The following is a 144,179-nucleotide window of genomic DNA, read 5'->3' as shown; positions in this document are numbered from 1 at the left end:
TTTTCATCGTCATTTAAATTATATGGCGCAACTATCATCATACCCACTTGTCTCAATATGTAATGTATCTTCCCTCTGTGCTATATTATAAGTAACTTACTCTTGGGTTGGGCCTGAATGGATGGTATCACTGCACTCTAGCGCGCCCCTAGATGATCCCATTTAGACATTGTTCTTGTCATCATGACGACGACGTCCAATATTCTATTCCCACTTGTGGCATCTCTCTGGAGGGGCATTATGAGTAATACGGGGCAAAGGGGGTGCTACCCAAGAAAAACACATCCATGTCATATTAATCCCAAACCCCCCCTCTCTCTACCCTTACCGATATTAATTGGACTTGAATTTCACTGTAACAAAGAAGTTCATGACAGGGGAGGATGGAAAATTATATAAATTAGCATATGTAACGGGGTCAGTTGCAGCGGTCCGCACTTTTTTGTTTCTGTTTTCCCGTTCCCGACTGCTTGCACTTAAGGTCTTGGCAAACATTAGGAAAATTAATCTACTCTTACCTGTTTGTTATAAACGTATTATTAGAAAACAAGAACGGGTAGAGCGAGTCGTAAACAGACTGATAAACGGAGAATATTCGATACCTGATGAAACATAGTAACGTCCCCCATAGGAAAAGAGGAAGTACGTTGCAAACCAAACAACTCACATTGACACCCTTGCTCTGAAAGCTCTGAGCCCGATTTCGTGGATCTGTTTACCGTGGCATTATGCGCGTAAGGTCACCATTCTCAGATTTCACAGTGAGCACTGAAACTCTGTGCTAGCTGTGTAAGCAAAGACTGCATTGAAACAGTGCCCAATTTCATGAAGCCTTTTAGCATAAAAAGTGGCTTAGCACAGACAAAATTTGCTCAGCAGAAATCAGCCCTGCTCTTTTCTTGCATAGCAAAGAAACTTTGTAAGCCCTGTTAGCCATGATGTATGCACAAGCATAAGCAAACTTTTCTTGCTAACCTGTGAAATGCGCTTACATTTTAGAAGTTTAGACTTCTTGCTTCTTTTGCTGATTTTTAGGCCACAGTGAGCAGAGCCATAAAATTGGACACTGTTGCTACATGTACACCGTGTACAGAATAATGATAACGGTAAGCGCAATTCAAAATAAACGATCATTGCGTTTCGAACATTATTACCCCCCCCCCCCCAGTCACCGGGCCATTTGGTTTCATTCCTTAAACCATCTCAGCTCCCTGGGGAGTAATTACCGCCTGTGCTGCAAAGTATGTGGAGAACCAAGCTAATTCAATCACGCAACCCATCCCTTCTCTCACAAATGTCTTGCTCAAGGAGACAAGTGTCATGACCAGGATTCGAACCCACACCCTGATGACTTATTAGCCACCAGAGAGTCTCATGTGCTAAATCGCTCAGCCACGTCACGTCACGTAAATTTCTTTGCGATAAGAACATAAATGTAGGCCTACATGTACAGTGTAATGTAAGACCATGTGCTGTACAGGCAAGGCCAGCCCAGTTTTAGTGCGCCATTATCAATACAATAAGGATATTATTAATTTAACAAAGTGATCCCTATACATGAATGAACACTCTAGTCTATAGTAAAAAAAGAAATGTATGCGTCCACATGAAGTACTTGAGATAAACCAGATGTTGAATTAGATTGTAACACAACCTAATGTCTGACAGACCGAAACTGAATTCTAAGTTTTCAAGATCATAAGATTGATTTATAGGTTGCATCAATTAAGTTGAGATAATGTGATTTAGAAGAGTTGTCTTTCAAAGGAGAATGCTCAAGGACTGTCGGATGAACTTCTTCCATACATCTTAAATTTGAAAGTGTACAGTCTGATAAGCGTTCATAAATGAACAGAACATTTTGTACACTGTGTGTGTACAGTTTTATGATAACGACAAGTGCAATTCAAAAGAAATTTGATCATTGCGCTTCGAAAATTATTACCCCCAGTCAATGTGTCATTTATTTCATTTCTTAGAGACCTGCTTGAACGAAAATGTCAAGTCATGAACTTTGCCAAATTTCATTTAAAATATTTTCGCTATAAGGAAATCGAGTCATATGACTATTTAAATAGATTTTAATTGTGTAAAAAGACAGCCATTTTGTATACCCTTATCCAGCACTTTTCTGAAAGATTCGCGAAAAGCTACTTGGTATAGCTGCTTTGTTGCAGAGTGGAGGTATAACAAAGCAAACTCCCAGTCATGACGTCAAAGCATCGTCTTTTTGACGCGCGCCGTCAATGGCAGAAGTGTTTTTAGCTTTTCAACATATTGAGGTTGGGGCCTGAATTTTTAATCAATATTTGTGAAAAAATTTAGAAGTGTACACATATATCAAAATTAAATTTAAATGGTGAACAAACGCAATATAAACAAGTTAAAATAGCATTTCCGTTAAAAAAATTCCGTTCAAGTAGCTGTTTAACACCAGCTCAGCAAGAACGCAACAAAAGTCAAGGGAGAGATGGATTATTGGAATTAGTGCAGGATGGGTAATCCTGAGCGAAGAGATGTGGTTCTTACACACTACAAGTGTCCGAGATCTAAACAGGAGAGAGTCATCATGAACGAAAAGACGGAGTGCTTCCTTTGACATTTCCTTCCAATTTTTGAAACAATTTGTTACAGAGGCGAATTCCTATACAGCTTAAAGGAACATTACATAGTTGTTTTTTGCTAACAAAACAGTTGCTGGTTGTGAAAGCACTTTTAATGTAATCCACCATATACATCAACTGACAAACCTGTAGAAGTTTGAGATTGATCGGCCATCTGGGTCACGAGAAAGTAGTTTAAAAAATGATTATACTTTTTGCTTACCATAAAAAATAATAATAATAATAAAACGCTGACTGAGCGATAAAACTCATCCCATGCCATTTTAGACAGAAATATTTCAAGGGTTGTTTTCTACTATCATCATTAGAATGTGTAAGTTTGATGTAAATCTGTGATCTTAGACCAATTATGTTGTTCCTTTAATGTATGTACACTAGAGCTGTCATTGTGAAAGAGGTTCTTCACGATGCTCAGTGCAGGATGCCAATACATCGGGGTATTTTATTTGAAAATACCGTTTAACTTCAGTGAAAACAAAAAATGTCAAGTCGGAATTCTGCCGTGATTTGATACAAACTATCTTGCAATCGGTTCGCAGGGCAATGTCGCCCTGGACAATAACGACCGACCTATATCTGTCAGCTGAAAAACAGCTCTTGCCGACACGAAGGGAGGGGGGGGATACCTGCTTGGATGCAGTTTTAGCAACAAGGGGGGTTCGGGGAGAAGCCAAAATAAGGTTAACTGCCATCTGTGTTCCCATTGCCATAGCAACGCCATAGCAACAGGGAGGGGAGAAAACCCCAAAATGAGGTTAACAGCCACCTGAATCGGCAAACCTTAGGCAAAACAATTAGGGAATACGTGCCACACGGTTTGTTAGTAATTGTCCCATTCCCAGTGCCAACAGCACTTACTGTACCTTGCTCTGTGTGCTCCCCCGATATTGACTGATAATTGATCAGCATCGATTAGGGTCGAAACAACTGCCACTTTTAGCATACGGCAAGTGCCGCCTCCCTCCGGATCTTGATTTTGTTTTCTCTTTTTAACTGTCATTACCTTTTTTCCTCCCTCCAACCTTATTTCCAACCATTGCTGAGAAGACTTTTCCCCGTCAAGACCTTATCGCCGTCTTTTCCCTGTTTTCACCCTTTGATATTTTGCCTCGGATGGGAAACTGATAAACTCCGGCACTCCCTAACATAACACCAAAGGGACAGTGCTGATTTGATTTGGGCCGGCGCTGGTTCCTGACCAATCATATAATGTAGTTATCATGCGTAATGAGGAGGCCCCTCAGGAGAACTTGACATTTGAGAAAAGAATTACCAGAATGCTGATACTTTTTTTTTACCTCTTTGTCTTTACATGTTTGAAGACAAAGATCAATTACTCATTTCTCGCTTTTTGTGTGTGTATAAAAATTGTATTATGTCGACAGTGTGCATTGTGTGGCAAGTAGATTGTTTGCAGTAGTTGATACGTACAAACAGAATCAAGCAGTGTAAAGTTCAGTTCCTGTACTTAAGAGAGATCCATACTTTACGAATGCAAAATAAGTTCATGAATAAAAGAGCTAATTTGGTTTGCATATTATTGGACAGTGTCTACATGTTTTGTTGTACATGTATGCACATTGGGGAAACGGTTGGCTACTGTTTGTCTGTTAGTGTGGTTAATGAGAGAAACTCACTGTCGAATGAGTGTAAAAACTCTTTCCTAATAGTGTGAAAGGGGTGGCTGTGCAACACGTTCATCATTGGCCACTATGCAATCAGGGTTTGTCTTTTACTGTTTCTAGGGGGACCTGTAATGTAGCCCATCATTTCATTAGGCTGACAGCTTTTTCTATTATCACTAGTTGATGTTTTATGGTTCCCTTTCATCACTGTGGGACTTGTAACTTCAAGCAATTTTAAACCATCATTTACAATGTATTTACATGTATTAGGGGGACAGAATCTTTGGTTGATTGACCACTCTTGGGGGGGAAAAAACCCAGAATCCATGCCCCCCACAAAAAAAATAATAAAAAAAAATAATAATATTAATAATCCCCCCCCCCAAAAAAAATAAGAAAACAAAATCCTAAGATTTAGCCAAGTACATGTACAAGTTACATGCTTATCAGAATATGGGTGCCAGCCCAAATGGCATTTCTAAGTATACAATATTTTCTTTTAAGCAAAAATATTGTTATATAAAGGCACCATTTCTGGTTAAGTAGCTCTATGAAATCAGGTCTCGATACCCTGCCCTGATTTGAAGTTTAATGTACAGCAGTACAAAGTGCAATACCTACATACATGTACATTAGTACTTCAATGTACCATGGAGGTAGATTAGTACATACATTTCTCAGTATACCGAGAAATTCTGCTAAGCAAAAATATTGTATACATACAATATTTTTGCTTAGCAGAATTTTATTTCTAATGGAAATATTTCTTGTAAAGAAGCTCTAATTGAAATCATGCCTTGATGCCCTGCCCTGATTTGACCTTTGCGTCTGCACAAGCTACATGTACATCCACGCACCGTAGGTACGTTCTAAATAGAGAGAACAACGGTACATATGGTGAACTTGTGAACACTGACACTTCACATCTGCTGTAAGCTGACCCAGGGGATGTGGTCATTTTGGAGGAAATCTACCAGAAATGACTCAGGCAGTCTCTTTAAACCATGACCAAAGCCTTTTAAATATCCTGACAGACTTACAGAAACAAAGACGGCTTAATCAGCTCAGTGAACTCAAAAGACCATTGTGAATTGGAAGGATTAGAACTTAACTACACCATGGAGGCATTTACATATATAGTGTAATATATCGTATTAAAGGGAAGGTACACGTTTGGTAATTACTCAAAACAAATATTAACTTAAAAACTTACTTGGTACCTAGCATTGGAGATCTGATGATAGTATAAAACATTGTGTGAAACGACTCCCTCTGAAGTAACATAGTTTTTGAGAAAGAGGTGATTTCTCTATAAAATAATAAAAGACTTCTAGCTTCCTAGATACACAAATTCGTCCAACAAGGGTGTTTTTTCTTTCATCATTTTCTCCCAACTCCGATGACCAATTGAGTTCAAATTTTCATGTTTGTTATTTTATGCATATGTTGAGATACATGAAGTGAGAACACTGGTCTTTGACAATTACCAACAGTGTACCTTCCCTTTAAGCTTTCGCAGTTTATTTGTTTTGGGATCCTGGTATACCATTGCCAAAATGCCAAAGACATTATAAAATGTTGAGAGTAAAAACAAAATTGAAAATGGTTTCTGTTAAAAGTAAGTTAAATAACAAAGCATAACATTTTTTATTTTTAAACCTCCCTCATTTAAAATATACAAGAATTGACACGAAAACAAAAAAACTAAATAAAATGTTTGTGAACAATGCTGCTCCTGTCAATGCGATAACGAAAAGAAATTCACAAACATCTTGTATCAAAATGTGAATATTACAATAAATTGAATGCCAAGCAAGTAAAAGTTTGGAAAAGACATCAATAACAGTTTCATTTGCTGATTCTTAATACGGCCACACTTTTAAAATTGTAAAGAAGGCTACATGTACAACAAGTTTCATGGTTTACTATTTTTAAAACTGCTTCCCTTAGCCCTAATTCTGAGACAAAGTAACAGTTTATTTTAGGTTTTTTACACAAGAACAACAATTTTGTTAGTCAGTTCTCTTTCCTTGTTTCGTTGGAAAAAGGGGGGGGGGTGAGACTATGGACGTGAAAGCTGTTGTTGATAATGATTGGATTTATGCCGCCTAATTTATCAATTGTTCAGATTCACAGGCCATGAAATGTGTTTTTGTCACCTCGTGTTGGCCTCTTTGCCACTCCTGGCAGATCAACACTCTGAAAAGTCCCTAACCTTTAGAAGTGCCCTATTGAGTGTTCTATTTCAACCCCCCCCCCTTCCCTTCCATGAGGTTTTAGAAAGAGAGAAAGAGAAAGAAAAAACCTGCAAAGTTTCCCCCAGGTTCAAAAAAGGATAACATCGAAATAGAAATTCAGCCGCACTTTTTCAGGAACATTTAAAATTTGCTTTGTGGTATCCTCCCCCCTTCCTGTTTTTTTTTTCTCTTTTTTTTTCACAATTCCTTTTTACTATGTTAGGTTGATAACCTGCGATAATATGTCGAAAGCCCCAGGGAAGATCACAACACTGCACCAAAAATAACAAGGCAGATTTTGTGCACTCTTTTGTCAACAGTTTCTTGCATACTTCTCACTTGTGAAGTTGGGTTTGTGAAACGATAAAGGGACACATAACCTGTGGTTCCGTTCACAATTTCATTTTAGGTTATTTAGAAGAAGAAAAACGGTGAGAAAAAGTCTTGTGTAATGTACATCCATTCCCTTAAAAAAAAGGGGGGACAACTTTTGGAGGTTTGTCGTATATCTCAATACAAGCTTGCTCGTTTTGACTGAGGAAATTAGTTTTTGTGTAAACCTACACAAAAATATTATATTTTAATATGCAGACTATGTATAGTGTTCACAGAAATGGAACACAAAACAGGAAATGACCACGGCCAAATTTTATAAGGCCCAAAAACTTGCCTAGCAAAAAAAAAAGTATTCCTTAACAGAAACAGGTTACCAGCCAAAATCACATTAAATTTACACCATTGTGACTGGTGCCCCACTTAATTTTTGCTTAGCAAAGAAATTTGTCAAACAGCCTTATGAAATTGGGCCCTGATTGTGAGATCAGTGCCAACAAATGATGAGGAAATTCATCAGGTTATCGGTCAGTCACCTACCATTATTCATCAGATATTTGAGTTGAAAAAAAATATATATACTGGAGCTGGATTTGAACCTGCGCCCTCCTGATTAACATACCGGCGCTCTGCCACCTCACCCATCTATCCACATTGTTAGCGGTGTTTTCCTATTTTGTTTGATATTGTGAGGGGATGCCAGTCGGAAGTCTTTCAGCCTGTGACCGTCGTACTGTATGTGCCAGGGATGAGGGATCATACCCAAGTTTGCCATACAACCATTGAAGTCTTTTGTTAATTGACTTGGAGGAGCTCAATTCAAAGAATTGTAGGGTTGCGTTTCTTTTTTAAATTAACACAATACTTTGAAGATGTTTACACCTAAAACTTTGAATTAACACAATACTTTGATATTGCTTCCCCTTAAAACATTAAATCAACACAATACTTTGATATTGCTACCCCCTAAAACTTTAAATTAACCCAATACTTTGAACACATTACACCTAAAACAAAAGCAGATGATTTGAAACAAAATCTTTTTCCCTGAAGTACAAGTTATTTACAACAAGTGTAAATTGTGTTCAGCGTTTCTGTGAAGTGTTTTACTCCCCAAGGAAATGATTCAATGTACCAATTAACAACTGAATGAAAGCTGACATCTTAAGACATGTATTCCATCCAGAACAAGCACTACCCTTATTTCTTCTGATTTTTTCCCCCTGAATACAATATGGTATGCAGATGATGAAGATTTCTTCCTCGTGTGTGGGGGAAAAAAAGTACAGCTTACCCTTGTTTGAGAAAAAGAAAAGAAAAAAAACTGACACGAAAAAAGAACGAAAAAAAAAAAAGCCTTCCATATGCTTTCCTTTTGTAATGCAAACACAAGATCTGCTTCCTCACAAACTGTCGGCAATCCATTTTACGTCCTGGACAGAAGAAATTTAAGACGATTTTCTACTTACCAAGGGCCTTTGATGATTATTACAAAGGGTCTCCTTTGGAATTTTCACAACTACCATTCTACACCCCCCCCAACCTATAAGCACAATACTTTAGCTGGGTTAGCTGGCATTTGAAAGGGGGTTTTGTCCCATTCAAGCCCCGGAGGGGAGGAACCGGTAGAGATTGGGTGTTATAAATGAGCATACTTCGCACATTGCAGAGTGCCCTCGAGGTCAGGACAAGGCCAAGTTCCGACTGATGAACCAGTCCTGAACCGAACACTTGTTCACATCAGAGGACCGATCCCCCCTTTCTTCCCTTCCCACACCCAGTCCACAGAGAATGTATTATAACATCTGTTTTCTTCATTTGCGAGATCATGTACTTTTCCCAGTTGTTGTGTTTGGGATATTAAGAAAAAGGAATCAGAGCGGTACCCTTTCAGTTTTTACTGATGGCTTTCAAAGCCAGAAGAAACCACACACACACACACACACTGGGAATGAGTCAGTGCTCATTGTAGGTGTTCAACACCAATCTAAGGTCTCGAAATAGACCCAAGGCACTCACAGCAGTTGCCCCGGTGCCCCGGGCCCAATTTCATAGAGCTGCTTTTTTTTTAACACAAAAAGTACAACAAAATTATGCTTACTGGAATAAGGTTACCAGCCAAACTACCATGTCACATGTACAATTTGTGACTGGTATCCTGCTCAATTCTGTTTAGCAGACGATTGTTAAGTGGTATTTTCTGCTCAAAGCAGCTTCATACAATTGGGTTTGCTGTGGTGCCCTCTGCAAGGTTCCAAAGCAAACTCACATTTTTCCTACATAGAAAATGCTCCTTACACGAGGAACATCGCCGTGCCCCTTCAAGAGTGGAGTTCATTGAACTTCAAGGCTTGCAATGTGTATAAACAAGCGTAAACTTTTAATTTTGCGCGTAGCAAGAACGATTTAAGAATTTGATTTAAAAAAAAAAAATTCTATGATATCAACTCTATACTTTTGGTTTGCAATAACACCATGTATGTATCTAGTTGCCAGGCAGAGTTTGTTCTAAGAGAACTGTCTTTCTTTATTCTATTTCCGCAAAGTAGATTGATCGGATGCCCGGGATGTTCTCAAAAGAACTGTTCTGTTTTTTAACTACTACCCGGGCGGAAGGTATAGAAAAAAAGAAATACAAAAAATACTTTTAAAATTCTAGTATGCAAAATTTTAAAAAAATTAAAAAATACCCAAAGCAATTTGTTAATTTCTAATTTATGTAAATCAAACAATTTGTTAAAATTCAAACTAAAACAAAATTCAAACTTGTATGATTGCAAGGTCATAAGCTATTCCAAGTTTCTGGTGCGCTGGCACCTTGGCGGTGTGCATGCTTTTCCTTGCCACGTTTGGATGAATGTATGGAACAACTCCAGTTGTTTTTCTGTTTTCCTTTATATCTTAAACCTTAACATCAAACAATTCAAGTAACTTCTGCGTAGCAGAAGCCTGACATACTGCAAAAGTGCAACTTAACCATTTGGGATACGAAGCTGCTGTTATTCAGTTTTGTTGTTGTTTTGGGTTTGGTTTTTGTCCTTTCTTTTTTTATTTCTTCAGTTTTTATCCTCACTGTATCCAAATGTATTTGAAATCATCTGGGTACATGTCTGAACACGCCATGAATTCCCCACTTGTACCCGGTGTTCCATTTCCAATTCCCCTCCCCCTTTCTTTCCCAACATCAAAATGTCAGAAAACTGCTTCTAACCCCCAGCTTTTAAACCTGTTTCCATGGAAACCGGAAAGGCCCTCGAGATACCTGGGCACTTGTCCAAATACAGCACCATAAAGAATTGGAGTTCCAAAGACGTTTCTTCCCCCTACTGTATAATCGTAGTCAGAAGCTACTTGTTAAACTTGTGTTGTCTTTTTCTCTCCCTTATTTTTCCTTTTTTTTCCCCCTTTCAAATGTGCCACTTGCATAGTCTAATGTTGCAGGATGTACTCACATTTTCCATCTGTTGACATAAGGTACATTATTTGCTGTATAAAGTACGTTTGTACAACTGTAAGTTTATCTGAAACGCGTGTGGATGCAAGTATGTACAGTAGGTATCACGGTACAATGTATACTATGCACTGTCCCTTTGCAAATCATGCCATACACATACTAGTAAGTTGACGCACATAATTGTACCTCAATGTTTTGTACACAGACCTAAATATGTATTCTACATGTATACGCACTTAGAAATTTTAATGTTTTTCCACTAGTCCATATATTTGACAGAAAACCAAAGAAAATTGAAAAAATTGTATCATTTTTAATACTCTTTATTCTCATTGTAGTCTAGTTACTGTATCACAATTTTTTGGTTTGTGCATAGAGCAAGGAACAGTATAATCGTAGACGTTGAACCAATGTTTGTACGAGAGAGATTGGATGTTACCAGCTTGGAGTTTGCCAATTTCCCTTGAGTTCTTCAGGAAGTGAATTCCAGAGTCTTGGTGCTATGTTGGGAAGGGCCCCCATCACCCATCATCATCATACAGTACATTTTATTTGGAATTTTTATTAGGTAGTGAACTCAGTAATGAGGCGAAGTTGATGATTTGGCCTTGGTGTTGGAGTGGGCTCAGTTTTATGGTTGTCTCATTGTGTAAGCTTGGCCTCAATCAAATACTACATGTAATGTTGGTAGTGGCCTCGCTGCATATGTGGTGTTTTTTTATGGGTGTCTGATACTTCTTATACAATAAATGTTTCTATTTGGAGGTGGCCTTATCAAACACGTTTCTCCTGTTAATACTGGTTTGGAATTCATGTGAGTAGAGTTGGTTTTCTCCTACGCCATGAAGGTTTTTTTCGCCAGGGGTTGATTTCACAAAGACTTTTATACTTAAGTCTTATCTCGAGTAAGGTCTAGCCTTAAGTTTTAATATTAAACTCCTATGATGCACATGCGCACTTCATCCTGTGTTGTAGTTGGCAACCGTGGCATAAGGTTAATTGAAACAAATTGTTTAAACTCCTTTTTCTTTTTAGGGACTGCATAATATTCCCCCAAATCTGAATCATCTATTGCTACCCCCCCCCCAAATATATGCATGCATGCATGAAATGTGTACGCCCTGCTTTACATGTGAGTCCATGCAAGCCAGTGCAGTGAAATGTAGAAGTGTACCCAGCCTTTGTTGCGGCCAAACTGCCAATTAAATGTTCCTTTCAGGGGAGTTAAAAATTCGCACCTGGTCGGTCGCTAGAGGCCTGTTTATTTACCGGGGTTCCTGGTAGGATCCCGTGAAGCGGAGATCAGAATCTGCCAATCATACACCTTGTTAACTATTCGGGCCAAGGTTGAGTATCTTGACCTTTAAATGTGATTTTTTGTAGAAAACAGATTTTTTTTTTAATGTCATGTTTTATTGGTTTTCGCTTATGTGATGAGCCAGATATTTTTGGGTATCTTGACCTTTAAGTGTTATTTTTGTTTTGTTTTTGTTTTTTTAGAAAACAGATTTTCACTTTTTCTTTTAATGTCAGATTTTATTGGTTTTCGCTTTGGTGATGAGCCAGATTTTTGATAGGGCTTGGTAAATTTGTTAAGAATCGGAGAACAATGTACAGTCATTAATTTATTTATAGAGACATGACTTGGTTAGCAAGAATGTAAACTGCTCACAAAAAGTAAGGAAACTTTTTTCAATCCAGTATATTTGTTATTATTTAATACTCTCTTTGTATATGGTATGTATCATTGCAAAGCTGAACTGTTCCTCTTTAAAATGATACCACAATTGCAATGATTACATGTTGCTGGACTTGACCACATTAATGAGAATGAGACAAAGTCACAAATCAAATGTGCCAAAATTAACAATTTTGTGTTACTGTGTGAACAATCAAATTGACACTCTAATTCAAACAAGCAAGACAACTTACTGATCTTAATCCACTTTATTGAGACAAGAAGTTTGGTATAGAGCAAGACAACTTACTGATCTTTATACACTTTATTGATACAAAAAGTTCAGTAACGAGTGGATGATCCAAAGGCGTTGATGACAGCCTGGCACCTTCTTCTCAAGCTGCACACAATTCTTGTGATGCACTGATGATGAGGGATGGCGTTCCATTCTTCATTAAGGAACCTGGTTAGGTCAGCCACAGTTGATGTGTTGGTGGTTCTGGCGCGGACAGCGAGGCCAAGCTGGTCCCAATCCATCCGGTGCACCCCAACATTGTTCAGGTAGCCAGTCACCAGTCATCTTGATGGCGGCGAGCGTTGTCATCTTGAAAGATGGCATTTGGTCCAAGGGTCTGCAAGTATGGGACTGCATTCGGCTGTAGAATATCGTCTTGCAAATACCCATCAAACAAGGTGTTTTTCATGAGTTGAGAGTTAGTGTCCGATGAGCTCACTGGTGCAAATCATTGTGTTCTGAAAAACTTGATCGGTTTGAATCTTGAGCATTACCTATTGACCATTCACAGACAATGGTAATTTTGACACATTTGATTTGTTACTTTGCCTAATTGTTATTCGTGTAGCCAAGTTCAGCAACATGTAATCATTGCAAATGTGATATCATTTTAAAGAGGAACAGTTCAGCTTTGCATTGATATATACCATATACAAAGAGAGTATTAAATAATAACAAATATACAGGATTGATAAAAGTTTCCTTACTTTTTGTGAGCAGTTTAGTTTGCTAAATTTTCTTGTACCACAAGATGCATGCCAATGTAGGCATACTATTTTTCCCTTTTCCTAGTTTGATTTCTGATTGTTTGTACTAAAAAGGTCAGAAAACTGTTAAAAGCCTCCTGTTGTACAATGTACATGGTACCAATTTTTCAATCAATTTTAAACAGTCAAAGGGTGTCAAAATGTTTTTATTTGAAGTATATTTTTTGAAGTACCCTTATTCTTTCAAATCGTAAATAAATAAACTACCGGTAACTGTATGTTACAGTTTTCTTACACCATTGACAGAGGACCCTTTAAAGGCAGGGTATGTTTCTTAAATGCTAGTATTTGGCAAAGACCGGTGTCTCATCAAATTTGCAAGAAAATATTGATGGAAAAAAAAGTACTTTGAAGCCTTTCTTTGATTAAAATTATGGGGTGAAAACTGACAACCTACCTCTTTCTGTAAAACAAAAACTACATTACTTCAAAGGGGGTCGATTGTGATATCAACAACTCTCCAGTTCACTTTACCAGTTAAGTATTTAAGGCCATTAACTTCTTGAGTAATTACCAAAAGTCTACCCTGCCTTTAAAGACGTGTGCAGTGTTTTGATCCAATGCTGTGTTGCAATGTGGCATCCCCCACCCTTAAGTGGATTTGAGCAATAATAAGAAGTGACAGTATTTTGGGTACAGTACATACAATTTTTATCCTGGGTGAATCATCGTGGGGGTTGATAGAGTTAGAACAGGGATCTATCGGTGTCAGCTGGTACATGGCAGAACCTGGAATTTCCAAGCCTCATTTTTGAAAGGGCAAGGGCACCAAAGAATTTTTTCCTTTGTAAAGGGCAGCCTATGAGATTTCTACTAGACTAGTTCAAGGACACCAATGCAAAGACTCAGGAGCATGGAGGCAATCACCTTTGTAACCTCTATGTAGCATCAGGGCCCAATTTCATGGCTCTGCTTACCGCCGAATTCTGCGCTTACGATCACGATTCCCCGCTTGACGTGCAAGTACCGAATTTCTGCGCTAGCCTGGTAAGCGTAGAATGCCTAGTAATGTGGAGTACGCACGCGCAGAAGCCAAAATTCCCCGCTAACACGTGAAATACGCTTGCCGTAAGTACAGAAGTCCCTGCTTCCGTAAGCGCCGATTCTGTGCTTACGGTAAGCAGAGCCATGAGGCCACGCCTCAGCCATCTAACCATAAAACCTGACTCATTAAAAAATACTACAAATTAGAGCAAGCACTGGGCTACATGTTGAAATCAAAGTTTTACGTGTTAAATAACCTCTCTGATGCTGCAGAAAGGTCTCTCAAAATAAACAAATTTGTCCATGTTCTGATGAAAAAATTAGAAAATCACGCTAATTCAGGAAACTTTTTCCCTATAATGTTGACATACATGTACTTTCTACAATCTCTCTGATTCTTGTACAAAAACCTACTCAATTGTACAAAAATCTCCTCAATTGTAAGATGCAAATGTTAGCAGCTCTGATCATGCTCTGATGTACTCCTCCCTCTCATCTATATCTATTCGGCCAATAACAGTGTATATTTGCAGCATCATGTATCAATGCACAACCTGTTGAAGCACAGATCATAACACGAGGGACACTCCGCTCCATTAGGCAAAGTACCGGCTGTCCCAACTGCTTTACAGTCGGAGCAATGGCTAGCATGCACTATTCAACCTATCTTTGTGGTCGCCGGGGAAAAATTCCATGCTGAAAATGTACAGGCTGGCACATACTGCACATGCAGATGTGTACAGTATGTTATGTGTGACTACTGAGTACAGACTCAGGCTTGTTGGCTGCGTTTTTGAAAGGGCGAGGGCACCAAGGCATTTTGTCATTGTTAAAGGGCACCCTATGAGGAAATTGTAAATTTCTACTTGAGCATTTTTTTGTAAGGGCACCAAGGCAGTGACCAGGGGGCATTTGCCTTTTTTGCCACCGCGAAGTATCAGGTCTGCTGACTACTGTACTTGATGGGTGATACTTGAAAATTGTATTAAAAAAAACCATAATACATATTTATAATATACATCTATAAAATACAGATAATAATATGTTAGTTTGAGTCCCGGTCTTGACCCTTGGGTCCTTTAAAGCAAGACACTTAACGTAATTGCTTTGTAAAGCTGTAAGCCCAATGTGTTGTGTAATGCACGTTAGAGAACCCTGTTACACTCATACATGTATTTCTAAGAGAAACTCTTTGCTCCAGTGTTTCTGGCCGTGACGGCTGAATGTGACACTGCACCTTGTAAACCCTTATACGGTGCTGCATAAAGGGATCTTTTGATTTCAAAAGCTTAAAAAAACTTGTCTTGAAAAAAAAGTGCTTTTAGTTGCCTGCAGATAAAGCTCTATAAAAAAAACAATTATTATTAATATCAAATACTTACATGTAAGTGTCACTCTGATTATATGCAACAAGGTTAATTAATTGATTCATTCATCATTCAACTAATATGTGCAAATATTGTTTTTACTGGGTAAAGAATTGTTGTTCAGGAAAAAATATGATTTCTGAAGATTGATTATTGAATTTCTGGTTGATTTAAAAGGTCTCTTGAACCTTGACAAAACTTGAAGAGTAATTTACATAGTTTCTTTGTATATGAATATTAGCGGGGCCCCGATGATCAGGCACACACGTTGAGTCTAAATTATGTGTAGCAGTGACTGCTCATAGTATGTGCACAGTATATTTTGAAATAGTGCCCTCGTATAAGATAGTATACGACTACGACCTGCCTGCTGTAGCGTGTGTGTGTGTGTGTGGCAGTTGAGTCAGTGCCAACGGATGGAAGGTACATTGTTCTGCTAGTAGTAGTCACAAGTGCTGGATAAAAGTGTAAATGGCTTGCATACTGTATAACAAGTTTGGGGAAATTAAAACATGCGCGTGTGCATCACCCTACTCTGAAGTGAATAAGTGCCCGGCCCGGCCACCGCTCAACTTGTAACGTCAGCTACACAGGAAATTGTTTGGCATGATTTTGATTTTTTTTTGGGGGGCGCTGCTCACCCCCCCTGGCCATAGCATATATTGCTGATTACAATGCAATGCATTTAGGCGTTAATAGAAGAAAAATGTGCTGAATAAGGCTACCGGGTCAGAGTGTTAAGTGCGTCGTTCGTTCGGGGATGGATTGAGTTTTGATTTTGGATTTGTTGTGTGTGGGAATGGAAGTCGGAGCGAACAAGAGGTGGATTGTGTGAGTGACAGCATAGCCGCTGACAGGTGTCTTGTGTGAGGGGATCGTCTCAACTAGGGGGGGCAAAAAGAGAGAGACAACTTCGCTGAAATACTGAAGGCAGTACATGCTGATCCGTGATTGTGTAATCTTCTCGTTGATTGTTGATTGGATACAGTTTTCCGAAAGGTAAGGTTTTTGAGAACACGTGTACAATGAATCTACAACTTTTGTTGTCGTATGATGATTTCTTAAATGCGTAGTACAACAATACATTCATTTTTGTAATCGAAAACAGGCATGTTTTTGTTTTTTCAGAATTTCATTGTCATGTGTCATGTGTCAGTTGTACTTTGTACTAACACAAGAGTGGTCCATCTTCATTCACAACTGCCATTTCTAACGTGATACTCGCATTTATACAAAATCTACAACTTCTTTTGTATTATGAATAATTCTTAAATGCGAAAAACAATACATTCATTTCTGTAATCGAAAAGCAGACGTGTAACTGTTTTTCATATGATAGGTTGTTACTTTTATATGGTGGTGTCATGTGTCGTGTGTACCATGGACGTACATGTAGGAAAAGACCATGGTTGTACTTAGTACCGAACCCAAGGGTGGTCAATCTTCACAATTGTCATTCCGAAAGTGATACTCGCAGTGAAAACAAATTTGATGAAATGTCAGATTTGTTTTTGATTCTGTTTGTGTAAATGGTTTTGTATTTAAAAGTACTTGTATGTTATGTAGTGTTTATTCATCAGTAGTTAGTCGACGTTTGTTTTGTGGTTGTGACCAGTTGAGGATGCATTACATGTGATAGGCCTGATGCTTCACGGAGGCAACAAAGGCGATTGCCTCCATGCCCCCTGGTCATTGCCTTGGTGCCCTTGAAATGCTCCAGTAGAAATTTAGAATTCCCTCATGGGAGCCCTTTACCAAGGAGAAGATGCCTTGGTGCCCTTTCCCTTTCAAAAAAACCTCATACAGGCCTGACAAGCCATTATAATTTTCTTGTACCATTTACTGTTAGGGCTCAACTGTGTACAACTTGCGGAGAATGATTTCAAGAAAGGAAAAAGAAGAGAAAAAAACCCCGCTTCAAACACCACGTTTTCAACAAATCACCTGTTTTGCTCACCCCCCTACACAAATAACTTCCATCGTACCGGTGCCCAAGGCCCCTACAGGTCCCTTCCAAAACAACTTTCTTTTTTTCGGGGTCGAGCATTTTGTCGCAGCTCTCCCAAGGTTTTCATAAGACCAGACCCCCAAAGAAAACACTTTTTTTTCTTCTCTAATTCTCTCTCTCTCTCTCACTCTTCTGTGTCCTTCCAAAAACTGCCGGCAGAATTGCACAAATGCCCACATTTCCACGTCCTATAGTCATCCAAAAGCTCAGAGCATATAGTCTAGAGGTTTTTTTTATTTTGTGGGTCTCCAGGTGCTAGGACAATGCCCTCCCCAGACCCCCTCAAGGGAAACCGAAAAACCCTCCCATGCGTTTCAAGACGGTATGTACTGAATAAACAAAATAAGGGGAGCATTGATGGTAGGTACCCCTGTCTTCTTCTCAAACTCTCTGCCTTTTTTTCCCCTTTCTCCATCCTCCCTCTTTTTTTTGGGTAAACAGTGAGGTGAGAAGAAGAAAAAACCCTGACGTGAACAATATAATTGAGTCAACCTTTTGGAGTTTTTGTAGTGGTGGGATTAAGTGAAACCGTAGCTCTACACATGTGAAAGGATGTTGCTTTACAACTTCACACATGTAGGTTAATAACTGGGTAATTTAATATTTCCTTGCACTCCTTTTTTTTGTGGTGAGAGTACGAAGTACTTTCTGTTTCTGGCGCGCACAGTGTTTAAGATTGCATGCTATGAATGTATATTTGTATATTTAACCCACTTTATACTGGGAAAGGTTTAGGGCTCAGTTGTTTAGTGATGGGGATACAATAGAGGAATTGGATCAAGCCTAAATGGGGTGTGTGAGCTGTTTCCCACAAAAGACTCTCACCTCTTAAAGTTGACCAAGTGTTTATCTTCGTGGAGCTGAACCACAATGTTTTCTTCTTTCAGATTTGCAATGTATGACGTCTGCACGTTGAAGTTCTTAAATTACAGCAAATTGTAAAAAAAAGATGCGCCTTTTTGAGGTATGGTGTACACAATGCTAGCAACGCTATAAGGTTTAGGTTAATTTGTCTGTATACACCCAAACCAAACAGTACACTCCTATCACGTCCACCATACCTTAATAAAAACTTTTTTAATCGTTCTTAACATTTGAAATCAGGTTGACCATATTTTCATCGCTGATGAAATTCAGTGATTAAAACTTAAGAAAAATATGATTGTGTCTCGAGTATACGTGGTGGACTTTTGTAGAATAAGCCGACACTAGTCTTTGTGCCGGAACAATCAATGTACTATAATATAAAAGTTGATATTGGCTCCAAGCATGAGACAAATGAATGTGGAAAAGGAAAAGTTTAATTATGTGTGAAGATCGCAACCAATCTGAATTAAAACTGCATGAATGTCTAAAAAAAAAAAGAGATAGTATCATGCCCCGTGGGCCGGTACGTGACCAATTTATGAAAAAATGTAACCATCGCTACGACGACATACCTCCAGAAATGGATTCATTACGAAATGTTCACAATCCAAATGCCACTTGACCTATTTCATATTGTTCTGGAATAGTGCACACTCGGGCGAGTGATGATAATAATTAAAGGCAGATGCCTAGCACTGATAATGTTTCCCGCGTTGGGACTATCCGGGGCAGAGGGACGGTAACACAATACCTCCGACGGCACTCAAATCAGCAGCGGACGATCCGTGCTTCAATCGCTCGGCTCGTGCGTTTAGAGCTCTGGTGCGTGACAAATGGCTATGTTTCCTGCCCATTTCACATCGCTGCAGAAGAAAAATATTAACAGTGATGAAGTCATAAGTGATTTGCTTAAAACTTGATCACGTCGAATGTATGTTTTTTTTTATTGTCATTGTCGGTGGACAATTGACAGGTAATTTTGCGCGTTTTTTCTTTCTTCGTACAGTCTGTGATTGGAGGGCATCATTAATTAGGCGTGATGTCTAACCCGATCATAACTTGGTTGATAAGTTATTGGTCATCGAGATGAATCTGTCATCACACGTACTTTGAATTATGAGTCCTGTTAGGGGATATTGGACGCGACGTCCCTATAGTAGTAGATTCATCACAACATGACCCGTCACCTAATATCATTATCTCGGGAAATTTCCTGCTGCGAAACAATTGAGTTATAGCTCATCATCAAGCCAAAGAGGTGTGTCTCTGTAAAAAAAAAAGAATAATCTGTTCGGATCTGTTGATGGAAATGCATTCACTTCTAGCTACTGATTTCCTAACAGATGTATAGTATTGAGAGTTGATGTAAATTCAGGGAAAATGTAATGAAGCTCCGTTCACTTTTCGTTACATGGGGACACCTTCCTGAACGACAGTCAAGGTATGGAGAATTGTTCTTATGCATGCCTGATGACAAATTGAAGCACTTTTTTACACTTGCGATACTTTTGTACATTGGTGATAAATGGCTGGATGGTTTTATCTGATTCGGGAATGGCCTCTATTGACCTGTTCCTTTACTTCTGTAATTTTTGAAGGGACAAGTGTCTTTTTTTCCGCAAGATTTCCAATTCCCTTCCTTGCAGAACACCATACAATTATTTCTAAAGATTTCATTGAATTATTTAGTTATAAACTCTAGTAAAAACGATGGAGACGGTTCATGTGTTACTAATTATTAGGGACAATTCTTTCTGCATGAACATATTCGCTCTGGTTTTTCGGCAATACCTCAAAAACAAGACTGCCTTTTGAATGAAGTTTTGACGTGTTATTTTTACATCGAACCGTTAAAAACAAAAACAAAGGTGTACTTTGCCTTTAAATTAAGTGAAAGCTGATTTTTCAACCGAGTCTGTTTGACCCTTTTGTAGTTTTCTTCGCACATATTCAGTACGTATGCAAAGTACACCTACTGCAATAGATAGTTCCCAATAGAGCTATCTTCACAAGCAACTTGAGTCTTGGCTTCTAGCTGCGTCAAATATTCTACATTTTCCTCGCAGCCATGGTGGTTCACCGACCTCTCATTGTTTTGATAAACTCCCTCGATCATGTTGTACATCAGGGCGGTACACATGTAGTTTAGCATAACACATACAGTTGTGAGTTCACAAAATGATTTTTTAAGGAAAACCATGCAATTTCAAGGCAAATTTGTGTGGATCATTATAGTCTACTTTTGAATTATCTATCTAACCATATGCATTTCATAACAAACGGTTTCAAACGCTTTTCAACGACCAACTTGTCCGATCCAAGGCAACGTGTTCCTTTAAGTGTCTTGCTTAAGGACACAAGTGTCACGGCTGGGGATTCAAACCCACACTCTGCTGATCAGAAACATCAGAGTTTGAATTCGGTGCTCTTAACCGCTCGGCCACGACATTGGTAACTTTTGAAAGTTTGCAAAGGCCAAGACCAAGACAACATGACAGAGGTCATGGCCTCCATGTAATTCCAGGCTTGTACATATATTTTAGGCCTAGTATTGTTCAAATTTTCCCACATAATTATTATAGATCTAGGATTTCAGGTACAGCATCTTAATTGAGTTGTTTTTGTCCCAGTGGGAAGGGGTGGAATATTATAGGATAGGGGGGAAATGCCTCTAGAAACATAGCCAACATGTGCACCTGTTAGAATGTTTAACTCGTGTATCTTCCCTTCATGTCATGTCTCATGTTAAAGGGTTGCTACAGATCGTTGGTTTGTAGTAAGAGTTAAGCTGTGTCAGAATTTGCGGCTACAGCTCTGGCTACGGCTGGAGTGTTGCATCATTATGCATTGAAGAAAAGGATCCTTATCAACAGTCATGCAAATGTAGAGCTAGTTGTAGCCACCAATCTTACATTAGTTTTCAACCAAACAGTCAGCTTGTGAAATTTTCTTTTAAATTTTATGGTCACATTATGGTGAAAAATTGTCATAAATTTTTCTACAGCCATAGCTGTATTTGTAGCCACCAATTTGGTACGGTCTTACAGACCATTCGTTCCCATTCATTATAGTTTTCAACCAAACAATCAGCCCGTGAAATTTTCCTTTAAATTTAATGGTATCGTTTTGGGATTTTTCTGCAGGCTCATAAGTACGGCTTACCTTGTTTTAAATATTATTGCCTGTAACCTTGAATGCTCTACTTTTATGAATATGTAGGGCTTGAATTTGTTATTGTAATAAAAATCAGAAATGTTAACAGGACTTATACATTGGGTGCGCTCGATTAGCTTCCCTGGGTCGACCCCGGTGTGCTCATCCAAGTGGCGTATTTTATGTTTTTTCCAGGACGACCGTGGGCACTGATAATTACCCCACGTTCGTACTGGCCTCCAAATCGGACATGGAGCTACCTAACCTACCTGAACAACAAGCATGATATTCTTCCTACTTGAGTCCGTTTTCCGATTTAGTTTGCCCTTGGAAAAATCTGAAAAATTGTGATTAAATAGCCTGGAATGTCTAACAGCATACACCACATGTAAATGTACATTGTGTACTGCAGGTCAGCCCTTTTACTTTGTAAAATATTCCTACTTTTGTCTTCTGAGCAACAAATATTATGCCTGCCTATAATAAAATGTATGAAATTAAAAACAAGTTCACTGAGATCACTAAGCAAGGATCGTCCAGATGGTAAATGTCTGTGTTCTGAAACTCCAAATTATATTGCCCAAGATCCCAGGGAGGCTCCGCAATTCATGCCAAACACTAATCGCTTATGACGTGAATCATAATTCCTGTACAATTAACATGTATACAATACATGCTCTTCAGTCAACTGGATGGGCTGGACGCATTTGTCATTTTTGCCAGGGCGATTTTAAAGGTGTTGTGTAGAATTGGTAAAGAGCTGACGTAATAGGCACAGACGGTGTTCATGTTTTGGTTGATCAACCATACATGAAATATATTACAAACTGTGAAAATTTGGGCTTGTTTTGTGAGTTGTGAGAACATGTTCGGCAATAAATTTTAGTGTAACAATCAAAATCAGCTGTTGAAGTTTTTAGTTTTTCAGAATAAGAAACAGCTTTCATAAAATTAATATGAAAGAGGGAAATATTGCACAGAAAAAAAAAATAGTTCTACTCTGAACTTCATAATCAGCAAGCTAAATTTAAACTTGTGTTTTTTATCTAATTCCAACCATAACAAAATGTACACGTAGTAGCTTTAAAAGGGGAGTTTCCATTTTTGTTTTATCTAAACAGGAAATGTTGCGTAGAGAGGTCGGTTTCTTCACTCTTGATAAAAATTGCTCACTCTTTGTGATTTGAGTAAAAAGTACAAAAAGTAGCTAAGCATTTCCTCACTCCCCCTGCCACTGCCCCTCCTTAAAAAAAAGGGGGGAGAAAGTCTCAAGCTACCCCCTCCCTGTGTATTACGTGTGTTCATAATACACACTGCACAGCCCCTCCTTCCGTTCAATTCCATCGCAGACTAAGATTTCCTGTCGCTGCGTATCATCCACCATGCTGTCTTAGTTTGTACACGTGTTGAGGTAAGCCCTCTCCATCCACCATCATTTGCGCATTAGTCTTTGTTGTACGTACACGTACGTGTCTTCGTTCATATGGAATCTGGATTTGTTTTATAACTGTTGTAGCCCGGACAAGTAGAACGTAATGTAAGTACCACAAACTATTCAAATCAGATTTGTCAAGTTAACAAATAGTAGTTATTGTCAACGAAGCAGGTGTCATTTTGTGCATGCTCCGTTTCAGTTTTTGCAGCTTAAAGGAACTAGGCTGCCTGACAGATTATAAAGTTGCATACAAGTTTTTCTTTACGCAGTGTTTTGATGTAACTGGTGTACAGTCATGTTGCGTCAGGAGTGATCAAGTTTTTCCTTATGGAATTTGCATACTGAACATGTACATGTGTTTGAATGTTCACTCCAAATGAAGTAGTTCTTCCTGCTTAACTTTGATTCTCGATCTTTTTATTTGCTGGGTGTTTCTTTCAGCCTGTTGTTGTCTTGATGTCCCATGTGACCGGTTGGCGTTGTTTTGGCTGACTGCATTTTTTTTAGTGTGTGGATCTTTTGTTGCTTTGTATATCAAACTTCTCTTATTTTTTGAGAAATTTGAAAATGTTGTTAACGAAACAGCCCTGCATTTGTGCACAAATGCAATCATGTCTAGTTTATATAGTTTTGATATTGATTGTATACAAGTTTGTATTTGGCCAGTGGATGTCAAGTTTCTATGTTTTTTAACAAGGACAATAAATAAATCTAATCTTTTTGTTCTGCCCTCAGAACTATCAGCAATATTTGTGGTAGTCTGTAAAGTCTTTACCATGTATTTCAGTCAGCCTTTGTGCAATGTACATAAATTACTGTACTCAACAACAAAATTTCCTACTTTTTTCCCAAGGGCCAAATATCACGCCTGCGTCCATTTGTTTGCTCAGTCACTAACATTTTTCAGCTACCTTGGACTTGTTAAATACTCATGAACTCTGAGGAAACATCACACATGATATTTATAACAATGTACAAAATTTAAATTATTGAGATAGTGTACCATGGGACAACGGAAAAACTGGACTTCTTCAAGACGATGTGACCTGTGACATCACATGTTTACAAAAGAGCCACTGAGCCTGGACTTCCTGCAGGCAAGATTTGTACACAGCCTAATGGAAGAAATCAGAAAATCTTATGAAGATTGCACTGTCTAATTCTTATCAACTTTTGATATGATGAAAGGGGGAACATCTCAAAACTTGTCCAGCTTTTACTTTCATAATTCTTAGATTTATGTGGAAACTATGACACAAAATTTCAACTGTCCCACCACATCAGTCTTCTTGCATTTTTTTTTTTTTTTTCAGGGAAAAAAACCTTGAGTAAGAAAATAACAAACTTGGGCCCGATTGTATAATTGGCAAAACACCTGGCCGACACTGTGCGCCACTAGGTCATTGGCACTAGAAATTCCAGCCCTAACACTGAGCCGGATTTATCACCTGAGTTCGTTACTCGTATTTGTTTCTGGGGGCTAAACATCCACACATTTAATGCAAATCCCAGAGATTCGTGGCAAGACATCAAGCTAGATGCTCTCAGGGGGTCACTTGGGCGGGGGAAACAGGAGGAAAATCAAGGAAATACAAGAAAGAGGCGCCGGAAAAGTATAAAGGGGCCTTGTGGGGTTTTTTCTTCTCGTGGTAGTTTTTCTTGTGTGTGAAGGCTTGGTAGGTGTTTTCCCAAAGTACATTTAATCAATGCTTGTACATGTATGCTCCCCCCCCCCCCCAAAAAAAATATTAATGTTGCTTTCCCATCCCTTTGTGTGGTTCTTTCTCCAGAGTTGCAGGAAGACGTTTTAAAACAGGGTTTTTAGAGTATGTACCCTGCTGCTAAATATTCCCATGGCCTTGTGCCAACGTGCCATGCCCCACCTCAAAAACTGTCAAGAGCCCTAGATGCATTCAGCAGCTTCCTCCCAAATAGAGCCTCTTGAAACCACTCAGTTGGACTCGAGATGCGTCCACCATTTCTCCCCGGTACCACAAGTGGCCCACTCCACCACCACCACCACCCCCTTCTGTCCCCTGTCTCCATGGTGCCTGTATCCCACCTGCATTCTCCGATGTTAATCAACCCACCAAGCTTATTTGAAAAAAATAAGGTCCGGCTCGTTTTTTTTCTTCTTCTTCTTTCGCTTTAGATTATTAGAAACCCACTGAATACAGGAGGCAAATAGCTCAACGCCTCGCACAATGGTCCCAGACACCTCGGCATTCTGATGGGGGGATTGGTAAAATTGGACCATGTATGACCGATTGATTTCACTAAGGCGATTACCTCGGGGGAGCCATTCACATGACCCTATTGTTTACGATCCCCAGCCCTGCCAGCTTATTCATCCGTTCAATACATGGATGGACACTCGCGTTAGAATCTTCCTCAATAGGAGGAACTAACTCGGAGTTAGGCGATACAAAAAAGAGGAGAACCTTCTTCACGTGAAAGCCTCCTGCATTTTGTTTTGGCACGTCTCATTGCATGTCAAAGCAAAGGTGTGAAAAGAAGTGAATGATTGGGGTTGATTGTAAAGGGGACACACAAAGAGCCCCCTAGTCTGCAGGGGGTGCCTTTTTTCTGAACTGACAGAATCCATTCCACTGGGTATCTGTCCCTGGCCCAGGACCGGGTGGGTGTTACCCACTTAAGAAGTAGGTGCACCCCACTCAGGGGGGGGGGGGCATAATAGTTCTCTTTGCGCCTTGTATTGGCACGCTGGAGTGTGTGCGTTTTGGTCTGTCCAAACTCCCAAGGATGCCCAGTGAATTGAACCGCCCCATTGTTAGAGTGTGGCCTTCTTCTTCCCCTGTCTTTCAAGTGGGCGCTGAGCCATAGCAGGTGTGCATGGACCCACTATGCATTAATCCTAAGATCCTTATAGCATTGGCTTCAGTGTTTGTGTTGGCTCACAACAGGGTCCATCCAGCAGCAGTGCCAGCCAGTCAGTTACTGCCTATTGAAGAGGGAAGCTGTGTTGCTGTGTGTGGCTCCTGCCGTCCGTCAGCCCAAACTCCCAAACAATACAAAGAGTCCAACTTGTTTTCACTGGAGAGATTTGAGTTGAACAGCGCCTCAGGAGAAGTTTTTTCTTCTTCTTCTCTCGGCCGGTCCATAAAAACATTGCTGATCGTCACAGCATAGGTTTCTGTGAATGGGTTAGCTCTTTGCTGTTTATGATTTGACAGTTATCACTACATGACCTCATTGCTGTTCTCTTCTCTACAAATGTGCATGTAAAACCAGAATTTCTCGTATTGATTGCTTCTAGTGATGCCGATACTACACGCATAACTCCACTACCTTCATGTACTATATGTATGCGGATTGGTGCTCTCTGCGCATGCATACGTGTGTTGTCAAACATTCTTGACCGGACTGCGTAATTTTCTGCATAGTAAGAACTGTTTGAAGTGGACATACACAGAAGAAAGCGTGGGTGTGTTCATGAATACATTCTCCTTCATCTGCGAGCTTTTATTTTCTTCTTCTTTGGGATTAACATACACACCGAGCAGTTTTCCTTTTTACTACTAGTGTAGTGAAGAAGGCCTACTCGCAGATTTATAGAAATGCCAGCACAATTTAGTTGATGGAGTATGCCATGGTTCCTTGATCTTAAATTACTCGCAATTTAAATGAGTTTTGTTTTGTTTTACTGCACAAGCTGAAACACTGAATGGACACGGAGAATCATGTCTTGAGGACTCAACGAGATAAAACTACGATCGCTTCCTGTGTATTTCTAATTTCCTGAGGTTTTCATTTCTGTGACTATCACTTTTCCCTCCAAGACGTCCTTTCCCCGTGACTCGCAAAGGAGACGACACGGATACCTGGCTGGATAATAATAACACGCAAAACAAAAAAAACGTTCGCAGCTAACCCCTTTGTTTTTGTTCGGAGGGGCAAGGATTTAACCCGTTTTTCTGCCGATAATCCTCCAGGACCTTGGAGGATTTCTTTCAAACGGTGGAGAAATCATGGCGCCATTCAACCCATTCTTGAACACTCTCAAGGCTAAAGGTACATAACACATGTAGGGTAATGTATACCGACAGACCTTGTGTTGCTGTCTTTCTTTTTTCTCTCCCCCAATGTAATCATCATCAGACCCAAGTGTAACTAAGCCGGGGAAATATTATCGTGGCAGTGACATATTGATTACAGTGGTTTTGTGAATAAGTAGAAAGTATTGTGTTAGATTACCGGTATTATAACATCCTATATATATTCAACCGGGCACTCTCGTCGGCAGCATTCATGCACACGTACCAGTACACATATTTGCACGACACATTTTGAAAAGAAGTTTACGAAACAATACAGTATCTTTTGTACGTACATGTTTCAACTCTGTATGTACGTGTACGTACATGTACAGCTGTCCCATTATCTATGTACGTACACGAACTAGTCTCACACTGTAGTAAACAGCACTCATGATGTAAAGTAACACTTATGGAAATTTCTGTTCAATGGGCTCCTTGTGGATTAAGTGTCTGGTGGTTAATTTATTATAAACCACATCTGATTTGGAGTAATAGGATGGGTTGTATCGTGTTTCCCCATGTAAAGACTCATTTCAATTTTTGTTCTTTTGTTGTGTACACAATGTGCATTACTTCTACATGTTTTGTATGATGTTATCTACAGAAAAAGTACAAAACAATGATTATAAAGTCCTGTCTATAGGCCACTTGTTTTTCCAGTTACATTAACACAGTAGTAGAACCCCCCCCCCCCCCCCCCAAAAAAAAAAAAAAAAAAAAATTAAAAAAAATATTAAAAAAATAAAAGAAATTCCATCTTTTTTATTTGCCACTTTCAAAATTATAGATGTGAACTTAAAAGCTGGAAAATATGTTTACTTGTAGCTGTATTTTTTAATTGATTTAATTCTCTGGTTAACTTAAATTGTGTGGACGAGTGTCCACACAAGATATGGTTACATGTTTTCAAAAGTTCTCATGTAGCCTACATCCAACAACATGTTTCTTCACACAGTGAGTAGTGGATAACTGGCTGGAACAGACTCCGAGCCAAAGTTGTCAATGCTAGGACAACAAATCAGTTCAAAAACGAAAAAGTGAAAATGGATGGCGTATTATAAGGCATAAGCCCACAATACTTTAAAAATCCCATCCAACCTTAAGTGGAATTGTGTAAGTTTGTAAAACACTGGAAACTTTTAGCCTTGGTGTAGTTATCTTTTCTGAACTACAGTAGATGTTTGACCACGTGTACATTACGCACCTGCATATTTCAAAGCTGTGAAAAAGGTCGCAGCAGTGACTAATACCCATACCTGTAAAATTTGTAATATCTGCATTCCCTCGACGCGATTTTGGCCTAGAAATGGTAATTATGTGACCTGACCTGGTTTTTTGAGGGTTCCCATTGTTTCAAGTCTGAACCAACCACACGCCTTCTTGATCATGAACAATTGCAAACTTCTTGTGTTATCAGAAACAAATGTTGCTGCGATGCATCATCGGCCGGGATCTGGCAGGCTGGCATGATACATAGACTGTGTACATGCGCTCCCTGAAGGACGTGTTCATTGTAATGATGATTATGAATGCACAGTGATCTGTTGTGTCTTGTATTACGTCTGATCGGATGCCAGTTGGAGGGGAATCAGGTTCATGCTGTTAAACTGTGTCTAACAGAAGCCAGATTGTTGGCGGTGATTGTTCAATGTTCTGCAATCTCTTTGTCAGATTAGTCATGGCAGAGCATTCGATCCCACTGGGAAAGTTTTTCTGTTGTTTAAAACTAGTCCACACCATTGGTTGTAGTTTTACTCTGGAGTGGATACTCTTGACTAGTTTGATGTTAGTGTTGACAGGCGGACGTGTAAACCGGCCTTCTCAGTGTAGTTTTATCCAGTGTCCCTTCACTACAGTGGTCCTGGTAGTTTTTATCAACTGACGTACAAACACATCATTCACAAATTGTTCATGTTTTTCTTAATCGTGTCTGTGTCTGAGTTGGCGGCTACAGCTACGGCTATGGCTGGATCACCGCGCCATCATGCGTATAGGACATCGTTAGAAGCGCACTTAGCAACAGCAGTAGTCTGTAGCCAGCAATTTGGATACGGCCTTCAATGGTTGAAGTCAGTAAATATCACAAAGTGGATACTGATTGACTTCTTTATTGATCAAATTTGTGTTACTCCCACAACATTTACATGTGCACACACGCAAACACACACAACTAATAATTGCATTACTTTCATTTCCAAATTTCATTTTCATAACCAGGCGACTCTAAAAGTAGGATTTGAAACTCAGCATGGTGGAAGTATTTGGAACTGAGAGAGGTTTGCGGAAGCACCATGTGAAAATCTCTTTGAAGTAGTGTGGTTTCTGAAAAGAACCGGTGGTTAACGACTCAACATTTCGATCTGTATTCCCTGATTGTCTTCAGGAGAATTCTGGTGATTCTGGTGCCTGGCGTTTGTTATCAGTTAGCAAGGTGTTGAGAGTTCACAGCAGTTTAAATGTGCTCAACTCCTGCGAAACATTCACTGAGAAATGAGCCATGTGACGTCAAAATGATTCGCATTCGCAGGAGAGTATGAACAAGGCTTTACTCTGTAGAGTACAGTTCAAGAACAGATGGGATAATTTTTCTTTTTAAGGATCGGCGAGTTGGAGATCTTGATATGAAGTAAGAAGAATCTGAGTTTGTCCAACAACCACTTTTTTTGTTTTTATTTGTGTTTCTTCAACTGTAATACTAAATATCCATGTTTATTATTTTGTTTTTCACAGGTGAGAGCACAGAGAGCACAATGGCAGAGGAGAGTGCCAGACCCTTCGTAACTAACGAAACAACTTTTGAGTGTACCTGCGACAATTTAGGATGTAACAGCGATATCTCGAGATGTAAGACCACAAAGCGATGCTACGCATCACTCACAATAGATGAAAATGGTGTGGAGCAGAGAAGGAAGGTACGTACTCTGGTTGGGGGGGGGTCTAAAAGTTTGAAAGAATATCGTGGAGGACCTATAAAATTGCGCGCTCTGATAATGATCCCAAATTATTTTTTAAGTTGACAAGAGAAATTGTTTTCAAATATTTTTTGTAACGGTGAATCTGGTGGGAGTCGAACCAACCCCTTCTAACTTTTATGTTTTTTTGTTCTGTGTAATTCTTAATATCTCCCTGAATGCCGTACTGAATTTCTTGACTGCAAGGTGCAAATGTCTACAGCTATTGACAGCAATGTACAAATTATTTAAAGGCAGTGGACACTATTGGTAATTACTCAAAATATTTATTAGCACAAAACCTTACTTGGTAACGAGTAATGGGTAGAGGTTGATGGTATAAAACATTGTGAGAATTTGCTCCCTCTAAAGTGACGTAGTTTTCAAGAAAGAAGTAATTTTTAACAAATTTGATTTCGAGACCTCAGATTTAGAATTTGAGGTCTCGAAATCAACCATCTAAAAGAATATCTCGCAACTTCGACGAGCTCAAATTTTCACAGGTTTGTTATTTTATGCATATGTTGAGATACACAAAGTGAGAAGACTGGTCTTTGACAATTACCTTTAGTGTCCAGTGTCTTTAAGATACAGTGAAAATTCTGGTGGACCTGTGGAATGACCCGCTAACTGCTCTACTGTCAAACCCTGGTATTTCATTTCTTTTCTGTTTAGTGAGCTGAATTAAAATTAGTGAGCTGAATTAAAATGTGTGCGTCTTTTTGTTTTCGTCTTTTTAATAATTTTGCTTCATCTACATTCTTCCTCTTTGTGTGTTTCTTTTGTAGGGATGTTTCAACACAGTGGAACGGACCAATATGTACTGCAAGAGCGCCTTCCAGGATAACATCATCATGGTGTGCTGCAAAGGAGAGATGTGCAATGAGAACATCCAACCAGCCTTCCCTCCCCCTATTCCACCAACCACTCCGATATGTAAGCATTATCAAAATCAATGGTGTAGTTTAAAGTGTCCGTATTCGTCAAACGAAATGGGTTGGTAAATTTTTAGTGTGGAAAATGACACCCATTTGTCTCCTTGTACATTGGTATATTTGGCTTTTGGTACTGTGTGTACATGTATGTTTCATTTGTGGTTACATCGCCCTTATAGGCGTAAACAACTGGTGATCTTGCTGGCCTTGCACAGTTTTCTTGCAAGTATGCAGTTGCCAAGAACACTGTCAACTCGCCCTAACTATACATGTACAAGAGGTTTTTCTTTGTGCTTGAGGGCGGACGGCTGGGTATCGTTTTCCTTTTTTTAAATACTGGCATCTCTGCAATGTAAGCAGACAGGCTTCAGACACAGCCTGACGAACAAACAAACAAACCAAAGTAAATGTCTGCCGCCACCAAGTGTCCTTAAAGTCAATCATTTGAATTCTTATCTGTTATATTGGGTTTTTTTCTTCTGCAACTTTCAGCGGGGCTAAGGGAGTCAGCCTCGACCTACGACGTCGTGTACCTCGTTATGGCCGTCCTGGGGCCCTTCTTTGCTCTCATTGTGGGCATCTCCTTTGCCGTCTTCATGTACCGCTGGATGCATAAGAAGAGATTACGAGAGCTGAACACAAACGATGAGGAGTATGCCCAACATGCGCCTCATGATCTCAGAGCCGTCCCGGCAGGGGACAGCACACTAAAGGTTTGCGCCTTTTTACTTTTCCTTTTTCCACCCTCAAGACCTCTTTTCAGGATTGGTGGTAAGCAGACAGATAAAAGTAACCACCACAAATACTTTGTATAGTTGTTCTTCTGTGAATAAATTCCAAGGCCTGTATGCCTCGTTTTTGAAAGAGCAAAGGCACCAATGCATTTTTTTGGGGGTAAAGGGCACCTTATAAGGAAATTGTATATTTCTTCTGTAGCAGTTCATGGGCACCAAGTCAATGACCAGGGGGCATGGAGGCAATCGCATATGTTGCCTCCTTGAAATATCAGGGCTGATTTCCCTTGTACAGTTTTGCCAAATGCTACACAAAATGTTTCAGTTCCTGCTCAAAAATCACTATTTGCTACTAAATATTAGCACTCAATGTGCACAAACCATGTTCGATTAAAAAAAATTGCTTGACAAAACTGTTTCCTATTCTTATAACTTGGCTCCCATGGCAAAATCAACATGACGATGACCTGAGTGTGCATTCATAACTCCTTTCCCCTACAATGACTTTACTTTAAATACGAGAAGTCCCCTCGATCTTTTAAGCGAACGTGTAGTAGTTCGGCCAATCTCCTTCCCCTCTAGGTAGTACTCAATAAGCATGGTTTTTTTTAGAGCTAAGTAGTCTCCCGTATTCCAAACTCTACTCCGCTGCAGTAGAATATTCAGCAACACAAGTTCTCAATGAACAAACCTACAAAGCAAAGTAGATGAATACAAATGGTGTTACCGTACACTGAATAAACATTGATACCTGAACATGCAAGGCCTCAAACGACGCGGATGACATAAGATTTGAGGCATTACATGGTTGTGTATCCGTGATGTTTTTTGTTTCTTGCGGAAACAATATCTTTAAATGGAATTTTTTCAGACAAAATAAAAGCTCTGACATTCTGTCCTGTGTATTTTTTAAATAACGTTTTCCTGCTTTCCACACATGTTCCTACTGCCACAGAGTCGAAAGGTGAAATTGCAGTTTTTCTGTGAAAGGCGACTCTTCAGTTTTTGTAATGTGAATTTTATCAGCTGAGTTCCTCTTATTCTCTAAAATAAAAATGCTATGCATAATTGAAAAACACTGTGCAAAGTTAGGTGCAGTTGGACATTCATTAATTTTTCTCGCAAATTGGCATGTCTGTTAACAGCATTAATATTCCCTTTAATGGTGTCGATGGGATGAAGTACTTAATATTCAAAATAGTTTTTTACCAGCTCTGTGTATGCACACGCCATTAAAGTCAAACAGTCAAATATCTGCAAAACCAATAACCTATTGCGAGAGAGAAGTTCAACATAATTGTCACATTGCAAAATTCATGGCCCAATTATCCGTAGTATTACATGTATCACTTGTCAACGAGCAAGTACCCCCCCCCCCTTCTCTTTGCTAACCCTCTGGTCAGTGACCTGCAGTAACCAGCAAGAACCGCTTAGCTAAACGTGATCCCTCTTCTTCTGTCGTACAGTTCCAACTCTCTCTGCGTAAGTGGCCCGGCACGGGTCTAGTCTGATTTTTAATAAAACCTCAGAGGGCACACATCCGTCTTGAATGTTATGCTGGCTCCAAGCGACATGCATCAAAAACCAACACTGTTTAGTCATCACAATTTCACTCGAGTGTTTCATGGGGGTGATGATAGATGCATGGATGGGGAGGGGGGTCATGCAGCTAGCTTCGAAGCACTACTTAACACACAACACATTGTTTTTTTTCTCAAGCTACATGTATTCGCACACACACAGAAATAATAATTCAAGTTGAGTTGCACAGATGGAAACAAAAATTGCTATCTGGAGAGCAGATATAAGTTTGTGGGGTGCTTTCATGACTTGGCATTTCAGCGGACAATTTGCTGGTGCCAAGGAAAGTGGTTCTGTGCTTGATAACTGTTTGGCGACGCAAGATAATTTTGCTTTTAATAGCAAAAACTGGGTTACCAGCTAGGATGTAATGGAAGTAGATATTTCTTGTTGTTGGGGCCCTGAGTTTCATGGCTCTGCTTACCGTAAGTGGAAAAATCAGCGCTTAAGGAAGCAATAGAAAAACTGGGGCTTAACTAAAAGTGTATTTCACAGCTTAGCAAGGAATGACTGGTCGCGCATAAGCGTACTTAAAGTCGGGCTCAAGGCCAAGTTAAAAGTCCTTTTGAAAGTGGGCAAAATTGTAAGTCTCAGTCCTTAAGTTAAAATGGTGTAAAATATAAATATAATGTCATGCTACATGTATCAAGAAACCTTTAATCTGTTCCTACAACATCTGAAAGTATACCGCGCTTTAAAGCCATTATACCCTTTCGGTACAGGAAAAAAAAAAAAAGTTCACAGATTTACAAATAATTTACAGGGTTTACAGAACGTAATGGTGAAAGACTTCTCTTGAAATATTGTTTCATGAAATGCTTAACTTTCTGAGAAAACATTAAAACAATATCAATTCTCGTTAGCGAGAATTACGGATTTATTTTAAACACATGTCATGACACGGCAAAAAACGCGCGGAAACAAGAATGGGTTTTCCTGTTATTTTCTCCCGACTCCGATGACCGAATGAACCTAAATTCTCACAGGTTTGTTATTTTATATATTAGTTGTGATACACGAAGTGTGGGACTTGGACAATACTGTTTACCGAAAGTGTATAATGGCTTTGTACTATGTTTACCTCCTGCTGTAAACCACTGGCAGAGATAGGAAAAATTATACATGAGTAAGCAAATGACAACACTATGGCATTGAAATGGAAGAGCTACATTGTACAGCTTGGTGAAGCTTTTATATGACTGTCATTTTTGTATGCCCTGTTATCATTTTTGTAATGTATAGCTTCATGTGCAGAAAAGGAAGGAAGCGCACAGGATTTGGGGAATGCCTGGCCAGTTAAAGGGACAGGGCTTATTCCAACATACATGTAGCACCTAGACTCTGAAGTCATTTCCGGAATACCTCAGACAAATCCACAACATCACTCTCTTCCAGCAGAAACTCAAAACTCACTTGTTCTTGCTTGCTTTCCATTATCTTGACAAAACTTGACCGGCGCCTTTGAATGTTTTTCTTTTTCAATAAAGTGGGCCTTATAAATGCTGTAGTTTATTATTATATTATTTATAATGCAGTAATTTGGGCTGATATTGTTGAGGGAGTACATGTATATCCCTGATATGTATTCATCGGGATGAGTACTTAAATAAAGAAACTCACGAGGGACGAGTAGTAAATGACAGAGTTTATCCATGTATCAGCGTAAACAAAAAAAGTAAACAATTTTTCTTTTTCATTTTTATGGTGGTATTTCATTTTCCAACTTCGCACCCAGGGCTGTGGTTTGGCGGTCGCAACCATCAACTGTTTCAGTTAAACTTGCCATTGGTTGATCGCTAGCCATTGACCGAAACAGTTGTTGGTTACGGCCGCAAAAACGCGCCCCAGGAACAACTAGGCAGTCACTGCCCGGTTACAAAGACCCTGTTAATAAAGTGTTTTCTGCTCATGAGCCTGCATACATTTGCCTCATAACTCGGCCAGAGTCCTCACTTTCTTGTACTTTTCTTTTTTCCTTGCTCTCAGGACTTATTCGATCATTCCAACACATCTGGTAGTGGTTCCGGCCTCCCTTATCTTGTCCAGAGGACCGTTGCCAGACAGATCACACTGGTGGAGCAAGTCGGTGAGTAGAGTCTTTTTTCTTTTTAGTCTGGTTGACGGGTATGTGGGTTAACGAGTTCCTGGATGTATGTCAGTGAATCACCGGGTTGAATTCCAATGTGAATGTTGCTGCGGCTTGCGGTTCACACGTAACATGAGTAAGGATTTCGCTCGTAATAAAACTGCTGCAAGATAATGGAAGGGAATTCTCACGGCTTTTGTAGCACGCCTGACTAAAAGGGGCCCTTTTGGATTATACCGAAACTCCCAATATGCCATGAATATGCGTGACAAGTTTGTGAGGAGTCGGGTGAATTTAGATTTATATGTTTAAATAAATTATCTATTCCTTGAGATCAATATTTGACAACATTATGCAGCAAGGCGATTTGACACAATTTGTCTTGTGTTAAACTTTCTTTAAGATTGAGAAGTGACTGCCAAATATTAAATAGTTATGGTAAAGGGTCTTGGTGGCATACAATATATTTGATTAGTATGTTTTTTAGACATTTTTTAGGCTTCAGAATTTCCTTGGTGATTTTTCCCCCCCCCCTTTTTTTTTGCACTAAATATTTTCATCGACTTCAAGGCCTGGCGTTTCTTTGGGAGGGCAATGCCATTTTCATTTTTAAAAGTGTACTTTCAATGGAAAATCTGAAAAGTTTACGGTAAACTTTTGGCCAGGACCAGGGGCAACCAAGGTCATGGCCTCCATATAAATGCGGCATGGATTTCATAATTAAACAGAGCAATAAACACAATTCAAAAAATGATGAGCTACCATTGAATGTGCATGAGTAACCCTGTGTGATTTTCTCGTACTAGGCAAGGGACGCTACGGTGAGGTGTGGCGCGGCAACTGGCAAGACGAAAACGTCGCAGTGAAAATCTTCAACTCCATCGACGAGAAGTCGTGGTTCCGCGAGACGGAGATCTACAACACCATCATGCTGCGTCACGACAACATCCTGGGTTTCATCGCGTCGGACATGACATCGCGGAACTCATGCACACAGCTCTGGCTGATAACGCACTACCACGAGTTTGGATCGCTCTACGATTACCTGAACCGGAACGTTATAGACATGAAGGTGGCCATCCGGCTGGCGTTGTCGGCAGCCGGCGGGCTCGTCCATCTCCACACCGAGATCTTCTGCAACAACAGCAAGCCGGCCATCGCCCACCGCGACATCAAGAGCAAGAACATCCTGGTGAAGGAGAACCACACGTGTTGCATCGCCGATTTGGGGCTGGCCGTGCTGCACACACGCAAGAACGACCAGTTGGACATTGGGATGAATAGCCGGGTGGGCACCAAGCGCTACATGGCGCCAGAGCTTCTGGAGGAGACCATGAACACGGCTGAGTTTGAGTCGTTTAAGAGGGTGGATGTCTATGCCTTTGGTCTGGTGCTTTGGGAGATTGCGAGGAGGTGTCAAGTTGGGGGTACGTTACTACTAACTGACTCACAAAAGTCTCTCAGGCTCTTGCAGCCGATTTTAGGAAACTCTACGCCACTATGAAGCCCACTTGTACTACATTTATAACATAAAGTTGTGCGCATCTAACTCAAGAAATCTTGCACAAGGGGACTTAAAAGTTCAGTTCATAGTTCCTGTGTATGGGAATTTTACAGTTTTCATAGGGAATTAGCAAATTTATGACATCAAAATTCGAACTGCCATTGCATCTACAGGAAGTATGAACCGGGCTTTATGCTTTAAATGTTGCACAAGTGGACTTAGGCAGTTGAGTAAAGTTTTGTGAAATCAGCTGCTAAAGGTTGTCTTTCTTTCCTTCTAGTGTCCAACTATTAAACCAGTCCTGCTGGCTAGTCACTGAAGATATATAATGGTGGACCCTCTGCTGTATGGTGACAGATGCCATGGGGGGGGGGGGGGGGTCTAGGCTCAGAAGTACTCTGTAGTGGTTGTATGACTAATGTCTACATAGCAAAGTTAAGGTCACTGTATTACCAAGTGTGAAATGCTGTGTTCATTTGCCATACATGTATGAATAACTCTTCTAACAGACATTGACAAAACTTGAACCATAATACAGGATTGCTCAATTTTGAGTACAGCAATCAATTCATTTGTTTTAATCTGAATGCTCACTGACTGTAACAAAGTTCATAGCAGTACCAAACTTTGAGAAATATCAACCCCCCCCCCCCCCCCTAAACAAAAACCCAAATCTTGTCGGCAGGAAGTCAAGGCTCTGTGGCTTTTCAGTAAACACGTCATGTCATAGGCCACATGGTCTATAGATAAGTCTTATTTGGTTTTCTCTCGCCAACGTAAACACAGACTTCCTAACGACCTTCCTGAATTCCTAGGTAGAACTTTAAACCTTAAAATTTCTGACCTACATGTATATCTTTTCATGTGTGGTAAGATTTCCATGGCTGGGGTCCAATTTTTTAGAACTGCTTAAGCACGAAACGTAGCTAAGCACAACAAACTTATGCCAAACGGGGTCAGGTTACCAGCCAAACTACCATGTCACATGTACAATTTGTGACTGCTCATTTCTGCTAGGCAGACAATTGTTAAGCATTATTCTCTCCTAAAGCACCTCTGGGCTAAACCCAATATGGTCAGCTTCTGTTTGATTATTAGTTCAGGATTGATGGTAGTCTGGGTTTCAGACAGGTGGGAAATCTTTTGTATTCTTACAATTTTTAAAGAAATTTTATAAATACATGTAGTAGCTGTTTTGTTGACATATTTTCCTTTTCTTTTTCGGTCAAATTTATAAAAACATTAAGATAAAAACCATATACATAGCACACACCAGATTGCAGAGTAGGGTTTTTAAAACCAAAGATGTAAGCTGGCTTCTTTCTTTGTGCTCAATGGATTTTAGCCAATCAAATCCCTGAACTTAGCATTTTAAATGATTTGGAACAAGTTCTCAGGTTTCTCTTGTACCATACTTGCTTTTTCTACAATACATGTTAAACATTCGCCCTCCTCATTTTTCGTTTACAGGTATAGTTGAAGATTATAGACCGCCATTCTTTGAGTACGTCTCCAGCGATCCAGGATTTGAAGATATGAAAAAAGTTGTTTGCACCGAAATGCTTCGGCCGACTATCCCAAACAGATGGTCAAATGAAACTGTAAGTAGTAATTATGTGTTTGGACATTGTCAGTGTTGTAGCCAGGGTGGGCGATGCCGGGCGGCCTGCCCTGGACTAACAAATGTTGACCTGCACTCGGAGCCTAATACACTGTGTGCTGCACAGATTTCCCCAAGGTTGCACAGAGCAATGACGGCCATTCTGCTGATAAGAAACACCATGGCCCAATTTCATAGAGCTGCTTGAGCACACAAAGTATCTAAGCACAACAAAATTATGCTTACCATCATAAGGTTACCATGCCACATGTACAATTTGTGACCTGCTCATTTCTGCTGAGCAAAAAATTTTAAAGCAATATTTTCTGCTTAAGCGGCTCTATGAAATTAGGCCCTGAGCTTGAGTTGGGTTCTTTTTATCGCTCAAACTTGACACGCCTTAAAGGTGTGACAATTTAAACTCGCTTCTTAAACAGAGTGATACATAAATGAAAGCCATGATTGAAACATCCGAGAATGAAATCCTGGCTTGGTTCTTAACAAGAACTTCAGTTAAGATTTAAGCCTCAAAGGGTTCACCTTTAGAGTAGGATCTTTAACCCATAAATTGGGGTGTGTTTAAGGCCAAGGGTCCCCAGCTGGTCACCCCTGAAGATTAGTATCCCATTTCTTATGGTGAGATTCCAAATCACACAAGTACTTCCCTTACACATTAAGCTTTCCTTTGACATTGATAGACTGGTACAGGTGTCACAATAAATCATGGACTACCGGCCAGTTGCCGGCATGCAGTGTTGCACTCACTCACACGCTGTAACTGGGCGTGCTCCAAATCAACTAATAGAGGTCCCCTGCCAGACTTTGGGAACACACCCGTATCATTCAAGGGTTGTAATGACGGATGGTTCGTGTTGCAAAGGGTGGACGGGCAGGCGGGTGGTTTGTTTCCTCGGACAAGTAACGTAAAGGATGTAGTGGGGACGAGCCGACACAGGTGGAAGGAATGAATGTCAATGATTCAAACTTTCCCCTTGAGTTGATGCTCGATTGTTGTTGTTTTCTCCCAGATGGTGCAATACTTCTTATTGTCAGCAAACTACAATCCATTTAGACCATTTACAGTTGCTGCTTTACCTTACACCCCCCCCCCCCCTCTTTTCCAGGCTAAGAACCTTGCCCTTGCGGAATTCTGCAGCCCATTGTGAAGCGTAAAACCAAATCCAAAAGAATGTTGATACTGATTGTCAGGCTTGGTCCTAATTGCATATTGCCTGTAAGGACTTGCTATAAGCAAAGAAAAGTATTGCTTAACAGAAAAGTACCAATACTAGTAACACCAAGCCAAGTACTTAAGCAGCATTCAGCAACAGACATGCAATCTCCTGAATACAATCAGAGCATACTGATCAAGACGTTGAATCTTTAACTACAGAAACAGGTTACCAGCCAAAATGACATTAAGTTTACATTGTTGTGACTGATGCCCCACTCAACTTTTGCTTAGCAAAGAATTTAGTTCAGTATTATTTTCTGCTTATAACAGTTTTATGAAATTTGGCCGAGGCTAGCTTAATGCAAAACAGGGTTGGAGTATTATGATCAATCAAGCGTAGGCCAAAATTGTAGGAAGGATGGTCAGGGGTAGAAGATGTAATCTCTTTTCCTACATGTAGGGTTCACAACAAGGGGATTAGTAGATTAGGATCAAAACTCAACTCCGGGATTATATTGTACTATATATCATCACCCCAATAGAATAGTTATCTGACATGTATAATTTGCAATAACGTCCAGTCAGTGTTCAATACAGAGTTTGGGTTAAAGGGGTTATGTACATCCTTGGCTCTTTAAATCCTGACGTTTTATAACAACTCACAGTCCGGAATTAGATTGTACTACTTATCATCACCCCAATAGAATAGTTATCTGACATGTATAATTTGCAATAACGCCCAGTCAGTGTTGAATACAAGTTTTTGTTAAAGGGGTTGTACATCCTTGGTTGTTAATGGTAAACCAAGTCTTAACCTTTTACAATAACTCCCAGTATCAACCTATGATAATGTTGTCAAGGTGGAAGAAGGCCTGGAATTTCATCTTTGAGAGGGCATGGCCATTTTCTTTTTTTGCAAAGGGCACTTCCATTGGGAAAAATTAAGGTCCTTAGGAAACTTTTGAAGGGGCACCAACCAAAACCAACACCACTACAATGAAGGCCGTTGCCTTTGTGACATCTGTGTTAAACTCCAGCCCCGCTTCTGGTGATCACTTTTCAAAGTAAGAGCAGTGATCATTTTCTGGAACCACGTGTCTTGCTTTTAACATTTTTTTCAGATTAAAGAACAAACTTTGAATGTCAATCTTTTTTTTCTTAACAGTGAAGGCATTTCATCCTTGAAGCAATTAACAGGCTGTTTGGAACTGTACCAAACTTGTTTACAACACGCGAACTCACTAGAAACTTAATTCGGTAACTTTTAAAATAAAGCTACAATCAGGGGAAGGGGGGCTTTACTTGCTCTTTAACTAATTGAGTAAAGGGAAGTAGATACTTAGAGAAACAGGCATCACTAAACGAGAAAGAAGAAGGAAAAAAGGAACATAGGGCAGGGCAGCTTTACACAGAAATAGGATTAATTAATAGGTCATCTGGTGGGCTATTAGTTGTAAATTATGAGGTAACATCTTTTGGAGGGGTGTCTATAAATTATTGTGTGAAATATCTAATGTCAACGTGTGCGCTTTCTTGCCCAAAAGGAAATGAGCAATGTGCCAATTAAAACAATAAATTGCCGGAAATTGCGGATAAAAACAACAAATACCAAGGGTAGTTTGACACGTGTAGAGGATGTACGATGTAGCAGATATCTAGTGAGCGGTCGGTTGTCATTCGATGTGATCTTTCAAAGAGGATTAGAACCGAATACTGTTGACCTTTTCTCCTGAAGACGATCAGAGCATACTGATCGAAACGTTGGGTCAATAACACCTGGGTTTTTTTCAGAACGAAGACTACTAAAAAAGACATATTCCACACGGTGAAATCACAAACCTATCTAGGTTATACTTCCACCATGTAAAGTTTCAAATCCTTCTGAAATTTGTTTTTGGCTTGATTGGTGACCTTTTTTTAAACACTGTCGTTCCTATAATGGGACACTTGTATGGACCCCTTACATTAATCGCAAGCTACGCACAACTCTCGGCCCATGACAGGGCTTTACCTACCCCTGTGGGGGCGCTGTGACAGTGTTGGTCTTGTGACGTCACATACCTTTTGAATTGATACAAACCCCCAAAATCAAAGCTTGCCAAATTTGTCATGTGATTTTAAAATTTGACTTACAATTACCATAGAGTCCTTGCTCTTTGCGTTTACATTAGTATGGTTATGAGTCTGAAAAGTTTTTATTATTATTGCTGTTTACATATGTACCATATGAAACAGTTAGTTTCTGATGTTGTCCAGTTTTGTGTGATTTTGTGAGGATCTTTTAAGTTCATGTCATTAAGTTTCACAAAATAAATGTGCTTTTGCCTTCAACCATTAATAATTTGGTTTCTTTCCCATGTTTTCTTTCTATCCAGATGTTAATTGCGCTTTCCAAACTAATGAAGGAATGTTGGTATCACACAGCGTCGGCAAGGCACAGCTCCCTCAGGGTCAAAAAGACACTCATGAAAATCGCAGAGTCGTGTAACTTAAACACAACATCCAAACTGGACTACAGTTGGGAGAAAGCGTTCATTTGAGAGTGGGGGGATTGGACGTGTGTATCAAGCCAGACAAGACTGTTCTGCTGCCCTCGAGCGGTGCTGTTGCACAATGAGGGATGGGTGTCTGAAGGACCCTAGTAGGCCGAACCCAGAGTCTGGCTTATCGGGAGAAGTGGACACTGGAAAGGTAGACTGCCCGATCTCAGGCGCCCAAAACAAGAACATTAGCTCAGCGCCAATGTCACATTGACACCTCCGAATAGTGCGATGCAAAAATAATGGATTTTGCGAGCGGCTTTGTAGAGCTGCACAAACACTGGGATCGGCGAATAGTTTTGGTGAGCGGCAAAAATACTGGATTTTGCGTGTAGCTTTATTAAGCTAGAAAAGATAAGATGTCTGCAACTAAATGACAACAACTAGTGAAAGTCTGCTTCAGAGTTAATTACTGTGCCAGCATTAGAGAATTCTGCCTGTATGGCAGTGACATTGAACAGGGAGTCTTAATCATACTGGTGTACGCTGACAACCCACAGCTTTGCAGACGATAAAGCAGTCCCCTGGTAGTAATGTATTTTTCCTTCTTGGTCGATTTGAAGGCAGTGATCACGTTCATGTGTGCCACACCCTACCTCAGTTAAGTTCTGGATGCATAACCATAGGTCATGACAGCATGCATTGATGTGTCATACAGTCTGATAAGAAGAGTGTCTGTAAGAAGAGACTACCCCACAACAAAGACCGTGTCAGTCAGGAAGTTTTCTTCATGTCAACGCAACCAATCTTGATGTCATCTTGGCTCAATTTCATTTCAGGTGCTTAAGCAGACAATTCTGTTTAGAAATTGTGCACTTAGCAAAAAACAAGCAGAATACCAGTCACAAATGGTGCATGTCACATGGTATTTTAACTGGTTACCATATTTCTGGTAAGCATAACTTTGATATGACTAACTACTTTTTCTGCTTGAGCAGCTCTAGGAAATTGGACCATGGGAAAAGAAAGATACATTTCAAGAAGTTTCGGATCATTTAAATTATTGGAGAATCATTTGCTTCGTGTTCATGTTTGCTTCGTGTGAACTGAGTTCCAGTTTCATTAAGTTGCTTAAGCACAAAAAGTAGCTAAGCACAACCCAATTGTGTTTACCAAAATAAGGCTACTAGCCTAAGTACAATCACACATGTCGATTTGTGACTGGGGTATCCTGCGAATTGCTTAGCATAAAAGTTGTAAGCCATACTTTCTGCTTAAGCTCCATACAATTGTGCCCTGGGGTCGATTTCTCAAAGAGTTGGGACTAGTCCTAACTTAGGACTAGTCTTAGGAGATATGAAAAACGTATGGCTAGTCCTAAGTTAGGACGAGTAACGCGTCCTAACTAGAGATAAGACTAGTATTAACTCTTTGTGAAATCCACCCCTGGTCTTTATGCACGTCTTTATGTGCTGTAGATTGATACCATGTTAAAAAGAAACTGGATGTATGAATGCATTCTGTGCTGTTCTCCAAAAATAGAAATATTATATTAACTTTTTGTTTCTAGTAGCAGTAATGCAATACAATTTATTGAACAAAATTTTTTTTTTTGGGGGGGGGGGTGGGGGTGCGAGCTTTTTTTTGCCTCTCCCTTTTATTTAAACACTGTACAGTTTTGTAAATTGTTTTAAATTTTGTTTAATAGAAATACAAAATGTTTCAATACGGAACCATAAATGTACAGATCTGACAACAGGGTATAATTGCGATGAAGAGGTAAACATGGTATGGACTTTCAGTTGACTCTTAAAGTAAAAAAAAAAAATTGAGCTTAGAAATAATCTGAATTCGCTTAGTTCATAACCGCCAAATCATTATGAGGATTTTATGTCGTTGTGACAGTGCAAAAAGCATAACATTTCCTAAACAAGTTTGAAATTAACAAAGCATTGTTTCTCACTTAAATTAGCTGGAAAGTATTTTTCTGCGAGATACAACGTTTTGCACTAACAGGAGGATACAATCAGAAAACCTCAACTGATTTAAGTTACATGTTTGAAGACAAAAAAAGGCTGAATTTTGTAGGTAATTTCATTAATAAAAACAAACCTTAATACTGAATATCTTTCTTTTTTGAAATTGTGTAAGGTGTCTTTCAGTATTGGGTAGACACTTAAAAAAATCCATCTTGGAAGATAAAATCGAACTGTTCACATTAAACAATGCAGTCATAAACCACTGTAACAAAAAAGGGCGACACTATCTTTTGTCAATTCCCCTGTGTGAAATAAAACAAAAAAGGAACCAGACTTTTTCCAGCCTTCAAGCCTCGGTCTAGTTCGTGGAGCTATATAATGAAATTAGAGGGCCTACAAAACCATGTGACAAAACCCGACATGAGAAAGGTCGGGAAGTAGAACTCTGTGTATTATTGGAACATAACATGCGCATGGTTGCCATTTTAGCAAGCAAATGTTTTATTATATCATTGATAGCAATGGTCATTTTCTGCACTGATCTATTGTTTCATCAAGAATCAAGAGTTGATTGCTGAAATGGCGTCGGGTTAACAGTATAGCCAGAGTTCCCAATTGTGTAAACAGGACGGCCAGGTAAAAAGGGTCAAATGAGTGCGATAATTGCTACATGATATAGAAGTGGTAAATCCCCTGTACCCATAAAGTCAAAATGGGTAAAAAGTCACAAAATTTTTAAGAAAAACCGGGACCTCTCGATTCAAAAGATGTATATTTTGCTTTTAAAATGAACTTGAGACCATGAGTCCTTTCTGTTGTTAAGAGATTTTTTCAATAACTAAAATTTCTCTTTTACACAACAGTAAACTTTTTATGTTGTAATGTAAAATATTGTTATATTGTTATTATATATATATAATTATATATATATTTGTACATTTTAAGATTGTTGCCAGGATGAGTATTAATTATTGAGATTAGAATGTTCTGTATTGTAGAGCAGTGCTCATTATGTTCGCTATAGAGAAGATTACCAGTCATTTGAAGGGGACCACGTAGACCTCTATAGACCGTATCGAATGCATAGAGTTATATATAAGAACTAGAGGGCGCACTGGCCTATATACGCGCTCCGGCATGCGCGCAGGCGGCCATTTTCTAAGTTGACAAAACTGGCATCTCACAGCGTGTGCTTTTGCGGCCATTTTGTAAGTTGAACAAACAGCATCGCGTGAGCATTCAATAAAAAAAACCTCAAACGTGTATTTCATATTCAACGCGCGTGCAGAATGACGCGCTTGTCATCTTGCGGTCCCGTGGCGTTTGTGCACGAAGCATCACTCGTTCGCCCTCTAGTTCTTATATATAACTCTATGATCGAACGTGACGTCACCACTAAAATACCTGCCCCACAACATGGCGTCTGAGCATTTACGTGTGCGTGCGTGTGCGATACAATCAAACAGGAAACGCTGCGTGCTGCATGCTCCATTGATGTACCCGTTTAGATGCGCATATGGCCGTCCCTACAAAATGGCCGCTTTCATAGCAATAAAGGGGTTATTCGATACAGTCTATTTGGGTTACCGTCATCCAACCAGGGCCAAATTTCATAAAGCTGCTTAAGCACAGAAGTTAGCCAAGAACGAACAAAAAAATGCTTAGCAGAATCAGGTTACCGGCCAACATACACCATCTTTGACTGATGCAAGCCTCCTTTTCTGTAAGGACGTAAGAGTTATATTACAAGGAAACACTGTGGGTGACAATGGGTGTCAGACTTTCTCGTAAGAAGTAAAGCCAGTCACACACAGGAAAACAAAAATAGTTTTGTCTACACCTGTAGTTTTGTAATTTAGGGACCAATTTCATAGAGCTGCTCAAGCACAAAAATAACAGCTAAGCACATCATGCTTACCAGAATAAGGTTACATATTCAATGGGTGACTGGTATCCTGCTATTTTCTGCTAAGCAGACAATATTTAATGCTAAAGCAGCTATATGAAATTCGCCGCAGGTGATGCACAGAGTCTGGATCCCGAATTGTCAAGTTTTGGAAGGCTCTCTTTATAATAGAATAAGGAGAAACCTTGGCCAGCCAGCCATTTTCAGATAACGTTTACATTCTGTCAAACCTCATTAAAAGTCGTCAGTATGAATTTTCATTGGTAATAAGTAGCCATAGACCTAGTTTGTTTGAAATGGGGATTTATTTGGTCCTCTTTGAATCACTGTGGTGTCTTGTTTAAATTATGATTTTCTTTTTTTTGTAGATTATTATTTGTTTTTGTTTTTGTTATTTATTTTTAAGTTTTGGTGTATTTTTTGCTTCATTTGTGTTGAGACATTGTTACTTTTCATAAAAAATTTCATAGGATTATTAAAAAAGACATGTTTGCCTTGTAAATAATACCTTGTGTGAGTCTTTTCAATTGAGTCACTGGTTCCTTTATTGACTGCCAACTTTTTTTGTGGGAATCTAGTTTGCCTACATTTACTGAATTTTTGTTGGATTTGAACTTATTTACACTCTTATTAAAGCAGATGAGAAGCGAGAAGACAATGAAGAAATTTTCGATCTAGATGTGGGAGAAAAACCCAAGAGAATGTCAAATAGGGACTGAAAACCCAATCCACATCCCGGTGGGATTCAAACTGGGGGTCCTAGAGGTGGAAGGCAGGCAAGACACCACTACACCAACCTGACCGCTATAGGATTAGTGTTCTTTCCATTGACTATTATTATTCAAATGGTGGAATAAAGGGGAAATGTGTTGTTTGCGTGGGGAGGGGGGGGGGGGAGAGAGTGTACTCACTTCAATACTTTTCACAAAACAAATGAAACTAAATGGTGGCAACATATTCATAGCCAATGAAGGGTTGAGACAAGATTTTCCTCGCAGATTGAGTATGTTTTTAGGCATAGGGGCCTACCCTACACTGTATTTAGATAGAAGAGCCACCTTTTCGTTGAGGCCCTATATTCTGTTATTGCAACCTAGAAAATAACAAAATCTCTCCCTCTCTCTTTTATCGACTGATGTCGGAATCATGTTGAGACTTGCCCGTTCATGTAAGTCAGTTTGAAGAACCCGATATCACTGGCAACCACTTCTGTACAGCCGAGATTCTCCTATTTCTCCTTCCATGTTTTGGTGACAAGTGGCCAAATTTTATAGAGTTGCTTAAGCAAAAAAAATTGCTTAACAATTATATGATAAACCAAAATGAGCAGGACACCAGTAACAAATTGCACATGTGATATGATAGTTTGGCTGGTAACCTTTTTCATGTAAGCACAATTTGTTTGTCCTTAGCCATTTTTTGTACTGCTTAAAAGCAGCCTTATGAAATTGGGATCAGGTGATAAGCTGAGAGACAGTCATTGGTGACTACGTCATGAGTGCCCTGCTAGTCTTAGAAAATGCTGATTTTGTATAACTGGTGGAAAGTTTTTTTTTTTTGCCATAGGTCTACATTTTAGTAATATCATAAGTTGAAGTTTTGTGTTGCACCTTTTCCAGTCCCTCTAGCAGTTCCAGTTGCAGCAGTTGGTAGAGCGCTGGTACGTTAATCTGGAGGTTGTTGGTTAGAATCTCACTCTAGTCAATTCTTTGTTCAACCCCAATAATCATTAAAAAAATTACCCAGTCAGTTTCCCTTGTGGTTTATATTGATAAAACAATCTAAAGTAAAAAAAAAAGGGGGGGGGGGGGGGTTCTGTGTTGATATTGGTTATTTTACCTTTAGGTAATGCGGTTACCAAGCAACGAGGAAGCCATTCGGTCAACAGAGCTATCATAATTCCATTGGGCTGCAATAATTATTTTGAAATGCAAAGGATGTTATTTGTAGAGGAAACCAATAACTGCACAACTGTCTGCTTTATGACGATCTTTGGGTTTCCTTTTGTTTGCAATTAAAATTTAAAGGAGTTTAATTCGGTCTTGGCTTTATCCTGTTATGTCTCTGTCCATGGTCAAATCGTGGTTAGCCACAAAAACTAGAATGTGAAAAACTAGGCTACTAAGGGTTTGCTAACAGTGCTAATTGCATAGCCTGTAAACACACAAAGAAATGATTAACACATTGCTTAGCAGAATCAAGCTACAGCTCAGATTAAATTAAGTTTGCACTGTTTTAGGCTGTGGTGCCTGACTAAATTTTTGCTTAGCAAAGAAACTTGTCAAGCAGTATTTCTACAGTATTTTCTGAAACTGATGGGCCCTGGCAAAAACAAAGTTCGACGATCCCGCACTGAGCAAGCTTCACTTCTATTTTTGTTTACACTGCTATGCCTGCTAACTTCTGCGCTTTTTATACAAACTTCTTTTATTGATACCATACAATTCGCCGTCTGAGTTTAATCCACTCCCCCCAAGTAAGTTCTAAATTTATTTTTTTATTTTTGTATTGACATTTTGAGCTTTTTGTTTTATGACAACCTGGATTGGAGTTAATTATTTGGGCTGGGCCTTTTAAAACGAGATGAAAAGTCAAAAACAAACAGCTCACAAGATGTTCTCGATTTTAGGGACTTTTCGTTTTCGACGACGGATGGTTCTGCGACGGGTAAGATGACATTTGGCGTCATCTGCGCATGCGTCGGCTTTGAGGACGGTCGTCCCTCAATTTCTACGACAGTACTTTGGATGATTCTTCGTTGTGCTGAAAACGACAACGTTTAGGTGAACAACCGTCGCAGAACCATCCGTCGTCGAAAAGTCCCTATTATAACCACGGGGCGGGAGGCACATCATCTCAGGCCGCCCCCCCCCTCCCCCTCGCAAGCCCCGCCTCCTCGTATTTTTCGATTCTCGATCCAGAGATCCCAAAGGGCGCCCTCAATTGACACGACATTATGCAGGGAAAGTAATTTTCGTACGAAAGTAATAAAATCCACCTTCATCCATCTACTTTCCAGTCTAAATGCAACTGTTTGTATTTCCCTCACATTAAGAATCTTTCAGTATGTGCTCACGATGATTATCATTGCAAAGTCTGTTTAATTGAGGTGGATGGTAAGTATTTTCCACGTAGACATGTTATGAAAATGTCACTCATTGTTTTCCTTCGCAATACTTTTTGCCAGGGTCTTTTTCCTTGCTTGTTTTGCTTGGCAAACGTTCATTCATTCGGGGCATAAAAAGCCGCTTATACTGCAGAATTGTGTGCTTTATATAATTAAAAGACCAATAAATAGTATCATCCTCATTATTACCAGCACCGCACTTATGGTAATATTATGGGGGTGCTGCACCATTTTTGTATGTTTTTTTTAGTTAGAGAGGATGGGGGGGGGGGGCACTTATTGCCTGGCTGGGCCTGGCCTTGCCCTTGCTGGCCATTTTTGAAATGTTGTTTCTACATGTTCACAAACTTATTTAGGATACTTTTGCACATTTTTTCACTAATTTTTACAAAATGGCATTTCCCATACATGTACACAATTACAGTGCTCTTGTTTTAAAACATTTTTTGTATGATTATTGACGAGGTGTAAAACCAAGAATTAAACTAAACAATTTATATATTATTATAATTATCCCTCTGCTGGACCGTACTCTCAACTCAAGCCAAGGCCCAGGGGGTCATGTGGTGACGCTCATTCCCCAAATAGAAACTGAAAAAGGTGATTAGCGAGTAGCCATTCAATTGATTCTATGGTAGTATTGCAATGTCAAGACCACCGTCTAGGCCTATATACTAAAACTATGCTTTTTTATGAGGTTACTAGTCTAGGCCTATATACTAAAACTATGCTTTTTTATGAGGTTACTAGTCACTAGTGTAATGAACCTCAGTCATAGTTTTAAGACTAGAGTCTATTAGAGAACCACGGTATTATCCAGAAATGGTTATTTTTGTCTGTCCGTGGATCCAGTTCTCAACACAGATCATTGCTGGATTGAAAAGTTGTGTTGTGTGAATTGAAAAGGTCATACTCTATACAGGTCGGCCATGTGTAGCTTTAAAAGTGTCCATGAGCAACACATGGCACCCTGAAGTACTTTACGCAGGGTTGTATGTAGCTAGATCAATGTAAGTGGTGGGCGCCATCAATCAGATTTTATTTTTAACTACACCAAGGCCAGGTGGCTCAACAAAATTGTTCATGTTTAGTTATGGGGCCACCATCAAGCTTCAGGCGTGATGCCAGGTTTCCAAACTGTTCATGTTATGGGGGCCTAGTTGTGATAACGTAACCCTCCGACAGGAGGAGGGTTACGTTATCGCAACTAATAGGCCTAGGGGCCATGCAATAAATTGGATGGCATTTTAACTATGTGTTCTTTCTCTGTGACATTACATTCAGATACTCATTTATCATCAGCTGTGTCTCAGATCAACAGTGGAGAATATTCTGAGTTATTCTAGGGGAGGCACAATGTACTTTGCTCAGAGTGCTTGGCAAAAATTGTGAGTTGAGGGGTGCGTTTTGGTAGACGTAACCAATAACTGTTTCGTTCATTGGCCAGTGCTTAACCAATGGATGGGCAACTCAAACGACCGCCAAAATGCACCCCTTGACAGCTAGGCCCGCCCAGCACTGCCCACCAGGACTACAGCACTGTACATGTATTCACCCTTGGCCTCTAATACTTGAATACTTGAATACTTTCAAGTACTTGTCATTCCGTTTTAATTCTCTGTACTGAGTCATGTTACTCATTATAGCGATGCGATGCTCCAACAATTCATCTACATAGCAAGCTTATCCTCTTTGACTTTTCAACGTGTGACTACAGATAGTTCCAACCAGTCCAACAATTACTTGAAAGTGTGACTACAGATAGTTCCAACGAGTCCAACAATTACTTGAAAGTGTGACTACAGATAGTTCCAACCAGTCCAACAATTACTTGAAAGTGTGACTACAGATAGTTCCAACCAGTCCAACAATTACTTGATAGAATGGTTCAGTTGTCAGCTAGGATTAATTACGTGGAACACGTAATTATTTTACAACGATGACAGGTGTTTATCGTTCATCATCAATCATTAAAGCAACGATGACAATCAATGATGGTTATGAGATTACGGTTGCATTAGCAAATTGGTGTTTGTGTGGAAATCTTAACCTACCCAAATGTGATTAAAGAATATTTTTGAGTGAAAATTTGACTAGAGTGGGACTTAAACCTGCAAACCTCCAAATAAATGTGTCGATGCTCTACCAACTGGGCTATCTAGCCCTAATGTTGACAGTTGACCTATATAGTCAACATATCTGTGCATTGATATTGACAAAATAGGGAGATTGCCAACGACTGCCAACATTAAGTGGTTTAACCATAGACAGTTTTCATTTTACTGTCGAACATAGGTCAAGGATATATGCCACAGCATTCAGTTCAGTCCTCCTGCTCACTGTCTTAGCGTTCATCATCCACTTAGTTTTGAATGAGGAACTATGCTATTTTGCAGTATGCAATATGATCTCATGTGGTGAATGCATTACAAGTTGCCCTAGGTCATCCAAGTTCTGTCACATGAAACCTATCTTACGTCCACTGAACTGGCTGCCCATCAGGTCGCGGTCTAGCTCCTCCCTACCTATCTGAACTTATAACTATCACGCAACCATCCCGCTACTCCCTTCACTCCTCTCAAGGCATCACGCTGAACCACCCATCTTCCAAGATGCTACCCACACTTGGTGAAAGAGCCTTCGCTACTGCCGCTCCGAAACTGTGGAATAAACTCCCAATATCTATTCGTAATCAACAATCTGTCAATATGTTCAAAACACTGCTTAAAACTCACCTGTTCTGTTAAACATTTTTCTCTGTCAAGCGCATTTGAACATGTATATAATATGGAAAATGCGCTATATAAGTTCATTATTATTATTATTATTAAAAAAGTGTTGATGCCCCAAAATCCATTTCACTTTCGCATGAAGTGCTTAAATCTTCCAGATCCTCAAAAATCCTATTTTGCCTGTGGAGTTTATCTACATGTAGGTAGTGTTGTAGCACTCATACTCGGTAAGCTCATTTTCTAGTACTGCTCGAGTACCATTTTGCATGATGTACATATATACCAATCTTTACCCCTAACAGTTGTCCAGAACATCTTGGTGTTGAGTTACCATGGGGTTGTTACTTGAGGATTTAGGAGGGTCACTAGGGTCTGTAATCCAAGGTATACTGGAGTTGGTTTCTGAAAGAGCACAAACTTTCAGCTTTTACTTGTTTAAATACCTGTTTGAGTTTGCCATTAATGTTTGCTTGTGTTATTTTCTAATAGTGGAACTGTTACCATGGCAACTCGCAGAGATAACGGCCAATCTCAGCTGGTACCTGTTCTCCCCGGCTACCCGGCATGCCCAGCAACGACACAATCACTTCCCAGCGACACCGTTTTACCGAATCTTTTGGAGTCCAACAAAATCAACAGGTAAATTATATCACAGCCGAGCAGTCAAGCGCACCGAGCTCAGGCTCTGGTGTTCTTGAAGCCGTTTTTATTTGTTTGAGTTTGAGTCCCGATCTTGACACTTGTGTTATCTTAATCATGACACTTTATTGACTTTCATTATTGCTTCGTCCTTTAGATGGGTAGTAAAGCTGTAGGTCCACAGCAATTGCCGTATTGCCCTGTCTGCTTTTACTGTGCTGCCCTTTGCAAAGTTGTTCCCAATCCAAATTTACATTTTCTTCACAGAAGTTCCTGTCACCAGATGGAAATTGCTGTGCCCCTTCAAGTACATGTAGCTAAGTTCAAGGCCTGAAAATGGCCGCGACATAGCTAATTTTTTACACTGCACCATGGGTTTTGTGTTTTTCAATTGAGTAACAATACCTAACTGTTTAACAATAAAAACAAATTATGTTCAAATGTTGACAATGCTGTTGAGTAATTATGAAGTATACTTAAAACCAATAAAATATCAAAGTCCTATATAGCGCACGTATCTACCAAATAAGGTACTCAAGGCGCTGAGTATGTACAAACTTTCAGAAAGATAGGTTATTGTAGTGATGAATTTTGAGACCCAATTAGTTAGCACCTTATAAGGATTTACAAGGTGCTACGGCACATTAAAAGCAGCCACAGCCAGGAACACCGAGGCGAACCCCTTCTCTTTTCGATATGTGCACTGGGTTCTTTTACATGCGTTACACAACACTTAGGACCAACGGCTTTACGCCCCATCCGAAGGACGAAGCAATGGTCAAGTGTTTTGCTTAAGGACACAAGTGTCACGGCTGGGGATTCGAACCCACACTCTGCTGATCAGAAACACCAGAGTTTGAATTCAGTGATCTTAACCGCTCGGCCACGACACTACCATAATAAAGACAAAATGAGATCAAACTTCCAAACTAACCTTATCGCTTTTAAGAATTTTTTTTGATAAATGCGTCAATGAACTTGTTCAACTTATCTGATGCTCTTATCTGCTCGACAAGAAAATCCCTAAAAGCCCTCAAATAGCGCTCATATCTGTCAGTCAGTGACACTCAAGGCTCTTCAACATTTTAGGGTTGAGCAAAAAAAAACAGCTCTTAAAGCCATTATACACTTTCGGAACAGAAAAAAAAAAAAGTTCACAGACTACAAATAACTTACAGGGTTTACAGAAGGTGATGGTAAAAGATTTCTCTTGAGATATTATGCCATGAAATGCTTAAATTTTTGAGAAAACATTAAAACAATAATCAATTCTCGACATCGAGAATTACGGATTTATAGTAAACACATGTCATGGCACGGCGAAACGTGTGGAAACAAGGGTGGGTTTTCCCGTTAATTTCTCCCGACTCCGATGACCGATTGAGCCTAAATTTTCACAGGTTTGTTATTTTGTATATAAGTTGTGAAACACGAAGTGTGGGCCGTGGACAATACGGTTTATCGAAAGTGTCCACTGGCTTTAAATTGGTTCCTTTTGTCCAGCATGAATAAGGATAATGTTAATGGCATCATGTGTATGTTTCTTTGATCCAGTACCATGCTTCTCCTCAATGAACCCACGTCTTGACACTCCTGGGGTGACAGGTCTTTTTCTTCAGCCGCGCCACGCATCTGGAACTCTCTACCACTTAATCTTAGATCTTGTCTTTGTACCACAAAATTCAAATCTCTTCTCAAAACTTATCTTATGTCACAAGTTTTCAAGGACTAATTTTGTTGTCTATTTCTTTTGTTTTGTTTTTGGTTTTACTGCGCCTTGAACACCCAGCAGGGTGGATATTTACGCTTTACAAGTCTGTATTATTATTATTTTTATTATCTACCCCTAGTTTTATAAAATCCTTTGAACACACAGAGAATCTACGCTTAATGAGATTATGTGTATGCGCATCACAGCTACAGGAAGTTACTCATTCCAATTGCGTGGTATGAACATGAGCACCACATGAATTAAGACACTGCCTGTTCCCAATCGGATTAAAGCACACCTGTTGGTGCGATGCTTGCCTCCCTGGTCCTTTGTCCTTGTCTGGTACAATCCCTCCCTGGCCTTCAATTCAAATTAGGGTTTGTATCAGGGCGATTGGGCAGAAATGTGCATATTTGGCTTATATGTGCATTTCGCTGGTTGATCCTTCCCCCCCCAATAAAAAAAAAAAAAAAAAAAGTTAAAATGTTTCAAATTGCAAAGATTGACCGGTTGAAATCAATCATTAACATCGAGTACAACACGTTTTGACGACCTTCTTTTTAAATCAGCGTACTGCGACCAAACTTACTAAATTTGTACCAAAATGCCCCACAGTTTTGAAGAAAAAACCTCTATAGATCTTGCAAAAAAACAAAACAAACGGTATAAAATTATATTACAACACAAAATACCAAAAATGATATATATTATCGGTATTTTGTTTAAAAACGTGACAACTGTTAAGCTTTTCTCCTGAAGACGAGCAGAGTATACTAGTTGAAACGTTGAGACCAATCTCCCTCAATTGAGAGTTGTTACATGGTTGTACCCACAAGTTCACTATTATTTAGAGTTTATTCTCAACTGTTAAGCGATCCCTGTATTTGACCAGCTATCGTCACCGCCCCCTTCTAAAAAAACCTTATTAAACACCATGGCAATGAAGTGACAGTTCGTTCTTTCTTTGAATTACGGTCCTTTGATGACAGTGAGGAAACTGTACTCTTATATATTGTGAGCAATGCAGATTAAGTGGAATTGGACATTTCCTTTTACATACATAAATACCAACATTTGAAATCCTGTAACAAGAAAGTCACAGCAGTTTTCTCTGCGTTAAACGCTGGGGTGTGGGGGGGTGGTTGGGGCGGGGGACATTATGAAGTACATACCGGTCACATTTTCATTGCGGCCCACACAAAAAAGTGCTCCATTATTCCTGCATTTTACATGACTTTGAGTGCAGGGCAAAGTTCTGTTTTATTGGAGATTGCAAACAACTTAATCAACTGAATCTTAAGTGACCTCTTTTGGTAGTCGATACATTTTAAGGATGAAGTTGTGCTTAAAGATCATGGATTTTTTGTTTTGTGTATAGCCAGAGTATAGCTTGCCAACTGTATACCATATAACAAATTTATATGCCCCTTTATTCATGTTGGGGCTTGGTTCAGTAAAACAAAAAGGGCAGAGCTACATTGCAGTGGACACTATTGGTAATTACTCAAAATAATTATTGTAATGGGGAGAGGTTGATGGTATAAAACATTGTGAGAAACGGCTCCCTCTGAAGTAACATAGTTTTCGAGAAAGAAGTAATTTCCGAAGTGTGCGTTGTCATGCTGCCCTTAATATGGCCGGAGATGCGGTTGGTGCCGTCCTTAATCGCAGGGCCACTTTGTCTCTGTCCTTTATTGAACGGCCTCGACACTGCCGGTTTTAAACGAACGCCCAAGACCTTGTACCACCCTTATCATACATCCCTTTACAACATGATAACAACACAAGCTCAATTGTCTCTTTATTTTCAGTCTGCAAACAACTGAAACGGCAACAACTAGTCACAGTGACACTCAAATGATATACACTGGTTACCACCCTGTAGCCAAGTACCAAGCAACGTTAGACAGACCAACAGCCAATGAGGGCATGACCCTTCATCCTGATCTGACCAATGAGCTGAGGGCGTTACAGGTGGAGTGCGGATTTGAAACCACAAGCGATTTCCTTCACCATCTGGTGGTTTCTGAGCGAGTAAAAAGGTGAGATCTATACCTAATGTCATGGGTGCAGCATTGTTCATCTAGTAGTACAAAATCTAATTCGCTTACAGGGTTTTGATACCTTTGGTAGATATTTGGCCATGAAATGAAAATGAATTCCTACTCTCTGTAAATGAAGATATAATTTACCTGTAGAAGTCTCAGCTTCATTAGTTGTCAAGTTTTTTTTTTTAGATAAAAGTGAAAATCACAGAGCAATGTTTTCAGGAGAGCAGCGTAAACATGTTGTTCATGCTAAAATATGTTCATCGAGATGAAAGACAAAATATTGACATTGTTTTACGCGATCTGGGGCATTCTACCTGGTTTTATCTATGATTCAGTATACAATCCAAATACGCTACTTAGTGCATGGGGAGAATCTTGCAGTAGGGATTTTGTACATAGCAATTATGAAACTCGGTTGTCTCAGCATATTTTCAGGGCGTGATGAGCTGGAGTGGATTTCACAAAGAGTTGAGACTAGTCTTATCTCGAGTTAGGAACTTAGGACAAGCCTTCAGTTTTAAATAACTCCCATATGAGTCCCAGGACTAAGTTAGGATTATCTTTATGACCCCTTGGCTAGTTTTTTTTTAACAAATTATTTTTTTCTTCTCCCTTTTCAAAGATTACAGAAGCTAAACTCATCAGCCAGGCGGAGTTTATCTGCAGAGTCTTCCATTCCTGACTTGATGCAAGCTGCCAATCAATGTTCGTATCCGAGCTCCACAAACACTGTCGTGAGTTCCAACAACAGCTGGACTGCATGTCGGTTGGAGAACTCCCTGGGGGATCGGACTCTGGTCGAAGGCGCTTCACCAGAGGGGCAAGCCAAGCCAAACCACGGCGGCCAGACTAGTGGTGTCGAGTTGGCTCACTACGCAGTCAAGTCAGAGAGGGTTTCAGTAGGGGTTCAAGTCAATTTGTGCCAGTGTCGACTTGAAGACGAGTCAGGCTGCACCAACAGGAAGCAGTCGCGGAAACTCAAAGGACGTATCGTGTCAAAGGTCAAGAAGAATGGCACATGTTCACAGCGAGGGGATCGGGATGATGTGAAAGTTGGCCTGGCTCTGAGGGAAAGAAGATGGAGCATTAAGACAAAGGGAGTTCGCCAACCCAAACAGCGCTTTTCCTGCAACACAAAATCAGCGCCCAGGGAGAAGCAGGAGTACCTGTGTGAAATATGTGGGGCTACTTTCAAATGTAGGCGGAGCCTGATCCCCCACATGTGGGAGCACAGGGGCAAAGCGTCCATCCACAAGTGTCCACACTGCAATGTCAGTTTCCCGTACGCATGTAGGTTAAAGCGCCACCTGATAGCCAAGCATCCTGAGCTTGAGGGCGGGCCGATACGCTGTGCAACGTGCGGAGTCGAAGTCCAATCTTATACTACGCTCAAGAGCCATATGCGCATCCATACGGGTTACAAACCTTTCAAGTGTACTTTCTGCCCCAAAGCGTACAAGTGGAAGACAGGGGTGGAGTATCACGAGCGCTCTCACACGGGCGAGCGTCCCTTTCCTTGCCAGAGATGCACCAAGGCGTTCACCAACAAGTCCGACCTGAACCGCCATCAGACTGTTCACACTGGAGAGAAACCCTACGTGTGCCAAAACTGTGGTAAGGGATTCACCCAAAGGCACACGTTAAAATCCCACTGTAAGAAACATCACCCCGCTAGCCTGTCCAAGGGCAACTTTAGGGTTACTGTTGCATCAAAGCAACACCATCCTAAAGTGAATACAATATCCCAGGCTATGCACTCTTCAGAGGAAGCCGCATTCATTATGGGTAGTTTCCATGATCCGGCACCAGCCAACCACAGTCTGGAGCAGATAAAGTTTACAAACAACGGCGCTCAGCAGAGTCTACAGAGACGGGAACCCACAACGCCTACTGAAAGAGAGATTGCAGAGGTGGTGGTTAATATGCTCGCTCAATGATGTGCCCTTTACAAACAACGGCGCTCTGCAGAGTCTACAGAGACAGGTACCCACAATGCCTACTAAAAGAAGATTGCAGAGGTGGTGGTGAACATGCTCGCTCAATGATGTGCCATTCGCGTTGTTAAGATCCACAGTATGTATAGCTATCGAAATAGAACACTGAGCTTGACTTCCCCATATGTCGTCTGTGGATGCTGCTTATCGCACGGCGTGACATGCGTGTATGGCAAAATGATCATCATGTCAGTGCACATAGATCATTTCTACGTGTTTTCATTGGTGTTCATAACGTCTACTGTATGGCAAAAGGAATGACGATGCGAAATCAATAAAAGTGGTCTCACAACGACAAACCCATGGTATCTTAGATTTTAGTGTTCGGGTTGGCGTAGTGGTTTCTTTCCTCGCCTTCCACCTCTAAGACCCATGTTCAACTTCTGCTGGGGGCATTGTATGTGGATCGGGTTTTCAGTCTCTACCTTGTTGTATGTGTTTTTTACCTGAAATAAGTCTGTGGGGATTTTCTTCCACATTGAATACTGGAACTTCCTTCATTGTCTTCCCTTCATGGGGTTCTTAGTAAAGTGATTAATTTAATTTTTCTGAAAGTCATTGGCTTCACAACCAGAATTTTTCTGAGAGTGATTGGCTTCACGACCAGAATTAGTTAATAATAATGAATAGTCCCCAGTGTTTTGAAAAAAAAACCTGAGCTGCCAACTCTCCCTGATTCTGCAGACAGTTTCCTGAAAATACAACCTAGTTGTACGATTCAATTCAGTCTGTAATATGCAGCAATGCCTGTGAACAGAATTTGTGTTGGCATTTTAAAGACAGTGGACACTATTGGTAATTGTCAAAGACCAGTCTTCTCACTTGGTGTATCTCAACATATGCATAAAATAACAAACCTGTGAAAATTTGAGCTCAAATGGTCGCCGAAGTTGCGAGATAATCATGAAAGAAAAAACACCCTTGCTTTCAGATGCTTGATTTCGAGACCTTAAATTCAAATTCGTGGAAAATTACTTCTTTCTCAAAAACTACATTACTTCAGAGGGAGCCGTTTCTCACAATGTTTTTTACTATCAATCTCTCCCCATTACTTGTAATCAAGTAAGGTTTTATTATAATGATTAGTTTGAGTAATTACCAATAGTGTCCACTGCCTTTTAATAAATGACTTTCATTTTAATAAAAATCAGTGCTAATTTATATGAGAGCTGCTTCAGCGCAGAAAGAAGCCACAAGCAAAACAAGGTTATGCTACCAGCAATTCTATAAGCACTGTTTTCTCTGTTTAAAGGCACTGGACACTATTGTTCATTACTCAAAATAATTGTTAGCATAAATAACTTACTTGGTAACAAGCAATGAGATGTGTTGATAGTATAAAACATTGTGAGTTGGCTTCCTCTCAAGAAATGTAGCTTTTGAGAAAGAAGTAATCTCTCACTTTTTGCGACATGTACAGATGAGATTTGCAACATGTTTTTTAAGAGTAAAATATAAAGTTGTATGTTACTGGAATTTATTTATACTAAAATAGTCTTCTATCATTACTGTATACATTATTACTGTAGATCAGTTGATGGTGATATTTCATATGATTGATAAGATCAAGGAAAAAGGAGTGTTTGAAAAGCATAAAATATTGTTTTACTTTTATTGGAAACTATTTTTCCATTGAAGACATAGAAGGCACAGAGCCGTAACTTGAGAGATTTGCGACAACTTGTGGTAAGAAGCCATTATGTGTAAAAAAAAACGCCTTGGTGAATACAGGGTGCCAAACTAGTCTGTCCATTTGGTTGTGCTGCATTTGGACGACCAGCAACCACATGACCGAAGAAAATTGTCACAACTCTCTCAACACAAGGCTCTGGGTAAGACCCCTTGCATATGACATCAGGAGCTAAAACAGCGCCCTCAATGGGTTCAAAGGGAAATCTATCGTTGACCGAGAGCTTTAAGTGGCATGTACACATGTCTGATTTTCCATTGTTTGACAACTATGGTGGTAGCCAATTAGGCCACTGTCCTATTGAAAGGTCATTCAATGTTAAACACATGCGCAAGTTTCTTATCCGGGTCTGATTATAAAATGTTGTGCTATAAGCAATATTTTCTGCTTAAAGTAGCTCTATGAAATTTGACAGTTTATGATGTGGATGGTTTGCATTGGGATGTCGTCCTGACCCACAGGGTACCAAGGACAGTGTCTGGTGTTTTTATATGTTTAATTCTAAAGGCAATTAGGTATTATCTAACTTAAAGGCAGTGAACACTATTGGTAATTACTCAAAATAATTACTAGCATAAAACCTTACTTACTTGGTGACTAGTAATGGGGAGAGGTTGATGGTATAAAACATTGTGAGAAACGGCTCACTCTGAAGTGACATAGTTTTTGAGAAAGAAGAAATTTTCCACGAATTTGTTTTTGTTTACTAGCATAAAACCTTACTTACTTGGTGACTAGTAATGGGGAGAGGTTGATGGTATAAAACATTGTGAGAAACGGCTCACTCTGAAGTGACATAGTTTTTGAGAAAGAAGAAATTTTCCACGAATTTGTTTTTGAGACCTCAGATTTAGAATTTGAGGTCTCGAAACCAACCACCTAAAAAGCACACAACTTTGTGTGACAAGGGCGTTTTTTCTTTTCCACATAATATCGCAACTTCAGGTTTGTTATTTTATGCATATGTTGAGATACACTGGAAGACTGGTTCTCGACAGTTACCAATAGTGTCCAGTGTCTTTAAGACTGGCTCATACTTCATGCGAATGTGATACCAATTTTGACGTCACAAAATCGCAATGAACAATTCTCATCAGTTGACTTGTACTCAACTCGCGAAAACAGAGTTGTGACGTCAAAATTCCCTTCCCATTCGCATGAACTATGAACTAGGCTAATAGGCTTGATCCTTGTCATTTGATTGGTGGAATACGCATCATGTGTCATTCTATATTTGGGCATGTATTCACTGCCATGAGGCGTATGCTCCAAAATTTAAAATAGGAGTCCTGTATTGATCAAATATATAATGCTTGGGGCACTTCAAAGCAATGCTTTGAATCGTCGTTTTAGAAATAATTTTCCCGCCCGTTTGAAAATGAGGCAAGATTGTGTCATGGCGAACAATGTTGATGTTCACATCACATGGAGTCTGCCAGGATGTGTATGAGTTTTAAAATTGTCAGAATACTGGGTGGACGAGTGTCCGTGTCTTTTTTGTGTAAAATGTGAAGAGGTTTTATTTTCAAATGACAAGGATATATCTAAATTAATATTGAAATGCATTTAGTTTATGCATTGTTGCAGAATATAATTATTCTGGGAATCAGAGTTCTCCTTTACTTGCCCGTGAAATGGAATCATTCCAGATTTCACCTTGTGATTGTATCATGTGACAATGCACTCATATTGTATGCAACCAATATTTAAATAACATTTACTTTTAATAGTTATCAACTTTCAAAAATAAACAACAAAATCATTGAGAAATCTGAGACACTCAAACGTTCGGCGCAACACAGAGCGGCATTTAATTCTTTGTCATTCTACTACATACGTAAAGCTTTTCTGAAATATTCATTAAATAAAAAGAATTTATCATAAATATGTGATTAAATATGTAAAGTTTTTTTGGAACATGCTTTTTGAAATCGTGTTTATAGTCATTAAAAGGAGCTGCTAGTACTTCATGCATATATATTATATATTTATTTTAAAAATATGAGTTGGCAAAAAATAAAATAAATGAAAGTATTTAAAATATTCGAAAATGTAATTAAGCAATAGCATTAGTAAGTTTTAAAGTCAGGCAAGCTATTAATAAATTGCCACCTAGAGACTTTGGCATCAGGTTTTGAAACAATTCTGGAGTTAACAAAGTAAAGGTAAAAATGTAAGACTTGCTATTTTACCCAATGATCTTTAACACTAGTCCCCGTGGAAAGGTTTGTTCACCTTTTTTGAGTTGTACTGAAATTCTTTGATTTAACATCTATAGAGATCATTCCTTTGAAGGCGGGAAAGAGCGAAGGTACAGACAGATTAACACATTTTTCACTATATCCCCCCCCCCCTCGCCCTCAAAGCACGAGGCGACCTGCCTCACTACTACACCGAACTCACCAATACACCCCCTTCTTTTCCACATGGGAAATCAATTTGAAAAGAGAGCATTAAACAGGGCGTCCAGGATGCAGACTTCTATCTTGTGAGTATAAAGTAGTTGTGTGTAAATTTACATTGAATCACAGACTCTTTACTTGTACTAACTTGATCAGTTTATCTGCTAAAAATGAAACACGGTGTTGTAATTTTCTGGAAGAAAAACTAATTTAAAAACTGGACCAATACTGAAGGTCCATTTCTGGCAAACTTTATCGAATACAAACAAGATTTGAATACAATTTGGTCAGTTTCCAGTTGATTGTTGTCAAAACGTTCTCATTGATTCTAAACAAATTTAGGTCTATTTGACACTTCCCTTGTTTTTCTCTCATGTTTTTTGTTTCTCAAACAACCACAGACCCTCTAGCTTCACCTACAGTCCCCACACTTAACAGCAATCATCGCTCTGCATGGACTCTGAACATTCTGTGGTTTCAGCCCCAAGGTGTCAGACAGGAAAGCCCTGTAAACTGAAGATCTACAAGGGGTATGTGGTGTTCAAGTATAAACATTTCACCAAAAAGTCTTCAAAACTCCTTTCCCTTTACTTGATGGATACATCCGTTAACAATCCTAATAGATTCAAGTATTAAAATGTCATCAAAAAAGTAATCGTGGCAAGGGGGAAGTGTAAATGAAAGACGAATGTGTTTTACACATGCAAGGATCTCGTCACATTATCTGAACCGAAGGACATGACTGATAGATCGGCAACACAAGTTATCTGACTGCTAGGCTGTGTCGCAATTTGTTGCCATTAACAATGGTCTAGTTTAGTCAAAACCATCAGTTTATACACAGCATAAGACTTTATATCTAAATGCATATTTGTTTGTTTCTACTGTAGACTTCCAAAAGTGGAAAGAAACAAATAATTGGAATTATTTGTTTTCAAGATGTTGAGCCCCCTCCCCCCAAAAACCTAATAGGAATCAAATATAAAATATGACATGTTGGGGTGTTTTTATAGCCACGGGGAAAGACTCTGCTAGGGTGGAAATGTCATGCCATTAATTGTGTTTGCATTAACACCATAGGTGCGTTTGGTTGGTTTGCAGATTGCTATTTTCTCATCTTGGTGTGCTTTCTATTTTTGAAGGGAACATTGTGAATTTAAAGTTACTGGAAGAATTAAAGCGATGACATTGATACACTATTACGGATTGAATAGTATACACATAATGAATGTTTATGAGTGCAAATATGTTCATGAGTTGAAAGATGGAATGTTCTATTCAACGAGGCGGAGCCGAGTTGAATGGAACATTCCAGCTTTCAACGAATGAACATATTCGCACCATTGCACGAATGAAAAACATTCATTATTTGTTTTATATAACATCCAAGTAGATCTTTGTCATTTTGATTGAAAGATACAACTTTCAAAACAAACAAAGCGTAGGCCTCCAATTTTTAAGTGTAGAAGACGAATGCTAGTAATTTTACTAATATGCCTTGCTGCGTTACCGAAGACAACGCGCACGCAGTGATGTTTTTACTCAGCTTTTTCGTTCCATCCGAAAAGTACCATTGCACGCTGGCAGCGTGCAATGGTACTTTTCGGATGGAACGAAAAAGCACGGTGAGTGACTCAGCGTGCAATGGTACTTTTATTTGCTATCACGTGACGGACAATCCTCCAATCAAGTGGCAAGGATCTGCTTGGGTGTTATATAAAAATGATTAACTTGGCATCAACTGAGCCACTTTGCATATTATGTTAGTTTAACAAATTTTGATTCCTTGCAGTAGATGGAATAATCGATGATGAACAACTTCTCTCGGAAGTAAAACCTTACTAAAAAAAAGTAATAGAAAAATTAATGTTATCCATAGTTATGCATCCCCTTTCATACATAAATTAAGGTGTGTTGTGGCAGAGCGGTCGAGCGTACTTGACTCAAGCTCTGGTGATTTTAATCAGCAGAGTGTGGGTTCAAGTCCTTCAGCAAGCCACTTGACCACTATTGCCTTGTCCTTCGGACAGGACGTAAAGCTGTACGCCCCGTGCATTGTGTATTGCCTGAAACAAACCCAGTTACACTTATCGATAAGTTTCTGGCAGTGGTTGCTGCACATACACAGTACCTTGTAAACCCTTATAAGGTGCTACATAATTAGGTCTCATGATTACATTACAAAAAACACTGTCTTTAAGTTGTTTCTCTTTGTTCAAGCGTCTTGAGTACCTTTTTGGTGGATCGGTAAGCTATATAAGATTCTGGTATTGTTAATTATAATTAAAAACAACTTTTTTCAAAAGTGTTCTCCTACAAATAGTGTACAGATTAGTTGGTTATTGCAATACATATTTTTTAAACAATTACATTGTATATCCACTTTTGGCATTCACTTTTCCTTTATATTTGGTAGAAGTTTACCATTTTAAGAATTTCGTTAAACTAAGTCAAATTAACAAGTAATGTGCATATATCTGTATATTGCCAAGTGAAAAATAGCTCACAAAAAATTATCCCATGTTTTTTCTTAAGCAAAGATACTTAAAATTATACCTTTTTAAATTTGCAAGACAGAAATATAAAACTAATTGTGAAAGTCTGAATATTATGAAATCACAGTGAATGTTGGAATTGATGATGGCATTACGAACCATGATTTTAACCTATAAGAGGTGGTCAAAAAACAAACAGGACCAATCAGAGAAAATGTTAAACTCCAATCCTCAAGTTAGTTGCCTAGAACCAGACATTTAAACTTCAAAGGGAAATTGTCACCACCATAGGTATCTGAGTTTTAGAAAACAGCAACATATTTTTCAATGCAAAAGTTTTTTCCCCTGCTGAATGTTGTTATTAAAAATTAGTATTTGCCTTAATTGATAATTTTGGTATACTTGCTTAATAGGCATCTTACATGTAGCTTTTGAATTTTCAACACTGTATGTTTTAATTTTTTTCAAAAAGTTTGTTTCACGCTGAATATTGTTATTATTCACAATTTGTATTTGCCTTAATTGATAATTTTGATATACAGATTTCTCTAGTGCTGTGTCACTTCCTTAAACTAGATAACTACATTGTACTTAGAATAATAGGCTTTTTAACATGGCTTCATTTTTGTCTCCGAGAATCTTTCCAACTGGAATTATCTCCGTTTTTTCCGTCTGTCAAGAATTACATTCCTGGCATTCATGTAACGGCATTTATGTATGTAATGTCAGCATTTGAATAATTAATCGGATATGTGATTTAAGTGATGAGCACCACATTCATTCAAATTGCACTTAGTAATTTGTCCAAGCGTGATTGCAAGAAAATGAAAGCTCCATTCAGAACTTTTGAAGAATGGATGGAATTGTTACTGATCGTAAACACAAGTACTTATCAATGTGAATGGGAAAGTTACACTTTCAGAAAGTTGTATATTATTACTGATTTGGTTTTGAAGGTTAAATAAGAAAGTCATCCGGTTTAACCGGTATTCAATCTATTAAACAAAGAAAGAGATAAAACTAATGTATTTCTAAAAAAGCACCTATAGTTAGTAACACTCGCTTAATACAGAGTGGATATGGCACAGGTACCAAGCAACATGTGAGGTTTGACCTCCATAACATGCTAGTTTGGTACCGGTTACCAATGAAAAAGGCCCCCTAGATTAAGAATAATTTGTTTAAATGTTATCATTAGGCCTACAGTTAATTGCTCTTTCAGAACATAGTTTAGCGTACAGTGTACCAATCGTAGGGTCGGTTTAAAAAACAGTTGGGAGTTTTTAAACAAAGATTACATTCTTTATAATCTTAATAGAAAAGTGCTGTAAAAATGTCATTAACTTTGATTAAAATTTTTGCATTTGTATGGCAGAAATAGTGGCAATAAACGAGACATAGTTTTATCAAACAAGAATTAGATAAGGCCGGGATTCTCAAGGTACGACTTCTGGCATAAATAGTGGAAGAATTCATTTGTCCCAAGTATTAGAAATCATGCACTTTACATTGGCTATACTTATACGACTGTATTAAAATGTGCTGTAATTATACGACTGTTTTAAAATGTGCTGTTTGAAATGATCATCGATGGGTACATTTGTACCCTCTAGTTTTAAGGGTCTGCAAGGTCAAATGCTGTTTTTTTTTATTCACATGTTTTGCAAGTCTCTTATTTTGGTGCAATTGTTTCCCAAAATAAAAAATGTTCCACGACGTCACGTTCCAAAATATATGGTATGTACACATAATTATTAGTTCGTTGTTGAATTAAACAAAACGGCATTGAAATTGACCTTCGGATTGGCGCAAGAAATCCCTCTTTGGAATGTACATATTCAATAGTTTTGCTGTCCAATGACGCCATGTTGTAAATTTCGCTCTGAAAGAGTTTAAAATACAATGATTTTTGTACACCATTTTTCCCACTTTCATTAAGGACTCTATCTGTTTGATAATTAGTGCATCACAAAAGATAACTTGACAATGGAGCCCCTCTTTAAAAAGTACAGTGCAGACCATGGATAATCTAACAATATTTTGTCTAAACCTTAAAACCACTTACTATCTTGCATGGACCATATATTAAAGTTGTTGCTATAGATTAGAATTATCCTTTGGCATATACATTTATTTGATAAGAATGCAGATCCAATTGTTAACAATTTACAATTAATCTGGTTTCCCTTTTTATTTTCCTCATACAGGTCCCTACAGAACAAGAACCAAAGTCATCAAACAAATCTCCTTTAAGCTAGGTAATTTTTGCACCCTTTTGGGATTAAACATTTAAACTCACCACACAATAGATACTTTTATTTATTTATTTGTTTGTTTTGTCAACTGACAAAAACAACGATTGACGTTTGTTTAAATTTTACTGCCTCATGAAAAGTAACTGCAAACAATTAAACTTCTGATTTTGTTTGAGGGTGCGCTATTGTTGTATTATTATCTCAAATCAACATATGTACACCCCAAATCCACCCAAATCTTCCTGGTTTCGTAAGAGTTTGATTGATCCAGAATTGCACAACTAAAACAAACAAAACCCAAATGTGCTTAGAAATTGTGCACCGTCCGAAAACACACCACATTCATCAGTCGATCAGAGCCCGATTAATTGTGGTGAGTTTTAGTACAGTCTGTCCCACACCATTATGCTCAGTGGTAAAATGTTTGAAATGCGTGTAAAACGCTTTATCCGTGGCGAGGGAGTTCTTTGAAGCGTTTACGTTCTTGTTCTGTATGAACTGACTTTTACCTATTGACACAAGATCATCACTGTAAAAGGCAACATAAGGCATTATACTTAAAATTCATACTTATTTTCTTATGCTTGGCAAACAATGTACAGCAGAAAACACATAAACTAATTTGTCAAAAAACAAAACAAAAAGGTGTTGAAAAGTACATTAGTTGTACTTCAATTTGAGCCAGAGAAAAACTGGATTATGACAAGAATGAGTAGAGAGAAAGATGTTCACTGTTATAACTTTCTGTATGATAATAATTTGTCGGGATATGGGCAAGAAGTTTTCAGTTTTAATTAAAAAATAATAATGAACGTACTTTATCTTTTTGAGTTGTTTGAAGTTAACAGATGTAAAAGTCGTCTTTTTAATTATTTTTTGCTTAAATATTCAATTATTCTGATGTTCAGTTTTACTGATTTTTACTTTAAATATTTTGTTATACTAAATATTCAATTTTATTGAATATTTTTTAAAGTTAAAAACAAAGACAGGGTTCCTTTACAAAAAACTTGGAATCCAAAACACGATTTTAAAAATATATGAGAAAAAGATGGAAAAACCAAACTTTAAGTTTGCCTTCAATATTGTTTACAACATCACCAAAGAAACACAAAACACAGTTTGACTGCCCGACATGTTAACAAATGTTTTGTAATACAGTAATTTACAGTAGAATTACACTCGCTACATATAGATCTCTACTTATAACATTCTACAACTTTTACACTCCGAAGGTGTTGTCGATGACAATACCATCGTCGACAACTCATGACACCATGCTTGCGCCAATTGCATGTATTAACAATATCACTAGAATCTGTACATTACCAGGCCTGGAATTCATCTTGAAAAGAGCAAGGCCATTTTCATTTTGCAAAGGGCACTTCCACTGGAAAATCTTAAAGTCCATGGGAAACTTTTGAAGGGCAACAAGGCCAATACCATTGGCAAAGGGTGGCCATGGCTGCCGCCCAGTGGCCTACGTGTAATTCCAGGCCTGTGTTATAATGAATCAGCCCCTACCCATCTTTACCTACTTTTTTTCACCAAGATTGAATCTACAATAAATGGTATCTCCGATCACCAATGACTAAACAATGATTTGCTTTGGTTTCACTTCCACTGTACAAAGTAACATACATGGACAAGTACAATTAGAGATGAGCTGAGGGTGCATTTCACCCTTGATTACACCATGGAGCCTCCATGATTACACACACACATATTCCGACTTCTAGGCACGCATTCACAACACTAGCAATAACACTACATGTGCATGCACATGTATGTGGTATACTGCTGCCTAAATTTACCCCTCATGTAGTTTCTACAAAGATATCCGATGGTACATTTGACTTTTCTGGTTCGGAGGGCATTTACAAAAGAACTTATTTAAGATACTAGCAACCACATGCACACGAGTTGAAAAATTGCATTCAGAGCATTACGATTCTAGAGAAGAATGTCTTTTGAAGACTTCGCCATGATCATTTGCAAAGCGTCTTGGTTGTCATTGAAGCAAACCCATCTTACTCGTCAATTTTAAATGTGCACTTTAAGTCCTACCTACATGTAATAAGGTCTTTCCACCAAAGCCACGCACCAAACCAAAACACAGCTACTCCTACAAATAGGTCACCAAGTAGTGGAATTTTCAACCATAAAACGTTTGTGTCACAAAAATGTTGCATATGTTTGTACAAGCACAGCCGAAAAAACTCAAGACAAAAACAAACGGACAGACGATTAGAGTACACCTGACTATAAATCTGTGCACATATAATTTGTATACAATATAAAACAGACTTCTCTGTTACACACTCGGCTCCTAAATGAACACCATCAACAAAACCAAGACATTTCAAGTTCCTACTGGTGCATTGCTACTGTGAAGATTTACCTAAAGGCATCTGGCCCCCCAGAACAATGCAAAAAACAAGGCTCTTTTGTTAATTTCTAGGTCTTCTTCAGCAAAAAAACACAGACTCTGACTTTGATTGAATGATCAACCTTCACATAGTGAACAATACTACACTAGACAACCAAGGTAATGTCCTCTACGAATGCCCTCAAAACCACTGGTTTCTACCTTATGTTAATGAAGATCTCTGGTACTGCTAAAGATTAAATATAATTATAAGTCCGCAAAATGGCGGACAAACAATGGCCTTTCACTATCGCAGCGAATTTCTTTATCTGCCTCCATTCTAACATACAGTACATGTACAAGACATATATATATGCACTAACTTCAACGTTTGTTAACCTATGCCGTGTTCTCCTTTTGCTAAATACACACATAGACATTACTGTTCACCTGTAACATATAACTAGCGATTAGTTAACACACACATTGGTTTGTTCCAAGCATGAAGCACTTTAAAAAGGCTACTCGTCATAAAAGAGCACTATGCAGGCTTTCTGCAGACTCTGCACATGAAATAACCCCATGGCCTTATTAGCTATAACTGTGGCACGTCATTGCCGAGCGGTGAAAAGCCCTAGACTCATGGCTCTGACGATTCTGATCAGCAGAGTGTGGGTTTGAGTTCCGGTCTGGACACTTGTGTCCTAGAGTTAGACACTTTGCATTGTACTTTGGATGGCCACAATGCCATTGGTCCTGTGTGATGTGTAATGCACATTTCTCAGAACGGTTCATTACTCTTAAATGACAGTTAAGTGCAAACTGGGCAAGATGTTTCATCATTGAGAATTGGAATTATGCGATCTTGCAGAGTCTGCAGAAAAGCTGCAAATATATGGCAGTGACCTTTTCAACATGAAGCCTCGTCTTGTCCTACTTTCACCATTAGTCTTTACAGCTCTGTGGCAGTAATACATGCTAACCCTACAGCACATTGACGCAATGTGTATTTGATATACTCAACCATGTACACGTTTCCAATAAACAATTTCCGTTATCCACATTATATGACATACCCATTTATCTGAAAACACAATGCAGTCATCCTGTTTTTATTTTGTGTTGCCCAAGTACATCCACTTGACCAAACCAGGGCTGTAGGCGTAGGGGGAAGAAAAAAAGGCTAGCCCGTTATTTATTGACAGAAGTAAGCATTACAAACTGACCTGCATATAGGGAAAACTCACCAAGATGACTGCACTGTGTCAATAAAACTACATGAATTATAAACTTACCGAGCTATGTAGACCATACCAAGTCTTGCGTGCATTCAAACATTTTAGGGGGAACCTCCTGTAGAAATTTGTAATTTTCTCATAGAGTGCCCTTGCCCTTTCAAAAATGAAGCAAACAGGCCTGGTTAACAATCCCTAATTATTTTAACAGTGAACCTAATCAGAGGAAACATGGGTGACTTCAGATGAAAGCATGGTAACCCCAGTGGTGGGAGGAGCTCTGTGGACGTCCCATGGGGGTGCATCGCAATGAATCCAACTTCGGAGGCACAGCATTGATGTAAGGTGAGTTGGTATACCACCACTGGAACCCTGTTGTCATTAAATGTACATGTACTCTATGGAATAATTTATTGGCTGGTTTAGTTTCCTGATCAACTCGAATAACAACGAGCTGATTCCAAACTGTGTTCTTGTTAAAGAAAACAAAATACATTAAAGTAAATTTAAAAGACCAAAAATACACTGTGATTGTACACTAAAATATGTGGCTGTCAGAACAACTTCAATTTTAGTGATAATAATTTTCAACCAGTTTATTATTTCAAATGAGTGATTTACCAAAATTTCATATGCAATTACTTTTTCAGTGTATTATAAGAAAGTCAAAATTTGATAGTGCAGCCAAATATTTGAGTGTTTTTTTTGTTTTCTTTGTACTTAACCTGCCAGTTAACTTCTCCAGGAGGGCGGCTGCATAGGCTGTGAGGCCGTTGAATTACTCCTCTGTATGTAGGCAGAGTGGGCGTAACCCCCAACAAGGTTAACATGCTCTTGGGCTTCTGGGTTTAACATACCCAATGCTTGGGATACTGGGTGCATCATGTTGGGTGTGACTGCTCTAAGACCTTGCATGAGCTGTGCATGAGACACACCCCTGGACATCCAGGAGAGGGCTTCAGAGTTGCGATGGTGCCATTGCTCGACCTTCTCATGCCTGGAAGGGTACTCGGAGTGGGCATTTGGGGAGTGGAGGATGTGACTGAATGGGGAACTGGGCTTCTCCAATCTCAACGGGTGCTCACTGACGGAGTGCATGACTGGGTTGTGGATGATGTGGGCAAACGGTTGTTCAATGCTGCTGTTCACTGATGAATTAGGGGTTTGAGATCGGCTCGCTGCAGCTGCTACCGCTGCTGCATTCTGCTGCTCCACAGTGGAATGTTCTGGGTAGGGCTGTGGTATTGGAGTCAGCTGCTCACGTACGTCACGAGTAGATTGCTGCTGCTGCTCATGATCATGGAATTGATGAGACCCTCGTGTGAGTTGTTCAGTCATATCTTGCTGTGTCTGCTGGGTATGCTCTTGGTATTGCTGTGGTACTGATGACATCTGCTTGTGGATGTCAGGGTTTGGGTGGTGTCTGAAATCTTGGTGGTGGTTGTCATGAGGTGGATGTAGCTTGTGAGATGGCTGCTGATGATCATGATTGAGATTCTGGTCACGGGCTGCATTCGATTCTGCAAGGTGGTCTGGGGTTGGCTGGTGGTCACGAGTTAAATGGCACTCGTGAGCTTGTTGGCGATCATGAACCTGTTGGTGGTTGTGGACTGAGCGGTGATCGAGCAGTGGTTTGATACCTGCAGTGGGATGGGTATCAACTGTTGAGCTTCCAGGGCTTGGACTCTCCTCTTCACTGTCTGATGGGCTGTGAGGAGATGACATTTGCTCCTCCGGGGATCCATGAATTGCAGGGATTGATGGAATTGCAGGGAATGCAAGAGGGGCAAGTCTCTCTCGAGCAAATTCAACTGCAGCTTGGTATAGATCAGATTGGATCTGCATCTCAGCTGCGACGGCCCGGGACTTCAGTCGGATCTTCGGCGGGGACTTTTTCTTGGAATCTCCTTTGGGTCTTCCCAGTGCGACGATGGGCTTTGTTTTATCGTGCTGCCACAAATCAATGCCGTGCGCGGTCTTCTTGTGCGTCTTCAGACTGACGTTGTGGGCGAAAGCCTTTTCACAAAGATCACATTGATATGGTTTCTCACCGGTATGAGTCCTCATATGAATAGCCATGTTGGAGTGCTGTGTGAACCCACGTCCACAGTTGCTGCAGGTGAAGGGTTTCTCCTCTCTGTGTATGATCTTGTGGCGATCCAAGTAGAACTTCTGCTTGAATTTCTTGTCGCACTGGTCGCAGGCGAACACCTTCTCCCCCCGATGTCGTCCCATGTGGTGCTGGTATGATTTAGGGGTGAAGAACTCCTTCAAGCAGGTCTGACACTTGTATGGGGTCTTGCCAGCTTTCACGTTCTGGTGGCGTATCAGGTGGTCTTGCAATGTCACCTTGTAGGCGAAGACCTTTCCGCATTCCTCGCAAGTGTAAGTCTTTGGCTGTGAGTGTTTGATGATATGACGGGACAACAGGTCACGTCGGTGGAATGTAAGCCCACATAGGTCGCACAGGTAGCGCCGGAAGTTGCTGTGGAGATCCATGTGGGAGCTCAGGTGAGCTGTGGTGCGAAACTTCTTATTGCAGGTCGGACATGCGAAAGGCTTCACCCCTTTGTGGCCGCGCATGTGCTCCTTCAGCTGGTACTTCCGGGAGAATTTTAGATCGCAGTGCTCACAGGCAAGAGTCTTGGCACTGTGCTGGACTTTGCGATGGACCCACATGGCAGACTTTGAGTTGAATGTCATTTGGCAGTCTCTGCACGTCAGGTCGTCTACGGCGTGAACTATTTGATGTTGACGGAGAGCTGGTCTATCGCTGAAGATGCGGCAGCATTTCTTACAGGAGTAGCCCTCGCTTTCTTTTTTCAATCTGGGCTTTTTTAGATGTCTTATAAGAGATTTCCTACGGCCTCTTTTGGGTTTATCAACCTGTAACAAAGCACAAAACAAACTCAAGTTTAAAGACTTATTTCATTAAAATATTGTTTTCATATGTGGGTTTCATAAAAAGCCTCGCCAGAAAGGGTGGAAAACCCTAGCACAGGGTAAATAAAGTTGACCTAAAATGGACTCGTCTATGTGGTCTATTAGTAACTTTAAAGACAGGGCTGACTTTAATCCTTATTTTTGTCAACAAGCATGTTTCTGCATTGAAGAGGTTTTGTTGGTTTCAAGTTTATGCTTCAAGACTCCTTTTAACTTTTAATATTGTAATGCGCTCAGCTTTTAGACTCCTTATGGCTCAGTGACTGATTTGATTTTGCTTACTATTAGTTCTTGGTTTGATTGCGCCACAGCAACTTGTAAACCACTACTTGGTGCTATGTTAACAGGGCTCGAATTTGGGGAAAAAATCCACAAGACCGCAGGGCTTGTTGCTCAGAATTTTTACTGGACCGGAAGATTTTTTACAAGACCAAAATTTTATTAGGAAAAAAAAAAGTTAACACGATAGAACAGCAGGCCTTTTTCATCCCTACGGAGGCTTTTTTTTTTGCTGTGAAACCCAATCAATAAAGTTCCATATACATGTACCTACTTCACGTCATTCTCGCCGCCTCAAAAAAAAAAATTCTGATTTGACAGGCAAATCACCAACAAAACACTGCAACGTGCATCATTCATAAAAAGATCGTCAGAAAAAAAGATTGACCAAAAATTTGACAACAGTAGTCAGAAGCTCATCACTGTTGGTAAGACGTTTGGCAACAAGACCTTACTTTTAATCCATGCAACACAGGGATGTGTGGTATTGCAACCAGACCTTCTTAATGCAAATTCAACACTCCTTTGTAAGGTAACAGACTTTACACATGGTCAGTGGTAAACAAACATCGCTGTACTAAGGTGTGCCGCCGCGCCGGGTACCAACACATCACTCCTTCGTCCCCGCTCGCTCACTCCCCGGGTGCATAAACATAAATGGTTTGAGACTAGATGTACAAGGTGTGGGCATGAGTAAACTGAATGGAAAACTTGTATGCAGCCTGATGCACGTGATAAAAGGACGGATTGACGTTCCGCAAGCGTGCTCAGAACACTGATTTGACGACAAGTAACACAAAAACTTTTATTCTAAATGAGATTAAAATACATTTTTTAATGAAAGATAATATATTTCATATAATTATTTGTAATAGTAACTATATTAGTATGCATAAAAAAAACCACAAGACCGCCGGACTTGTTCGGCATAAGGTTTACTGGACCGAAGCTAAAATCACTGGCCTCGGGCCTGCGGTCCAGCGTGAAATTCGAGCCCTGAATGTAAAAGAGGAGGTCTCATAAACTCAAACGTAGTCCCTCTTACCTTGCAGGATATACTCAATGTTGAAGCGCCTTGAGCATCACTGAGTGATGGATATGAGTGATATATAAAAGCCACTATTTCAATTCTTATTTATTAATATATTTATTATTTATAACACTTGCTAATGATGACAAATTCAAAACTCACCACAGCCTCCTGCTTGAGTGGTTTCAACTTCAGCTTGAGGCGTGGTCGCAGCTGGCGAGGCGCGTTCACATCAAAGCATATGACTGGGGCCACATCCTTGATGGCCAAGGCGGTATAGCCTCTCCTCTTCCGTCCATCATCTGTGATCATCTGCTCCTCCTCCTCTTTCACTGCTGGCTTCTGGTCATCTGGGTTCGAGGAGGGCGAGGCATCCATGGGTGTGGCATCGGGAGGCGCTTCTTTGACGTCTGGGATGTTGTCATCCTCCTCATCATCCCCGTCTTCATCATCCTCATCGTCGTCGTCGGTGCCGTCTCCGTCTCCGTCTCCACTCTCCTCTGATTCGTCGCTGGTGTGTGAGTCATCGCCGGAGTTACTCTCTGCTTTGTACTCGGATTTTATCCTGCGGATTGGAATGAAATCATTTGAAAATGAGTACTGGGGAAAACAGAAAGGATCAGAGAGCATGTCTAATGGATTATGAAAATTTGTACCATGATGGTTTTCGGTAGCACCATGTAAGCATCTTTTGAGAAGTATTGGTTCTGAAAAGAACTGGTGGTTGACAAATCAAAGTTTCGATCTGTATGCTCTGATCGCTTAATTTTCTTTTCTCTGTAAAAGCTTACACAATATTTAATCATATTTGGTATCAACACATGTCCCAGCAGCCTGGCTTTTGTGAACGTTTCATTGTTTTACTATTAACCAAAAAGCATCATTCAAAAATACGATAATTATTTTTCAATACCAGCAAAAGTCTATGTACATGATGTATGGACATTTTCTTGTTTAACTAAAGAATCTGCAAACTTTATTCCCCTAAAACTTTGACCAACCAAGTTCTAATTAGTGTGATTTAACGCAAAATTGTCTTTATGCAATGACCATTTTGTGGCTTGATGGCAGTGTTGACTTGTTCATTTCATAGGAAAGACCTTTTAATAATTTTTACGCTAACCGGTGTGTATTGAGCACTGTACATACTCAGTACTTTCCCCGAGTTTTGTGGTTAAAAATCCACAGGCAAATCACTTGGGTGGGATTCGAACCCAAGACCTTTGCACGAGGCAGTTCAAATCCTACGTGTTAGCAGCAGGTACCGCAACGATTTAAAAGATGTTATATTTGCATTTGGGATAAAATTTATACGGTTTGTTTTTCACCTTAAATGTTGTTCAGCGACCTCAATCAACCAGTGAATGAAGTCGGGGCTCTTTGTGTAACCTGATCGTTCTCGGATGACGTTCCAGCGTGGGACATCCTCCCGTTTGATGTATATTCGATGCTGGATGCCTGCTGATGCGTAACCTCTGGCCGAGATTGGCTTACAGCCTTTTCTACCTATGCGGGGCATGGCCGCACTTTTTTTCTGTCGGGTAGAAATAAAATAAGGTGGTTAATATTGATCGAGCCTGGATAAGGTTTACGATTCCCACTTTGTGCATAATGAGCCTTTTTTGAGATTTACAGGCATGGAATTACACGCAGGCCACGGAGGCCATGGCCTCTGTTGCCCCTGGTCTTGGCCTTGGTGCCCCTACAGATGTTTCCAATTGACAAATTTTCCAATGGAAGTGCCCTTTGAAAAATGGAGATGCCTTGCCCTCTCAAAGATGAATTATAAGGCCTGTAGTGGACACAAAAATATTACACTATTTGGTTTGGGTAAATCTGTCTATATTCACCCAAACCAAACCATGCGTTCTTAAAAAGGATTTCGCATTTTACATTGGTACATATTAGCAGTGCAGCTTATTAGTAATTTTATTTGTGGTTTAGAATAATGGTCATTGTCCTTCCCTTGTTCAAATCCCAACACACCACAATGGCATTTTTATGCGAGTATCTTCTTCCTGTTATTATCAGTAAGAAAATAAGTTCTTTGAACTTTCTAACTGAGACAGTTAAATCCCCCAGTATATACTGGGCAATTCCCATGTACAATTCAACTGACAGTATTTTGGACCACATGATAAGGCACTTTCAGCAGCAAATTTTCTAGCATAGAAACACAGTTCATCTTTTTGACTACCTGTATATAAATTTATGTTTTGTTTTATCAACGGCCAAATGCATTGAGATAAAAATAATAGTTATAACAATGAAGAAAAACAGTTTGTTTTCCTCGGATTGCTTCATGTCAAATTGGTTTGCTACACGATCAAATATACAGTGAATTGGGCAAAAGTTATTGCTGCCTCGTTACCATTGGCTTGGACCACACAGCACAATTCCAAGTTTTATTAAACCAAGTTCCATGGTGTTCTCAATTTAAAATTCCAGAGTCACTCAAATTGCTTTGAAGATGCATTACACAAGAACATCTAACAAAGACATGAAGTTGCACTATCTACACTGTACGTCAACAGCATGTATATCAATCACTGCTGATTTTTAGAATATGACACAAACCATATATCTAAGACAGGCATCAAATCATCTTTCCCAACAAGATCTTTCTGACAACTGTCAGTGTCAAGACTTGAAGGTTAAATTATGAAGCTTGGCTTACCAAACAGGACATGCTTTGATTAGAGACATAACAAAAACACAAAACACAAAACACAAATTCACATGGAGAAAGATAACTACTCTTTTCCTAAGCTTCTCTTTGTTAAAAAAAGATATGTATCTATTTCTTTTTCTTCTTCACATTTTCCCAAGTACCCATCATGAGAAAATCAATTTAACAAACCGTGAATTCAGTTCAGTCGTTGGTCTGTCAAAGAACAAAACTTACATTGTAGTCAAGTGTCAGAATTCAATTAAATGTCAAGAAAGGAAGTGGGGATTGAAACATTTTTCCCCAATTACTGGCTCACTGCCATTCTCATCCAACTAATTTCTAAATCTCTGCATCCCTTTTTAAAAGTACTCAGTGAATGTAGAATTTAAATATGCCTGTGTTGGGGGCTCAAGTCGCTTAAATCATTTCCTTTTAATGTCTATGTGTTAGAAGGAAATCATTTTAAAAGGCCTGAACCATTGAACTTTCAGCCAGTGAAATTTCTGAAAATTTCCCCTCCAGCGTCCCTCATATGCACAACAAATGTTTTTGTCATTTTCCAGCAGGAAGAATGAGCTTATGCCCCAACATGCACAACATTCAACGGATACACACACTGTGTACTCATCATTCATGCATTATAAAAACATGTGAACCGTACATGTTGTGGTGGGAACATTCATGTACAGTGTGTGTGTGACCTTTCACATTAAATGATTGCCTTCTTGATAATGCGTCTCTACATGGTCTCTCCTGCGAGTATGATACATTGTTCAGTGTGCATGGAACTTGTGACAGGGAACTTCGAACATAGTTCAGGAAATGTTTTGGCCAACTGCTACATTTACAGTCGGCAGTCATGATAATGTACTGTACATGTACAATGTATGTGATGTGTGAATACATGGCAGTATGGGCAATGAACAGTATGTGTGTACATGGTATGGGTAGTTCAGTATCAAAATGACAGCTTGGGTTTTCTACTGCCGATTCTGGTATCTTTAATCCCATGTTTTAGCCAGTTTTCATGGTATTTGGTAAAAAGTTCTCCAATTAATTTGCTGGAAATTTAACACAGTTCCATTGTGTCCAAATTGTCCACTAAAAATACATATTAATATATTTAAAAGACAAATAAAACAGGTTGTCCAAATTTAAAACAGGGTGCACAAAAGATACCCCTATGGCTAACACAGTATACTACGATAATGCTTTGATCAAAACATGCATTGTGAGCTTCAGGCACACAGTAACTTTGTTGTAAACTCAACAGATGTGAACCCAGAGCAATGAATTACATAACAGGCAGTCAGTAGGTCTTTTCACTCTTCCAAAAATAAGAATTTTTGGAGTGCAGACAACACCAAAGAACCAAACACAATAGCCATTGAGTCAATGAACATTATGCATTTGTTCAACTGCATGGTACTTTTACTAAGACCATGGATGAGGTGGCAAGGGAATTTGTATGTCTTGGGTGTAGTGGTGCTTAGAAACCAACATGAGCAAGCAGAGATTGTATAATGCTCAGCACTGCACTGAAATGCGTGTGGACATGCTCATTTCTCTTGCAAAATGCATGAATTGTAAGCACAAATATTGTACATTTTGTGGGGATTGCTGTACAAAATTACCCGCAAAACACTGTAAGTAAACAACAAATAAACTGCATTTTAGAAAAAGAATGAGTGAAGGTTGATACATGGGTTGTATGCTCGTCTCTACGATCATTTCTGAATTTGATGGACATTTTTTTTTTGAAGTTTCGTTTACATTTAACTGAGAATTTGTTATTTAAAGCCTTTGAGGTGCTTTTTATGTAATTTGTTTTATAAAGGGGTTGTGTCGTCATGATAAAAGCAGGCCTGAGGTTGTACATGGAATTATGAACTCTGACACAGTTACTACATGCACGCACCCTCCCTCTGTATAATCTATGGAGGGGGGGGGGCACACATGGTTGTTAACAGGGTGAGGAGAGTATGCTTTTTTATGACAAATTTAAAAGAATTGAATTTCACAGGTGTCCATTCAGATATTTTCCTACATCATTGGTTGAAGTTGTGTCAATGAGCTATTTAGTTGCTTGTTTAAACATTGCTTACTAACTTGCATTATAATGCAGTCCTTACAGTCATTAACAATGATGCAAGGTCGTGGTCATATTGGACAAGGTCGGTGTCTATATTATAAAATGGATTCATCCATGTTGTTTATTTCACCGCGTCATTACATTGAAACATGGAGGAAGGAACATTCTGCAACAGTGCACTCATTAAAAAATGCACTCATTATCATCACATATAATATGTAGCGTATTTAATTTTTGTTAAAACCAAAATACACAATACAACAGATTACTACAGATATGAAGATGAAATACATCAGATATTTTAGCGAAGTTTAAGTACACATTTTTATTAATGTTCAATTCTTTGCAGATGGCATGAGAAAAGTATAGTCTGACAAGACTAACTGCACAAGACTAGTACACCTGAAGTTTGAGGTAAGATTATGGTGTAAGATCAAGATGTCTAGGCCCTATTTCAAAAAGCCTGTAATGTAAGCACAAAAACTTGCTAAGCACAGACAAGTATTGCTTTCAGAAACAGGTTACCACCAGCCAAAAATACATAATTTTTGCTTAGCTAAGAAGGGTTTCAAGCAAAATTTTCCGCTAACAAACATCTAACTATGAAATTGGGCCAAGGTGTATTCTCTTATTCCCAGGCTCATCTTTCACATGAAATTCTAATTCAACTTGCCAATGTTAATTTGCATGTACTGGAATAAATTAATTCTATGTCAGTGTATCAATTGCAGTCACTCGACTGGTGATCTAAATTGCCAATCCGCTGTCCAGACTCATTTCTTGGCCCTTAGGCTCACTGTAGCATCAGGAACTGTAATGATCTTTCGAATAGAAATGCATATTTTTTGCCAAAATGTCCCCCTGCTGGCTTGTTCTTGTGTAACTTTATGAAGAATATCTGAGCTGAAAATGGCATCATTATTTTAAACAGTGTTATATATAGCAATACCAATTTTAGTGGTTTGCTTTAAATCTAAATTTAGTACACCAAAATTATTAACATTAAGATGGGGCCATCATTGCTGAAGTGCAATATGGGGGGATTCTATGCAGGGCGAAACTTGTTAGTTCTAGGGCAGGCCCACCCGGCACCGCCCATCGTGGCTACAACAGTGTTAAACATTATTGGCGCCATGATGTTTACAGATGTGAATAACATGCTCACAGCTGTTTGACCTGTCATCAAGTGCTGATAGTCTTTAGTCAAGGCACTCGCTGCAATCCAGATTGTATATATTACAAAGCGCCACCACTGTGGAATACGCACCAGAATTTGCACTTGTATCAAGTGCTGAGTATGTGACCTTTTTTAATCGGTCGTTACAAGTACAAAATGCGTGCAGTTCTGTTTGTTTGAGTTCAAAACTAGAGTTCAAACTAGACAATAAATGACATATTAGGCAAATATGTCTAACTAAAGCCTTTTACTCAACAAACAACAACCAATCACGTGTACAGAGTAGGATGGGTAAATACAATAAAAACCGAATGTTTTATTATTTAAATTTTATATGAAATTTTATGTTTAATATAAAACATGATAATAAAAAAATGTAAAGTTAACAGAATTACCACCCTTTATTCAAGTGTCACTTAAAAAAAGTAAACATTGTCACGTTTGCCACACATTAAATGTTATACATGTCTTATTCAATATGTGCAGTCAGCCACGTACGTCCGTCAAACAATTGTCTGTGCTGTCCAGACACGGCGGGCACGATCTGTCTGTTCCAACAAAACAAGTGAATCAACCAAACAATGGATGCACATACAACAACAGGCACGGCACAACAACTGTCTACGACACCAAGTGACTGTTATATTCAAATGTATGTAACGGTGTCAACCAAGTTCCCTTGCATCGAAACCCGCCATCTTATCAATAGGCCAGACACACACATGTCATCGTGTCTTAAAAAACATGAATGACAAACTACTCGGTCGCTCTCAACAAATCCGTATACTCACAACCATTCATTTCGAAGCAAATTTCCCTGTGTATTAAACGCTTACCTTGCGGGGTGTGCACGTGGAATTTATGCTACATCATCGAACAAAACTACCTGACGTTTGCAACGGCTGGCGCGGGCTCATATTTCAGTTTTTTTCTGAGCCTTGGCTGCAAAAATTCGTCACGCCTATTCCGAAAGTCGACGATTTGCATTGCAGACGGATCGACACACAACACACTTTACAGCTGGTAACCCGCATACTCCGAGCACCGGCGAACGGTACACGTCATCGCGAAAAGAGGTATCGGAATACCAGCTAAAAACTGGCTGTGGGTATTTAATAATAGACTGGCCATGGGGTCTTCCTGTATTTTAAAATTGCTTTTTTTTTATCACCAGTAGTGTTGGCAGCCAGTAATCCAGAAGCAACGCTTTTTAATTAATACCATGGAGGTAGACAGAGAAGAAACCCCATGCTCAAAAAGAGAACAACATGAGTCTTGAACACACCTTGTTTGAAACTAATTGGAGGGGGCGTGGCTGGTGTACAATTTTATCAATAGTTGCCCCTCCCACATTTACTCATTATGTCCCATGGGTCTCTAGTCCGGTCTGAAGTGTTGAATTAGCAAAATTTGTCAAGAAATGGACACTGTAACAGAAGGGTTGATTTACTTACACATTACCATATCCATCAGCATGCACAGCGAGCTCCCACCAGCTTTCCAAACACCCTGTCAAATTTTTCCCTGTCTTCCTCGGCACATCTTGCCATGTCCTTTATCAGCTCATTTCACAAAGAGCTCTAAAGACTTGGTCTTAAAGACACTGTACACCTTTGGTAATTGTCAAAGACCAGTCTTCTCACTTAGTGTATCTCAACATATGCATAAAATAACAAACCTGTGAAAATTTGAACTCAATTGGTCGTCGAAGTTGCGAGATAATAATGAAAGAAAAAACACCCTTGTCACACGAAGTTGTGTGCTTTAGATGCTTGATCTATTTCCGAGGTCTCGAAATCACATTGTGGAAAATTACTTCTTTCTCAAAAACTACGTCACTTTAGAGAGAGCCGTTTCTCACAATGTTTTATACTATCAACCTCTCCCAATCACTTGTTACCAACTAAGGTTTTATGCTCATAACAGTTTTGAGTAATTACCAATAGTGTCCACTGACTACCTGTAAGATGTGTATACCCATCTTGGCTGTTTAGCAAAGTGTGGTATAACGATACAGACAACTTATTGACAACTCATCTTTACGATGAATCTTAGTTGCTCCGATGATGGAGGCATGCCCATGACAAATCAGTTGGCTGCCCAAATTCCACTATAGGAGACTAAATTAAATCTGTTATCAGACACAAAGCCTAAATGTTCAGGATCATTCATTACCTGCATTTTGAGCGTAAACAAAGAAAGGAAGAAACAAAAAAGGAATAAAAGAGGAAAAATGCCAGGCACAGCAAGACTGTGTAATTCGCCCCCCCCCCCCCCAATTATCACTGATACAGCTGAGAAACCAAAAACTACAAAAATCAGCTGAATGGCTGTCTGTTGTGGTCCTAATTGTTAACATTCATGCTTATTACTCATTTTTAGAACCTATGAAAAGCTTAAGATCGCAACAAAGCAAATGCCAAACAAAATCCACATGTCAGGTTTTAAAACAAGCTTCGCATTTTTTTTTTGTGCCTGAACATTTTAGTCTGCCACCTAATTCTAGTTGGGACAGCAGTTTTCACATGTTTATCAAGTTCATACAGAATTGTCATATAACTTTTCAGTGCCAAATTTCACAGAGCCACTCAATCACAAAATATAAACAGTTTGAGCTATTTTATCGATTAGCAGGATACCAGTCACACTTTGTACATGATAAAAGGGCATTTTGGCTGTTAACCACACTCTGGTTAGTTAACTCTATTTAATCGTAGCTACTTGTTGTGCTTAAGCATCTCTATGAAATTGGGGCCCAGGGCTAAATGGCAACCAAACCATGACTCTCCATGTGCTTTCATTAACAAGTTTTTTCATCATTCTAAGTTGATGCATTGTTAAATATTTAATAGAGACATACATGTATTTACAATTTATACCAAACAAATAGAAAAATTAATTACATCCTAAATGAATTTGCTGTTTAAATCTGAACAAAACTTGTAGTAAGAAAAGTTAAAAACTTTATACACTGTACATCATAGACTAAGTCAAGCTTTAATCAAGTTTTTCTGTATTCCACTTGCACTTTTGTGATAACTAACAACATTGTTATATTATTACCAACTGTTTATTTTGCCTTTCATAAACAACATTTTTTTTAACTTGTACCCTGGAGAATTGAACACAGTCCTCTGCCACAAATCCATTATTCCATGAAAATTGTCACCTTAAAAAGTTCCCATAATACCCTCTCAGGCCTGTATGCTTCATTTTTGAAAGGGCAAGGGCACCAGGGCATTTTCTCCTTTGTAAAGGGAACCACCCTAAGAGGAAATTGGAAGCATTTCAAGGGCACTGAGGCAATGACCAGGGGCATGGAGGCAATTGTCTCCATTGCCTCTATGAAGTAACATGCCTGTCTTCCGCTGAACATCAGTACCTTGTTGCAAATTACATGTAGTTGTAGGGTGTAGTCAGACCGTCAGTTACACTCATTTTCGGTTGATCGAAGGAAACTGCATTTCTAGAGCAGGATTTGAACCTACAACCTTCAGACTAACGTGCCAGCGCCTTACCAATTGACCTGTTGGTGGTCCCCTTATTTTGTTAATATCTTTGTTAGGGGCCGCCCGACAGTCAGAAGCCAGAGGTCCTTGGTTCAAGTCCCACTCTAGTCAAATTTTCTGTGTTTAACCCAAAATTAAATTTAAATATTTACCCAGTCATTTTCCCTTACAGGGTTCAGGCCTGGAATCACCCAGAGGCCACAGCCTCCATTGCCTCTGTCTTTGCCTTGGTGCCCCTTTAAAAGTATCCCATATACTTTAGGATTTTACAATGGAAGTGCCCTTTACAAAATGAAAATGGCTTTGCCCTTTTAAAGATGAATTTCCAGGCTGCAGGATTGACCTACATATGAACAAGGATATGGCTTCTACAGACCTAAATTTGAACAGAAAAAAAATTAAAAGTTCACAGATTTACAAATAACTTACAGGGTTAACAGAAGGTAATAGTGAAAGACTTCCCTTGAAATGTTATTAGATGAAATGCTTTACTTTTTGAGAAAACATTAAAACAATTATTAATTCTCGAAATCAAGAATAAGGGATTTATTTTGAACACATGTCATGACACGGCAAAACGTGGAAAAACAAGGGTGGGTTTTCCCGTTATTTTCTCCCGACTCTGATGACCGATCGAGCCTAAATTTTCACAGGTTTGTTATTTATATAAAAGTTGTGATACACGAGGTGTGGGCCTTTATACAATACTGTTTACCGATGTTTTGCGATTGCTTTAATCACAATTTGTCTGTTTTTTTCAAAGGAACAACAAATCTGAAATCAGGATAAATATCATGCCTGATTTATACAATATTGAGTTGGAAACCACAGTAGTTCCCTGTCCATAAAATATTTAACGATAGGGTCACATATCTTAAACAGAAAAAAAAAAAAAAATTATTAAAGTTTTCCCTGAAAAATTAACTATACAAAGAATGACGCTAATGAATATAGACAAGCTATCACATAATTCTTTATGAGTCAAAAAACAGGTACATTAAATACATTTGACAATGGCTGAATTAATGTTTTCTTCAAAATACAATTTGACAGAAACAAAATGGGCGAATCCAGAAAGACTGTGTTTGGGAACACTCGTGTATAGTAACATTTTCACTGAAAGGATTGCATCACTGAGTCATTGCAACATAATTAAGTGAGTAGTTGACTAAACAGCAACATCTTTATTCACCCGTTTCCGCTTTTCTCTCTATTGTCTTTTTAAATGTAGTGGCTGATTCTATGTACTTTTAACAAATTTTATTATGATAATTCGTGATGAATTAGCCTTCAAGCTTTTTTGATCAAATTTGATTTGAAATCAACCATTTCAATCAATCAATCAAAATATTACCTTGTGCACAGGTGTCTATGGAAAATCTAGGCAATTTCATGCAAAACATAAATAGACATGAAAATTTAACCCCAATGAAGGTGCTCAGAATATACAACTAAGAAAATCTGAACTCGACCATAAATATGCACGAGGGGAACATGCTAATATTTGGATGGGCCACATCCACATGCAAATGTGTATTTGTTTCATAGCGCTGCTTAACGGTAAGCAAATTTGCGTGCTTACTTTAGCAGAAACATTTGGTTAAGCCTTAGCGTATTTCACAGGTTAGCAGAAAATTGGGCGCCACATTGTGCGTTTACCGTAGATTTGCATTGCGACGTCATTTATTTTCGTGCAGTAAGCACTGGAAGGTTAGCCAGCTTTTTCGTGTGCTTACGGTTAGCAGCGCCATGAAATAGACACTGCACAGTAAGCACAAAATCGGCCGCTAAGCAGCGCTATGAAATTGGGCCCAGGTCATATACAAGAGCCTGGGTCGATTTTCACAGAGCTGATTAATGGTTGATTTTGTGCTTTTTGTTCAATTTCCATTTCATAGCATGCTAACTGTAAGCACACGATAAGACATGCTAATCGTCTGGTGCTTACTGTATGAAAATAAATTACATAACAATACAAATCCATGGTGAACTCGCAAGATGGCCGCCTAATTTTCTTGCTAACATGTGACATACGCTTAATGCTTTGGCTTTAAGCACATTTTTTTCTGCTAACATTAGCACGAAAATTTGCTTAGAGTTTAGCCCTAGAGGGCTCCCACTGAAAGTGGTCTCAGCTCCGGTGTTTTTGAACAACAGAGTATGTATATTTAAGTTCGAGTCATGGCACTTGTGTGCTTGAGGGTGATACTTTCCTATAATGGGCTAATTTTGAGATGCTAGTGATAGCAGACATAACTTTCCCATTTTGCTGCTCTAAGCGTGCGCGCACAGGCTCAGTATTGCATGCGTAGGTCTGAGCCTGTACACTATTGGCGAGAACTGTGAAAAAGGACCGTCCAAAAGTCTCCCTTTGCTTTGTCCTTCGGATAGGACATTAACCATAATATGTCGCGTCTACTTAAAATTGGTAGTGTACACTGCACATAAAAGAATCCAGCCAGGGATTTCACAAAGGTAGTCCTAACTTAGGACTAGTCCTAGGCAATGCTAAGAGATAGGACCAGTCCTAAGTTAGGACCAGTAACTCATCCTAACATAGGACTGGTCCTATCTCTTAGCATTGCCTAGGACTACCTTTGTGAAATCCACCCCGGAACACTTATGTAGCAAGAGTAGGGGGTTAACCCCAGTGTTTCTGGTTCACATACACAAGCCCCCATGTTTACAGATTTCCTCAGGCTTGTGAACTACAGTGATTAAGATCACTTATGAGGCATACTTGGTTTTATTACCAGAAATATAAATATTAAATAATAATTATTATATGTTTAACACACGTTGCAACTTGCTCTCTTATCCTACCCTTTCATGTTTCCCTGCATTGATAAACGTATGTACATAAAATGCATTTCCCCTCTTTTTTTCTATAAATGGATATAATGTATTTGTTTGTACTTGTTTATGCCTCTGAAGAAGGTCCAGTTTGTATCGTCAACACACGTCATACATGTTGTGCATACACTTTTTTGCATCTTGTTGTATTGTACAAGCTAACAGAATCTTGCAATGAATAGGCCCCCTATCATGTAGTTTTTGTCCACCCTTGAACTCATCCTGTTCTGTCCCAACTTAAGATTCATTCCAACTTTGGACGGGTCCCAACTTGAATATTACAGATGGGATGACCCAACTTTTGACTTTTTAGTGTGTTTTTATAATTGTATTGCTGTTTTTGAATTTCTTAGATTTGTTGATTAATTACTTAGATTAGTGTTTTTTGGCCTTTGCTTTTTAATTGTTTCTCTGTGAAATGCCTTGAGCATCTTTTAGGCGGACTTTGGCGCTATATAGGTTTTCGTTATTATTATTATTATTATTATTAACTTGGCTTCCCTACTAGCGATAGTGAAAGTGATGATGTAGAAATAAGTGGCATCCAGACATTTCCAATTGCAGGAGGGGCTGGGGCCATTTATACATAACTCTATTGTAAAACTGGACCGAGATAGTCAGTCTAACAGATACTTTGGTATCAATTTTAATTTGTAGAAGATAGTTGTCCGTAAATTTTTGTGAAGAAAAAAATAGAATAAGCTGATTCTTTGCAAACAACTTACCAACCAAAAGGACCGGTGGTATAAATGCAAAAAGTTGTTATTCGGCTTGACGTTTAGACCCTAGCAGAACCTTTCTCGAAGGTTAAATAACAACACAACAAACTTGTTGGTTTTTTGTTGTGTTGTCATAACTTTTGAGAAAGATCAAAACGAAGCCCATTAACTATTTTTTGTGAAGATGTATTCACATGTATGTATTCGACAAAATACAGATCTGATCTGTGAAGATTCCATTGATTTACATCTAGATCTTTTGATACAACATCATTTTCTTTTATGCCAAGGATACAAAATCATGGAGCAAGCATGTTAACCACAACCTCGGCAATCTCTCTCTCAGTTGGTATACAAGTTGACAAGTTGAATCCGGGGCTTGGATTCCCCAAAGGGCACGACTGAAGCTGAAGTTTCATATCCTCGAGGGTACCACAAGGCATACCCTCTACGGTTCCGCAATGTATGCTGCCGCCCTCTAGGTTTGCCATCAGCTGCTGCTGATGGCTCTTCTTGACATGTGCCTCCAGGAGATATACATTAAAGAAGTATCGCCCGCAGAGATGACACACATGAATGTCTGATGTTCTGGATTTTGTCACCTTTTTCGATGTCTTATGAGAAACTTGACCAGACTCTGGCGTGTGTTTATTTCTGATGTGGGTATGTAGAGTACCGCTTTGCGTAAATCCTTTACCGCACTGATGGCACAGATGGGGCTTTTTACCCGTATGAACAGTCTGGTGCCTGGCCATGTCTGATGGATTGGTGAAACCTTTGGGGCAGTTGGGGCATTGATATGGGCGCTCACCGGTGTGGATACGCTCGTGGTACTCCAGTCCTGTGTGCCATCTAAAGGCTTTGGGGCAATATTTGCATTGGAAGGGTTTGTCACCGTCGTGAATTCGCATGTGTTTGTTCATGCTGACGTTGGTCTGAAGCTTGACACCGCATATGTGGCAGATGACCGGTCGCTCACGTGTCACAGATGGCGTTAGTTCGGGATGCTTGGCTGCAACATGCTGCTTCAGTTTACACAAATAACTGAACTTGGTCTTGCACTTGGGGCACTCGTGCTCCGACGCCTGCCCTCTGAGCTCCAGTAAGTGGCGATCATAGGTTGCTTTGTGTACAAATTTTATCCCACAACCTTCACAGAGGTAGCGGCGTTCAAGAGTGGATTTGGTGCTTCGGCGAATCATTACCTTCTGTTTCTTTTGTTTCGGTATTTGTTTTGGTTTTTGTGAGGCCTTCTCAACCTTCCGTCTTTTCTTGTCCTTCCGTTTTGCTCCTATAGAACTGCGCTTTTTCAAGACCACTTTCTCGATAGAAACTGGGTGTACATCCTCTCCTTTGACCGTCTCTACAGCGTCAGACTGTTCACAAATAGTTTGGTCTTCTTCGGTATGCTCTGTGACTTTATTGTCATTGTTTTCAGTTTTCAAATCCGTTGCTTGAGTAGATGTATCAATGTCTGCGCCCTGCTTTACGGCGCCTGACAATGGAGTAGTGCACATTGATGTTGCACAACAGCATAGGTTTACCTGTACCCCAACTGAAACAGCGGTCTTAAAGTTAAATGCATTTTGTTCAGCACCACAATCGTTTGTCACAGTATCTGTTTTAAAGTACACACTTTGTTCAGCACAATCATTTGTTACAGTACCTGCCTGCTGACTCATGATATTGACAACATGGTCAAGAGCTGTCATGTCTTTTTGTCGAGCGTTACCATCAAGCGCGTTTAAGTTAGCTGCAGGGGCAAACTCCGAAGAGGACATGTTTCCACCAGTGTACTCATCAGAGAAGGCTATTTCTGTCAAACTGTCCAAGGACAGTTTGACGTCCATGTTCCCCCCGTCAGATGGTGCGACCAATTCCATTTTCAGTCTGGTTTTATCTTGCTGCTGGGCGTCACTTCTGTGAGATTATCCAAGGTCTTTTTCTGGCCTGAAAGTTATATGTGTACTTGGTTGCCACTCATCGTTGATCTAAAGTGTTAATTGAAATGAAAATAATTATACAGATACAATGTATATAATCCTGAGTATTAGTTTGGGGTGATGTTTAGATCAGTATGTGGCAGTGACAGTGTGTGTCCCCCCCACCCAAATATTCCCTCACTTCAACACACTTGTTTCTTCTTACAAAGGTATAAAAGCATTCAAATATAATCTTCTAAATAATGACAGAGATTCCAAGAACACAATAAAAACACAACAGTGGGCCTGTAATATATGCTTCGATTTTGACTAGCTTTTGGTTACAGGTTAGGTAGGTTCGTTCCACTATCGTCTCATTTCGATTGGAATGTATACATGACTGATGAGGTTTGTGGAGACGATAGCGGAATGAACCTCATAGTTCTAGGAGTACGTCTAGGACTCAAGGATAGTCGGACCGAGTTGACTGCTGACTGGGTGCGTGTTGTTATTTGGCGAAAACCAATTTAATATAAAATAACTGTTTTGGTCACTGGCCATGGATGGCAAGTTCAACCATAGAGGAAGGACTGTCCTTCCTCTATCAACCAAAACAGTTTAACGCACCCCTCCCCCTGTATCGTACGTACCGAGCGCACAATTGACCACCATGAATACACTGTAGAAGAAACTGCACAGAATTGAAACAGATTGGACATAAAATTTGCACTCATCATCATCATGCTCATCATCATGATCATTTATCATTATTAATTATCAAATTATTCAATTCAAGTTTTCAACAATTAACATTTAACAACACAACAGAACACTTTAAAATGCAATCAAATGCCATCGATGTTAATAGTATCAAAACAGTATTATAAATATTGTGTTCTTCTATCAATGATCAAAAACACTTTGGCACAAATTTACAAGGCTTTACTTTATAAACACACAACAGAAACCAACAAAATCTTACTCATTTTTTAGCACCGCGTCTGAACATGGTCTGAACTGTTTTGGGAACTTGGTTGCAAATCTTCGCCAAGACGATGAGGGCACTACTCTTCTTTTAGTCGCTGCAATTTATTTACCTAAAAAGATGTACAAGTCCTCCCGTTTTTCATTATCAGTAAAAGCGCCCTCATCCAGCGGCGGTTATAAAGGGGGAATTCTTGGATTCTTGAACTCTGATGCAATAATAATATACGTGTTGTTTGACCCCTACTACTATACTGTTTACGCACTGGGTCATTTATTCAGCAGAGGGCAAACCAGCTGTTCGTCTTGTGAATATTTGAGGTGTTTCGAAAACAATTTAGAGTTGATAATTATCTGCAAAGAAGACGAGACGTACCTATAAAAGATGTGGCGTTCTCAACCATCGAAGTTAGCAGTAGGGGCGGGCATTGTGGCTGCCGTGGGTGCTGTTGCGGTAACAACTTTTGTATTGAGTAGGAGAAAACCCAACAAGCGGACCAAGATCATTGAAATGGTAAGAAGAAAGAATTTCTATCCCCGCCGTGGACATCGACATCAACCTCTTGCTGCCGCCATCGCGGCCATGGGCCGCTGAAAGGTTGCCTCTTTTGTGGGATAACTTTCCGTATGGCGCCACCACTTTTTCACTCATTTTTACATAAAGGGATATATCAATCAGGTAAATAAGTTCCTATATTATTAAATATCGAATGAAAAAGTGGTGGCGCCATACGGAAACTTTTCCATACTCCAGTTTAGTAAGTATAAATAAGGCATGGTTCATACTTCCTGCGAATGCTATAATGCATTGCAGATATCCATCCAACAGTCAAACTTTCGAGCCTTTGTTGTCATGTAAACTAAATGTGAAATTAAAAGAGTAGTTTCTTTTACTAATTTGAACCATGGAGGTAGATCTGAGTCTGTATATAATGAATCTTTATAAAAGCTTTGATGTTTTCCCATTGATTATAGAAATTCTCACAAACAATGTTTTTCTTGTGTTTTTATCTGCAGATGGACGAGTTCCAAAAGCCACATGTACACATGAAAGATCCGGACAGAGTGGAGGAGCTTGTGACGCAGCTCATCCGGGATGGCAAGACCAAACTTTTAGTTGTGACGGACTTTGACCGAACCTTATCCCGTTTTAAGGACAACAGTGGGAGAAAAGTGCCTACTTGCCATGGTACAGGAGCATGTTTTGTTAGTTTTTAGGCTTTGACTTGTATTTACCCAGTCGCTGAGTGTGGCGATTTTCACAAGACTCCATATTGGCCTCCTATGTTTGTGGAAAAATCTTGTGGAGTGTATAAGCCACTTGACGCGTTTGGTAATAACTACTTGGTAATGAGCAACAGACAGTCGTTGAGACAGAGGTAGTTCTCACTAAAATATTTGAATCTGAGAAAGACTTTATGCATAAGCCTTTCTGAGGCATTGTGAAATCACACAACTTTGTGCAACAAGGATGTTTTTTCTTTTGTTAGTTTCTTGTAACTTCGATGACCAATTGAGCCCAAATTTTTACAGGTTTGTTATTTTATGCATATGTTGGGATACACCAAGTGAGAAAACAGCAGCCGATTTCACAAAACGATAGGATTAATCCTATCGAGTTGGGATGTGTAACTCGTCCTAACTTAGGACGGGGTCAATGCGCCCTAACGTCCATGGTTACACAACTTAACTCATCCTACATGTAAGTTCTAAGATTAATCCTAAGTAAGAAAGAGTCTGGTGAAATCGACGGCTGGCATGGTCTTTGATAATTACCAAGCGTGTACAATGCCTTTAAGATGCATCCTAGTGCTTTGTGCAATCAATTACTCATCAGGTATGATAGAAAGAAAAGATAATCCCTTGAAATTTTGTTGATTGAATTTTTAACAGGTGTTTTAGATATTAGCCCAGTTCTTCCCGAGGAGTACAGACAGAAAGCTATAGCAACGCGTGAGCATTACTACCCTCTAGAGATGTCCAATACGTTAACCAAAGAAGAAAAGTATAAACTGATGACTGACTGGTAAGTAAAGGTCACTCAAATCTCACCTCACAAAGGGTGCGTTCGATTAGCTTTCCCGGTTCAACCCTGATCTGCCCCTGGTATGCTCGAATAGCTTTGACTTCATTCCAGGGGCTCACCCGGCTCAGCCCCCCAGTGCCCTGCTTGTGGAGCAGTCACTTGGGGGCTGGCCCCAGGTGCATGACGTCACTACGAGAGCGGTGAGTGATCAGTGGATTAGCTTGTGTCAGGGGGTGACCCAAAGGAGCACTGTGGGGTTGACACAGGGAAGCTAATTGAATGCACCCAAAACAACAAACTGAATGCTGTATTTTGCCTTCCTATCTTGAATGTTCTTTTCTACATGCATACAAACTGTTTTTTCAAACTCGACATGGCGACTGTTGGTTTGAAAATCTAAACCAATGAAGGTATTGTACAAAGTTTAGCACCATAATAACTTTTTCATATATAGCGCATTTTACAGTAACCTATCAATACTCTTTACATTAGTAATAGTGCCCTGGGGTCAGTTAAAAAAAAAGTTAGGACTAGTCCTAGGAGATATGAAAAACTCGAGGCTAGTTTAGGACTAGTCCTAGGAGATATGAAAAACTCAAGGCTAGTTCTGAGTTAGGACGAGTAACTTGTCCTAACTCAGGATTAGACTAGTCTTAACTCTTTGTGAAATCCACCCCTGGTCATTGGGCCACTAACATTCCTGTAATTTTTCTCAGTTCCATGGGGAGTGTACAGCCCTAGGCTGCAGTAGCGCTCCACAAGCGTTTTCAAGCACAATACCAACCTCTACCCTCGCAGTTACCCATTTATACCCCTTGGTGAAGAGAAGCAATTATAAACTGCTCACAAAAAAAAGGAAACTGAACTGTTCCTCTTTAAAATGATACTACATTTGCAATGATAACATGTTGCTGAACTTGGCTACACGAATAACAATGAGGCAAAGTCACAAATCAAATGTGCCAAAATTACTGTTGTCTGTGAATGGTCAATAGGTAATGCTCAATAATCAGAACCATTAATGGTTTACACGATGATTTGCACCAGTGAGCTCATCGGACACAATTAACCCTCATCTCATGAAAAACACCTTGTTTGATGGGTATTTGCAAGACGATATTCTACAGCCGAATGCAGTCCCATACTTGCAGACTCTTGGACCAAATGCCATATTTTAAGATGACAACGCTCACCCCCATCGAGCCCGACTGGTGACTGACTACCTGAAAAATGTTGGGGTGCACCGGATGGATTGGCCTGCTAACAGTCCAGACCTGAATCCCATGGAACATCTGTGGGACCAGCTTGGCCTCACTGGCCGCGCCAGAACCACCAACACATCAACTATGGCTGACCTAACCAGGTTCCTTAATAAAGAATGGAACGCCATCCCTCATCATAAGCGCATCACAAGACTTGTGTGCAACATGAGAAGAAGGTGCCAGGCTGTCATCAACGCCTTCGGATCATCCACTTGTTACTGAACTTTTTGTATCAATAAAGTGTATTTAGATCAGTAAGTTGTCTTGCTCTATACCAAACTTCTTGTCTCAATAAAGTGGATTAAGATCAGTAAGTTGTCTTGCTTGTTTGAATTACATTGTCAATTTGATTGTTCACACAGTAACACAAAATTGCTAATTTTTGCACATTTGATTTGTGACTTTGTCTCATTCTCATTAACGTGGTCAAGTCCAGCAACATGTAATCATTGCAACTGTGGTATCATTTTAAAGAGGAACAGTTCAGCTTTGCATTGATATATACCATATACAAAGAGAGTATTAAATAATAACAAATATATTGGATTGAAAAAAGTTTCCTTACTTTTTGTGAGCAGTTTAGTAAGTTGTCTGTGCTCAAATGTCATGACCGGGATTGGAACCCACCGATGACTGAAAACCACCAGAACTTTAATTCAATAATCTTAACCGCTCAGCATGTTAAGTGAGTGCATTGTTTCATGTTTCTTAAATGTTGTTTTTGTATGGAAAGAATTTTGTCAATAAGAAGCTATGTCAAGTTTTGAAACTGTCTAACATTTAGACAATTTGTTTGAGTTTTAAAAAATGTTTCCTTCCTCAGGTGGACGTCAGCGCATGATCTTCTTGTAGAATGCAATCTCAACAGGAGCGACATTGCAGAAATGGTGCGGACTGCCAATGTTATACTCAGGTTCGTCGTTTTCAAGGGTCTGTGTACTTTTTGTAGGACAAAAAACACAATGTCCACAGATTTACATTAAACTTACACAGTTTGAAGATAATGATAGTAGAAAGCTTCCCTGAAATTATTACTTGCTGAGTTGCTGTAGTTTTTGAGAAATGAGTAAAACAATGTCATGAAAACAATTTTCGTCTCACTGCTCATGAGATGAAAATTATTTTAGCATGTAAAAACGTATTTTCGTGACATTGTTTTACTCGTTTCTCCAAACCTACAGCACCTCAGCATCTAATATTTTAAGGTACACTTTCCACTATCATTATCTTCAACAGTGTAAGTTAAATGTAAATCTGTGGAAATTGTGTTTTGTGTTACAAAAAGCACCCTGATCTTTTAATGTGGGTTTTTTTTTTATGGGGAAGTCCACCAATGGTTTAGGGAACTAGATAAACAGTTACCACATTTTTTACTGTTGACATTTTTAGCATTGACATTTGCAGAGCTGCCAACTCATGCAGAGAGTTCCTGAACCAATTCCATGAACCAATTCTGATGAACCCATTTGAAAATCTCCCTGATTTGTTTGAAAACTTTCTTCCCTGTTGCATCGAATATAATTCTAATTATCTCCCTGGTTGTTGTACCTGTTTGGGGCTCACGCTTAGTGACCCATGTTTACATTCAAATCGCCCTCTGTTGAAAAAACTGGAACATATTGCCTGTTTTACAACGTTTCTGTAGAAACAAGAAAACCTTAAAACCCTTTTATTCAATCCTCCTGATGGTTAGATATGCAGATTATTAATAACATTTTATTTGTCATAACAGTACAAAACAAAATCCCATGATAGGCATTGGACAACAAAAGCAACTACATACACGATCCGTAGATCTGTTGCCCAACATCTGGGGGTACACAATGATATAAGTATAAACAACATATGGTACAAAAAGCAATAAAAAATATTAGAAAAAAAATAACAAACAAATAAATAAATAAGCAGCTCTATTGTACACATGTACTCCTTCAGGGCTCAAAATTAACACTTGACTGTATGCCTAAGGCCAGTGAATTTAGCACCACCAAGCTAATCCGCATCATCAGTACTTAAGCAGCGTGCAGCATCAGAGTCCAACTTTCTCCAGAAGACAATCAGAGCATACTGATCGAAACATCGATTTGAAACTAACGGTTCTTTTCAGAACCACCCCAACTCATTTAGAGATTATCATTACATGGTGTCACCGGAACCCTTATAACATATTTCCACCATGCAAAGTTTCAATATGTCAATGTTTCCTATTTGTTTTATTTTAACAATTTGGATTGATATTTTCTAGTTTTCCTGATTCTGTTTGCTTGTAGTATACTGATTTCTGAGAACGTGACTGTCTTGTGTCTTGGTCGAATTAATAATAATAATAATTATTATAATAATAGATCGTACTTGTTTTTGTAGTTGACAAAAATTGAATTTTCTAGTATTGTTTTTCTTTCTTACCAGGGAGCACAGCAACGTCATGTTTAACATCCTGGATTGCGCCAGTGTGCCAATCTTGATCTTCTCTGCAGGGATTGGAGACATCCTACTCGAGGTGGTCAAACAAGACGATCTTGTCACACCAAATGTACAAGTCATTTCAAACTTTATGGAATTTAACGAAGAGGTTAGTAAACACTTTGCTGCTGCTGTCTGTGTGTTTGTTCATGAGACAGTGAGAGGCCTGTATGTTTTGTTTTTGAAAGAGGAAGACCAGGCTTTGAATTGATAATACCCAAGCCTCCATCCGTTTCGACTGTAAAAGGGGTAACCCTGTTTCAGTCCTAGGAGTAGGTGGCAACGGCCTCTGGAAGAAAAAAAATTGTAGCCCACACCTTGAAGTGGCCTTCAGGCCTTGTGTGTCTGGCGACTTGCATAAGAAATATTAAAAAAGATAAAAAAGGGCAAAAAGGCACCCTATGCGGAAATTTAAAATTTATTCTGGAACGCTTCAAGGGCATTAAGGCAATGACCCTGGGACATGGAGGCAATCACCTTCGTTGCCGACGTGAAGTATCAAGCCTGAAATGAAAAATGTTTGGGATGTGATTTTTTTTAAATGCCTACAAATGTATACTGAAGAAGCTTCGGTGTTTAGCTTCAATCATGGGTAAAAATTTTTTACACACAAACCATCGAGTGCATCATCATTCTTTGTTTGTTGTTCTTGAAAAATTTAATAATTTTTAATCTGCAAATTGAGGTATGGCGGACGTGATAGGAGTGTACTGTTTGGTTTGGTTGTATACACACAAATATACCCAAACCTTATAGTGTTGTCGCATTGTGTCCGCCATATCTCTAATAAAAGGCTTATGCATTTTATTTTCTTGACACATACTGAAAGTGTAAATTTAAGGGTACTTTGTTGGGTTCATATGGTTGATAGATTTTTTCCATTCTTACATTGCTGCTCTGTCTTTGCTTGTGTTTGTCTGTTGTTAGTTTGTCTAGGTAACTACTTTCATTGTTAGCAGCTTGTGCATTGAGCCTTCTTGAATACATGTACATCTGTCCTTACAGGAACATTTTTCCTACTTGGAGTGGTGTCTTCCACCAGACATCAAAAAGCATACCTTGGGAACAAACTGTGAAGTTTGATTGGTCGAGAACCAATCAGGTTCATGCAACAAAAACGCATGTACCATGGCTAAGGATGCGCGCTACGCGTAACGCACAACGCGGCGGGTAACATGAAAAGTGATGTACACTGGTGTACATCACCTTGATCGTTCCCATTGATGATCGTTCCCAGCGCTGTGTACGAAACACCCGCGGGTTCAAGGGAACAGTAAGGAATTGTTTCTTGTTCATCTGCTTAAACAATGAACACGCCTTCGTAATGATGTTTGAAGATTACAACAGAACTTCGAGAAGAGGAATATTAATGTTACCAAGGTATAACAAAACAATTGTTGCACGCTGTGATTGGGGTCCATGGGTTTTGGACACCCGTGGGGGGAAAATGGCACACTCGGCTTGGCCTCGGGTGCCATTTCCCCCCTCGCCATGGACCCTGTCACAGCGTGCATCAATTGTATATTGTCGGCTAAATGGGCACGCTTGCTCAGGGACCCATAACCTTGCAAGCTGTGCTTCTATACGGAAACCTCCACAGTCTCATGAACTTCAATGTTTGTTCTTTATTTAATTAAGTCTTGTCATAGAACTATGTAACTCTAAACTTCAAACTTAAATTGTCTTTTGTTTTTGATACTGTGGAAATAATAATTTGCATTGCTACGATAATTGAATATTTGTCATAAAGTATTTTTAGGTTATTCCTTATATCCGGCTAGCCTAGGATTTAATAGTTGATGTTGTCGTTGATTGTCTTTGTGATACTACTTAATGTTTGATTTCGTAAACATGTCATTTTTAGTTTTACTTTGTATTACTACCGACCATGTTATGTGTTTTTCAGCTGATATAAACAAAATATATAAATCAATAAATAAGTTATTACAAAATGTTCGCAGACGGACAAGAAGGGTTTCCATGTCCGATCAGGCAATCAAAAGTCCCTCGGAACTAACTATTGCCCAATGTTTCCCTTTTTTACTTTGATTCAGGATAAGCTAGTAGGGTTTAAAGGGGAGTTGATTCACACGTACAACAAGCACGAAGCTGCAGTGCATCATCCAGAATATTTTGAGAGACACAGGAAACGAGATAACATCATTCTACTAGGGGACACTCTCGGAGATCTCAGCATGGTGGATGGGATGCCTTACACACAGCACACTCTGAAGATAGGATTCTTAAACGATCATGTAAGTCGGTCATAAGTGAATGTTTCTGTCACTGTCAAAACTGTCTTGATCTGTTGTTCAACCCAAAACCAAAACATTTTAGCTGTTTGTGTGAATGTTACCGGAGTGAGAAATGCAATATTGACCGCATAAGACAAAACAGTGATTGGAGTTCGATAAGATTATTATGCCTTGCCTACATGTTGTTGGTTTTTCTGGTACATTCAAAATCTTTTACACTCAAGCAAAACAACTTAACGAATGAAACCAGGCACATGTCGAGACCATTGCAATATTGGTTACAAAAGGAGTGACCTTCTGTATTCAATGGTTTTTTCCTGGTAGGCAAGAAACTACTTGCATGGTTCTTAGCCATCAGGCCTGGAATTACAAGGACTACGGAGGCTACAAAGGCCATTGCCTCTGTTGCCCCTGGACTTTGCCTTGGTGCCCCTTTAAAATTTCACATTCACTTGCAAGATTTTCCAATGGAAGTGCCATTTCTTAAATGAAAATAGCTGTGCCCTCTCAAAGATGGCTGAGGGTTGAGGCAAGTGATATCATCATAGTTAATGGTCTGCTATACACTAATGCCTCGCCCCATGTTGAGAATAGGCGGTTTGGTTGGGAAATTTGAAGCAAAGTAAACCAACAATTAGGATCCAGCAGATGCATTGAAGGAACACATTGTCTTCAAATCTCCAAAATTTACCCCTTTGAAGAAAATAACATTGTAATCAACTAGTAACTTCATCATGGTTTGGAAGGCACCAGTAAATTAAGACAAGAAATATGATGCAAGAACTGTCTTTTAATATATTTCTTTACATAAATTGTTTCATTCTGGAATTGCTCCTCATCCTTTAAAAGGCAGTGGACACCTTTGGTAATTGTCAAAGACCAGTCTTCTCACTTGGTGAATCTCAACATATGCATAAAATAACAAACCTGTGAAAATTTGAGCTCAATTGGTTGTTGAAGTTGCGAGAGAATGATGGAAGAAAAAACACCCTTGTTGCACAAGTTGTGTGCTTTCAGATGCTTGAATTCGAGACCTCAGCTGAGGTCTCAAATTCAATTCAAATATTTTTGTGGAAAATTACTTTTTTCTCAAAAACTACGCTACTTCAGAGGGAGCCGTTTCTCACAATGTTTTATGCTATCAAAAGCTCTCCATTGCTCGTTACTCAGTTGGATTTTAAGCGAACACTTATTTTGAGTAATTACCAATGGTGTCCAGTACCTTTAAAGAGTTGTTCATGTCTGCACGTGCGATGTTTTCTTACGATTTTTTCATTTGCCATTTTCTTCCTGCAGATTGAACAGAACCTAGAGATGTACAAAGACAATTTTGACATTGTGCTAATCAGCGACGAAACAATGGACCTTCCCATCGCTATACTGAATAAAATCTTGTAATAAACCAAAGATTTCATCATGGGTCAGCGAGGTACATGTACCAGTAATTTAAGATGAAACAAAATATGATACAAGAACTGTCTTTTGATACTTTTTTATATATATATTTTTTATTCTGAAGTTGTTTAGTGTGAGCAAGCAGTAGAGTGCAAAGGACAGTTCTTAGGCCTTGCTCGAATAGACCTTATGCACATGACGTCATTTCAGTACGGCACCCCCGCATTGAGGTCAAAAGGAGGTTGTTCATTGGCCAATCTATGTGCGTTTCGATTATTTCGTCACCGTTTGACCTCGAAGATGGCGGCTGGATGACGTCAATGCATAAGGTCTATTGATAGCTATGGCTATCACTCTGCCTTTGGCTATAGCTGTTGTTAAGGGTGTTGCTAGGGATGTCTTATACATGAACGCATGGTGGCGTGGAGATCTAGCCTGGCCGTAGATGCCAATTTGGACACTGCCTTAGGTTATACTAACCGACCTTAGTGTACATTGCCATTTTTGTTCAGTTTCCCGTATATCGTATCAGGATTGTAAGAGCTTGACGGAACCCGTCTTTTTTATCCCCCTCAAACCTCAATTTGGTTTTGAGCATTTGTGTGGTCAAAAATTAAGATGGCTCGATAACATCTATGAGCATGTTCGAGTGTACACCATGGTTTACTAAAGGTTTACTATTTTGACTCGAACCCAGGCTGGTCAACCATTGGTTGACTACTGTGGTCGGCCATTTTGAACTTCATGACCATGTTGTTGGTCTATGTAGTGTTGAATATGGTAGCGATGGTTGACTAGGCTTCCAAACGAGTCGTTCGAGTGAGTGCGTCACTGCGCATGTACAGGTACGCTGCCGGTCAGTAGTCGACTAAAATGTGCGCACTCGAACTTGCCTTAAGATGTGATGGTCACATTCATTAAACAGTGGGAGTTGTCGTTTGAGAAGTTTCAACGATACTTGTGAGATAACTGCCACTGTTACGATTGATCAGTAGTCTGGCCCTGCCTGATGGAGGGAAAATTATTTTTGGTGTCAAGGAATGTTTTGTGCAAAATGTGCAAACGATCTCTTCATCAGTATGGAGGATGATAGGAATGCGTTTTGGTGACCCTAACCAGAAACATGTTTGAGCTTTGGTCATCGGTTGAGCGTTTTCATGTGTTCGTTTGCTGCTCCGACCAAACTGTTACCGAGTTGTTGGATCGGTTAGGCTTGAATTCAAGATCAAAAACTGTAAATGGAATTCTTTTAAATATGAAATACCTTGTCAATAACAATTAAATAACAGTGCTAAAATTAGGAAGACTTAAATCCATTACTTGAAAATGAAGGTTGCATATTATAAGAACATGAATTTTCAAGAGATGTATCTACCCCACAAAACTGTTTCTCGTTACCAACCTGTTTTCATGTAGCTCTTGAAAATTATCTTGGTCAGTGAATTTAACATCAGAAACATGTTTCTGGTCATGGTCGCCAAAATGCGCGCCTGCACTGGTAAGCAGGTAAAGTGGGTTTCTTGGATTGACTCTAATTCTCGGGTGATTTGGTTTTTATTTATTTATTTTTTTTTTACAAGAGTAAGTATTAGCGTGTTTTGATTAATGATCAGATGTTTTATTGAAAGTTAAAGGCAGTGGACACTGTTGGTAATTGTCAAATACTAGCCTTCACAGTTGGTGTATCTCAACCTATGCATAAAACAACAAACCTGTGAAAATTTGAGCTCAATCCTTCATCGAACTTTCGAGATAATAATGATAGAAAAAAACACCCTTGTGACACGAAGTTGTATGCGTTTAGATGGTTGATTTCGAGACCTCAAGTTCTAAACCTGAGGTCTCGAAATCAAATTCGTGGAAAATTACTTCTTTCTCGAAAACTATGGCACTTCAGAGGGAGCCGTTTCTCACAATGTTTTATACCATCAACATCTCCCCATTACTCGTATTCAAGAAAGGTTTTATGCCAATAATTATTTTGAGTAATTACCAATAGTGTCCACTGCCTTTAATAACAAAACGAGTGTGTAATTTTTCTTAGGCGATGTACATTTTACATCTTTTAATTGCAGATAATGGTGCATTTTTAAAAAACTTGTATTTAATATATAACAGTATGCATAAAAGTTACATGGTCTATACACCCTGTCGAAAAGTTGGGTTGGTTTAGTCATCCCAAGGCACTGCTACATTTAGGATTCAGAAGAGGGAAGCGAACAAAACCAAAGAAAAGAAAACGCCAAAAACAAGTAAAATTTTGTAGTTCAAAACAAAACATACGGACACAAAACTAAACAAGCGGACAATGGTTTCTATATAAACAATGTAGATTTAAAGTACACTAAATATGAAAGCTTTTACAGAGCAGCAGAACAAGGATTAAAAGATTAGAAAGAAATGAGCAGCTTATTTAAAATATATTAACTTATGTATCAATTTATTTTATTTTATTTTATTTTGATTGGGTTTATCACTATATTTCTTGGGGGAGATACAAAAGCAAAGGACTTTGGGGAAGAATAACTCTTTTCTCTGGGGTTGATGATTATAATAATCTGTTATTGACCTATGACTTTTACAATTTGCACTAATATTTCCAAGACAAAGAATCTGCCGATGATAGTAAATTTTGATGTCAAACAAGAGATAACCAAATGTTCTTACTGCCTCTTTGCAGAAAAACTATAAACATTTCTAACTTATTGTCTAAAAGAAGGGCTCTATAAAATAGTCTTGTGACACTCAGTTTCCAATGGAGAGTTTAAAGGCAGTGGACACTATTGGTAATTACTCAAAATAATTATTACCATAAAACCTTACTTGGTAACAAGTAATGGGGAGAGGTTGATAGTATAAAACATTGTGAGAAACGGCTCCCTCTGAAGTGACGTAGTTTCCGAGAAAGAAGTGATTTTTCATGAATTTGATTTCGAGACCTCAGATTTAGAATTTGAGGTCTCGAAATCGAGCATCTGAAAGCACACAACTTCGTGTGACTAGGGTGTTTTTTCTTTCATTATTATCTCGCAAATTGGACACCAGATTGAGCTCAAATTTTCACAATTCTGTTATTTTATGCATGTTGAGATACACCAAGTGAGAAGACTGATCTTTGACAATTACCAATAGTGTCCACTGTCTTTAATGAAAGTGGAAAAGAAAATGACAGTTACCACACTTTTTGTTTGCTACATTTGCAGTCATTCAGGCTTTGCAGACTGCAGTGCAATCCTTCTTGCAGTGTTTTATTTTATTTCACATTGACACTTGGGACATGACCTATTCTCTGACCCTTTTAGCGGTGCTGAGAGCAGGACTAAAGTGTGGAGTATTTTGTTGGAGCATGCTTGTGTCTTCTATCCTATTTTAAAGGTGGGATGCCATCCCACTGTGGCGAGTCATGGCCGAGCGTGGCGTGTCATGGCCGAGCGGTTAAGAGCACTGGATTCAAGCTCTGGTGTTTGATCAGCAGAGTGTGGGTTCGGATCTCGGTTGTGACACTTGCTACGTAAAATTGGGGAGGTAGTGCTTTCTGCTCCACCGGCCAGGCTTCGGACTAATGATACCCAAGCCTACATCTGTATGGACTGTAAAAGGGCTAACCCTGTTTCAGCCCTAGGAGTATATAGGTGGGAACGGCCTCTGGGGAAAAAAACAATTGTAGCCCACACCTTGAAGTGGCCTTGTGTGTCTGGCAACTTGTATACAATTTTTTTTTTAAGGCATTCTGTTTACACCAGCTTAAGAGTCGAAAGTAGTGAAAACTTTGGGCAAACATTAGATGTGGGTACATGTGATAAATAGATTTACTAATATATGGTACCTAAACAGTAAGATTAGAATTGCCAGTTTTGTAAGTTATTTTCACCTTGCTAAGAGGAAGTGTTCATTTTGCTTACTAAAGGACAGTTCTGGGTTATGTCCAATGAAAACTTGTCTCCCCTTTTTAATTTTAGGTTTTTTTAATATTCAGAGTAGGTTCATTCAAAAATAATTTTGGTGTGCTTAGTCTTCCATTTTAAAAATGTCTATGAAACTGATTTTCTGTCATGTTGTCAGTTAATTTTTTAATTTTTTTATATACAAATATTCAGGCATTTTCATGATATTTGGGTGTAGTATGTTGTGAGTGTTTGATGTAGGCGAAACTTAAAAGTACTAGTATTTAAAAAATAGAAACATGCAATCATTCACCAAATAAACATGATCCAGAGAAAAACTTACTACTGCCATGAGTGAGAAATATTTCTGCCATTTATTTTGTTAAAATTCTTTTCATTTATCAAAAACAAAATGAAGTATTGAATTGATCCAATTCACTAAGCCCACTTTCTTAGAGCTGTTAGTAGAAAATGATAATTGGCAAATGTTTCTGCTGAGCCAAATTCAGCTTCCAACCGGTCACAAACAAATACATTACATTGTAGTTTAGCTGGTAACCTGTTTCTGTTAAGCTATTTTTTTCTGTGCTAAGCAATTTTCTCTGTGCTTAAACAGCTTCCTGTTGGGTCCTGATGTCAACGCCTCAAAAAAGGTTTCATCTTGGGATGGCATGTTCATTGAAAGCTTGAAGGTAGAAAATAATTTATCCTTCCAAAAACCAATGATTTCATATATCTGTCGACAATGAAGTTAAAGGGTCTGGGTATTTTTGTAGGCCACAAAACACAATGTCTACAGATACAGATTTACATTAAACTTGCCCAGTTTGAAGATAGTAAGGGTAGAAAGCTTCCCTGAAAATATTAAATAGATGTTAAATTTGCATCGGGATAAAGAATATTAATTTTTTGGTTTTTACCCATATACACCGATGTGTGTAGCACTGTATACTCAGTACTTTCCCCGAGTCCTGTGAAAAAATCACAGGCATTTTTACTCGGGTGGGATCCGAACCCACGACCCTGAAAATATTACTTGCTTTCCATTATCATTATCTTTAACAATGTAAGTTTAATGTAAATCTGTGGACATTGTGTTATGTTTTACAAAAAGTACCCCAAAACAGTCTTTTAGATAAAAAGAAACTATAAATAAATAGTAAACTTGCGGGTACAACCATGTGTAAATCTCTTGGGGTGAGTGTTGGCTCTGAAAAGAGCCGGTTGGGTCTCGACGTTTCTCCTGAAGACGAGCAGAGTATACTGTTTGAAACGTCGAGACCCAACCGGCTCTTTTCAGAGCCAACACTCGCCCTAACAGATTTACACATGGTTGTACCCGCAAGTTTACTATTTATTTATAGTTTCTTCTAATTTCTCCACACCATGCAAAGCTTCAAACAATACTTAGTCTTTTAGATATTCTAATGTAGGGTTATATGGAGGTGAATTATTTTACTGTAAATACCATATGATTTGTACATTGATAATCTTTTCAGCTGTATATTTGTAATCACATAAACTGACTATTTTCTTCTGAAACTTCTTTGGAGAATAAACTCAGTATACTTGATGCTATGTTTAGTTATGGTCACACATCAACTTTTATACTTGCGTCTTTTAGCCTCACCCTTACGGACTCCAATGGTATCTATGTCTCATTTGAATTGAAATTAAATCTTGTGATTGCATAAAAGGTAATGGTACCCTTTAGCCAATGTATAATTTCTTTGTAACTTCAGGTTTAACTTTGTTTTACTTGGAAACAAGCAAGGGACAGCTGTTGTGAGAAAAATATTAAAAGACATCAGACCTGAAGTCTTTTTTGGGCATCTGAAAGCACACAAGTTTGTAAATGGTCTCGCTGGCTAGCTGCTGAAAAAATTGAGAGCAAACTCTGGATAATCATTGAAGTTCCAGGGTTATGTTTTCCCGCAGCAAACCGTTGTTCTGCAAAGAAAATATTTACTTAGCCCAGGTATGCCAGGGTGTAATGTTTTTCCTATTTTGAAACTGGGTTGTGTATGTTACATGTCTAATAATGTTGTGACATGCCAAGTGAAGACTTTCACCTATGCCATTTAAAGCAGATTGCAAACACAGCTGTTGCTCATGAGCTTGGATTGTTTTTTATCTGAAATCCAATGCTTGATTTCAACAACTATTTAAAATTATCGTTGAATGAGTTATAATGAATCAATGTTTACTTGTTGATAGCCAAGAGAATACTTAGGAATATTGAGGTTTAAAGAAACAAATTCCCATCTCAATAATATCCAGACACTATTGGTAATTGCTCAAAATAACTATTAGCATAAAAACCTTACTTGGTAACTAGAAATGGGGAGCTGTTGACAGTATAAAACATAGTGCGAAACCGTTCCATCTGAATTGAAGTTGTTTTCGAGAAAGAAGGTTTTTTTCCACGAATTTGATTTTGATACCTCAGAATTAGAACTTGAGGTCTCGAAATCAAGCATCTAAAAGAACACAACTTCGTGTGACAAGGGTGTTTTTTCTTACATTATTATCTCGCAACTTTGACAACCAATTGAGCTGAAATTTTACAGGTTTGTTATTTTTTGCAGATGTTGAGATACACCAAGTGAAAAGACCGGTCTTTGACAGATACCAATAGTGTCCAGTGTCTTTAAACTTTGACTTTGTTGGGAATCTAAAACTGAGAATTTCTTCAATGTTCCCATTTCATCCTGTTAGAGGCACCAATTGTGCTGTTAGATGTGTAATCAAATAAATAAACAAACAAACAAACAAACACACAAACACACAAACAAACAAAAAACAAACAAACAATCAAACAATTAAACTTGAGTATTCAAGAATTTTTGAGGTCCTGGAACCATTTTCCAAAGAGAATACAAAATACTAGTATAGACTTGATTTCAGGTTGCAGTTATTCTTCTGCATCTCAGCGACGAAAAAAGCCCCCACATTATTAACTACCACGCGCCCTATATCGTAGGCTAAATGACGGAGGTTGATACAAGAGGGCACTGTTTGTAGCGGCTATCAGGGCGACTAAAAGCCACTTGGAACCAAGTCTAGTAAAGACCTGTTGATATCCTGACTTTGTGTGAAAGGTCAATGAGGATGCTTTGTGTCCTTACAATAGTCAACATTTTGTGTACACAATGTTTGTTTGTATAAAACACGATAAAGGTTTCTGCCTTACAAGATAGTACATGTACATGTTAAACAGCATCAACATTGGCATAATGTATTGGGTGATTTGTACAGAAATCATAACAAGATCAAATGTAAACAGATTGTCTTTTTTTAAACAAATAATTTCTTTTCATTTATTGAAATTATCTATTGCCCTTCAACGACTGGCATTGTACAAATTATTTACACAAACTACAAAAGAGCACCTTTAAAAAGAAAATAAGTATATTTAATAAACATTTTAAAACAAATTTTCAAAAACAAATTTTCAAATCAAAGTTAAATAGATGGACGGCTGCTCTGTAAAGGACTACTATATACATTTTCATAGAAGAAGACAGATTTTAGTTTAGTTCTTTTTGCTAACAATGGAAGTTGCAATGAGACAGTTACTTTTGGTGGGAAGTTCATTGTAGGAAAATGTATTTAAAACATTAAAATAATACAACAGTAACTGTTATTACACAAATGGAAGGTTTACTATAACACTGGAGATTGTTTTTGACATATAGCAGTAAATATCTGAATACACCAGTTCCAAGTCAAATAAACATCCCTTTCAAGAAAACAACCATTTACTGACATATACATGGATATCTTTACTCAAAATTTATGTTATTTTTTTATACAAGAAAAGATAAAAATTAACTGTTAACAAATTTTGATAGCAGAAAAATGGCTGACGTGTATGGTTACGTCAATTCATTTTCATACAGTGGGTGCGTTCGTTTAGCTTCCCTGGATCGACCCTGGACTGCCCCCCGGTGCGTTCGAATAGCTTTGACGTCATTCCAGGGGCTCACCCGGGTCAGCCCCCAGTGCCATGCTTGTGGAGTGGGTCACTTGGGGGCTGGCCCCAGGTGCATGACGTCACTACGAGAGCGGTGAGTGGCCGTTCGTTTAGCTCTTATTATGGGCTCACCCGTGTGAGCACCGAGGGGTAGACCCAGGGAAGTTAAACGAACGCACCCAGTATAAGCACAGGAAGGCTGGCAGGCCTTTTTATGTACTTATGGTTAGCAGAACTATGGAATGGAAGTTTGTAAACGGTAAAGCACAAACCTGCCATAAGCAGCTCTATAATTGGGTCTCAAAATTCATCACTGCAATAACCTATCTATCTGAAAGTTTGTACATGTATATACTCAGCGCCTTGAGCACCTTGTTTGGTAGATACGAGAGCTATATAAGACTTCAATATGTTATTATTATATGAGATTGGGCCCTGTTTTGCAAATGATTGTGGCTGTGCAGACATAAACTCAAGGAAACCAGATGGCTCGTGGTATGGAATGTTTATGCATTTAAAACTTCCATATCTTCATCTGGCCATTTTTAAAGAGCATTGCAAATACACAAAGTTTAATGGGATGCTGTATCTATATGGACTATCAACTCTGCATTATGTGAAAATGAAGGACAAACGTTGTCAAAGTCCACAATAACCTCTTGATCTGTGGTTTTCAAATGATTGTTGACCATAGAGATGATAAAACCATCTACATGTATAAACAACACATTATTTATACTGGCCAACTTTGTTTGGGTTAAAACTAAAGTGAAGAAAATAAAAAAAGATATATAATACAAGACCTTATGCTAAAAATAGAAGCTCACCCGAATCTCATAAACATGTGTAAAACTTTACTACCGTACATGTGCTATAATCATATGTCCACGTTTTATGTTTATTAATACACTGACTGTACTATGTTATGGCATGCCATAAGGTGATCGCATGAGGGTTTGGTTTTGGGGATGTTTGTCTGATATCTGGGTATTTTTAGCAAAAGTAACGCAATTAGTAAGAAGTGCTCTTAATAATTCTTGGTTGGGATAGAGAGTAGTGTAGATTTTTAAAACAAAAACATACTCTTTGTAACCTTTCAGTGGAGCTATATACTCAATTAATAAAACAATCATCTTTAAAAACTAATATTCTTTGGCAAGGTATTGAGACGATTATAATACATTTTTACAGCCTAGAGTTGTCCAATGGTGTGTGACCTTTGACCTATGCACGTGTCATCTCATCCAATTGTTGTGTATAGGTGTCAAGCTTTTGTTGGTCGGATAACCGTGGACCTTCCGACCAATGGCTGCTTATCCTTGGACCAACTTTGTCAAACCTGCAGATTAAAAGAAAGAAAGAATTAAGGATAAGATAAGAAAAGTCCCTGTCAGGAAAACACGCACGGTTTTCATTAGAGGTAAATTGTGTCAAGTTAATGGCTCTGGTGACTTGCCGAACTTTGGCATTACAATCACTATTTGCTTCTCTTACAGGGTAAACGCAGAATCTCTGCGCTAGCTGTGTGAGTCAAGAATGCCCAGTCAACATTCGCAGCAAAACAGGGCTGTGATATCAAAATTTGTATCGCATTCGCATACAGCATGAACCAGGCCTTACACCTATACATATCAAAAAGATTGTAAATTTGATCGCTAAAAAGAAAATTAGTTCCTTTTCCCTGAACTTGACTTTCTTTCTTGAAATGCGAGAACATTTACTGTTAAACGAAAGAAACTTACTTGCTCAACTTGAAGAGGTCCTTCTCTTCCGCTGGCTCCCTTGCCTTCTTTGCAGCTTCCATTTTCTTCGTCGTCTGAACTTTCCTTGGACCTGAGGAGTCCTTCGTCTGGTGGTGTCCTTTTGTCACTGTGTTAATCTCATCACGGTACTCTGTTGTTAGCCGGCTTCCCTGGTCTCCCGTGTTCCCCCATGTGGGCTGTTGAGTCTGTGCCTTCTTCTGTTGGTCGTTGTATTTCTCTCGTTGCTCATACCACTCATGCTGGTAGCCGAAGTTGAGAAGTTTTCCCATGGCAGGGCGCTCTTTGTTGTCCCAGTTAGGGCTAGAGGAGGATAGAGTATGCATTGGTTAATAAACAGATTCAACTTATGTTGTTTGGTATCTCAATCTCACTAAGGACAATGTTCAAAGCCTATTGCCCACATTGTAATCCCTTTGAATATATCGTCGGCTCAGGACTATAAGGTCTTGAGTGCACTTTGTATGGTTATCCTAACAGTGGTGAGCTCCGGTTCAATGGAAGTTGAGCGGTCTCCAAAGTACTTGCTTAGCAAAAATGACTTATGACCCTTGCCATTCTCACAGCTGGATCCAATTTCATGAAGCATTGCTTCACAAATTTCTTTGCTAAGCTTGAAATTTAGTGGGGCACCAGTCACAGTAAGTGTAAACGTAATGTAGTTTTGTTCGTATAACCTGTTTCTGTTAGTAGGCATGATGGATAAAGAATAATATTAACTATTGTTTATTGTCCAGCTGTAAAGTCTGGGAAAAACTTCAACAAGTGAGCAAAAACAATTTGGTGCCAAGCAATGTACATGTACATTGCAAACTGTTTTTGATAACTTGTTTTCAGCAAAGCGTGTCATTTCTGTGTTTTGTTTTGCAAATCACACAATACATTTTCAATACCGTCCAAAATACTTACTTTTTGGTAGCTCTGGGCTGACTTTTCACTTTATTCTCCTCTTTCTTCCCTTTGCTCTTTTTGGCTATTTTTTTGCCAGTTGGGGTGATCTCCGGCAGCCTCACATGCATCTTGTCTGATACTGAATCACCCTCCCTCTGGAAAACAGACAGCTTGTCTTGGAGTGAAAACGGTGGCCTCCTGGGTGGGGGGCGAACTCCTTCCTGGTCGTCAACGTGGGAATCTGGCTTGTATTCCTCATGCACCATGTAATCTGGGAGGTAGACTTTCCTGGGAACGCTATATTGAAAAAGAAAAAAACAAAAATATTCTTGATTAACGTGTCAACATTTTGAAGTTTGCATAACTTTCCTGTCCATTGCTTTTTAACTTCCGAGTTCTGGTGCTGGTGAATTACTGCACATTACACGTTCAGGTGACTGAGCAGCAATGATTTACATGCAGTGGGCCCCTGATGATGTTACCCATATCCATAGCTTGTAGTTTACTCTTAAAAATGTTAATAGTTGATCAGCCGTTATAAAGCAACAGTTAATTATTATAATGTGAGTCATATAAAGCACCTAAAAAGGTTTGTGGTTCAACCAGGGCTCCATTTCATGGCACTGCTGAAATAGCACAACAGAATACAGGTTTGAAATTGTGTTTTAAATAATAATTTGTTTAAAGATGGGGATACTTAAAAAAAAAAAAAGTGATTGGTACTTTGTTGGTATTGAGAAGATGGTTTTAAGAATGTTATACCATCACTTGAAAATAAACAAGCAATTCTTAATTATGATTTTTGCTTTATATATAATTCAATTTACCTTTGTTCTTGTTGGACATCCTCCGGGTTCTGATCAAACCAATCCACACGAGGGTACGGCTTGGCCTCGTCACTGGGTGGTGGTCTCTCACGAATTTGCAACAAATCTGGAAAAAGGAATCAGAATAATACATTACAAAATATCTCTGGCAGATCTGAAAGATATATTAATATAATCTCAAAAAGATGAAACCTCAAAATTAATGATGATGAAGGTTTGTAAATGGGCCCTTTGTACAAAATTGTATAGGCCCATTTCGACTCACTAACTGGGGAGCTGTATTTTTTTTTTTTTTTTCCTTGGTAAATTGTTTTTAGGAACACAGCTCGCCCCAGTTGCATGGGTCTAGAAGTGGGTCCTTTTTACTTAGTTGAGGAGATCTAACGTGATAGGTGCTCAATTTCCTCTTTAATTAGCTTTGACATTTGACATTTGGGAGCAAAGCGAAGTTATTTTCAAAGTTAAGCATGTACCTTTACGACCGCGCATCTTGGCCAGCTTGACGTACTTGGAGTCGGTCTCTCGAATCCATCCTCTCATCATTCCGCTGTCATCTCGGGTGTCCTCCTCAAGCAAGGCATTGTTCAGCATAGGGATCTGAGATGGGGCGGGGTAGTCCTTGGGAGGGGCATTCTGGGCTCTCTTCTTTGGGGCGTGGTAAAACCAATCTGGGGAGAGAAAAATAAAACAAAATAAATAAAATACTATATTATTTCATATGAATCATTCAAGTGAAAAAGTGGTGGCGTGATACGGAAACTTTTCCTAAAAATGATAAAACTGATTGGCTGCCAGTGATTATTTATAAAAAAACAAATTAAAATCCACAATGTCAAATGTTAAATTTAAACTTTGTAATTAGCCTAATTAAAAAAAAGAGTGATGAGTGAGTGAGAATTGAAATTCCAGAATCAATACCATTAAAACAAACCGACTGATTAGTGCTTTTAATTTAATTATGGTTTCATATAAAACTTCACAAAACAAAATGTCGATCAGTTTTCTAAGTTAATTTATATTGGATTGGATTTTTGGAAGGTTAATTATTTATTCTAAAAGTTAAATCTTATCTCTCCTCTTTTCTTACCTTGTGTTCCTGATTTTCCGGCCATTATGATTATCTCAGTTTCTTTCAGCAAACTTTGCAGTTATATAAAGCTTTTTGTAAAAAATGGAAATGTAGTTTGATTTAGTTCTAGTCACACTCTGCCATACACACAACACGTCAGGGCAGCCTCGAATGAACTTTATTTTTCAGCAGCCAGCAAGCAAAAAGGCTATCCTGCACAAAACGATTGGGGTACACAATGATCTTGTTTACAACGTTGCTAAGTGTAGGGAGATAAGTTTGACCCGAGAGGGCGCTATTTACAAATCATTAAATAAATTTTCGGGATATAAATGGAAATTCCATTCCGTCTAATGAGGGCGCCATTCATAACAGCAAAACAAAAAAGAAAACAACATTCATGCTCTGCGGCCACGTGGAATTATAATTTTGTTGTGAACTTTATGATGTAGTAAGAGATGCGATGTGTGTTTAATCTCATACTTTTTGGAGGTTTGGTGTTTCATCTTTTCTCATCAGCTGGATCAGACCGGTGTGGTGGCAGCAGCAGGGCCAGGAAGAATGAAATCTGCAAAACTTCAGCAACAAGTTCAACTTTTCTTGGGATTTTAAATGTTCTCAAAATTTGCCACCAACAACAACAACAGTTGACTTGTGCCTGGGATAGTTTTGATGCTTACCCACAACCCAGTCCTAGGCAAATATTAGTGGATACTCCACCGAGCAGCATGGCCCTTGTACTGTATCAGCCAACTATTCTGAGCGCCTTCAGAGAGGAGACGAAAACCTTCAGCTTTGCAGGGAGGAGGAGTGTGACGATTCGACAGAAGTGGGAGGAACTTGGGGTGGCAGCAGTTGTATGGGACGCTGTACGTTACCAACTTTTATTTTCATTGTCCAATGCATGTTGAGATTTAGAACTGTTAGGTCAAATAGCTATCGTATCCTCGTGGAGACAAGTTCCTGTAGTTCTATCTATGCGGATGAGTCTATTGACCCCTTGCACGCGTGTCACACGCTGCGACTGATACCACGCTCACCATGTTGGTGGGCAATTATGTTTATGTGTATTAACGCTGCGTTGCCTAAAATGCGCACTTCACTGCAAAACGCACAGCATACTCTATGCATAGAGTTATATATGAAAACGCACAGTGAAATTGCCCACCAGTATGGCTCATTAAAGATTTTTCTGATGATGACGTCAGGTGAAATGGGTCAATAGTATTAGTAGTCAGGTTGTAGGAATCTTAACTTAGAGATTTTTGTTACTACATCCTGGCACAATTGATTGTTTTGTCATAATACCACTTCTAAAATAGCTGACAGGTGTATAAAGGTCACGGTTACGGTGGTTATAGACTGCATGAATTATTGCAATCACAATAGACCGATTGCGCTGCCAATGTTAACATGCGATCACATGACCTATAGTGTGTATAGTAAAACACAGCTACGCAGTAAAGACATGGGAAGACTCGTACCGATGGACCATTTTGGCTGTATTTTCAATAAATAACACTTTTAACTAAAAACGGAGCCCTTTTTATATGAAGTTGAATATTGTGACATTGATTTAAATCACATTTTGCTGTTTGATGTTCCCAGTATTCTACTACAAAAGAGGTTTCTTTTGAAAGTATGGTTAGACTACGTAAAATACTGAGGTTTGAGCGAGCTCACGCGCCACGGATTTTGCGTAGTGCACGACGTGAAGTTGGGCTGTGTAAGGGAGATCGCAAAGTTTTCCGACTCACTGCTGACAGCTACCCCTTCTAATAACAAATTTTGAGGGTGAAAATAAAGGGATTTACAGCTTCTTAATGAGATTTGTTTTGAAAATATTGGCAGCAAAATCATCACAACAAGGGCAATGTAAAACCACACTTTCTGTGCACAAACACATGGTATCGTGTGAACATTCTCTTGTAATTTCCTATTTGATGGAACTGTGTTTACCCATTGGCATTGTTCAGCCACCGGGTGGTAAGGTCTCTAGTTACAAACTCCGGAATATTCTTTAGTGATTTCGAGAATTTAGTTCTTTTTGAGACAAAAATTGCAACAGTAATCATGTCTTTTTAACGCATGTTTATATATGCAGGTTACGCCGTGTTTGTTTACATCCAATACTCAATATAGGTCACGTGAGGCACGGAGCACTATCGGTCTATTGGTTGTGAGTTCGAAAATCAAAATTTAAACCAAGTTCTACAATTTCCTGAAAAATTCATCCCAGCTGTTTATTTCATAAAAATATGATGTTGTTTTGTTTTCCTTTATAAACAGGCAGTAGTATTGGCAGAATACCTGGAACAAAATGTTGACAAACTCCAACTCTCATTAGAGAACAAATCCGTTATTGAGTTAGGGGCGGGAACCGGACTTGTTGGAATAGTAGCAGCACTCCTCGGTGGCCATGTAGATCTTACTGATCGTAAAATTGCATTGAACCAGCTGCAGGCAAACCTGGAGGCAAACATTCCTGAATTTGGTGTCAGAGGTGGGATCGCTGCATCTGTCAAGGAGCTTACATGGGGAGAGAACCTGCAGGAGTTCCCAAAGCCATACGACCTGGTCTTAGGAGCAGACATTGTGTACTTAGAGGATTCTTTCCCTCATCTAATAAAGACTTTGGTGCATTTGACCAACAATGACAGCTTAGTGCTTTTGTCTTGTCGTATCAGATACGCCCGAGATGAGAACTTTCTGGATTTGTTGAGGGAGAAGTTTTCAGTTAAGGAGGTTCTCCATGAAAAGACCAGGAATATTCATATATTTGAAGCAAAGCTTTTATAATTTTGTGTCCCCCACTTTTTGAAGGGTAGGGGACATCAAGTGTCCCTCCATGTTTTTGACCACCCTTATCATGAGGCTCAAGTTTTGCACTTGAAGACCTACATTGTTCTGTTTCAATTAGGCCTCTAAATGTCCTAAGATTGCACCACAGAGCGAAAAGAATGCAAAATTTTCCTCAACTATATGTTCAATAATGGCTCCCCAATTACACGTTCAATAACTGCTCCACTAACTACACATTCAATAATGATCCCCCCAACTGCAGGTTTCAATAATGGCTCCCCAAACTACACGTTCAATAATGGCTTCCCAACTAAAAGCACACTCAATTATAGGGGAGCCATTATTGAAAGTGAAGTTGGGGGCGCCATTTTTGAACGTGTAGTTGGGGGAACTATTATTGTACATGCAGCTGGGGGAGCCGTTATTGAACATGTAGTTGGGGAGCCTATATTGAACGTGTAGTTGGGGGAGGCAGTATTGAACGTTACGTGTAGTTGGGGGAGCCATTATTGACAAGTAGTTGAGGTGCCATTGTTAAATGTGTAGTTGGGGAGCCATTTTTGAATGTGTAGTTGGGAGCCATTATTGTACATGCAGCTGGGGGAGCCATTATTGAACGTGTAGTTGGGGGAGGCATTGAACATGTAGTTTGGGAGCCATTATTGAATGTGTAGTTGGGGGAGCCATTATTGAGCGTGTAGTGTGGGAGCCATTTTACAAGATCAAAGTTCATGGCTTGGCACATCAGGATTTGTAAACATTGATTAATTTCAGTCAAACAGCTTGCTGATTGCAAAATCCATGTTATTTCCGTCTGAAGTAATCTAGTTTTAGAAGAAACTACCAAACTCAAGATGGAGGCTGGTCTTCTGACTCATCTCGCCACCTAGCAAGCTCGCCACCAACAAAGTCGCCCCCTAACTGGCTCGCCCCGGGTTGTTACAAAGTCGCCCCCCTGACAATGCGCCCCAAACAATGTCGCCCCCTAGCAAAGTCGCCCCCAGAAAATAATTTAGGCTACAATACTTATGGTAAACATGGTGGTAAACAAATATAATTAAAACATTTTCAGAAAAATTCTGTATGAAGCAATGTGCAGACAATTTTGTTTACAACACATCATCGAAATGTCTAGTTCTGAACTTTTGAAACCCTTATAAAACATTTAGCTTTCCACCATTGTATCCTCTATTAGAAACAGGTAGTCTTACGCTTTAACTGTAATTCTGTAATATTGCTATTTAGCCTATTATATTTATATCGTCTCGCGCATGCTCGTTGTCAGCCGTCACTGTTTGTTGTGGATTCATTATTTGTTCCTCCCTGAATCAGTGAATGTCTCACTTGACTCAAATGTTACACCTGTAATTAATTAATTGCTATTAAGCCTATAATATTTGTCAAAGACAGGTCCAACGTTTATTTAGTATTTGTTTAGGTTATTCGCCGCCCGCCGCTCAGCTGCTTATACTTTTCTTTTGTGGGGCCGCTTTACAGGGCGTTTTTTTTGTTGTTCAAGAAATCAACGGGTTTCTTCTTCAGAATTTACCACGCTATGGCAACAGGATAAGATTATAACAACTCAAAGTAACCATAGAGCAAGGACTTGTCCTTGCTCTATGAATTCACGATATAGCTGACGAAGATTTATGATTTTTTACCGAAACGTTGTACGATTTTAAAAATGAAAACAATCTTTGTGCCCTTTGAATATAGTAAAAAAAACATACGTGGTGATTATCGGTTATTTTGGGAAACCACAGACTGCAATGAAAAAGTTGAAATCTTTTTCAGAATTTTAAAAATAATATCCAAGGAAAGTGAGCAAACCTAAATAAACCACTGGTTAAAAGACTAATGTGATCAATATTCATTTTTCCGAAATACGGCAATGCCATTGGATAAGGAACCTAAACATTTTGACGTCAACAAAAGCGGTGACACCCCGCCACCACACCGCGCCGCTATCTAGGATTTAGCAGTGCGCATGCGCGAGTTGAGCAGCGCCATTTTACAACTAATAAGAGGATATGACTCGATGCGTAGTTCTTAATTTCACCAAGGAAAGGTAAATCTTTTTTGTTTTAATTTTCTCCTGTCGAAATGCATTTCCGTAAACTGCTGGCAATTCGTGCATGGTAATCTTTGGTTATTTAGCACCTAAAATACATGTACAAAATCCGCTCAATTTCCTTCTGACGATTTCCGTGCCCAAAACACACTGTAATGAATGCGTATTCTGTTCACTGTGTGCCACTCACTGTGGTGGTGCTACAGTAGTTTACAGGACCTGCCTTACCGCATGGTATTCAGTAAAGAGCCAAGACACAGGAAGAGTAAGTGGGAGCTAAGTAATACGATGCTCAAAATTAAAATCCCATATTCCAAATCTATTTAGGAAAAGTTTCCGTATGGCGCCACCACTTTTTCATTCGAAATAAAATAATATAGTATCTAATTTACCTGATTGATATATCCCTTTTGTAAAAATGAGTGAAAAAGTGGTGGAGCCATACGGAAAGTTATCCTCTATTTAAATCATACAAAATTATGAATATTATTGATTCTCATGTTCCTGCTTATGTCTTCATTACCAGACTATATGGTGTCACCTTCAATTAAATATCCATCCCCCCACACAAAATGCTTAAAATGCTTTTACTTGCACAGTATGCGTATCTTTTATGCCTTGAGTTTATGTCTGCACCTGCTAGTTTGCACCTCAACCAATGTGCGAGTATACTCCAGAGGAGGTTTCTGCACAGTATAGGAAGATGAGATGATGATGATGATGATCTGAATAAATAATTAGTACTGCTTCTTCCTTGGCCCTATGTCTATCTACTCCAAGCCAGGAGGTGAAATCGTTTTTTTGAATAGAAATACGTTTTTATGCGGATATCCTTTCCCCCATTTGTGTCACTAACCGTAGCGGGCACATTGGCCTGAAGAGCACATTCACTCGAATGTGCTGTTAGTCTTGGTGTATCTCTAGCAAAAACATTGTCTGCTCAATGGTTGTATATATCTGCCATCTCACATCTGGCGTTTATTGAGTTTCGTCTATAAATCTCGCATTAGGTTTTTCATACACGAATTGGGTTTTTCCATTTTTTTTAAGGATGCATGTCGTTCACGCACAGAATGGTTAAGTCCAACTCTGTTGCGGCTCAGCGGGTCATCAATTATTTGGGTTGGGATTATTCCACTCATAGAGGGTGTTCTGAGTGGTGATCGGTGATCTCTGTGGCGCGGAGCCAATGGAGGGGGTTTTCGTGATAGTTGAGTATTGCAACACTACTAGATTATGCACATTATCGATATCGCTCAGCATGCCTAGTCTGTTTAAAAAAATTGACTTGTCTTACAGTTGGATATCGTGCGTACCATACAGCCGTCAAAGTGTAGTACGAATTGTTTGAACTCCCATTCTTACACTCGTGACAATCGTGACAATGTGCACCGTTAAACTTCATTATAACATCTACTTTTGTAGTTGATATATAGGGCCTACTGGCTCTCTAATGGTTCATTACAGAAAATGATATGAATCACATCTAGTTCTTATTAAGTGAAGTTCTTATACTTTATTTGTAGATGTATTTGAAGATGCATTCAAGATGTTTCAAGACTCAAGATCGGATCTGCACATCAAGCTTGCAAGAAGAAGATTGGAATCAGGTCAGTGTAGATCCCATCCAGAAATGGATCCAATTGTAACAATGAACTCTTAATTCTGTAAATCTATACTCTTTAGTAAACAATCACAGTGCTAACTGTTGCTTCAGTAAATTCCAGTAATGATTGATGTAAAATGACAAATTCCTATGATATGACAATCAGGGTTTGTAAACGGTTCTGCAGAACTCGTGCAGCATCAACTTGTAAGTCCACTCAAGATGAATGGCCTATTTTTAGGTGTTCGGGTTATTCTCCTATAAATAGCTTCGTTTTTAGTCTATTTTCAAGGCGTTTTCAACTAACATTTCTTTTCCGGTTAGTTAGTCTCTTCTTCAGTCGTCATTATGCATAAGGCTCCAACCACAAAAGCTATTTTGACAATCTATACATCATATGAAAGGGCTTTAAGTACGTAGTCTGTTTTCAAGGCGTTTTCAACAAACATTTCCCTTCCGGTTAGTTAGTCTCTTCTCCAGTCGTCATTATGCATAAGTTCCTATGCCCTCAACCACAAAAGCTATTTTGACAATCTACATCATATGAAAGGGCTTTACGTACGTAGTCTGTTTTCAAGGCGTTTTCAACAAACATTTCTCTTCCGGTTAGTTAGTCTCTTCTCCAGTCGTCATTATTCATCAGTTCACATTTCCTCGACCACATAAGCTATTTTGACAATCTATATATCATATGAAAGGGCCTCATGTACTTCACAAAAATGGGTAGGTTGGTGACCTTCTCTTGACCTTTTGACCTTTTTAAACCGGCTTTGAAAGGGCATTATTTAAAGGCTTTTAGGTTGAAATGTACACTTTTTGATGCTTTACCATAAAATTATTACACATCGAGAAAACTGTTTGGTTTTGATTTCTTTGCAATTTGACGAGCTATCAACAACACTTTTTTTCATTGATTCAAACACTGACCCAACAATAGCCGAACACCTAGTGTTTGTTTCTACAAACAGTATATCTAGTTTTTTATTGTTTATGTATAACCACATTATGTTTTTCGAATGGACCATGCAATACTACATATAAAATAGTATCAACAAATCATTGAGGTCTTAAGAAATCTACACTTTATTGATATATCCAAATCATTTAATTGACTTCATACAATGGCTTTTGTGGAAATTGATTTAGTCAGAGAATAGACTCTGAATTGTAGAATCATTTAACTACAAAAGTACTTGCCTTCAGCTCGTACATTCCATAAACAATTGTTGTTGACTTTTCAGGAAAAGTATGATTGACTTTTCCTGAAATTCATGTTATGTTACCACTTTTGTGCTCTCCCCCTCTTTCAGAGATAGGTAGTCTTTGTGCAGGAAAAATCATCATCTTAACTATCAGCACAAACACAACATGTGTACCAAATGGAGATACTGGCTGTGGGAGACAGAGAAATACTTTATTAGGCCTGAAGCCTTTTTCAGTTGAAGCCCAATTGATCAAATGAGCCAATATTTTCACAGAATTGTTACTTTGTGTATGTTGGGATACACCAAGTGAGATACTGGTCTTTGACAATTACCAAACGTGTTCAGTGCCTTTAAGTACATAAAATAGGGAAAAAATAGAGAAACCTAAAACAACATGTCATTTCTCTCAGTGGCCCTTAAACCACCAATTACATGAAATGCCTTCTACAAATTGTATTTCTTATGAGTTGGAACCGATATCACACAACACAAAAATGTCTGTTTGAAAATTTGTTTTTCATTGGTACTTGAGCCGTCACTCAAATCATAGTAATTTAATTTGTTCTCATGATTGATAAAGTTAAAAAAAAGGATTATGCAAGTTGCCAGACACACGAGGCCTGAAGGCCACTTCAAGGTGTGAGCTACAATTATTTTTGTCCAGAGGTCGTTGCCACCTACTCCTAGGGCTGAAACAGGGTTAACCCCTTTTAAACTCCATATGGATGTAGGCTTGGGTATCATCAGTCTGAAACCTGGCCGGTAGGGCAGAAAGCACTACGTCCCCAATTTTACATAGCAATAAAGACATTTGTAAAGTGCATAATAATGCAACCAAGCCTCTCTAAGTGCGTAGCTAGAACAATAAAGTGTATGTCTGATTTTTCTACATGTATATTTGATATCAATCTGCTTCCAAACAAGTAGTGTAAATAATTATTAAAAGTATACATTATTCCCATTTTTGCTTGTGATTTATGTATCTAGTAACTTTAAATGAATGTGTCATACAATGTAGTTACAATTCAGCTGTAATTAATCTATTGATCTATCTATCTATCTTTCTTTCTTTCTTTGAACCTGTTGATCAAAGGAGCCGAACAGCCAGCCACAGCGCTTTCCTCGAAATAGATAATAGTTTAAAACTTAACTGGAAGCTTAACTGGAAGTAAAGGTCAAATGGGGTCACACTCTGTGTAGCTTTTGTTTAAAAGTATGCAAAGCCCATGCGATGATTTATAGATTGTACAAATTCATTGTGTGGTTTATGTGTTATGTTGTTTTTATTTATATAAAACTTTTATTTAATGTGTTGCAGTACATAATGTAGGATTTAAATTGACCTAGACATGGGGACAAAAGAAGTAAACAACAAAATTAAAGACAATGATTTGAAGATGCACAAGGAAAAGTACATGACCAACTTCAATACAGATGACTCAATAATGGTGGAGGACCAAGAGATCGCCAGGGTCAATGAATATAAATACTGTACCAAACAGTAAAACTGAACGACATCACAAAAGATGAAGCATCAACCAGGAATAAGACAGGATGGAGCTCCTTTGGACGACACAGGAATATTTTGTAATATGAACATACATGTACATACATGTTAGCGAGGAGAAAAATAATAGGATCAGTGTGGGCTATCAACAATAACTTATGGAGCAGAAACATGGACAGACAACAACAAAACTGATAGAACATAAACTCTGCACACCAGCAATTGAGAGACTAGTGCTGCATTTCTTAATATAGAGACAGGATTAAATGCACAGAAACAAGAGAGAACAGGAAAATATGAAAAAGCTTATATGGAGATGGGATGGATACTTTACCCTTAGAACTAACAATATATGGACAACAAGAATCATGGATTGGCAACCAAGGACAGGGAAAGGGAAAAGAGGTACAAGTAGATCATCACAGAGAGATGACATCATGCAGGAGCAACATGAACCAGAACTGCAAGTAATAGAAATGAATGGTATTTACATGAGGAGGGACATATCCTACACTGGATGGGTACACAGCCTAAGTGATAATCTTTAAAGGTACATATGTGACGTCACTAACGATGTAACTGAATAATTTTCATCTCTGGATACCTAACTAAATGTGAAATTTCTGTGGGAGATGCTGCTCACTGGATGTTTCCGGTATGGAATCGATAAACTGGAACTGAACGACTGTTTCCGGGTACCCATATACCTAGTTAACTGCTATGGGCTTACAGTGTACCAAATTGTTTTGGATGGTGGACTCCAAGAGTGGATAATGGAATGAAGACCTGTGTGGATAATGCTTATTGCGTGCGCGCTTCCAGGGTACAGTGTGGGCGAGGGTGCTACATGTATCTGCATTTCTGGTGACTTAAACATCATGGAAGATGATTGTATTGTTCTCCTTTAGTTCCATGGTCATTTTGATGAGTGCATGCTGGTTGTTCAGGTGTTGGAGGAACTGATGATCAAGTGTTGTCTTGACAAAACTGACATGAATGTTGAACTTGTGTTGGTGATATGGTGCTGTGTGAGGCCAATTGGGTGGTGGATCTTTGTGAGATGTCTGGCCATGTTGTAGGTTGGTGAACCCCTGGACAGGAGGGGAGCATCAAGATTGTGTATCTTGGGTTGTCTGAGGAAACGAGGGCAGGGGATTCAGAGAGCTCTAGAGTGCAAATTAAAATTACGCTTAATTGGTGTGCTAATGGCTTGAAACAAATGGAGCTGCTATGTGATCTTGCATTCAATATCCTGAATGGGGTTTCTTGTAGGTGTCTGTCCCTAACAAAACTCTAACCCTCATCCTAACCCTCATCCTAACCCTAACCCTAGTTCTACCCGGGAGTTCTATCACCCTAACCCTTAATGTAACCCTAACCCCTCACTCATGACCACACTTACCGACACAAACGACTAGGCCTACAACCGACCCTTACAGACACTAACCTTCACTTAGACACCATCTGACACCTGCAGATACCTACCAAAGAAACCCCATTCCAGATATTAAATGAAAGATCACATACCAGTTCCGGTCTTAAGCCTAGTGTTCGGTGCAGCGCGATGTGGCAGCTTTTGCTGTTGCTCTACTGCAAATGTCTCTGTCTTCTCTGTTTTCGTACTACATTGGTTGTCTGCATATGTGCATGTCGTTTTCAAGGTGTTTGAAGTTTGACTCGCCTGGAGAGTTGTGCCATCCCTTGTGTGGACAGGTGGGTCATTGATGTTGCAAGGTTGTAAGCAATCACTGTTTCTTCAACAAAAGAACTGGGTACAGATGCTGATTGCTGATGCCAAGATCAAGAGAGCATACTACTCTGACAAATTCTGCAGTGCCAATCCCAAGGACATTGTGCATCCTCTGACAAATTCTGCAGTGCCAATCCCAAGGACATTGTGCATCCTCTGACAAATTCTGCAGTGCCAGTCCCAAGGCAATGTGCATACTACTCTGACAGATTCTGCAGTGCCAATTCCAAGGACATTGTGCATACTATTCTTACAAAGTCTGCAGTGCCAATTCCATGGACATTGTACATACTACTCAGACAGATCCTCCGGTACCAATCCCAAGGACATACTGTATACTACTCCTGCAAATTATCCAGTGCCAATCCCAACTTACGCAAATTCTCTAGTGCCAATCCCAAGGACACTGTGTGCTAACGCACATTCTACAGTGCCAATCACAAAGGACATTGTGCATGGACGTCTCTGACAAATTCCCCAGTGCCAATCCCAAGGACATTGTGCTTAATGCAAACTCTCCAGTGCCAATCCCAAGGATACTGTGCTTACGCAAATTCTCCAGTGCCAATCCCAAGGACACTGTGCTTACGCAAATTCTCCAGTGCCAATCCCAAGGACATTGTGCTATGCAAACTTTCCAGTGCCAATCCCACGGACACTGTGTGCACACTGCTCTGACAAATTCTCTGGTGCCAATCCCTAGGACATGTAGGACTTTGTGCACACAGAAAATGTCTGCAGTGCCAATCCTAAGGACATTGTGCTTACGCAAATTATCTAGTGCCAATCCCAAGGACACTGTGCAGACTACTCTGACAAATTCTCCTGTGCCAATCCCAAGGAAATTGTAAACCAGAAATATGGTCTATTGACTAACTGTTGAATAACTCGCTGAAGATATTCTACTTTGAAAGCTGGAGATATTCTACTCTGAAAACTCATCCCTGGCAGACAAAGATGCCCTAAGAAGACCCTTTTTGACCAATTGAAGGAGGATACTGGATGCAGGTTCGAAAATCAACAGAGAAAGATGGAAGAATCATGTCAAAGAAAGCTGAGCTGATGAAGATGATGAATACATTGTATCTGTACCAACTGTAAAGCTAATGTCATGAAATAATAGTTACATTTATAATTAGTTTAAACTAATTAGTTAGTTTTCTTAATATTGACATAAAAAATGTCTTGATGAGAACCTTATTAATTACTTATAATAATCTTACAAGGTAATTGCATATCAAAACACTTTTAATACATGTATGTTATAAATCTTGTCTGAAGTATGATCCCATGTGACCTTTACTTCCGGTCAAATTTCAGAATTCAAAAGTTCATGTTTCATGAACCAAACTAAATTCATCTTTGGGGGACGATAAATCAATGCAAGCACATTGAGATAGGTATTGTGAAATGCGCGCTATAAAAGTTTTATTATTAATTTTATTTATTTAATATTACAAAAATCTGGAGAGCCATAAAAGTCCCAAATGGAAGCACCTTATGTTGTATTGAATAGGTTCACTGCGCTCCTTTTCTATTTCCTCTTCTACTTCCCCTTTTCTCTTTTCAAGGAACACCTTGCCAGTTTAGTTTTAGCTTTTGTTTAGTGTACATGTATATATTAGGAGCAACTGTACCTTGGAATGGTCAACACTTAATTGATGTCAGTTGGAGTATATACACACAGATCTCCTGCTGGCGGGAAAGGCGTATCCCCACACTGCGGTATGGGTACTGTAGTCGATTTCACAAAACGCTAGGATCAATCCTATCTCGAGTTAGGACGAGTAACCCGTCCTAAGTTATGATGGGTTCAATGCGTCCTACGTATTTGGATACGGAATTGAACCCGTCCCAAGTCCTGAGATTAATCCTAAGTTAGGAAGAGTTTGGTGAAATCGACGGCTGGCCTGGTGTTCTACAATACTCTTTCTGTTGTGTTCCTCAACCCTCTTACATGTATTGGTTATATTTTGTCCAGACTATTCCAACAAAGAATGCCACAGTGGACAGTACCATTTGTGGACTTGTATAAAGATTTTAGTAGTACTGCTGGTTTAGTGGGAATGATGTTTGAGGTTAGTGTAAAACAAGGTTGAAACAGACATTGTAAAACATTATCCTTACACATTTTTGTAAATTAAGATAAATGTCAGTAGATTTGAACATTTTTAAGTTTCCAATGAGGCCCAGAGTGTTTAAGGCCATTGGACACTTTAGGAAGAGAACAAAAAAATTCACAGATTTCTCTGACTTAAACTTTTGTCATTGATTATGTTTCAGTTAAATGGTTTACTCAATAATAAGTGTACATTCATAAGATTACTGATATGCAAACATATTCATTTAGCAGCATTCATTTGGTGTACGATCTTCTAAGAGAACAACATGCGGACCAAGAAAGGCCATCAGCAAAGCTCGATACTACACATGCGGACCAAGAGAGACCATCAGCAAAGCTCGATACTACAGAGTCTGGAGCACATTCAAATACATGTTCCGTCTCTTTCAACTCGGGAGAACTTTGCATCTTCATCAAAAGACAGCCATCATCTCACATTATCGTTACCATTGTGATTCTAAAGTAAATTCATCTTGCTGTTGATTGGATTGTCTATCATAGCTTTTACAGATTATGTCTTTATAGTGTAGTTGACGACTTTTTCAATGTTTCGGGTCTAATTGTTAACGGCACTGGAAATATTTGGTAATTGTCAAATACCAGTATTCTCACTTAGTGTATCCTTTGGGCTCAATTGGTCATCAAAGATACATAAGAAAATAATGGAGCCATTCCCCACAATGTTTCTTACTATCAACAGCTATCCATTGGTCATTAACAAGTCAGTTTTTGTGCTAACAATTGTTTTGAGTAATTACCAATAGTGTCCAGTGCCTTTAAGGTTCTTGTTTGTAGTTATGTTTATTGCTACAGTTTAAACTCTGTTTTGTTTAATTTTTTTTGGGGGGTTGAACAAAGAATTGACTAGAGTGGGATTCGAACCAACGACCTCCGGATTAACGTGCCGGCGCTCTACCAACTGAGCTATCTAGCCCTATATTGGCGGTGTCCCTATTTTGTCAATATCTTTGTTCGGGGGTGCCAGTCAGAAGCCATACAACCGTTAACTGCCGTGTAGCCAGGGATCACACCCAAATTACGATACAACCTGGGAAGCGGCAGCTAGGGGATCACCTTAAGGGGATGCGACTTAAGGTTGTATGGCTTCTGACTGGCACCCCCGAACAAAGATATTGACAAAATAGGGACACCGCCAATATAGGGCTAGATAGCTCAGTTGGTGGAGCGCCGGCACGTTAATCCGGAGGTCGTTGGTTCGAATCCCACTCTAGTCAATTCTTTGTTCAACCCCAAAAATCATTTACAAATTTACCCAGTCAGTTTCCCTTGTGGTTTATATTGTTTAAATTTTGTTTAATCAAGGGAGCTTTTACATAATGTCCATATCCTACCACCACTTTTCCATTCATTATGAAATAATTTTAAATTGAATTTACTCAAATGAGATAAGTTAAAAAGTGGTGGCAGGATATGGAAATTATTCCATATCAGTATACAGTGTATGCTTCCTTATTTTTATCTAATTTTGTGTACTTTGTCAAACATTATCTATCCAGTACAATGCCAGTTTGCTCAGTTAACAGTTAAAAATTATTTTAAAGGCAGTGGACACTATTGGTAATCATCAAAGACTAGCCTTCACAGTTGGTGTATCTCAACATATGCATAAAATAACAATTCTGTGAAAATTTGAGCTCAATCGGTCATCGAACTTGCGAGATAATAATGAAAGAAAAAAACAACCTTTTCACACAAAGATGGTGCGTTTAGATGGTTGATTTCGAGACCTCAAGTTCTAAATCTGAGGTCTCGAAATCAAATCCGTGGAAAATTAATTCTTTCTCGGAAACTTTGGCACTTCAGAGGGTGCCGTTTCTCACAATGTTTTATACCATCAACCTCTCCCAATTACTCATCACCACGAAAGGTTTTATGCTAATAATTATTTTGAGTAATTACCAATAATGTCCACTGCCTTTAACTGGAAAGTGTTTTGGTAATTGAAAGATAACATGTTTTAAACAGCTACCTGGGCGGAAGGTTTTTAACGGAAATGGTATTTAGACTTGTTTATTATGCACTTGTTGACCATTTTAATGTAATTTTGATATGTTTACACTTCTGAGTTTTTCGTAATTATCGATTAAAAAATCAGGCCCCAACCTTGAAAAACTAAAAACACTTCTGCCGTTGAGAGCGCGCGCCAAAGGACAATGCCGCTGACGTCATTTGTGGGAGTTTGCTTTGTTGTACCTCCACGCTGCAACAAAGCGGCTTTACAAATTTGAGCTCCCAACTATGACGTTTTAAGAGTGATTACGTAACGGGGCTTTTCGCAAATCTCTCAGAAAAGCACTGGATAAGGGTATTCAAAATGATTGTTTTTTTACACAATCAAAATCTATTTATAATCATATGACTCGATTTCCTTATTCATTGAAAACATTTTAAATGGAATTCAGCAAAGTTCACGACTTTACATTTTCGTTCAAGCAGGTCTTTAAGCTGTGTTTTGTTGGACATCATGTCTCTTTTTTTTGCAGTTGAGTGTAGATTCGCAAAAATAATCTACACTTTCATCAATATACATACGGTAGTTTATTTCATTTGAAATTAAAGAGCGTCGAATTCAAGTTCTGGTGGTTAATCATCGGAATGTGGGTTCGAATCTGATCATGGCACTTGTGTTCGCCCAGGGGTATAAACGGGTACCTGTGAGGTTAAGGGTTGAAAAGCCACTAGCACCATACTGCAGCTTAGGGCTGTATACTCCCGGGTAGCTGAGAAGGATTACAGGAATAGTATTGGCCCAATGACGAGGCCACTTATGTAAAGCGCATTGATACAGTTATTGTAAAATGCGCTAAACACTAAAAACTAGATTGTATTAAAGGAACAGACTGAGCAAACTTGTACTGGCTAATACAAAATATAGATTGATTTGAGAACATTTTTTAGGCCTGGTGAATTGTAAGGCACTGGACCCGTTTGGTAATTGTGAAAGACTAGTATTCTCACTTGGTGTATCCCAAAATATGCATAACTGTACAAACAGATAAAATTTGGGCTCAATTGGCCACCAAAAGTGCAAGGAAATATTGGAGCAATTTCCCTGAATGTTTTCTTTTTTTTTAACTATCAACAGGGAGAAAGGTCAGTTTTTATGGTACCAATTATTTGGATTATTTACCAATTATGTCCAGTGCCTTTAAGATTTTTGTTTGTGGTTCTGTTTATTGCTACAGTTTATACTCTGTTAAAATTTGTCAATCTGTAATTTTGTTTAAAAATAAGGGAGGTTTAAAATATAGAGGATAATGTCCATATCCAACCACCACTTTTTCAAATGTTTTAGATTGAATTTACTCAAATGAGATACTCCTTGTGGTAAAAAATAAGTGTACAATTGGTGGCAGGTTATGGAAATTATTCCAAGATTACAGTGTACAGTGTAAATGTTTCCTTATTGTTATCTAATTTTGTGTAATTTTTCAAACATTATTGAGTACAGTGCCAGTTTGCTCAGTTTACAATTAAACTATTTTAAATGGAAAGTGTTTTGGTATATCGAAAGATAACATGTTTTCATCTGTGTTTTGTTGGACAATGATCATGTTATCTTTTAATTTTTGAAGACGGCTATTTATCAAGTTGAACTATTCACTTTAGTTTGTAACGAATTGACAGTTGAGTGTAGATTTACAAAAATAATCTACACTTTCATCAATATAGTTTATTTCATTTAAAATTAAAGAAGGGTGTCGTGGTTAAGAGCGTCGAATTCAAGTTCTGGTGGTTAATCATCAGTATGTGGGTTCAAATCTGGTCATGGCACTTGTGTACACCCAGGGGTATTTTATGGGTCTGTGGGTAAGATGGACGCGTACGGCTTGCTGAGATATTATTCTGTAAAAGCATTGTGCACGACGCCATTATTTGGCAGTTTTTTATTTTTATTTCAAGAGGTCTACTTTCTCTAAACCATAACAGTTTGTTGGGTACCTATCTTTCTGAAATGAATAAATCAGTTCCGGTATTGTTATTTTAAAGTTTTTTTTTTTAGAAAAGTAATCAATAGTTTGAAATCAATAGAAGTTATTCTGGGACAAGGAGTGGGCCTTCATGTTGTGTATTCGTAAAACTTGAAATGAAGTTTAAATTGCAGACAGAACTTTATTTAAATTATATGTGTTTTATTTTGTAATTTCCTATTTATATTTTTTTCGACATTTGGTTTGCAATCAAGTGCTCCAACATTGGTGAACCGGTTGAAGTTGAACTATTTAACTATTTAAACAAGTGACTCGTGACTCTGACTCGGACTTGACCCAAATGATTCGTTACTCGGACTCATACTCAAACAAGTGACTCGGGACTTGGACTCGACCCAAATGACTTGTGACTCATGACTCGGACTCCGATTTGACATAGGTGACTCGACTGCAACATTGCTTAATTGTATCTAATTTTGTGTACTTTGTCAAACATAATCTACCTGGTAAATTGGCAGTTTGCTCAGCTTCAATTGAACTATTTTTACTGGAAAGTGTTTATGTAAATCGAAAGATACCATGTTTATGCATCCAACGTTTGCTCGTTACATGTAGGTGGGGTGGCACATTGAATCTTGCACATTGTAGGCCAACACTGAAAGAAAATTTATACTTCGGCAGTTCTTGCCCTCCTTTTTGGCATATAAAACCTAACTTAGTCTCATCATCTACTTGGGTATTTCTTGTTTTGTTTTTCTTTGCCATAACCAACAACTTTTCCTCATGTGTCTCTTTTCTAAAATGCTCTGCGGACGTTATGTTTTTACTGCCCTCTCTACTCTGCCAGTTGTTCCTGGCTACACTGCTTGCAGGGTTGCCAAATGCACACTGGTATAACCATGGAGCTATAGCTCCATGGTATAACTCACTCAGTCTATAACAGTCTTGACCTCTCTGTCAGGGCATGCAAAAGACTATCTATCTCTGCAAAACCCTGTATGAACTTTTTGTCATAGGACGCAAGGCCCAGAATCCTTCATACTCTTGGGGACAGGTTAACCTTCTGTAGTCTATACAGAAACGTCATTGTACAACATTGGCAGTCTACAGGCTATACGAGGGTTCTATCGCACCTCTTTTCATTATGCCGACAACCTGTCTTTGTATCTCTCCTAAGGCAGTCAGAGTCCCATCTTGGTCTCTGTTTTACTGGCCTTGCATCTCCAGTGGTTATGTGGTGTTTCATAACATCCGTCCTACCTTTATCTTGACCCCACGTCTTCGAACTCTACTAAACACGTCCTGACTGGAACAGCTTATTCGTTTTGTACATTGTCTGTACTTCTTGTAAATAAGTCTAGTAAATGCAAAGACAAACCCTGCTTTGGCTCACTAGCCTCATTTGCCTTATTTTTAATTGCCTCATGTTCCACAGTGGAAATTAACCCACGGTGATAGTTTTTCGAGCCACTATGGAATCATCTGGTTCCCTACTCTACAAGTGATCTGGCTAATACTACTCTCTTCCTTTATCTAACCCTCTAGTCTATTCTCTTGTGATAAATGTCTGTCCTCATGAGCTTTCTATACTGAGCCACTCTGTCCTGGCTTGTTATGTTTAACTCTTTAAACGATCCAAGCACAGCAGTCTTCATTTCTTTCTCTATTTCTCTGAGAATTGAGTAGATCCAATGGCAGCCTCAGCGGTTTGCTCATTTGAGTGGTCCCTCCATCGGAAGCTTGATGAAGATACGCAAGTAATGAGAACAACTGTCATGGGGTGATCAACATGTAAGCGTTGTTTTGTGATGAGGCATGCTTGTTTCGGGTATGTTGGTGAAGAGAGAGACAACGTGTACATCAAAACTTACAACAATGTCCGATTGACTGAGGTAGATGGTGACGAAATGACTTCGGTTGGTGATGTGATGCATTGTGAGGCAGCTTGAGACTAATGGAGAGAAAGGAGCTGGTTGGTGATCTTGTGCTCGATGGCCTGGATAGGGTTTCTTGGTAGTTGTCTTTAAGTGTCTGTTAAGAGAATCTCAGTCACCTTGTTCGTAGTCAGAGGTGGACATGACCACAGTGGCGGTTCCCTTGTTGGCTGACGTGTGGATGGATTGGTCTTTAGGTATAGCTCAGATGGCAGCATTTTATTGCTTGCGTGTGTTAGGTTTTGGTAGCTTTGAATTCTTGATGGTTTGAAGGATCTGGATTCGGACTTCGTTAGGATAAGGTTTAGCATTAGGATTAGGGTTAGGATTAGGGTTAGGGTTAGGGTAACTTTGATAGTGGATGTAAGTTGTTCAGGTGTTGTAGGAACTGATGAAGTGTTGTCCGGACCATTGAACACAAGATCACTAACCAGCTCCGATCTCTCCATCAGTCTCAATCTCCCTCACAAAGCATCACATCACCAACCGAAGTCGGTTCGTCAACATCATTAAGGACATTCACCTCAGTCAGTAGGAGACTTTCCAACGCTAGGTGGCAGCAGACATACCGGGTAAATTTCCATTGTTTACGTAGTTCTGAACATGCGCATAATTCTGAGAACAATGGATTTACCCGGTAAGTCTGCTGCCCTCTATCGTCCCAGAAAGTCTCCCATTGGACATTGTTGTAAGTTTTTGATGTAGTCTCTCTATTCACCAATGTACCCATGAAAGAAGCATGCCTGATCACCAAACAATGCCAACAAGCTGATCCCTCCATGACAGAACACACAAGCCTCAGTCCTCAACAAGTCAACAATCTAAACCACTTTCAGTCTGTCTTTCAAGTCCTCTACATAGGTCAGCAGAATTTCCAACTGCAATCCTCTCATGACCTTTTCCATAAGTCTCTTAAAAGTAGCTGGGTCATTACAGAGCCCCAATGCACACATTTCCATAAGTATAGCCCATTTCTCTCAACAAATACGGGCTTCTGACAGATTCGTTTTCTAAAGCAACCAGCTTAATAGCCCCACGCCAAAACTAGTGTCGAGAGCCACTCACACAAGGGTAAAGAAATGTCTCACTCTTTGGATGCGCCGTCAACAACATAAATATCTCTTTCTTTGGCTGTGCTGTCAACCACAGAAATATCCCACTCTTTGGTTGCACTGTCAACAAAATAAATTTATATATCTTTGGTTGTCAACCACAAAAATTGCCAAACTTTTGGTTGGCCCATAAACCACAGAAACTTCTAATTACTTTGGTTGCACCACGCCGTCAACCACAGAAATTTCTATATCTTTGGTTGCACCGTCAACCAAAGAAATGTCTCACTTTTTGATTGTCATCGTCAACCACAGAAATGTCTCACTCATTGGTTGTCGCCGTCAACCACAGAAATGTCTTATTCTTTGGTTGCCCTTACAACCACGGAAATGTCTCACTCTTTGGTTGCCCTGTCAACCACAGAAATGTGTCACTCTTTGGTTGGGCTGTCAATCACAGAAATTTCTATCTCTTAAGTTGTGCCGTCAACCACAGAAATGTCTCGCTCATTGGTTGCCCTGTAAACCACTGAATTGTCTTGCCATATCAACCACAGAAATTTTCATCTGTTCGGTTGTGCCGTCAAATGCTCTTTGGTTGCCCTGTCAGCCACAGAAATGTCTATCTCTTTGGTTGTGCCGTCAACCACATAAATGTATTGCTCTTTGGCTGACCTGTCAACCACATAAATGTATCGCTCTTTGGTTGCCATGTCAACCACAGAAACTTCTATCTCTTTGGTTGCGCCGTCAGCACAGAAATTTATATCTCTTTGGTTGTGCCGTCAACCACAGAAATGTCTCACTCTTTGGCTACATGGTCAACCATAGACCTTATCGCAAATACCAATGCGCAAGCGCAGACTGTTGAATGAGGTGCATTGTGGGATAGATATGGATCAAATTTGGATACCAGCAAGACCACAATGCACCTAATTCCAAGCTTTACGCGCGCGCCCCGGTATTTGCGAAAAGGTCTATATATATGTATCGCTCTTTGGTTGCGCCCTCAACCACAGAAATTTCTATCTGTTTGGCTGTGCTGACAACCACAGAAATGTCTCGCTCTTTGGTTGCCCTGTCAACCATAGGAATGTCTAATTCTTTGGTTGCGTCATCAACCAAAGAAATGTATCGCTCTTTGGTTGCCCTGTCAACCATAGGAATGTCTAATTCTTTGGTTGCGTCATCAACCAAAGAAATGTATCGCTCTTTGGTTGCCATGTGTCAACCACAGAACTGTATCGCTCTTTGGTTGTGCTGTCAACCACAGAAAGTATCGCTCTTTGGTTGTGCTGTCAACCACAGAAATGTATCGCTCTTTGGTTGTGCTGTCAACCACAGAAATGTATCGCTCTTTGTCAACCACAGAAACATCTTTCTCTTGGGTTGCGCTGTCAACCTCAGAAATTTCTATTTCTTTGGTTGTGCCGTCAACGACAGATATGTCTCACTCTTTGGTTGCCCTGTCTACCACAGAAATTTCTATCCCTTTGGTTGCCCTGTCAACCACAGAAACGTCTCACTCTATTGGTGCTCTGTCAAACAGAGACATTTCATTCTCTTTGTTTGCGCTGACAACCACATAAATTTTTATATCTTTAAATTTGGTTGCGCTGACAACCACAGAAATGTCTATCTCTTTGGTTGTGCCATCAACCATAGCAATTTTCTTTCTCTTATACTCTGGCAGTTTTGGTCAAGTCGATGATGTGACAAGTTTGAGACATTTTGCATATCTAATGCAACATTCAGGGGTTCCGAATATTTTCTGTATGGCAGGACATAGTTCTTTTTGGGCTTGATTTTTGTAATGTTGTTTGTTTAACTTTTTGCTGTAATTTAATTTTAGTGTCTGTTGATGTTATTCGTAACATTGTTGGTTACAACAAAGGGTTTGAGTAGTGGGTTTATGTAGTTAAAGCCATTTTCATTTCAAGCTATAATTTTCTTTGTCACTGTAGTTTTTTTTTCTAGTTTAAAGACACTGGACACCTTTGGTAATTGTCAAAGACATGTCTTCTCACTTGGTGAATCTCAACATACGCACAAAATAACAAACCTGTGAAAATTTTAGCTCAATTGGTGGTCGAAGTTGCCAGATAATAATGGAAGAAAAACACCCTTGTCACACGAAGTTATACAGTATAGCTTATCCGAGTCCCTGCAATAAAATAAGTATTTGACCCACTGCATCATTGTCATTTAAGGCTGCTGATTGCAGCATTTGCCATTATGGGAGTAAAATTGCATATGAATTTTATGGTAGGCATTTAAAAATCTGTTTAATGGATTGAGTGTCACCTAATATGTTCACTAATTGCACAATCATGGAGAAATTCATTGTACAACACTCTCAAAATGGCGCAACAAAGATTTTCCTGATCATCAAATTTAAGTTCTGGTGGTTAGGTCATCGGAGTGTGTATTCAAATTCCGGTCGGGACACTATAAGTGGGTACCAGCTAGGGTAGAGGTTGATACTGTGTATGAAAAGCCCTTAGAGCATAGGGTTGCCCAGGTTGTATACCCCCAAGGGAGCTGAGACAGATTAAAAGAATGTTATGGCCAATTGACCAATGCAATAATGTAAAGCGCCTTGAGAGGGTTATTGTGAAATGTGCTCTATATAAGAACTAGTTATTACTACAAATATTATTATGACATCATGTCGTTTGGGTCAATAAGTTGTTTTATCATGTGTTGTATTCTTTATTTATTTTACTTATCAAATAATAAACCTCAAGGTAAACAGACTGGGCATTTTTTTCTTTGCTCAATCCCAATATTTTTTTTGTTTTACTTGTAGGAATCCTTGAGAAGATGACACTCTGAGATGTGCAGGAAGATGTGTGGGGAGGCAGTCCACCTGCAAGGCCTCCCCTGAAATGGCTGCTGAAGAGACACGAGTACATAAAGTGCTATAGAAGCTTTACTGTAGTGAAATATTTGCCATCATCCTGCAATACACACACGGTAAGTTGCAGTCAAGTTTGTTGTTATTCTATCTTTAAATAAATTAGCTTACGACAGGGCCCAATTTTATGGCTCTGCTTACCGTAAGGACAGAATCAACACACGTATTTCACGGGTTAGCGGTGAATTTTGGCTTCTGCGCGTGCGTACTCCCTGTTACTAGGCATTCTACACTTACAAGGCTAGGGCAGAAACTCTGCGCTTGCTCATAAGCAGAGAATCGTGATCGTTAGCACAGAATTCTGCAGTAAGTAGAGCCATGAAATTGGGCCCAGTACCGCTAACAAAAAAGTTTTACTGAACTCCTGTATTTGAGATTTGCGTCCAGAATTAAAACAGTTTTCATTTTAATGATTTTGTTGTGGCATGTTATGGCCACATTTCTGCGACTGCCTAGTGCCCAACTTTATGGTGTGTGCCAACCAATAATGTCTGTAGGTTTGCATGAATATATTCAGGGTGTTTCATTGTCACAAATTGAATGATTTCACTGTTTTTCTTTATCAGAATGCCTTGTGCGATCATAACCCCAGCGGTGCGTTTTGGCGGTTGTAACCAATAATTTTTTTGGTTGAATTAGCCAACGGTTAATCACAGGCCAATAATCAAAATTTGTATTGGTTACTGTCGCCAAAACACACCCCTTGAAGTGTAACTTTAAAATATCATATATTGCATATTTAATTTAATCCTGTGATTGATCCATCTTATGGTGAAGACTATACAGAGCGTACTGTAAAAAGATGCATCAAGATAGAGCTACTGGTCCCCTCTCAATGTTTTTCGATCTTGCGGAATGCTAATTGCATACAGTTTTAGGTCATCATATAAAAGCATGATTCATTTGAAATGTTTTGCATCGAAACACAGGCAATTTGACACCCATGTACTTTAAACATAAATGTTTTTAATAAATGGATTAAAGGAGCACGTTGCCTTGGATCGGTCGAGCTGGTTTTTGAAAAGTGTTGTAACCGTTTGTTATAAAATGCATTGATCAGAAAGATGTTTTAAAAGTAGAATATAATGATCCACACAAAGTTGCCTCGAAATTTCGTAGTTTTCTTCATACCTCGTCGACAAACACCATCGGCCATTTATGGGAGTCAAATTTTGGACTCCCATAAATGGCTGACCGTGTAAGTTCACAAAGTAAAAGGAAACCATGCAACTTCGACGCAAATATGTGTGGATCATTGTATTCTACTTTTAAAACATCTTTCCAACAATATGCATTTTATAACAAATGGTTACAAACGCTTTTTATAGACCCACTCGTCCGATCCAAGGCAACGTGTTCTCTATACCAACTGAGCTATCTAGACCTATGTCGGTGTCCCTTTTTTGTACATACATCGTTTTAAACTGTCGTGTAGCCAGAAATCATATATGACACAGTTGGTAGAAATGTCTACACATTAATCTGGAGGTGGTTAGTTCGAGTCCCACTCTACTCAATTTTGTTTTTCAACCCAAATTTTTTTTCTTTACAGGTCTAAAAGAGAAATGACAAGACAAGCACATAAGAAAATGAGATGATGGAAAACCTCTTTAGTTGTTTGTGTTCTGCTCAGATGTTGCCTAGCGACAAGGGATGCTCAGGTAATACTGCTCAGAATTATTATCACAACAAATCCTTATGTAAAAGATAAATCGAACATTGAAAGGGGCAGCAGTGTAGACCGACTCATGAGCAGGCCTGGAATTTCATGTTGGAAGGGCAAGGCCATTTGCATTTTGCAAAGGGCACTTCAGTGGGAAACTTTTGAAGGCACCAAGGCCAATACATGGGACAATGGAGACCGATGGTCTTCGTAGCAAGCATGTTATTCCAGGCCTGAGTGCAGATGCTATAGGGAAGGTATTTTGATGGTGTTTATATAAAACCTTTGATCAAAGTTAATTGCATCAGAACAACCATGTCAAATCTGCATGTAGATCCTGCAAATATTACGAAAGTGCCCCATGCGAAAACTGTGCAATTTTGTCCATACATTCTTGTTATTTTAACCATGTCTGATGGTGTATAAAAAAAAAAGTAAAATCTTATTCAAACTAGCTTATGTTGGCCGACTTATAAACGCCCATTTTTTTTATGGTCAGTTGACCATATTATTTGAACCGGGAAATCTATTGTGCTGCATGCACAGGCTAGGCAGGCACCTATACCGTGCTATGCTTTGAATCCCTCATGAAAATATATGTAGGGTACTTTAATCTCCCTTTCTGGGGGATATTGTGTAATTCCTGATTCCAGACCTTTTGTCCTTAATTTACAAATGATGGAGCAGGTTGCCATCAATGTATTTGGCTCAATGAGAGGTTGTCCGAATGGTAAATTATTAGTATTAGATTATCATCCTTAGCCTTGGCCAAGGTTTTACGATTAAGAGTGAACTCATACCTTTTTTTTAAAACACAAAACAGAAGTAAGTTCATTATGTTTCCATAATAAAGCTGAGGGGGTGGAAAGTCTTGATTACCTACAGAGGTGAGGTAACCAATAATTATTTCTACTAGTTATTTGTTTTTCTTTGATTTTTTTATTATCTTGCAGTACTTTGATAACATCTTCTCCACATTGGGAGAGATTGAAAGAGAACAGGTCGTCGTGTGCCCGGCAAAAGGACGTAAGGGAAAGTTCCCGGCAGAAGGACGTAAGCAATTTATGTTAAAATTTGTGTTTCAAGAATTATGAGCGGGAAAGTTTGGTAAATTTGTTGCCATGCAAAAGTCATTCTAGAAAGGTTAAATTCTGCATGGGGAATGGGGAAACATGTCTTCAGGGTAATTCTAGCAAAAGAACAAACAAAAATGACATATTTTTCATGTCAGGAGCCATTTTGTTGCTTACGTCCTTTTGTTACTGGGACGAACTACTTTATGTTCCCGGCAAAAGGGCGTAAGGCCTTACGCCCTTTTGCCGGGCACACGACGAGGTGATGAGGAGGGTGACTCCAGGAATGCGGCCCCATTACAATGTGAGCATGAGGCGACCACGGACACATGTTTATGCCAGACTGCAACACTGTATTAATGAAACTCAATGCATGCATCAAGGACATTCACCAAAGAGCCACTGCAAACACGATGATGCTTAATGCTGCAAAGCATTGGTTCTTCATTTTACATCAAGATTTTCACAACAGCCACTTCCAGTCATTTCCATCACGGTTGTTGATGTGAAACCACTCAACGAAAGCCAGAAATCTCTGTGCAGTTATGGATGAACATCTACATGTATCACTGAAGGCCCATGTCTCTACCCTATATGCCGCTCTTAAATTACTGTCATCCAAAGATGTTTTAAGTTTAGAAAATAATGATCCACACAAATACACCTGGAAATTGTTTGGTTTTCCTTGGCCGTCTTGAACTAACATGATCTGCCATTTTGGCAGACCATCATTGTTCACAAAGTATTTGGAAAACCTCACAGTTTTTAGGATCACTTCTTCCCTGACATGTAAAAAATTCCGAGATTAAATTTTGAATAGTCTACCAACTAGTAGTTTCAAAACTAGCTAAACTTAAAACGTGAAATTGCTGACAATATGATTGAAATTAGAAAATAATTTTCCACAAAAATATACCTAGAAATCGTTTGTATTTTCTTGTAACCCTCCTGAACTATAACACAACCTGCCATTTTTGTTGAAGCAAATTCATGACTCCTCAAAATGGCAGACTATTTTAGTGCACAGTATAAGTATTATGAAATTTTTGACTCCACAAAACACAAAGTAAAAGGAAAACCACACAGTTTTGAGGCACCTTGGTGTTGATAATTACACACAAATCTAAAAGCAATGTGTCTCTTGAAGAAGGTTTTGATGACTATGTGATTGAAATTGTTGAAATTTGAGATGTGATGAATTTTCAACAAGGTTTGATAAAAAGTACCGAGTACGACTTTTTATTGTTGAATTATCCCACATGCTTAAAGGGGACACGTCGCTTTTGAGTTGGGTGTTACTGTTTTGGGCTTTAGAAAGTGCTTGCTGTGAAATGGATATGGTTGAAAATATGTTTTAAAATAAATAAATAAATGATCCACACAGATAAACATGTACCTGGAAATTGTTTGGTTTTCTTTTTATACTCTCTTGAAGTAACATAGTCTGTCATTTTGTTGAAGCAAATTATGGACTCCTAAAAATGGCGGACTATTTTAGTTCACAAAGTAAAAAGAATTTTTGACTCCACAAAACACAAAGTATCAGGAAAACCACACAGATTTGAGGCACCTTTTAGTGTTGATAATTATACACTACTTCCAAAACATGTTTCCAACCAAGGCCCTATTTCATAAAGCTTTTAGGCATGCAGAAAACACCTCTTGACAAACTTATTTGCTATGTTATTTTGGGTGGAAACCTGTTTCTGTTAAGCAATACTTTTCTGTGCTGAGCAAGTTGTTTTGCTTTTATGCTTTATTTAACTGGGCCCATATTCATATCATACATGTGGGCAATTCCACACTAATGGACCAAAGGGATAACTTTGTAAGACATGCATCTTTTTTTGTTAACCACAATCCTCATCTGCTTCTGAATGTACACAGACCAAAATACATGACAACAAACTTAATTTTGTGACTATCCAACATTCCCTTTCCATGTCGCACTTTTTTGCCCATTAGTGTGGATATAATTGCCCATGTACATGTAACAAATAATGTCATAGTCCAAAGCGTTAAATCTGACAGCAATGTTTCTCTTGGAGAAGGTTTTGATGACAATGTGATCGAAATTTGAGATGTGATGAATTTTCAACAAGGTTTGATAATAAGTACTGAGCCTGACTTTTTAATGTTGAATTACCTCACATGCTTAAAGGGACATGTTGCATTTGGGTTTGGTGTTTTGTGCTATAGGAAGTTCTTGCTATGGAAAGAATAGGCCTACATGGTTGGAAAGATTTTTCGATTTTTGAAAGAAATGACCCACACATAAATGTACCTTAAAATTGTTTGGTTTTCTTGTTATACCCTTCTTGAGCTAACAGTACAGTCTGCCATTTTGTTGAAGATTATTCTGGACTCCTCAAATTAGCAGACATTTTAGTTCACAAAGTAAATGGAAAACTTTGCAGTTTTGAGGCAAATAGTGTGAATGATAATTTTAAAACATGTTTCCCAATTAGATTTATGTCCACAAACACTTCACAGTCCAAAGAGCCAAATATAAAAGCAATGTGTTTCTTAAAGGTTTTAATAAATAATATTATTGTTGAAAATTGAGATGTGATGAATTTTTACCAAGACAAATTTTGATTTGTGTACTGAGCCTGACCTTCTAATTGAATTGGGTACATTATACAGTTGTTGCAAGCTGTGACGGGTCCATGGCGTTTTGTACACCCGAGGGGGGAAATGGAATCCGAGGCGAAGCCAATCAAGTAAAGCAATACTTATAATGAGAAATATTTCATAAAAATTAAGAACCATAAAAATATGTTTGGGCTATCATTATATTTAAAAAAGAGGTATGATAAGATACAAGTAAAATTCCCCTATAATAAATAGTAGAAATTTTCTTACACAAACTGCAAAGGAAAGTTCATTTTCTAACATTTTGTTTCAGTTCACCTGAATTATGCTTTAGAAAGATGTCTTTTTTAAACGGTGATTATTATTAACTTCTGAGATAATGTCCAAAAATCATTCTCATTGTTATTTTAGTTTTGCACTTAGAAACCCATTATTAAGCTTTCCACCAAGTATCCACTATAGAAACAGTTAGTCTACGATTTGTTGTAAAATGTTACATCTGTAATTCAGTAATTGCTATTTAGCCTATTAATATTATTTGTTAAAAAAACCAAAACAGATTAAGTATTTGTTTGGTGTTAAAATTTAAATTGAGCGACATTAATTAAAAATAATTAACAAAAATTTGAACTTTGTGCATGGAGTTTATTATTATTGCTGACTTTTTTCCTCAAGCAGACTTTAACTTATATTCTTTCCAATACAATAATTAAGCCATTACCGAAAGAATATTTAATTTCCACAAAGTATCCACCATAGAAACAGTTAATTATTTTCTGGGGGCGACTTCGTAAGGGGGCGACATTGGCCGGCGGCGACATTGTCAGTAGGCTCTACTTTATATTCTTTCCATAACAATATTAATTGAATACACATTGTACTACCGCAAGAATCCTTACTTATTTTCTGGGGAGACTTTGCCAGGGGGCGACATTGTTTGGGGCGACATTGTCAGGGGGCAACTTTGTAACGACCCGTGCGATGAGCCGGTTAGGGGGAGACTTTGCAGGGGGCGGTGGCGAGCTTGCTGGGTGGCGAGATGATGACCAGCATTCCTGAAGGTATTACTGCAGTCTACACAGTATCAAATCCATGACAAACCATAATACACCATTTTTTATTTGCTTTTGAATTAATTGTGGCCATGGATTTGATGAAGTTTTAATCAATAATGATGAATAAATACAATGTCAAAGATTTTATTTATGATGTGCTTATTCATAGAGCTGAGTCAGCAGAAAATAATATTGCTTCAAAATTTACTGCTTAGCAAAACTGAACAGGGTCAGTACTTGTCACAAATTGTACACGTCTTTGGCATACAATTTTAGCTGGTAACCTTGTCTAGTAAGCTTATTTGTTTGTGCTTGGCTACTTTTTGTGCTTATCAGTTGCTTCAAGAAATTGGGCCGGGGTCAAACCAACAGAAGCAAAGAGGCACCGCAGTCTACCCGTAGTACATTAATAAGTCTCCTTTGTGAACAAATATCTTGTTGCGTTTGAGTTGAACCGCTTGTTTTTATACATGACGACAGATATGCTCTTCTTTTCAATTTACTGGTACATTTAAATATTTTGGTTGAGACTTTTCAGAAAAGGCTGAAAATGACCGAATTCCACAAGCCCTTTTGATTAATTAGTATACACATGATAGAGGTCACGCATGAAAAAAACGATGCATATTCCTGCAGATAAATAACAAAGGAGATTAGTGTACTCCTGCGGGTAGACTGTACTGACCGACAAGACTTAATTCTTCGACGACCGACTTACTTGTTTGTCTCCCTCAACGTTCATTTACAAATAGCAATTTCGCGCCAATTCAAAAAGGCTGACCAAGCACTGAAGTAAAGGATTTATCGCTAGCGGTGGAGACGGAACTTTAACTCGTTGTAATTGATGAAAACAAGGTTTATACGGAAACGTTTCCATATCATATGTGGTAACCCTTCTTCTCAGGTAAGAAAACAATTCAGTGGTTTTGGAGTTTGTTAACGCTAGATAAATTGGTGGCGACATGCGGAAAATTATCATGAGGGTAAAATTTAATAAGTGCTGGCACAAGTTGTGGCAGTTGCACTGGCACTATACGCAAACGTTTCCGTATGGTGCCACCACTTTTTCATTCGATATGAAATATGCCGCAATGGAATGTGAATCTGTTGAAATAAATGGCTTGTTGCAGGTAAGATTTTTAGTTATGAAGCTTTGAAAATTTTCCGCCCCAGAAACGGGCCTTAATAATTAGGACTCTGTATCTGTGTACAGAGGAAGAGTCCTAATTAGGGCTATGGTGCCCTGTGCTTTTGTTGTGGTGCCCTCACTCTTCAAGGTTCCAATACAAAAGTACATTTTCCCCATAGAAGTGACCCTTACCAGACCAGGGCCCAATTTCATAGAGAGAGCTGCTTAAGCAGAAAATATTGCTGAACAATTTTTCTGCTAAGGGGCTAAGCAGAAATGAGCAGGAAACCAGTCACAATTTGTTCGTGTGACATGGTATTTTAGCTGGTAACCAGAGTCCAGTTAGCATAATAATTTGTGCTTAAAGACCATACAAAATACCCCCCTTCAGCCATCTACATTTAAAAGATCTGTATTTTAGTACCTTACCTTATTCCTAGATTTTTACAATCATCTTGTATTTGAGAAAAAACAAAATTCGCAACATAAGGGCTTCCCCAAACACGAGCACCTTTCACCGATGGTGGCAGCAAACATATTGCCAAAAATAGTGACGTGTCTGGACGTGTGGTTTCTTCGGGTTTATTCGCTGCCGCCTGCACACGACCCGCTAGTGCACAGCAATGGTCTGGTTGCCAAGCAATGCCCCTTCATGTACTTAGTTCATCTCTCCATCTTTTGTTTTGTCTTGCTCTTTTTCGTAAAGGATTCCAAAGTACAGTGAACGGCAAAAGAGCGCCTTCCAGATGCGCAAGGAGGAAGGGGGGTCGGTCTTCATGGCCTCATTCCAAGAGAAACAACTGCTACTTAAGGAGAGGAAAGAAAACAGTAAGTAGCAGGCCTTCATTTTAATAAATCCGAGGAGAGCTGTAAATCGCTCTCCTTAATTCAAGAAAATGAATTAAGGAGAGCGTTTTGCTCTCGCTAACAAAACCCAAGTTTAATGAACACGTACTCAAGAAAATGAACACAAAGTTCACCAGTTGTTTAACTTTTTCTTACTCAATTTAATGAGTTTACTTTAATCATGAAACAACTTTTTTGCAATCAAAATGAATGTTTCGATACATTAAATAGACCCCACCACAATTATGTATATCCCCCAGGCACCCCCCCCCCCTAAAAATAAAAAGTTTGGTTATCCGCTGTTAATGTTGCCACCCTTTGAGAAAAAAAAGAATAGGCCTAAGTAAAAATATGGCAGAGAATGAAATTGTCTGAACTTTTATAGTAATTATCTTTTG

At 39.0% G+C, this 144,179-nt stretch overlaps 7 protein-coding genes and 1 long non-coding RNA gene across 11 annotated transcripts; 5 read left to right on the top strand and 3 right to left on the bottom strand.

Annotated features, from left to right (window-relative positions):
* Positions 1–15,780: 15,780 nt before the first annotated feature.
* Positions 15,781–43,242, top strand: LOC117291520 (activin receptor type-1-like). 3 transcript variants are annotated; one of them, XM_033773295.1, is made up of 8 exons: positions 15,781–16,363; positions 29,616–29,797; positions 30,625–30,772; positions 31,264–31,484; positions 35,073–35,172; positions 35,979–36,599; positions 38,147–38,277; positions 41,826–43,242. In XM_033773295.1, exons 2-8 carry the CDS (start codon positions 29,636–29,638, stop codon positions 41,988–41,990), a joined length of 1,548 nt encoding a protein of 515 aa, XP_033629186.1. In that variant the 5' UTR covers positions 15,781–16,363; positions 29,616–29,635; the 3' UTR covers positions 41,991–43,242. The 3 variants fall into 3 exon arrangements, with proteins under 3 accessions (XP_033629186.1, XP_033629187.1, XP_033629184.1); XM_033773296.1 differs by lacking the exon at positions 15,781–16,363 and adding an exon at positions 22,857–22,929; XM_033773293.1 differs by lacking the exon at positions 15,781–16,363 and adding an exon at positions 26,385–26,859.
* A 5,517-nt stretch (positions 43,243–48,759) lies between these two features.
* LOC117291936 (zinc finger protein 567-like) lies at positions 48,760–58,911 on the top strand. The gene is made up of 4 exons (XM_033773956.1): positions 48,760–48,931; positions 52,164–52,313; positions 55,836–56,066; positions 56,698–58,911. Exons 2-4 carry the CDS (start codon positions 52,177–52,179, stop codon positions 58,010–58,012), a joined length of 1,683 nt encoding a protein of 560 aa, XP_033629847.1. The 5' UTR covers positions 48,760–48,931; positions 52,164–52,176; the 3' UTR covers positions 58,013–58,911.
* Positions 58,912–65,052: 6,141 nt separating this feature from the next.
* LOC117291935 (zinc finger and BTB domain-containing protein 17-like) lies at positions 65,053–82,078 on the bottom strand. The gene is made up of 4 exons (XM_033773955.1): positions 81,543–82,078; positions 76,095–76,300; positions 74,929–75,331; positions 65,053–73,400 (listed from the first exon to the last, which is right to left on the bottom strand). Exons 2-4 carry the CDS (start codon positions 76,283–76,285, stop codon positions 71,247–71,249), a joined length of 2,748 nt encoding a protein of 915 aa, XP_033629846.1. The 5' UTR covers positions 76,286–76,300; positions 81,543–82,078; the 3' UTR covers positions 65,053–71,246.
* A 4,713-nt stretch (positions 82,079–86,791) lies between these two features.
* LOC117291934 (zinc finger protein 718-like) lies at positions 86,792–90,756 on the bottom strand. Its single transcript, XM_033773954.1, has 2 exons — positions 90,692–90,756; positions 86,792–89,778 (listed from the first exon to the last, which is right to left on the bottom strand). Exon 2 carries the CDS (start codon positions 89,668–89,670, stop codon positions 88,087–88,089), a length of 1,584 nt encoding a protein of 527 aa, XP_033629845.1. The 5' UTR covers positions 89,671–89,778; positions 90,692–90,756; the 3' UTR covers positions 86,792–88,086.
* A 157-nt stretch (positions 90,757–90,913) lies between these two features.
* On the top strand, positions 90,914–100,341 carry LOC117291933 (cytosolic 5'-nucleotidase 3-like). The gene is made up of 7 exons (XM_033773953.1): positions 90,914–91,207; positions 91,711–91,882; positions 92,587–92,719; positions 94,805–94,894; positions 96,391–96,553; positions 98,499–98,699; positions 99,996–100,341. The coding sequence occupies exons 1-7, from the start codon at positions 91,079–91,081 to the stop codon at positions 100,095–100,097; spliced, it is 990 nt and encodes a 329-aa protein (XP_033629844.1). The 5' UTR covers positions 90,914–91,078; the 3' UTR covers positions 100,098–100,341.
* An 8,021-nt stretch (positions 100,342–108,362) lies between these two features.
* LOC117291213 (uncharacterized protein C7orf57-like) lies at positions 108,363–112,657 on the bottom strand. The gene is made up of 6 exons (XM_033772812.1): positions 112,520–112,657; positions 111,906–112,100; positions 111,433–111,538; positions 110,624–110,902; positions 109,697–110,017; positions 108,363–109,293 (listed from the first exon to the last, which is right to left on the bottom strand). Exons 1-6 carry the CDS (start codon positions 112,542–112,544, stop codon positions 109,179–109,181), a joined length of 1,041 nt encoding a protein of 346 aa, XP_033628703.1. The 5' UTR covers positions 112,545–112,657; the 3' UTR covers positions 108,363–109,178.
* Positions 110,828–116,217, top strand: LOC117291214 (protein N-lysine methyltransferase METTL21A-like). Of its 2 annotated transcripts, XM_033772814.1 has the most exons (3): positions 110,828–110,883; positions 113,021–113,370; positions 114,791–116,217. In XM_033772814.1, exons 2-3 carry the CDS (start codon positions 113,230–113,232, stop codon positions 115,298–115,300), a joined length of 651 nt encoding a protein of 216 aa, XP_033628705.1. In that variant the 5' UTR covers positions 110,828–110,883; positions 113,021–113,229; the 3' UTR covers positions 115,301–116,217. The 2 variants fall into 2 exon arrangements, with proteins under 2 accessions (XP_033628705.1, XP_033628704.1); XM_033772813.1 differs by lacking the exon at positions 110,828–110,883 and having other exon boundaries at positions 112,910–113,370.
* Positions 116,218–116,243: 26 nt separating this feature from the next.
* On the top strand, positions 116,244–139,014 carry LOC117291212. Its single transcript, XR_004519143.1, has 6 exons — positions 116,244–117,639; positions 118,901–118,984; positions 135,313–135,479; positions 136,973–137,081; positions 138,037–138,084; positions 138,419–139,014. It is a non-coding gene; the product is annotated as an uncharacterized LOC117291212 (long non-coding RNA).
* The last annotated feature ends 5,165 nt before the right edge of the window (positions 139,015–144,179 follow it).

The sequence above is a fragment of the Asterias rubens genome, chromosome 6 (assembly GCF_902459465.1).
Source record: "Asterias rubens chromosome 6, eAstRub1.3, whole genome shotgun sequence".
In the NCBI taxonomy this organism is placed as follows: Eukaryota; Metazoa; Echinodermata; class Asteroidea; order Forcipulatida; family Asteriidae; genus Asterias; species Asterias rubens.
Note: the sequence above shows the minus strand (reverse complement) of the source record. Positions and strands in the feature narration are given on the sequence as shown.

What these genes read in the sequence shown, in the direction of transcription:
- LOC117291213 (XM_033772812.1), bottom strand. Translation starts at nt 112,544, where the DNA reads ATGGCCGGAAAATCAGGAACACAAG. An exon ending in CGGAAAATCAGGAACACAAG is followed by an intron (nt 112,101 to 112,519) that starts GTAAGAAAAGAG and finishes TTCTCTCCCCAG; the next exon opens with ATTGGTTTTACCACGCCCCA. An exon ending in CAAGATGCGCGGTCGTAAAG is followed by an intron (nt 111,539 to 111,905) that starts GTACATGCTTAA and finishes TCCTTTTTCCAG; the next exon opens with ATTTGTTGCAAATTCGTGAG.
- LOC117291936 (XM_033773956.1), top strand. Translation starts at nt 52,177, where the DNA reads ATGGCAACTCGCAGAGATAACGGCCAATCTCAGCTGGTACCTGTTCTC. An exon ending in GAGTCCAACAAAATCAACAG is followed by an intron (nt 52,314 to 55,835) that starts GTAAATTATATC and finishes CTTTATTTTCAG; the next exon opens with TCTGCAAACAACTGAAACGG. An exon ending in GTTTCTGAGCGAGTAAAAAG is followed by an intron (nt 56,067 to 56,697) that starts GTGAGATCTATA and finishes CCCTTTTCAAAG; the next exon opens with ATTACAGAAGCTAAACTCAT.
- LOC117291933 (XM_033773953.1), top strand. Translation starts at nt 91,079, where the DNA reads ATGTGGCGTTCTCAACCATCGAAGTTAGCAGTAGGGGCGGGCATTGTG. An exon ending in GGACCAAGATCATTGAAATG is followed by an intron (nt 91,208 to 91,710) that starts GTAAGAAGAAAG and finishes TTTTATCTGCAG; the next exon opens with ATGGACGAGTTCCAAAAGCC. An exon ending in AAAAGTGCCTACTTGCCATG is followed by an intron (nt 91,883 to 92,586) that starts GTACAGGAGCAT and finishes AATTTTTAACAG; the next exon opens with GTGTTTTAGATATTAGCCCA.
- LOC117291935 (XM_033773955.1), bottom strand. Translation starts at nt 76,285, where the DNA reads ATGCCCCGCATAGGTAGAAAAGGCTGTAAGCCAATCTCGGCCAGAGGT. An exon ending in GTCGCTGAACAACATTTAAG is followed by an intron (nt 75,332 to 76,094) that starts GTGAAAAACAAA and finishes TCCAATCCGCAG; the next exon opens with GATAAAATCCGAGTACAAAG. An exon ending in CACTCAAGCAGGAGGCTGTG is followed by an intron (nt 73,401 to 74,928) that starts GTGAGTTTTGAA and finishes GCTTTGTTACAG; the next exon opens with GTTGATAAACCCAAAAGAGG.
- LOC117291934 (XM_033773954.1), bottom strand. Translation starts at nt 89,670, where the DNA reads ATGGAATTGGTCGCACCATCTGACGGGGGGAACATGGACGTCAAACTG.
- LOC117291214 (XM_033772813.1), top strand. Translation starts at nt 112,960, where the DNA reads ATGCGATGTGTGTTTAATCTCATACTTTTTGGAGGTTTGGTGTTTCAT. An exon ending in CAGCAGTTGTATGGGACGCT is followed by an intron (nt 113,371 to 114,790) that starts GTACGTTACCAA and finishes CTTTATAAACAG; the next exon opens with GCAGTAGTATTGGCAGAATA.
- LOC117291520 (XM_033773293.1), top strand. Translation starts at nt 26,817, where the DNA reads ATGGCGCCATTCAACCCATTCTTGAACACTCTCAAGGCTAAAG. An exon ending in GAGGAGGTGTCAAGTTGGGG is followed by an intron (nt 36,600 to 38,146) that starts GTACGTTACTAC and finishes TTTCGTTTACAG; the next exon opens with GTATAGTTGAAGATTATAGA. An exon ending in ACAGATGGTCAAATGAAACT is followed by an intron (nt 38,278 to 41,825) that starts GTAAGTAGTAAT and finishes CTTTCTATCCAG; the next exon opens with ATGTTAATTGCGCTTTCCAA.